The sequence below is a fragment of the Cricetulus griseus genome (assembly GCF_003668045.3).
Source record: "Cricetulus griseus strain 17A/GY chromosome 1 unlocalized genomic scaffold, alternate assembly CriGri-PICRH-1.0 chr1_1, whole genome shotgun sequence".
NCBI classification, from domain to species: Eukaryota; Metazoa; Chordata; class Mammalia; order Rodentia; family Cricetidae; genus Cricetulus; species Cricetulus griseus.
The window spans coordinates 195732070-195855079 of record NW_023276807.1 but is presented as its reverse complement, the minus strand read 5'-3'; the positions used below and the strand labels follow the sequence as shown (position 1 = coordinate 195855079).

Here is a 123010-nt window from a genome sequence, read left to right as displayed (position 1 = left end):
ATTGCTTTTATTATGTTGAGGTATGTTACTGTTATCCCTGATTTCTCCAATACCTTTATCATGTAGGGTTGTTGGATTTTGTCAAAGGCTTTTTCAGTGTCTAGTTAGATGATCATGTGTTTTATTTTCCTCAGTCTGTTTATATGGTAGATTGCATTGATGGATTTTCGTATGTTGAACCATTATTGCATCCCTGGTATGAAGCTTACTTGATCATGGTGGATGATTTCTCTGATGTGTTCTTGGATTCGAAAGAGTTTGGCAATGACCCTTCTGCTTCTATTGTGTGGAATACTTTGAGGAGAATTGGTATTAGCTGTACCTTGAATTTCTGGTAGAATTCTGCACTGAAGCCATCTGGCCCTGGGCATTTTTTGGTTGGGAGACTTCTGATGACTCCTTGAATTTCATTAGGGGTTATATGTCTATTTAAGTTGCTTATCTGTTCTTGGTATAATTTTGGTAAGTGAAATCTGTCCAGAAGATTGTCCATTTCTTTTAGATTTTCAAATTTTGTGGAATATAGGTTTTCAAAGGATGACCTGAAGATTCTCTGAATTTCCTCTGTGTCTGTTGTTATGTCTCCCTTTTCATTCCTGATTTTATTAATTTGCCTGTTCCCTCTCTGCTGTTTGGTTAGTTTGGATAAAGGTTTGTCTATCTTGTTGATTTTCTGGAAGAACAAACTCTTCATTATATTGATTCTTTGTATTGTTCTCCTAGTTTCCATTTTATTGATTTCAGCCCTCAATTTGATTATTTCCTGGCATCTGCTCCTCCGAGGTGTATTGGCTTCTTTGTTTTCTAAAGTTGTCAGTTGTGCTGTTAATTCTCTAGTGTGACTATTCTCCTGTTTCTTCATGTGGGCACTTAGCATTATGAACTTTCCTCTTAGCACTGCTTTCAAAGTGTCCCATAGGTTTGGGTATGTTTTTTTTCCACATTCTCATTGAATTCTAGGAAATCTTTAATTTCTTTTTTTATTTCTTCCTCGACCCAGGAATTGTGCAATTGGGTGTTACTTAATTTCCATGAGTTTGTAGATTTTCTGTAATTCGTGTAGTTGGATTCTAACTTTAAAGCATGGTGGTCTGATAAGATGCAGGGGGTTATTTCAATTTTTTGTACCTGTTGAGGTTTGTTATGTTGCCAAGTATGTGCTTGATTTTAGAGAAGGTTCCATGTGGCACTGAGAAGATAAATTGTTTTCTATTTGGAAGGAATGTTTTGTAGATGTCTGTTAAGTCCAATTGGGCCATAACTTCTATTATTTCCTTTGTTAAGTTTCTGTCTGGTGTTCCTGTCCAGTGGTGAGAATGGGGTGTTGAAGTCTCCCACTATAAGTGTGTGCAGTTTTATGTGTGATTTGAGTTTTAGTAATATTTCTTTTACAAACATGGATGCTTTTGTATTTGGGGCATAAATGTTCAGAATTGAGACTTCATCCTAATGGATTTCTCCTGTGATTAGTAGGAAGTGACCTCCTTCATCTCTTTTGATTGATTTTAGTTTAAAGTCCAATTTGTTGGATATTAAGATTGCTACCCCTGCTTGATTCTTTCCCCAAACTTTAATTCTTAGGTACCGTCTGTCTTTGAAGTTGAGGTGTGTTTTTGTATGCAGCAGAAGGATGGATTCTGTCTTCTTATCCATTATGCTAATCTGTGTCTTTTTATAGTCAAGTTAAGAATATTAATGTTGATGGATATTAATGATCATTGATTATTTATCCTTTTTTGTTTTTATTTGGTAATAGTGGCGAAATTATGTGTGGGATTCTATCCCTTTTTCGTTTTGGCTGTTGATAAAGTGGGATTATCTATTGTTTATATTTTTCTGATTGTAGTTAACTTCCTTTGGTTGCAGATTTCCTTCCAGAACTTTCAGTAGGGCTTGATTGGTGGATATATATTGTTTGAATCCAGTTTTGTCAGGGATTTTCTTGTTTTCTCCATCTATATTGATTCAAAGCTTTGCTGGGTATAGTATTCTGGGCTGGCATCCAGGGGCTCTTAGTGTAGGTGGAATATCTATCCAGGACCTTATGGCTTTCAGATATTCCATGGAAAACTCAGGTGTGATTCTGAGGTTTCCTTTATAGGTTACTTGACCTTTTTCCTTTGCTGTTCTTAATATTTTCTCTTTGTTCTGTATGTTTGGGGTTTTGATTATTATGTGGCAAGTAGACCTTTTTTTCAGTGTATTTGGTGTTCTGTAGGCTTCTTGTATTTTCATTGGCATGTCTTTCTTTATGTTGGGAAGATTTTCTTCTACAATTTTGTTGACTATGTTTTCTGCACCTTTGAGTTGGATTTCTTCACTTCTATAACTAATATTCTTAGGTTTGGTCTTTTCACGGTATCCCATATTTCCTGGATATTTTGTGTTAGGGATTTGTTGGACTTAAGATTTTCTTTGGTTGATGACTCTATTTATGCTAGTGTGTCTTCAACTCCTCAGATTCTCTCTTCCATCTCTTGTATTCTGTTGGTTATCCTTTCGTCTGTAGTTCCTGATCATTTACCCAGCTTTTCTATTTCCAACATTCCCTCAGATTGTGCTTTCTTTATTGTCTCTGTTTCAGTTTTTAGGTCTTAAACTGTTTCCTTGAGGGATTTGTTGATATCTTGTATTTTTTGTTTTGTTTTTTTCTTTCATTTCTTTAAGGGATTTTCTCATGTCCTCTTTGAGGTCCTTTATCACTTCCATGAAGATGTTTTTAAGGTCATTCTCTTCTGCTTCATCTGCATTGTGATGTTCAGGTCTTGCTGATGTATGGTTCCTAGTCTCCTGTGGTGTCTGTCATATTGGGTTTTCTGTCGTTAAATGTGCTTTTTCCTTGATCTCTTCTCATCCTTTCTTCTGGTGGGTGTAGCAGAAGTCTCTTCCTCTCCTGGTGGGTATGGGACCATGGTTCCCTTCTGGTAGATGCAAATAGTTCCAATATTCTGATGTCTGTCTTCTTGTCGTGGATGGAGGCTGAAGTTCCACAGGGTCCCAGCAGTGTCTGGGTGTATTGGATCTTGCTTCTGAGCTCAGATCCCAAGAACAAACACTTGGCGACAGATGCCTCCCAGCAGGGCTGCCCTTACTTTCTCTTCTAATTAGTTCAGTGTGGCTGGATTTATGATATATTTGATATATTTGGATTTAAGTTTTGTGCATGGCCATAGAAATGGATCTATCTGCAGTCTTCTACATGCCAGTATCCAGTTAGGCCAGTACCATTTGTTGAAGATGCTTTCTTTATTCCATTGTATAGCTTTGGCTTCTTTGTCAAAATTCAGTCCCGATCATAGGTGTGCAGGTTAATATCAGGGTTTTCAGCTCTATTCCATTGGTCTACCTGTCTGTTTTTGTGCCAATACCAAGCTGTTTTCAGGACTATAGCTCTGTAATAGAGCTTGAAGTCAAGGATGGTGATGCCTCCAGAAGGTCCTTTGTTGTACAGGGGTGTTTTGGCTATCCTGGGCCTTTTTATTTCTCCATATAAAGTTGAGAATTGTTCTTTCAAGGTTTGTGAAGAATTGTGTTGGGATTTTGATGGGGATTGCATTGAATCTGTAGATTGCTTTTGGCAAGATTGCCATTTTTACTATGTTGATTCTACCTATCCAAGTGGGAGATCTTTCCATTTTCTGGTGTCTTCTTTAATTTCTTTCTTTAAAGACCCAAGAAAAATTCTTATGATAGAGGTCTTTCACGTTTTTTGGTCAGTGTTACCCCAAGGTATTTTATGTTGTTTGTGGCAATTGTAAAGGGTATTGTCTTATTGCTCTAGCTAGGACTTCAAGTACAATATTGAAGAGATATGGAGAGAGTGGACAGCCTTGTCTTGTTTCTGATTTTAGGGGAATAGCTTTGAGTTTCTCTCCATTTAGTTTGATGTTGGCTGTTGGCTTACTGTATATTGTTTTTATTATGTTCAGGTATGTTCCTGTTATTTCTGATCTTTCCAGGACCTTTATGGGATGAAGGGATGTTGGATTTTTCAAAGGCTTTTTCAGCATCTAGTGAGATGATCATTTGGTTTTTCTTCTTCAGTTGGTTTATATGGTGGATTACATTGATAGATTTTTGAATGTTGAACCAACTCTGCATCCCATGGATGAAGCCTACTTGATCACGGTGGATGATTTTTCTGATATGTTCTTGAATTCAATTTGCCAGGATTTTATTGAGTATTTTTGCATCTATGTTCATGAGGCATATTGGTCTGTAGTTCTCTTTCTTAGTTGTTTGTTTGTATGGCTTGGGTACCAAGATAATTGTAGTCTCATAAGAAGAGTGTGACAATGAACCTCTGTTTCTATTGTGTGGAACAATTCGAGGAGTACTGGTATTAGCTCTTTTTAAAATTTCTGGTAGAATTCTGCAGTGAAGCCATCTGGTCCTGGGCTTTTTTTGTTTTGTTTTGTTTTGATTGGGAGACTTTTGATGACTGCTTCTATTTCCTTAGAGGTTATTGGTCTGTTTAAGTTGCTCATCTGTTCTTGATTCAATTTTGTTAAGTGTTATCTGTTCAGAAAATTGTCAATTTCCTTTAAATTTTCCAATTTTGTGGAGTACAGGTTTTCAAAGTATGACCTGAAGATTCTCTGGATTTCCTCAGTGTCTGTTGTTCTGTCCCCCTTTTCATTTCTGATTTTGTTAATTTGCATGTTCTCTCTCTGTCTTTTGGTTAGTTTGGATAATGATTTGATAATGATTTGTGTATCTTGTTGATTTTATCAAAGAATCAAAGAACCAACTCTTTGTTACATCAATTCTTTGAATTGTTTTCTTTGTTTCGACTTTATTGATTTCTGCCCTCGGTTTGATTATTTTCTGGTATCTCCTCCTGGGCATCTCCTCCTTGGGGTGAATTTGCTTTCATTTCTTCTAGAGCTTTTAGCTGTGATGTCAACTCTCTTGTGTGACTATTCTCTCGTTTCTTCATGTGAGCACTTAGAGAGCTGAACTTTCCTTTTAGTTCTGCTTTCAAAGTGTCCCTTAAGTTTGGGTATGTTGTGTCTTCATTTTTATTGAATTCTAGGAAGTCTTTAATTTCTTTCCTTTTTTCTTCCTTGACCCAGGAATGGTGCAATTGTGTGTAGTTCAATTTCCGTGAGTTGGTAGGTTTTCTGCAATTTGTGTTCTTTTTGAATTCTAACTTTAAAGCATGGTGGTCTGATAAGACACAGGTGGTTATTCCATTTTTTTTTTTTACCTATTGAAGTTTGCTATGTTTCTGAGTATGTGGTCGATTTTTGAGAAGGTTCCATGTGATGCTGAAAAAAAAGATATATTCTTTTGTGTTTGGATGGAAAGTTTTTTAGATGTCTGTTAATTACAATTGGGTAATAAGTTCACCTTCTTCTATACCTATTATCCTTAGGTTTGATCTTCTCACGGTGTTCCATATTTCCTGGATATTTTGTGTTAAGGATGTGTTGGACTTCAGATTTTCTTTGCTTGATGAATTTATTTCATCTAGTTTACCTTCAGCATCTGAGATTCTGTCTTCCATCTCTTGTATTCTGTTGGTTATGCTTGCATCTGTGGTTCCTGATTGTTTACTCAGCTTTTCCACTTCCAGCATTCCCTCAGTTTTTGTATTCTTTATTGTCTCTATTTCAGTTTTCAGGTCCTGAACTGTTTCCTTCAGCTGTTTAATTGTATTTTCTTGGCTTTCCTTGATTTCTTGCATCTTTTGGTTCATCTTTTCTTTCATTTCTCTTAAGGATTTTCTGTTTCCTCTCTTAGGGTCTCTATCATCTGCATGAAGATTTTTTTAAGGTTGCTCTCTTCTGCTTCATCTGTGCGAGATGTTCAGGTGTTGCTGGTGTAGAGTCCCTAGACTCTGGTTGTGTCATATTGGTTTTCCTGGTGTTGGATGTGTTCTTACATTGCTGTCTTTCCATCTCTTCTTCCAGTGGGTGCAGGTGGTGTCTCTTCCTTTCCTGGTGTGAATGGGCCCGGGGGTTCTCTTCAGGTGGGTGCAATTGGCTCCAGTACTCTGATGGGTCTCAAGGTGGGGGCAGGTGGGTCTGAGGCACTGGCTCTCCAGCCATTAGTTATTTTATTGCTATGTTCCTTTAGTAGAATTATAGGAGTAGGCTTTCCCCTAAGCCCATGGCTTACCTAGACCTATGATCTTGGGCCTTTAGCACTGTCAGGCACAGGTTTGATGTAATAGACTGGACCCAAAATCCAGTCAGATATTTGATCACTGTTGTACCATTGTATCTTTTTTCCCTCAATGAGTTTTTTGTTTGCTTGCCTCTGTGTAATGAACTTCCCCCTTTTAAAATTTAAATTATAAACAATATTCTTTTACATGTCAATCCCAGTTCCTTCTCCCTCTCTTCCTCTCCTGCCCCCCCCCACAGACCTCCTATCCCATTCCCTTTCTGTATCCCAGGGAGGGTGCTTCCTTGGGGGGTCTTCACAGTCTGTCATATTATTTGGAGCAGGGCCTAGACCCTCCCCCATGTGTCTAGGCAGAGAGAGTATCCCTCTATGTGGAGTGGGCTCACAAAGTCCATTCATGTACTAGGGATAAATACTGATCCACTATCAGAGGCCCCATAGATTAACCAGACCTCTAAACTGACATCCTAATGATTTTTGTATTAATTTATTTTTTACATTCCAATTCCAGTTTCCCCTCTCTCATCTCCTCCCACTTCCTTTACCCCCTCCTCCCATCTGTTCCTCAGAGAGGGTAAACCCTCTACTAAGTGTGTCCTACCATCTCCTTGAAGCAGGACCAAGATACCTCCACACCTCCACACCCCTACTCCCCTGTGTCTAGGCTGAACAAGGTATCTCTCCAAATACAATGGGCTCCACTAAGTCAGTTTGTTCTGTAGCATTGCATCTTAGACCCACTAACAGTGACCTCATATATTGTTCCAGCTGCACCATTGTCACTTGGGAGTCTAGTTCAGTCATATGCAGGTTCCCCATTTGTCAGAACTGAGTCAGTGATTTCTCACTAGCTCGGGTCAGCTGAGGGTTTCTGTGGGTTTCCCCATTATGGTCTTGACTCCTTTGTTCCTTTTATTGCTCCTCCATCACTTCGATATTGTACTCCAGGAGTGTGGCCCAATGGTTAGTTGTAGATTTCTACATCTGCTTCCATCTGTTTCTGAAAGAGATAACACTATTAACTTATAGGCACTTAACTGTTGTAAGCCTCAGGGTTGTGACTGGGTGATACTGATGATTACCTTTCTCCTCTGGTAGCTTGCAGCAATCAGTACCCTGAATTGCTAATCAGTAGGCATGAAACTTTTTTACTTAAAATAGTACTTTTATTTATAAAATATTTCTTCTGTATATTTCAAATATTTTATAAATTCTCCTTTGTATTCCTCTCATGATCTATAACTGTAATGATGCCAGTGTTTTTCATGATTGTAACATATAATGTTGTATGTTAGGGCTGAGGATGGTTATCAGTTTAATTTATGTTTTTTTATCATAATTGTTTCCTTTTATTTTTTATTTCATTCTACATTCCTACCACGGTTCTCCCTCCTAGCAAACCCTCAGTCCTCTCCTCCTCATGGGTAAGGGCTCCCAGGAGAAGTCAACATACTCTGGTACAATAGGTTGGGTCAGATCCTGGCTCCTCTCCCATGCATTAATAGGGAGTGGGCTCCAACAAGCCAACTCATGTACCCTGTTTTTATCATGGTCGTACTGCCGGGGGACCCTCTGATAGTCCAAGCTTCACAACTGCCTCCCTCATATGGAGGGCTTAGTTCAGTCCCCTGGAGTCTCCACAGTTGTATGTCTAGAGTTCATGAGTTTCCAGGAGCTTGGTTTAGCTGTCTCTGTAGATTTCTCCATTGTGATCTTGACCTCCCTTGCTCATATGTTCCCTCCTCCCTCTCTTTGTCTGGATTCCTGGAGCTCATATCATCTGCAAATAGTGAAAGTCTGACTTCTTCCTTTCTAATTTGTATCCCCTGATCTCTCCTTTTTGTTGTCTTATTACTCTAGTTAGAAATTCTAGTACGATATTTAAAAGGTAAAGAGAGTGGAAGCCTTGTTTTCTTCCTGATTTTAGTGGAATTGCTTTGAGTTTCTCTCCATTTACTTTGATGTTGGCTGTTGGCTTGCTGTATATTACCTTTATTATATTTATGTATGTTCCTTGTAGCCCTGATCTCTTGAAGACCTTTATCATAAAGGGGTGTTTGATTTTGTCAAAGGCTTTTTCAACATCTAATGAGATACGGGGTTTATTCCAATTTTTCTGTTATCTGTTGAGATTTGCTTTGTAACTGAGTATGTGGTAAATTTTAGAGAAGGTTCCTTGGAGTGCTGAGAAGGTATATTTTTTGTGTTTGGGTGGAATGTCTTTTAAGCCCATTTGAGTCATAACATGTTAGATTCCTTAATTCTCTGTTGATTTTCTGTCTGGCAGACTTATCCACTGGTGAGAGTGGGGTGTTAATGTCTCCTACTATTAGTGTGTGGGTTTGATGTGAAATTTAATCTTTAGTAATATTTCTTTCACATATGTGTGTGCCCTTGTATTTGGGGCATATATATTCAGGATTAAGATGACTTCTTGCTGGATTTTTCCGTGATGACCATGTAATGTCCTTCAACATCTCTTTTGAATACTTTTAGTTTGAAGTCTATTTTGTTAGATATTAGGTAACTACACCCGCTTGCTTCTTGTTTTCCATTTTATTGGAAAGTCTTTCTTCAAATTTGAGGTGTGTTTCTTGTATGCAGCAGAAGGATGGATCCTGTTTTCATAGCCATTCTGTTAGTTTGACCAGTGATTATTGATTCCTGTTCATTTTTGATGGTGGTGTGTATGTTTCCTTTCTTTAAGATTTGCTGGTGGGGGATTATTTATTGCCTTACTTTTCTGGGTTTATCTAACCTCCTTGGATTGGAGTTTTCCTTCTATTGCTTTCTGTGGATCTGGATTTGTATATAGGTATTGTTTAAATCTGGTTTTGCCATGGAATATCTTGTTTTCTCCATCTATGGTAATTGGAAGTTTTGCTGGATGTTGTAGACTTAGTTGGCATCCATGATCTCTTATAGTCTGCATAATGTCTATACAGGACCTTCAGGCTTTGAGAGTGTCCATTGAGAAGTTGGCTGTAATTCTGATGGGTCTGCCTTTATATGTTACTTGACCTTTTCTTTGCAGCTCTTAATATACTTTCTTTATTCTGGTTATTTTGTGTTTTGTTTATTATGTGGTGGGAGGACTTTTGGTACAGTTTATTTGTTCTGTAAGCTTCTTATATTTTCATAGTCATTTCTTTTGGTTGGGAAAGTTTTCTTCTATGATTTTGTCGAATTTGTTGTCTGTGCCTTTGAACTGGTTTGGTCTTATCCCAGGACATTTTGTGTTACGACTTTGTTGACTTTAATGTTTTCTTTGACTGATGAATCTGTTTCCTCTATCATTATCCTCAATGCCTGAGATTCTCTCTTCCATCTCTTGCATTCTGTTGGTTATGCCTGAATCTGTAGTTCCTGTTTGTTTACTTAGATTTTCCATTTCCATTTCTGATAAATTACTGCACACTGCTGATCCTTATTTTGACCACTATTTGATTCATTCAGACAACATACACTTGTGTGCTGACTAGAGACCCAACAAATCTGAGTGCTCAAAACATCAAAGATGACTCAGATGTCTTCTATAAATCCTTACTCAGGACTAGTCACTTTAGTCCAGGCTGGGAAACTGAAGAATACCCGTTCATTTTACCTATGGAGGAAAAAATGGCTAAGAGGAGGAATGAGGAACCGCAGATGTCCCTGTAGTGAATTCTCTTCTGCCACACTTGTGCAACATGGAGTCAGCGTCAACCCTGGACTACAGAGTGAAATATGAAGCTTTCTGGTGTGGTCTGCCTGGAACAGCTTGACATCAGCACACAATTCCATCACACATTTCCCACCACACAGGGAGGGCTGAGGACTGAGTTAGTTTGCCAAAAACATTGACAATAAATTGTCAGAAGAAGCCTTGCTGACAACCATCTCTATCCTCCATATTGTTGTTCCCCTCACATTCTGTTGAATGTCAGGGTTCTCAATAATTGTTGTCTCAGGTTTTCTGTTTCTCAAGCTGATTTTTGATGCTTTCTTTTTTTTTTCAGGAGAACTGAGTCAACACACCTACAGATCTGATTGGGGCTGGAACATCTGGAGGTCAACTGGTATTTGCCTTATTGGTGAGTTCACAGCTATAAGGGGATATCTTCTGAGGAGGAGGCCTTGATCCCAAGGTGTAGAATGTCATTTGTTCAAGGTGTCTGTGGCTTCTTTGGCCTCCTCAGTTTTCTCAGTATCTGCTGTGTGAGAAGGAAAGACAATCAGACCAAGAAATAGCATGGCTGGACCACAGACTAGACAAAAATCAGGGCCTATTCAACCTGGACGCCAAGGGAAAGAGATCCTAGTACCCCCCCAACCTGTGACATGTTTGCTGAGGATGGGATGCAATGGTGGCTCACTTGCCTGTGACACTTAGTGCTCCTGTTGCAGCAGCAATGTCTGTAGGAGGCTCTCATTCTGGGCTGTGACCTGTTCCAGCTCAGATTGGAGATTTTCTGACCTAACGGAGAATGGCAGTTAGAGATCAGGCCTGGTGGGGACCTGCTATGTCAGCTGTTGAGCCTGAACCAGATCTATTCATCTGGACAGTCCAGCATGATCTTTCAACTGAGGTCATCCTGCATTCCCCAGGGAGAAGGGTCAAGAGTGCACGATGGCCTGGATTTCTTTTTCAGCTTTTAAAATCTTCTAGAAGATTAGCTGGGAGCTGGGCAAGAAAGAAGAGCACATTTCTCCAGTTGTCTAGATACATTATTTTGGAAAAAGAAATAACAGTGTAGCAGTGTCTGAATAATAGTTCAGGATATGCATGGCCTTGATTAGATAGATACCGGGTGAATGTGAGCAGCCTAGGAAACTTAATGTAGACTCTATAGAGGAGCCCACAAAATAAAAACAGTGAAGGCTCTGATTATTCTTACAGCACGTAAACCTGCCTGGATTCAACTCCTCAACCTTGTATCTTCTTATAACCAGAAAAATCTTTTCACAGTAACACTAAGTACTGAATGTATTCTTGGAGTAATTTTTGTTGACTGGGGCAGCACAATACTCTGAGGTGTTCTTTCACAGGCTGTGGCTGAGAACCATACAGATGCCAAGAATTTAAAATGGACAGAGATCCGGATACTGATGACTGACATGGTTCTAACCACTCCTTCCAGTTTGGGCTGCAGCTTCTCTGCCAAGTCCCTTTGCTGGGTGACCAGCTCCTTCTGCTTCAGCAGGTTCTTCAGTCTTTCATCCAGGCTTTCTTGCTCCTTATTAGAAGATTGTGTTGTAGTGAAGGGTTGCTCACTCACATGCACACACATGCACTCATTAACACAAACATATACATGTATGTACTCATACAAGCACACTGTAATACAATAACATGTTTAGATTAATTGCTAATCTAAGGAGCAATCACAGGGATACTGTTGAGAAGAAGGTTAACTTTAGTTGGATGAGAGAAGAACACAGTGGGCAAGAGAGATTGGCAGCTCAGTCATTGAAGTGCCTATCCTGTAAACCTAATGCACAGACAGTTTGACCTCTGGGGTCCTCTCCTGTTTGCCAATCCTGCTTAGAAAGTTCCTCAGGCTTTGCAGTGTAGGAATGTTCCCTAGCACAGGATCACTGAATGGTAGTTCACCAGCCCACTGGTATTGTTCACTGCTTCCCTATTGCCCCCAAGATGAGAAACTTCCTCCTAAAGGAGCTCCCTTTACCACAGGCTGCCTCAATTCAGACCCAAAGCAGTGAGCTCAGGAAACTAGAAAATCTCCACAATCAGGATCCAAAAGAAACAATTCCTTCCTGTAAGGTGATTGTGTCACTGAGTTATTTAAGTAACAAATGGCTGACTAAGTCAGGCCAAATGATTATATGTATTATTTAATGGTGAACAATTCTCACTGTACTTTTTCACTCATCAATGACAGACATCTGCATAGTTTCTACTTCAAGACTACTTTGAGGAGTGCTGATACAACCCTGATGTCCCCTAGCTTCTCTGTGGACACCTACTTTATGTTCTGGAATAAATGGGTCACCTGGAGGTTGCAGTTCAACTTTCTGAAGACTTGTATGTGTGCCTTCTCACTGCATTATATCATTTTATACCACCAGCAATTCTCCTAACCCCCCATGAGGCTGATTTCAACTCAGAAAGAACAACTTTGAATAAAAGCAGCTACTAAGTGCTGCAGACACAGCACATGGTGAGTGCTTTAAATAGTCATGAGCCTCAGTTGGGAGCACTGAGACAGCCCCATTCTCACACCACAGCAAAGCTATGGGACTCCTGCTGTACTGAGATGCAACTAGAAATATATTGCAAGTAGAATCTCTTAAGAAATGAAATCCTGTCCAAGCTCCAAGGCCAAGGTTAGGCAAAGGTAGTAAAAACATGATAGCATACAATGCAGATGAGGACAAATCAGGGTACAGAGAAGGCACAGCAAAGCACCTGACCATTGACTGTGCAGTCACCATTCACCCAGAGCAGAACAGGGACACCAAATCTCAACCAGCCTATCCAGGCTCTCAGACACCTTGATTTGCTACAGTGGCCTCCTCCTAAACTTCATACACCACATTCCTTTGGTTTGCTTCAAGGATTTCCTTGCAGATAAATATTTTCCCTTTACAAATACCCATAAACCATTGAGTTGCAGTTTTCCTTTTTTTTTTTTTTTTTTTTTTTTTGTTCTAGGGAGCTATGTTGACATGCCGAAAGATGGGCAGCAGCATATATTTGATTGAATCATTGTGAGAGGGCACGGTACTGTTTCAATCAAATTGATCTCCATCATCATTAAAGATGATGTTGAGTTGGTGAACATACAAATATGCATAAATACACAAACACAGGAGTTTATAAACACACACACACTTGCACATATAAGCACCATAACACACCACACACACACACACACACACACACACACACACACACAGAGGTTCATACACATACATACACACACAGATGCACAGAAATGCATGTCACACCATGGCCAGGGAGAGGATTACTGCCTTGCAACAACTTTTCTGCTTCAGGGGGAGGTAGTAGGTCTTCTATGCTGTCTACAAGGCTCTTAGACTCAGCCATATTCTGCTATGTTGACTGCACTTACTTTTCCTTCTGTGAACTTTATCCATTCTGACACTCACTGATCCCATAGGTTCCAGGTTAACCCATCATTGTCTCTTCACTAACCTCAACAAAAGTCTTTGATAGCTCAAGAGAAAGAAAGTGATACGTAGTCAACACCCAGGATCGTTTTAATAGGTTACAGTGCATATAATATAAATTCAGACCCAAGGTCAGTCAGAAGGAGCCTAGTGATGTCGCCTGCAGTACTCTGGAATGCAGTACTCTGCACAGCTATGAGAGGAATCTGTCCTGAGACACAGGACATAGTCAGCAACACAACATCAGCAAGGAGATGCACTGTGGGATGCCATGTTATGAGGCCAAAGAGACAAACCAGACATTTCCTGTGGTGTTAGCTCTGCAGACATATACTTTTACACAGGCCTACATAGATCACAGACTACAGAAATCAGAATTGAGCTGAAAGAATGAAGAGGGCATCATGGTGAGGGAACAGTTGAATTTAGACTATGCACATCAAGTGTTTCAACGAGACCCACAATATTGCTATTCATCCCTTGGGTACTAAAATGCCTAGGGGAACACACAGCTTAGTGCAGTGAAAGGAAAGTTCTTTTCATTTTTAAAATAGCTGTATTATTTGATTTTTATTTATTACAAAACATATTAATACCAAAACAATAAAAATAAATAAATGGCAGAGAAAGCTGCTACATCCCTCCTTTCTTTCTGAGCTATTGAAACTTGTAACAATTGGATGAGAGAAAACAAGACAGAAGGTCCACCTTGGAGAACAGGAGATCCAAAGAGTGCTGGCCATCCAGAAAAGCAAGACAGAAAATTTCAGGTTCAGTGAAAGACCTGAGCTCAGGGGAATACTGGAGTGAACAACAGAGGACAATATCAGATTTCATTATGTAGCCTGCAGGCATACACACCATTGTACACTTTTACACAGGCCTACATAGATCACAGACTACAGAAATCAGAATTGAGCTGAAAGAATGAAGAGGGCATCATGGTGAGGGAACAGTTGAATTTAGACTATGCACATCAAGTGTTTCAACGAGACCCACAATATTGCTATTCATCCCTTGGGTACTAAAATGCCTAGGGGAACACACAGCTTAGTCAGACTATGTTGCAGTGATTGGAGATAATGTACTCTTGACGCCTCAAATCTGTCACCTCAACCTTCAGCCTGTCAAAGTCCTCCCACATCCATGGTCATCCAACCAGCTTCCAGCTGGAAGCTCTAGAATGTGAGAAATGTCCACCAAAGTCACAGAAAAGGGGCTGAAAATGTGCTACTGATGCTTCTATCAGTATGAACCAAGGGCTTGACAAAAGGAACAGAACACAATGTGATGAAGGAAAAAAGGAATATGAAAGCATACCACCCAAAATTTGACATTGAGAACCACTCACTTGGCATTGGTGCTGGGCTCTAGTTTTTGTAAGCTGCTTCCTAACTGTGATCTCCTGTGACACCTGAAAAGCACATGAACCACAGACCACTGGCCTCATCAATGAAATCTCTGTGCTATTTTTTAAGTAGCTCCCTGCATAGCAGCCCTCCTAACATAAAGACAAGTAGGTATGTGATATATAATTGATCCATCTCCATCAATGGACTGCAGCTTCTAGCAGAGCAGGAAGAGTTTGCTTGCCATTCATCCAGTATCTTACAAAAGGATAATTCTCCAGAGATATTTGTGAATGATCATGGAAATGAACAATTGGATGGTATATGGGTAGGAGTCTGGATGGGTGGGTGGATAGTTTCATGGCTGTCTCTATGTTTATGATTGGACAGGTGGAAAGCCTTCCCCTGCTGCCTCGCCTACCTGCTGCTGCTCAGCACAGGAGTCACAGATCTTCTCATGGATCTCCTTAAAGAACCTCTTTCCCTCCTCACAGGACTCTTGAGTTCAATCTGCTCCTTCCAAAGCAATCTGTTCTTCAGTCTTGACACATGTACATTTTTCTTCAGCTGAATCCATTCTTATAGGAACTGGCCATGAAAGTAACTGAACCAACAACACAAAATGGTTAGCCCCACCCAGCCTCCATTTTTGACATCCCTGCCTCCAGATATCATCAGCACTAAAAAGTCATCTGTCCATACACAGCCCAGGAATGGAAACTCTCAGTAGCTAAGCCAGCATCACTCATAGGTAGGCCAAATCCAGAGCATAAACAAATTCCAGATTCAAACTGCTTCTGAAAACCCTGGTACCAAAAGAGATCCCATGCCTTTGAGAACAGGGTGTAGGCCCCACTTGTGCTTAACTCTTCATGGTATTGGGAAAACATCAGCAGTTAGAGGACAAACACTATCTGAAGGAGGACAGAACACCCAACTGGCATAAATTATGTCTAGGGGTCTCATGGAAACCATCTCTGTGAAGCCCCTGTCAAGCCCCAGAAGCTCTGGGCTGCCAGTCATTGCCTTCATGGTGCAAACCATTTTTCTGTCTATACCTCCTGAGGCTGGCAGGAAAATGGTGGGAGGACCTTAGTGTTTTTTTTAGACTTAGGAAAACTGAGTACATAATGCTCAAGTTCAAGGGCCATAAGGCTGGCTTCTTGTTAAGAGGTGGTCAGGCGGCCCTCCACCTGATGCCTGATGCCTGAGATGAGTCTGGGCACTGCTCTGGCCCCAACTCCCTCCATCACCCCTTCTCGAATCTTACAAGGCTTGTTCCTCCCATTGAGTGGACCCGCCCAGACAGGAAGGCCCACCCTAAGTCCAGACGCACATCACTCTTGGTTCCCCCTCTGCCCTTCCCTCCACCCTTTGCTTGAGGAGACTAGAGGAGAGGGAGAGACCCCACCTGCACACACTGTAAGAAAGGATGGGAAGATGACCAAATAAGAACACACTCAGCAACAGAAAGACCAATATGACACCATCAGAATCTAGGGACTCCATGCCAGCAAGACCTGAAAAGCCCAGTGAAGATGATGAAGAAATGGACCTTAAAATTTTTATTATGAAGATAACAGAGACCATTTAAGAGGAAACAAGAAAATCCCTTGAAGAAATAGAAGAAAAAACAAGCAAAAAATTACATGAAAGGAGGAAAAGACAAAAAAATCAAGAAAAAAACAAATCTCTTAAAGAATCTAAAGAAATCCAAGAAAAAACAAAACCAAACAAGTGAAGGAAACAATTCAAACAGTTCACAGTTTGAAAGCAGAATGAGAAACAATGAAGAAAACAAAGAATGAGGGGATGCTGGAAATAGAAAAGCTGTGCAAACAATCAGACCACAGATGTAAGTATAATGAATAGAATACAAGAGATGGAAGAGAGAATTTCAGGTGTTGAAGACTCACTAGAGGATATACAGTCATCAACCAAAGAAAATCTCAAGTCCAACAAATCCCTAACACAAAATGTGAAGGCAATATGGGACACTGTGAAAAGATCAAACCTAAGAATAATAGGTATAGAAGAAGGTGAAGAAATACATCTCAAAGGTACAGAAAACATATTCAACAAAATCATAGAAGAAAACTTCCCCAACCTAAAGAAGGAAATGCCCATGAAAGCACAAGAAGCATACAGAACACCAAATAGATTGGACCACAAAAAGAAGTCCCCTCTCCACATAATAATCAAAACACCAAACTTAACAGAATAAAGAAAAAATATTGAGAGCAGCAAAAGAAAAAGGCCAAGTAACATGTAAAGGCAGACCTATCCAATTACACCCGACTTCTCAATGGAAACTTTGAAAGACAGAAGATCCTGGATAGAGATGCTAAGGGAACATGGATGTCAGCCATGACTACTGTATCCAGCAAAGCTTTCAATCACTATAGATGGAGAAAACAAGATATTCCATGACAAAACCAGATTTAAGCAATACATATCCACAAATCCAGCCCTATAAAAATTACTGGAAGGAAAACTCCAATGTAATGAAGATAACTACTCTCAAAAAACCATAGGCAATAGATAATCCAATTTTAACAAGCATCAAAAGAAAAAAGGGGAAATCCACACATAATAACACCACCAATGACAAACCCAAAACAAACAAGAATCAACAATCAATGGTCATTAATATCCCTCAATGTCAATGGTCTTCACTTGCCTATAAAAAGATACAGGCTAACAGAATGGATATGAAGACAGAATCCATCCTTCTGCTGCATATAAGAAACACACCTCAACATCAAAGACAGACATTCCCTCAGTGTAAAGGGTTGGGAAAAGACTTTCCAATCAAATGGACCCAAGAAACAAGCTGGTGTAGCAATCCTAATATCTAACAAATTAGACTTCAAACTAAAATCAATGAAAAGAGATGAAGAAGGGCATTTCATACTCATCACAGGAAAAGTCCATCAGGATGAAATCTCAATCCTATCTATGCCCCAAACACAAAGGTTCCCACATTTGTAAAAGAAACATTACTAAAGCTCAAATCACACATAAAACCTCACAAACTTATAGTGGGAGACTTCAACACCCTCCTCTCACCACTGGTCAGGACTACCAGGCAGAAACTTAACAAAGAAACAAAGGAAGTAACAGAAGTTATGACCCAATTGGGATTAACAGACATCTATAGAACATTGTATCCAAACACAAAAGAATATACCTCCTTTTTAGTGCTACATGGAACCTTCTCTAAAATTTACCACATACTCAGCAACATAGCAAACCTACACAGATACAAAAAAATTGGAATAACCCCCTGTATCTTATCAGACTACCATGTTTTAAAGTTAGAATTCAACAACAACCCAAATTGCAGAAACCCTAGAAACTCATGGAAATTGAATAATGCGCAATTGAGCCATTCCTGGGTCAAGGAAGAAATAAAAGAAATTAAGGACTTCCTAGAATTTAATGAGAATGAAGACACAGCATACTCAAACTTATGGGACACTTTGAAAGCAGTGCTAAGAGGAAGTTCATAGCACTAAGTGCCCACATGAAGAAACTGGAAAATAGTCACACTAGAGAATTAACAGCACAACTGGAACCTCTAGAACAAAAAGAAGCAAACTCACACCAGAGGAGTAAGTGGATCCAGGAAATAATCAAACTGAGGGCGAAAATCAATAAAGTAGAAACTAGGAAAACACTACAAAGGCTCAATGAAACAAAGAGTTGGTTCTTTGAGAAAGTCAACAAGATAGACAAACCTTTATCCAAACTAACAAAAGGCAGAGAGAAAGCATGCTAATTAACAAAATCAGAAATGAAAAGGGGGACATAACAACAGACACTAAGGAAATCCAGAGAATCATCAGGTCATACTTTGAAAACCTGTACTCCACAAAATTCAAAAAGCTAAAGGAATTGGTCAATTTTCTGGATAGATATCACTTACCAAAATTAAATCAGGAACAGATAAACCTTTAAACAGACCTATAGCCCCTAATGAAATAAAAGCAGTCATCAAAAAGCTCCCAACCAAAAAAGGTCAAGGGCCAGATGGTTTCGGTGCAGAATTCTACCAGAAATTCAAAGAACAGCTAATAGTAATTCTCCTCAAATTGTTCCACACAATAGCAGCAGAAGGGACATGGCCAAGCTGTTGTTTTTACAAGGCTACAATTACCTTGGTACCAAAGCCACATAAACACAACTAAAAAAGAGACTTACAGACCAATCTCCCTCATGAACATCGATGCAAATATATTCAACAAAATACTGGCAAATCGAATCCAAGAACACATCAGAGAAAGCATCCCCCATGATCAAGTAGGCTTCATCCCAGAAATGCAGGATTGGTCCAACATATGAAAATCCATCAATGTAATCCACCATATAAACAAACTGAAAAAGAAAAACCACATGATCATCTCGCTAGATGCCAAAAAAGCCTTTCACAAAATCTAATATCCCTTCATGATAAAGGTCTTGGAGAGATCAGGAATAACAGGAACATACCTAAACATGATAAAAGCAATATACACCAAACTAACAGCCAACATCAAACTAAATGGAAAGAAACTCAAGGTGATTCGTCTAAAATTAGGAACAAGACAAGGCTGCCTCTTCATATCTCTTCAATATGATACTTGAAGTTCTAGCTAGAGCAGTAAGACCACAAAAGGAGATCAAGGAGACACAAATTGGAAAGGAAGAAGTCAAACTTTCACTATTTGCAGATGATATGATAGTTTACATAAGTGACCAAAAAAACTCTACCAGGGAACTCCTATAGCTGATAAACACATTCAGCAAAGTGGCAGGATACAAGATTAACTAAAAAAATCAGTATCCCTACTATATACAGATGATATATAGGCTGAGAAAGAAATTAGAGAAACATCACCATTCACAATAGCCACAAACAACATAAAATATCTTGGGGTAATGCTAACCAAACAAGTGAAAAACCTATATAGTAAGAACTTTGAGTCTTTAAAAGAAAGAAATTAAAGAACATACCAGAAAATGGAAAGATCTCTCATGCTCTTGGATAGGTAGGATCAACATAGTAAAAATGGTAATCTTTCTAAACGCAATCCACAGATTCAATGCAATTCCCATCAAAATCCCAACACAGTTCTTCACAGACATGAAAGAACAGTACACAACTTCATATGGAAAAACAAAAAATCCAGGATAGCCAAAACAACCCTGTACAATAAAGGAACTTCTGGAGTTCCTGACTTCAAGCTCTATTATAGAGCCATAGTCCTGAAAACAGCTTGGTATTGGCACAAAAATAGACAGGTTGACCAATGGAATGGAATTGAAAACCCTGATATGAACCCACACACCTACAAACACCTGATTTTTGACAAAGAAACTAAAGTTATACAATGGAAATAAAGAAACCATCTTCAACAAATGGCGCTGTCATAAATGGATCCATACATGTAGAAGATTACAGGTAGATCCATATCTATTGCCATGCACAAAACTTAAGTTCAAATGGATCAAAGACCTCAACATAAATTCAGCCACACTGAACCTCCTAGAAGTGAAGGTAGGTGGTACCCTGGAACGAATTGGTACAGCAGACTACTTCCTGAACATAACACCAGTAGTACAAACTTTGAGACCAAGAATTAATAAAGGGGACCTCCTGAAACTGAGAAGCTTTTGTAAGGCAAAGGACACAGTCAGAAAGACAAAATGGCATCCCACAGAATGGGAAAAGATATTCACCAACCCAGCATCTGACAGAGGGCTGATTACCAAAATATACAATGAACTCAAGAAGCTAGCCAAACAATGCAATTAAAAAGTGGAGTGCAGAACTAAATAGAGAATTCTTAACAGAGGAATCTAAAATGGCTGAAAGACACATAAGAAAGTGCTCAACATCCTTAGCCATCAGGGAAATGCAAATCAAAACAGCTCTGAGATACCATCTTACTCCTGTCAGAATGGCTAAAATCAATAACACCAATGACAGTTTATGTTGGAGAGAATGTGGAGAAAGAGGAACACTCCTCCATTGCTGGTGGGAGTGCAACATTTACAACCATTTGGGAATCAATATGGTGGTTTCTCAGGAAAATGGGAATCAGTCCACCTCAAGATCCAGCAATTCTTCTCTTAGGCATATACCTAAAAATGCACATTCATACAATAAGGACATATGTCAACTATGTTCATAGCAGCATTATTTGTAATAGCCAGAACCTGGAAGCAACCTAGATGCTCCTCAACTGAAGAATGGATATAGAATATGTGGTACATTTACACAATGGTATACTACTCCACGGGAAAAAAGACAAGGAAATCTTGAAATTCACAGGCAAATGGATGGAACTAGGAGAAACACTCCTGAGTGACTTAACCCAGTCACAAAAAGACAAACATGGTATGTACTCAATTGTATGATTTTTAGACATAGAGCAAAGGATTACTAGTCTACAATCCACACTGCCAGAGGACCTAGGAAACAAAGAGGACCCCAAAAGAAGGTTGCATAATCCCTCAAAGAAGGAAGGGGGACAAGAACCCCTGTGCAAAGTTGGAACACTCCGGGGGGTAGGGTGGGAGGAAGGTGGTCGGAAGAGAAGAAGAGGAGGGGGAGGAGATCAAGAGGACTGAGACAGGGGAGAAATAGAGGAGTGCAAGAAAGGAGATGCCTTGATACAGGGAGACAGTACAGGTTTGGAGAGAGGTCTGGCACAGGGGAAATGTTAGGGGATTCACAGGGATGACCCCAGCTAAGAATCTAGGCAGTAGTGGAGAGTATGCCTTTGATGTCCTTCGCCTATAATGAGATTGATGTCTACCTTGGTTACCATTCCTAGAGTCTTCATCCAGTAACTGTTCAAAGCAGAAACAGGTACCCATGGCTGAGCACTGAACCATACTCCTGGAATACAGTTGTGGAGAGGGAGGAGGGATGAGCAAAGGAGCTGAGACGGTATTGGAGAAGCCCACAGAAACAGTTGACCTGACCTAATGAGAGCATGGAGACCCTAGTCATAAATCTGGTGAAATAGCATTGGACTGAACCAAGCCCTCTTAATGTGGGTGCCAGCCAGGAGGCCAAGACATTCTATGGGACCTCTAACAGTGGAGCCAGTGTTTATCCCTAGAGCACAAATGGACTTTGGGAGCCCATTCCCTATGGAGGGATACTATTGCAGGCCAGATACAGCAAGGAGGATCTAGGACCTCCCCTAAATTATATGATGGACTTTGAAGGTCCCCTATGGAGGGCCTCACTATCCCTAGGGAGAAGTTGATGGATGGGTTTGGGGTGGTCATGGGGGAACATGGAAGGATAGGAAGGAATGGGGAGGTTGATATGTAAATATGAATGCCTCTAAAATTAAAAAATTAAAAAGAGGTAGTTAGGCTAGAACCAGAGCCCTCACTTGATGAGGGTCAAAGAATAGCAGAAACAGTCCCTCTCAAAATAAATTAGGCACTTACCTGAAGGATTCAGTCTCCTCACTCAGCTCCCTGCATTTGTCCAAGGTGTCACTGATCTCCATGGGTAATTTCTGAAGGTAATATATCACCTGGTTATGCTCCATATTGAGCATCTCAAGCTCAAAATTCAGCCTGTGGCAGGGCATGGCCCCAGGAGAAAAGAACCCCATGAACACAGGTGGCATTAGTCACATGAATAAGGCTGTGCCATGGATTATCCCAGCCCAATGGATGTCACAGCCTGGAACTTATATCCTTGGAACTCCTGGTACTTATAAAACTTCCTATCCTTTCCCTAGGCCAGAAGAGGCAGGAGATCCAAAGAGAGGGAACCAGGCTGCATGAGCTCCCACTGGGGGCATAAACCTATAGATTAACTCAGTAAGAATTTCGTAGGAGTCTGTTCCACATATCTAGACCAACCAGAAACCTATTAAGACTTTTTCCTATCTTCAGAACCAGGATTCTAATTCCTGTATGCCTATTGCTACACAGAGGACCAGAGCACACAACCAGTATTTCCAGGGAGGAGTCCCTAAATTATGACACCTTTATAAACTCCACAGGGGATTCTAGTGTTCCACCAAGGTGAGCACAGTGTTCAGGTGGTGTGCTTCTCAAAGTGGGTTTTCCTGGCCTCAGCAGTGCTATCACCTGGAAACTGTGATAATGTAAAATCCTCAGACCCTTCCACAGTCCCTAGACTCCCAGGAGTATGCAGAAACACATGTACAAACACACACACACACACACACACACACACACACACACACACACACACACACACGCAAACAGGATGCCCAAGAAATGCAGGAAGGTGGCACTTTCTCATAGTATAAGGAAGAAGACCAAAGAGAAACAGTAATGAGTTCCAGGCCTCCCAGTGACACACCAAGATGGATGACTGGGAGCAGTCCTCTCCAGCTGCTGCCAGGGGCTTTCAGCACATGATCATCCTCTGGTCAAGTACAAAGACTCACCACAAACTCACAGCACCCAGCCTCTCCCACAAACCGACACCTGTCCTCTTGAAATGCAGTTTGAAAGCTTACATGCTATTATCCCTATTCCCAAACTTTAATTCAGGCCACAGGCTCTGCTTTTTATTTGGAGGAAGCAGAACAGCTTGTGTCTCCAATTCACCCCTACCTAAGCTCCATGTTCTGCATCTCGAATGCACTCTGGAAAATTACTTTAGGCACCAGGACATCCTAGAGGTACAACCTCCTCCTTCTCTAGAAATCTGGAATTAATACTGTGGTATCATGTTCATCAGCAGAAAACTGGGCATGATGACCACCTGTTGTTCAAATCCTTGTTGCCATAATTGGCCAGGATTCCATGCAGCTCATTTCTTGCACATGTCATATGATGTAACTGAATGATGAGTTTCTCCACTTTTTTCATCTGCTGCTTCTGCTCAGTGAGGTCTAGAGTTGGGATGTCTTTCCAGTAGTCCCTGCAGGTGTATAAAGACAAATGGACTTGTATTATTGAATGTCAAAGGGCGAAGAGAGTCCATGCTGAGTCCCAAGAAGATGACCAAGGAAGAAAAAAACACTAGGGATGGTGAAACTTCCAAACATCATGACAGCTATCCTCAAAGTGGGGCCCCTGAGCTCCATATCTGTCCTCAAGCACTGGATAATCATGTGTATCATTCCCGATTGCAGTCCCCCTGGTCCTGCAAGTCATAAGCTAGCCCAGCCATGTAGAATTGGAGGACAGTGTCAGTTCATATATGATGTGATGCAGATAAGTCCTGTTGTCCCTAGAGCTATGAAGCACCAAGTACTGATCACATGTGTCCGGGACCAAAACATCTGAATGTCTGAGGCCTTGTTGCATGACCACAGGAGTTTCCCTCACTTCCTATTGGCTTCAGATTCCCATGGCATCTGGAGGAATCCACTGAGGATGAAGTGCAGCAACGCCCTACCCAGAGAAGGTCACCTCATTAGTCAATCTATTCCTCCTGCCCCTATTTGTCAATTAGAATGAAATGAAGGGGGTCCCAGTACAGCAGGTGCAGCCTGCACAATTCATGGCTCTCCTAAACTAACCATCAGAAACTCCTGACTCTGGGTCTGCTCTTTAGAAACCCAGAGAAACAGGATAGGTTCATTGCTTTACAGATGCTCCCAGCTGCTGAGCTCCACTACCAGAAGGCCCAGCTCAATTTCACCTCCTTCAGGAAGCTTCCCATCCCCTGCTCAGAACTCTGTGCCTTCCCCCACACCACTTATTTCTCCATGTTTTACACTGAGACCAAAAGCCAGATTCCTTCTTCCTCTCTCTGCTCTCTCCACATTCTCTATTTTCTGTCTGAATCAGCCTGCTTAGTCTTGCCAACATGTCTATGAGCATTGAATGAATAACCCACAGGAACTTGGTATAGCCACAACACTGGTGACATCACAGATAATACCAAGGGTTCTCCAGGGCACAATAGAATGTATAGCAAAGAAACTATTAAGGTCATCTCCAGCAGACCCTCACTTACCTAAGTAGCTCTTCTGCAGTTCAACTAAAACCATGTACCCTTCTCAATATCCTTCCCAGAGACAGAAGGAAAAGCCTTCATCACCACTTCTTTATATAGCCAGAGATCTCTCTCTGCTTCATTAGAATAGTTTCACTACTTCATGTATGGGAAGTTGGAGACTCTATTCCCAGCATGTCCCAGGAAATGGCTCATCCCTTCTTGAGATCATTAATTAATAATATGAGAAATAAAGGTTGCTAGAGAATTAGGTCAGGATGGTGAGAAGGAAATGACACCCCCCTGATGTGAACAAGTACATTGTGGAGAATCCACAAGGCATATGTGAGTGTGGTGGGAGATTATGAATGTCCTGTCAGAATGAAGAGAAAGGTCCCATAGTTCATGATGAAAATTACCCCCAAATTATCAGCAGAACACATTCATCATGATGTTAGCAAATGTGTGATCAACTAGTGACATGTCAGACTAGAGATGCCAAAACTGAGGCTCTCCAGGTGAATCCTCAGACTCGAGCAAATAAATACTTGAAGGAATAATAATTACTCATTCCTGCAGTCAAGTTTGAGGAAAGGTGGATGGCTAGGAAGAGGACAGACATGCAGATGTAAATGCATTTTCAAAGAATCAAATGTGTCACAGATACAAGGAGAGTATATAGTGTGTCACTGCTATGGTGCTTCACCTATTCTTTGATCTGGAGCCACCTGTGGCAATGCACATGCCTTTAGGAAGGGTGATACATCCAGCATAAAGAACAATATTCATTAGAGCATGAGAAGGTCAGGCAAAGGGAACAAGAGGGAAGATTATTAGGGGTCCTTTGTCCTAGAGCTTTTACGGAACTCCCACTTCACTCTTTTGAATTTACTGACAGTCCTGAAATGAAGAGCTAGTGCCATGTTCAACCTGGATAGCAAATTCTCCAGACTGTGGCTTCAGAAATGTACCTGGCAGATCCCAGAACAAATGAGTGCTGTGGGGGAAATTATGTCCTGTCAGATTTATATCACACTGACAGCCATGTTAGACATAGTTAGGTATCTCAGTAATAGCCAATTCTGGAAGTCAGGGGACAGTGCCTGCTCTAAATACTGCTTCATCTCAGTTAACCTGACACATGGACATATTCTCAGAAAGTTTCCAACAGATGAGACTTTGCCCAAGCAGTTTCTAAAAGACTGGTCTTGAGTCCCCCCTCTGTAGATGTCAGTTTTCCCATGTCTCTATAAGGAGTTGGATGTCTCAGAATTTAGCTGGTTTACTCTGTATCCCTGCACAAGGTGACCCAGTGGACAGACTAGTCAGGCTTATTCATGGCTGCAGAAGATGTATCTTGGCTTCAGAGCCCTCAGCCACGTGTTTTGAGAAACCAGGACAAATTGCTACTGTCACAATCACTCAGTGACTTGGTGCCCAGGTCACTTGCTCAATGCTTCAGACTCCAATGTTAATGGTGAAGCCATTGTGGGGGTGAAACATAGTCACCATCCTCACTGACAGTCCAGTAAGGACACCCAGAGCTGGCAGGATGAGAATAGCATCTCCCCAGGTCTACTGGCTCTACCAGCTCTCAGGTTGAACTCGAGATCTGTGTGCCATCAACCACTAAGAACTGAGAGATCTTAGGGACTCTGGAAGACAGCTGAACTTGGTGGCTGCTGCCTTGCTAGTGACTGTGATGCAAAGTATGAGAACCTCAGGCTTGTCCAGGGCACTCTCCTTTCCCAACTATTAATGGCATACACTCTAAAGGACTGCAGTGGGGGTGAAGTGCAGTGATGGTACTGAAATATATTTAATTCATCTGTTCCTCCTTCCCCACTCAGAGGGAAACCAGTGGGTCCCCAGGAAAGCAGCTATAGCTTTTGTCAATTCCTGACTGCTGACTAACCATTATTTGAATCCCTGATCTTGTCAGGGACCAAAAATTATTGATTATAAAGTTTCTCAGGGTCCAAACCTCTGCTTCATTTTCCAGGAGCATGAATTTCCCATTGTCTTTAAGATGTTGGCTAAATTGCTACCAGATGACTTGGCCTCATTGCAGAATATCTCCTACTTTGTATTACAACAGACCTAGGCCCTGGGTATGCCTGTGCTGTGATGAGAGCTTTTTTTATGTGCCTAGCGACTGTTGAGGTGAATCTTGAATTAAAAGAATTACTTGATATCAGCTCTATACATGATAATAGATGCCTTCTGGTATTGCCCTTGCTTTTGGAGAACTGTTTAAGTGGACTCTTCAGTAAACCATGGCTTTTCAGTATCTATTGGAAGCCCTCCTAAGATGATCTGGTGTTTGCTGTCTCTTCCTTAATGTAGTTGGGTAACCAGCTTCCCCAGGTCCACACACCCCCACTTAGAATCAGACCTGGGGCTTTACGGCTGGCTCCATTCACAGTCCCGATCACAGCAGTCTGGGAAAAATGGTGCCCAACGTGGGACTGAGAATGAGGGGAGGTTGCTGGGGGGGGGAACAGATGTGATGGACACCGAAGAGAAATAGGCACCGCAGGTGTATGAGTCTGAGAAGAAGCGCATGTGGAAAGTAGTCGAGTGTGGTAAGTGAACAGCATTAAATCAGGAGTAAAATTGTATATAATTGTAAAAATGGGACAAAGAAATAGCAAGCAGTTGACGGTGCAGTCAGATTTTGAAACATAAAGGAACAAAAGTTGAGCAGCAACCGATACAGAAATTTGTAGAATTTATGAAGCAAGTATATCCTGAATTTCCCAATCATGGGAATATAGATTCCAACATATGGAATGAGGTTGGATTAAAAATCCAACAGCATTATTATGAACAGGGGCCTGAAAGCACATCTATAGATACTCTTTGTTTATGGACAATTACACAGGAGAGTTTAGAATCAGGCACCAAGCAGCAGGGAATTTCTGCCTCTGAACCAGTTAGCAAGGTGATGGATGGGACCCTCCATTCCTACAAAGGAGAGACCAGGAAAAGAAGCATATACAGAAAAATGTGATTGAGAAGAGTATAGGGAGAGAGTTACTGAGCATCAGGGCAGAGAGTCTTCACCTTCCTCATTTTTGACTAGGAATACAGATGGGCAGAAACCTAAGGGCAAGATGAAGCAAGAGTTAAGAGGTTTGGAAGACTTAGTGGAATCCCTCTCACAAGATGTGAGAGCATTGAACGTTTCCTCAGGTCAGAGAAATGTGCTTTTGTCAATGACTGCAGCAAGCATAAAACAGCCCAAGAGGCAAGCATTCCTCAAGTCAGGGCAGGCAGCCACAGCAGGCTACTGTTAGAGAAGCAGTGGACAGGGGTTTCAGACATTTCCTATATTGGAGCTTGCAGATGCTCAGGGGAACATAGAATGCATATCCAGATACCGTTTAAGCAGCTCAAGTAACTAAAGATGGCCTGTGTCCAGTATGGACCAACAGCGGTTTTTATCCAGATGCTGGTAGAGAATATGGCCATAGTAGCTCAACCCCCAGGGGATTGGAAGCAGATAGCCAAGGCCTGCCTGTCTGGGGGAAATTATCTGTTGTGGAAGACAGAGTTTGCAGAGCAATGTCAGATCACAGAGGAGAAGAACAGGGTCCAAAGCCTTCCTGTTTCTTATGAGATGCTTGTTGGTGAATGACAGTACAAGAATATAGATCAGCAGTTAAATTTTGAGATATCGGGGTATATGCAGATTGTTGCTATTGCCAAAAGAGCTTGAAATAAACTTCCAGCTGCTGGGGCACAGGCAGAGGACTTAACAAAAATCAGATAGGGACCTAATGAAGTGTTTCAGAATTTTGTCTCTAGACTAATGCAAGTGTCGTTTAGAATAATGGGAGATACAGAGGCAGGACTTTTGGTTGTAAAGCAACTAGCTTATAGGAATGCTAATTTGGCATGCCAGGCCACACTAAGACCTCACAGGAAGAAGGGTGACAAAGGAGTTCATTAAGATTTGTTCAGATATTGGACCAGTTTACACTCAGGGATTATCAATGGCAGCTGCCTTGCAAGGGACTAAAGGGATATGCTATTCCTACAGAAAAAGCAAGACATAGAAAAAAAGAAAGGTGCAAAGCCTTCTGGAGGTTGCTTTGGATGTGGTCCTAAGGGAGCTGTTGCTTTAGCTCCTAGAAAATGTTTCATTTAATTTGTATACTTATAGTCACTATGTCTTTAAGACTCTTCAGGTGATACAGTTCTGTACATAGGAACCAGTAATGATCAGGTTAGAATATTATTTGAGCACATTCAAAATGCAATTCACCTAAGAAAATTGCCATGTTTCGTGGGTCATATAAGAGCCCACTTGAACAAATCCACAGATAAGTTAACAAAACTGGTCACTTTGTGTAAGGAGCCGTTACTATGTAAGGAGCCGTTACAAGCTGTGCGCATGCGCACTAGGTAACTTTGTAACTTTCCAGCCCTTAGTCTCTGCCCCTACCATGACGTCATATGGTCCGATGAGCTTCAGCCAGTCAGAGAGTAACAGTCTGAGGCGGCGGTTGCCAGCCTATATAAAGGAGGGATTTTGGGGTGTTCAGGGTCTCCGCTCTGTAAGCTGATGCTCTCTCTCTCTCAAGACGCATTAAAGCTTTACTGCTAGCAAAAATGACGCGGGGACACAATCAGGATCCTTCTGCAGTAAAGCTTTAATGCGTCTTGAGAGAGAGAGAGAGAGCATCAGCTTACAGAGCGGAGACCCTGAACACCCAAAAACCCCTCCTTTATATAGGCTGGCAACCGCCGCCTCAGACTGTTACTCTCTGACTGGCTGAAGCTCATCGGACCATATGACCTCAGCTGATCAGACCATATGATGTCACGGGAGGGGCGGAGACTAAGGGTTGGAAAGTTACAAAGTTACCTAGTGCACATGCCCACAGCTTGTAACGGCTCCTTACATAGTAACGACTCCTTACAACTTTGTCCCAGGTAGAAAGAGTGTGGCAGTCTCATAACTTTCATTATCAGAATAACAGAAGTCTAAGAAAGCAGTTTGGCTTAATCAGAGAGACTTCTCACTAAATTGTCAAACAATGTGAACTGTGCCCATGGTATTTACCTGTAGCTAATTTAGGATGAACCCTCGAGGTCTACTTCCCAATCATCTATGGCAAATGGATGTTACTCATATTGCAGAGTTTGGCAAGTTAAAATACGTACATGGGGCAATTGACAGGTATTCAGGTTTCTTAATGGCCACTCCACAAACCAGAGAAGCCACCAAACATGTTATAAGTCACTGTTTAAAATGTTTTGCTTACATGGGAGTTCCAAAAGTAATAAAAATGGACAGTGGATCTGGGTATACTAACAAAGCATTCCAACAATTTTGTGCTCAATGAAAAATTGATCACAAAACAGATATTCCTTATAATCCCCAAGGACAAGGAATTGTGGAGCATGCTCATGGCTCTTTAAAAACGCAACTGCAAAAGATAAAAAAGGGGGAGCTGTGTCTCCAGTCCCCACATGATACATTAAATCATGCCCTCTTCATTTTAAAATTTTCAAAATATGGATGCCAGTGAGAAATCTGCTGCAGAGAGATTCTGGCACAACAGAACTAGAGTGAATTTCGCTTAGGTCAAATGGAGATATCTATGCACCAGACAATGGCAGGGACCAGCCCCGTAAAAATCTGGGGACGAGGGCATGTCTGTTTTCTCGCTGGAGGAGAACGAGGCATGTTGGCTGCCAGACTAGTTGGTGAGATGCATGGAGTAGAGAAGAACAGGACCTGAGACCTCTGGAGACTGTCTGAACCAGCTCAAGTGAAACCCACTAAACTGGTGTTTCTGATCATTAATGACATCCCACCTACAGCCAGAGGAGGAGAGGGGATACCCAGTTCCAGATTCGAAATGGGTTCCAGTTTCTCAACAGGACAGCTACATGGATTTCCCAGACCCATGAATTCTCATCCCGGAGCCCACAAAGAACTGGAGGACAAGCAGCTTGACTTTTGCCACAACTTGAGATACAGAACTGTTTTTGCCAGTTTTTCCCATTTGGGAAAAAAGACCCAGTTAGAACAGTTGGGCACTAGCATAGTCTGTGATGAATGACGAAAGCCCCTCCTCAGTGGTTGAAGGAGACATGGATAAAAGGTTTTGCAGTTAACATTCAAGGACTGTGATATTGCAAACCTGATTTCAGAATTTTACATCCAACAGAGCATTGGACTTTAGACAAAAAAATAAAAAAGATTAACAGGGCATTGAACTCTAGATGGGAAAAAAAGAAAAAAGTTTAAGATTGTGGAATTGTTGACACTCCACACATTGTGAGAACATTTTTTTGTCGTTTTGATTGCATTGTAAGTCACCCTAATGTATGTTCATACTGAAATTGTTAATGTTTGAAACCTTTGCTGTATATGGTATGCAAATGTTGATGGAAACAAGAAGTCAGAGTTCATTCTAACAAGAATGTAACATGTAACTAGCAAGCCTAAGGGCAAAAGTGTGTTTAGAAGGAAAACTTGGTCTTGTCTTTACCAGAGGCACTGGAGAAAACCCCACGCCGGTTTTAAAAGGCCATTTTAACTCTGTTCATTTCCTCTTCCCTTTCTGCAGGAGATTCTTTGCAGCTGTGAAAGCATAGATGTGGCTGCCTGGTAAGCTTCCAGGTTCAGAAGCATATGGTGTTGGACCATGCCCCACTCCCCTTAACATTCTTTGTTACAGAGACTGCTTGGTCACAGACGAAGAAGTTTTTCTTGCCTTCAGGGATACTAAGACAGAACACACATGATGGAATGCATGATTCGATGACTGGCATCTCTGGTAGGTTGAAGAAAGCCACCTAAGCCAGGCACAGTCATCTGTCCTGTTGTAGAAGCATGGGTTTCTTTTTATTCATTTAAGACAGGGCATGATCTGGGTCTGTTCTTTAGGAACCCAAAGAAGCAGCATAGGCCTATTGCCTCCCAGAAACTACCAGTTCCTGAGCCCTAGCCCTGGAAGGCTCAAGCTCACCACATCCAGAAAGCTCCCCAGCCCCTTCCCTGAACTCACTGCTTCTCCCCCAGGACCATTTCTCCATGTTTTCCAATGAGACCTAGGGCCTTTTTCCTTCTCCTTCACTCTGGTCTCTCCACTCACTTGCTCTCCCAAGTAGACTTCTCAGCCTTGACCACATGTCTTTACTTAAACCTTATAGGCACCAAAGAAATGTCCTAAGGGCAGTTGGTGTTGCTACAACACTATTGACACCATGGGATTCCAAGAACTCTCCAGGATACAACAAAATGTCCAGAGAAGAGACTGCTGATGTCATGGTGCACAGCCTTTGCCTCCTTGCTGAAGTTTCCCTTCCAGGAGTCTCTCTTGTGACACAGGTGAAGCCATTCATCATCTCCTACTTGCAAAGCTAGAGATATCTCTCTGCTTCATTAGAATCTTTTCACTACTTCACCCATGGAGAGGCAAAGGCTCACTTTCCAAACACTGCCAAAAATTGGATCTTCCCATCCATACCCAATAACATGAGAAATAAAACATGCCAAGGAATTAGGCAGCATGATGTGGAGGAAGAGTGTTCAGTCCTCTGAAGTGAACAAGTAGCTGTGGAAGGCTGTTAAGGTGGCAATTGGGAATTTGTAACTGATCTCAAGCTGTTATGAGACCCAAAGTGCTCTATGTCTTCTCTACATGCTCAGTGTATTATTCAGGACTCTCTAGAGTAACAAGTTATTAAATGAATCTCTATGTATTGAAAGGGGATTTGTTAGAATGACTTACAGGATGTCCTCTCGCTATTTCAATAATGGCTGGCTATGAATGGAAAGTCCAAGAATCCAGTAGTTGCTCAGTCCACAAGGCTGGATGTCTCAGTTGTCTGCATTATATGCTGTAATCTGAAAGAAGTAGTCTCTAATGCTAGTGAACTAATGGATGTGCTAACAAGGTAGAGCAATCAGAGAAAGAGTAAAGCTTCTTTCTTTCATGTCCTTATATAGACATCCAACAGAAGGATTGCTCCAGATTATATCTGGATTAAAGTTCTGAATTAAAGATGTGACTTCCTATCTCAAAGATCCAGACTAGAAGTGCAGAAATTTCCCACAGGTTTGCCCTCTGTTTCGGGGTGTTAATCCCAGATGTACTCACTTTGAAAATCAAGAATAGCCATTACAGTTTTATTCCCCTCTTCACTAATATTCACGTGCAAATGGTTCCCTTAGAGAGTGAAAGGAAGGAGTGATGATATTCAAAAAGTACATTAGAGTCAGCTCTAGATCTCAGGGCCATGATGACATTTAGTGGCCCTTTATGTCTATGGATGGCTAAAATAGGATGAAATTCCAGTCTTTGGTTCTTGGGTAGGAAGGGATCAGCTAGAAACACAGTTACAAAAGAATCTGGACTATCTCTTTAATTGAAGACTTGAAATCAAATAATTACGTTATGTCTGGTAGTACCTGTGGTGGAAAGTGATCTAAGAGGGTGTAAATGGGTGCTCTTTAAAGAAAAGGGAAGGGCCTAAGAAAGCAAACACAGTGGACATGTCAGAATGAGGAGGTATATGAGTCATTTGAATTTGTACTTGAACTCCTCCAGACCACATCTTGCTAAATTCTTACATCCTGAGAAAGGAAAAAATCTCCTTAAAATGAGTACTCAGGGAGGACTTCTGAGGTGTCTCCCATGGAAAATAAGAGCTAGAAACCTACAATTGATTTCTAAGAAAAAAAGAACAGTTTAGTAGGGTTGGAAGTTTCTCTGAGGATCAAAAGGCAGGATTTGGAGGCAGCAGCATCTGGAAACAAATCATACTCCAGAGCTCACTAATGACACTACCATGAGGAGCATGGACACTGTAGTGTGTGTGTGTCCAAGAATAATGACATTAGATGAGGTACCTCATGTTGGTTTAGAAGATTCCAAGATCTATGGCTCTAAAAATGGGAGTCGGACTTCCCCAAATCAGTCAGAATGGACTTCTTCATTTATTTATGACATAAGCTCCTGCATGCAGTTCATGATTCAGGCTTGTATTGGGGACCTACCCTCTGTCAAGGATTAGGGCTCCTGATGTTAACTCCTCCACCAAAACACTGTCAACTTGGTGAAAGGTGCTGCCAGGTGAGAATCACTCTCTGAGTCTACCCTGCAGCTTTTAGAAGGGCCTTCAATTGTCAGCTACTAACTTTTTTGTGACTTGGGCTTATTGTTAATTTATAGTTTTATATTATGAAATAAATCCTTTAAAATTGTTCTTCTTACAATGAAATTTCACTTTGGACACAGAATTCTGTTCATAGAGGGTCAATTCTTTTTGCAGTAACCTGAAGATTATGTTTTCCACTTCATGGCTTGCTGAGGTGACTAATTTTGGCTGCCTGTTTGAGATACAGTTGTGGAATTGACTCCAACAGATTGCTTGCAGGCATGCTTCTTGGGCATTTTATTGGTTGTTAATTGCTGGAGGGCAGCTCAGCCATCTGTGAGTAGCCTATATCTATGCAAGTGTGCCTAAGCCATAGAGGAATGGTAGCTGAGCAGAGCAGTAAGCAGCTTTCTCTTTGGTTTCAAGCTCTCCCTTGGGATGTTCCCGTAGCTTCCCATGATGATGGATTGTATATATGGCAGGAAATTACAAATACAGAGCCAGGTAAAAATACAAGGGATTTTAATAGGGAAAAAGCCTTACTTACAGAGTGACGTAGCCAGCCGGCAGGCAGCAGTCTGTACAGCAAGCCAAAAGCGAAACTGAAAGCGTTTTCCATAGCATCTTACCAGATCTTTTCTACTATCTAAAGATTGTACATAATTTGTATCCAACACTGGAGGAATATTAATCTGAGTATTCCATTGATGTAAGAGATCATGACCCCAGAGATTTATAGCTATATCTGCCACGTATGGTTTCAGTCTCCCTTTCTGTCCTTCGGGTCCAATGCAGACCACCGAGTTAACACTCTGTCAAACTCTGGATAGAGTTCTAATTCCTAAAAATTGTACATTCGCCTCTCTAAGAGTCCATTGCTGAGGCCAAGACATTTGGGTAATTATAGTCATGTCTGCCCCAGTGTCGACTAGGCCAGAAATAACTTTATTATTAACTTTCACTTTTTTTATTAATTCAAGTTAGGGAACAGGCTTGTTTCACATGTAAGTCCCCTCTCCCTCCCTTCACCCCTATCCCTGCCCCCCACCTCCAACTAACCCCACCCCATCCACCCACCACTCCCCAGCAGGGTAGGGCCCCTAACAGGGGCTCCGCAAAGTCCACCAAATCTTCCTGTGCTGGGCCTAGGCCCCTCCCCATGTGTCCAGAGCCAGAGCACATCCCTTCACATGGGATGGGCTCTCAAAGTCCCCCCCACAACAGGGAAAAACGCCAGTCCACCTCCAGAGGCTCCCCGGAGTGCAGGGGCCTCCCCATTGGCATCGATGTTCAGGGGGCTGGATCAGTCCCATACTAGCCTCCCAGACAGCATCTGGGGTCGATATGCTTTCCCTTGTTCAGGCCAACTGTTTCTGTGGGTTTCTCCAACCTGGTACAGACCCCTTTGATCTTCATTCTTCCCTCTCTTCAACTAGGTTCCAGATTTCAGCGAAGTGTATTTCTGTGGATGTCTGTCTCTGCTTCCATCAGCCACTGGATGAGGGCTCTAGGATAGCATAGAGAGTAGTCATCAATCTCATTCTAGGGGAAGGGCTTCTAGGCTATCCTCTCCTCCACTGCTCAGACTGTCAGATCGTGTCATCCTTGTAGGTCTCTGGAGATCTCCCTAGTTCCAGATCTCTTCTCTGACCTATAGTGGCTCCCTCTAGTATGGTATCTCTCATTCCTTTATTCTTCCTCCTACTCAATATCTCTGCTCCTCCATTTCCTCTCCTCTACTCTTCTTCTTGTGCTCTTATTGTGGCAGCACCCTCTCCCCTACCCTCAAGCTCCCCATTAGCTCGGGAGTTCATGCCACTTCCCATTCTTGGGGTCTATTTATCCCTTAGAGTCCTTCATGATTCCTAGTTTCTTTGGGAAAGAGCATTATAGGCTGGTAAACCTTTGCTCCATGTCTAAAATTCATATATGAGTGAGTAGATACCATGTTTGTCTTTTTGTGATTGGGTTACCTCACTCAGGATGGTTTCTTCTAGTTCCATCCATTTGCCTGCGAATTTCAAGATTCCATTGCTTTTTTTCTGCTGAGTAGTACTCCATTGTATAAATGTACCACATTTTCTCTATCCATTCTTCAGTTGAGGGGCATCTAGGTTGCTTCCAGGTTCTGGCTATTACAAACAATGCTGCTATGAACATGGTTGAACATATGTCCTTGTTGTATGAACATGCAGTATTTGGGTATATAACCAAGAGAGGAATGGCTGGATCTTGAGGTAGATTGATTCCCATTTTTCTGAGCAACTGCCATACTGATTTCCAGAATGGTCTTACAAGTTCACACTCCCACCAGCAATGGAGGAATGTTTCTTCTTCTCTGCATCCTCTCCAGCATAGGTTGTCATTGGTATTTTTGATTTTAGCCATTCTGACCGGTGTGAGGTGGTGTCTCAGAGTTGTTTTGAGTTGCATTTCTCTGATGGCCAAGGATTTTGAGCACTTTCTTAAGTGTCTTTCAGCCATTTCAGATTCCTCTTTTTAATTTTATTGTTTGGTGTTTTGGTGGCTAGCTTCTTGAGCTCCTTGTATATTTTTGAAATCAGCCTTCTGTCAGATGTGGGGTTGGTGAAGATCTTTTCCCATTCTGTGGGTGGTCGTTTTGTCTTACTGACTGTGTCCTTTGCCTTACAGAAGCTTCTCAGTTTCAGGAGGTCCCATTTATTTATTATTATTATTATTATTATTATTATTATTATTATCATCATCATCATTAACTGAGGTCTTTTATAATTAATAGAAGTTTGCCAAAATATGCGTTTCTCATTTTGTCCAGTTACATTTGATTCTTCATCACTATTCAAACTACCATCTAGACCAGTATCATTTTTCACAATAGGCAAAGAACTATCTATTCATACTGTGAGAGATTGTCTTCCACTGCTACTGGGAATGACCAGTCCTTACTCGATGTGGGGGATTCCTTGAGGACCCCTCGGAGTTTCCCGGCCTTAAGGGGTTTCCTTGCATGTCCCTGGTTGATCTACATTCATTGGTCCAGTACCTGCCTTTACCACACCTTCTACACAATCCAGAAGGCAGTGACCTTCCATATGAGGCATTGTTAGAATTCGTTTGTCTACAGTTTCTCTTAGTATGTACCATTCTACCACAGCTTAAACATCTAGGTTTCTGGCACCTTTGTGGTCTCCTGGGGAAGGCTTTTCCTACCCAAGGTTCTGGTTCATAGTAGTAGTAACCTCTAGCCTCTTGGTACCTATGTTGACCTCTGTAAGGTGCTTCTCTTTCCCAAGCCCTTACATCCTCACCTCTAGAACTTTTAATCTCCTGTTGCCTTTTTACACCTTTCAGGATGGTTTCTCCTACCCAAGCTCCAGTATCTTGCACATTATAGTCAATGTTGGCTGCATCCAAAACCCATTCTTCTAGCGGAGCTGATCTGATCTTTAAAGGCAGAAGCATTCTTTTGTATATTGGGTTTGCATTGTCATAAGCTATTTTGTATATAATTGATTGTCTTATTTCTGGATTTGTTACCTGTAATTATACTGCCCTAGTTAACCTTTGTAAGAAGTCCTGGAACTGTTCTGTAGGTCCCTGTTCTATTCTGGTATAAGCTTCTAGGTGTTCTCCTGGCTCACATACTTATCCCAGGCATTTAATGCTGCTTTCCTGCACAGGGACAGTATATGGTCATCATATTCAGCCTGAGCCTGTGGGTTAGCATAAATACCCTCACCAAGAATCTCATCTAGGGGGACTTAAAAATCTTCCTTTATGCCTTGACGCTCAAGGAGCTTTGCTTCTTCCCTGAACAATGCCCTACACTGGATTTGACATGAATTCTCAAGTACAGCTGCTACCAATCGTTCCCATTCTGTGGGTGTCACCCTTTTATAGGTTGCCCGTGAATGTAATAGCTGTTTTACATATGGGCTATGGAGACCATATGAGACAACTGATTCTTTAATATTCTTAAGATCCTTCAGCTGTATAGGTTGCCATTCATAAGCCATCTGTCCCTGAGGGTGTTTCTTAGAAGCTGGCTTTTCTACCATGATAGCTGGGTAGACTAATGGCATACGAGTAACAACCTTAGAGGAATAGTTATGATACCTGGGTGGAGTAGGTGCATCGGATTGGAGTGATTCTGCTTTTTAGGCATCCCAATGAACTTTAAGCATAGTAATGATATCCTTATGAAAAGTTTCAATCTCCTTAATCATAAAAGATTCCAAGCATGTTAGTGAATCTGTAAATTGCTCTAACTGCTCCTCTACACGTTTTTCTAGGTCTTTTATACCGTCTGTCCTTAGGCAGCATCTGGATGGTATGGAAACTGCCTTCTAGGTATTGGAGTCTAGATTCGAGGTCATGATTTGCTGATTTTGAGTCCTTAGCAATCGACTGAATGGACCTATGTAATCTGTCAGCCCTGTACTGTAAATTATCTTCCAAACATTTGAACCTAGACTCAAATTTGTGATCTGCTGCCTTAGATGCTTCAATAATTGATTGAATGGCACTGTCCAATTCTTCAACCCTCTGCTGGGTATTTTGCAACTCTGTATCTAGTTTCTGGGTCACCAAGCCTATCTGAGTCTATCTGGCTACAGATATTCTTTAGTTCGTCATGGTCTTCTGACAGCCTAGCCTCTAATGCCTCAGACATGGAGGATCTCTCTGTGTTTATCTTATCATAAATACATTGCATCTCATCTTGGGTAACAGATAGCTCTGTCTTTAGCTTATTGGTCACAGAGACAAGCTTATCATCCAATTTCTGTTCCACTTGCTGCACAATTCTGGTCTGACCTAATCTGTTCTCCAAAACATCATTGTGTAAAGCTGTTATTTCCTGTGAGTAGGTAGTGTGGTTTTCTTGTCCCTGTTCCTCAGTCCTCTGGCTAGTAATATTATTTGTACCAGCAAGCTATAACTGCCATTACAGCATATAGGCCAGTAATTGGAAGATTAGTGTCCTCCTCAAACATTGAATTCACATAATAAGCAAAAATATTACCAATTTTAGCAAATGATAAATATTCTGCCATAAATTGACCTGATTTCTACTCCAGATGCAGTAACTATCTTTGACCAGCATGTGGTGCAGGCATTCAGTTAGTCCATGGCGTTTGGCAGTGGTTGATCAAGCTAGATGGTGGTAGCAGTGGAGAGAGGTCACAAAAGTGGCTGCATTTATCTTAGAGAGTATATGGCCTTGCGGCTGCAACCACTAAAAAACACATGGCTTTATGCCACAGCAGCCAGGGGAAGCCGCTGCTGAAAGCCTAGGCCTACTTGGCTCTAGGCCAGGAGGCCTCAGGGTGCAGGTAGGCCACAGTCCAAGTCAGTCCCATGCCTGCAGCTAGAAACTGTGACAGTAACCGTGGGGAGGTCTGTGGAAATCTCCCAGCTGGGCAGACTGTTCTGAGCAGCTCAACAGCAGCCAGAACGCACTTGTGTGGGGCACCGGCTTGGCTGCAAGCCGGGAGCACCTGTGGAGAGAGGGCCCTTTCCTGGTCTAGGTCCACAGTCCCAGTGGGACCAGCAGGCTGTCCCAAATGGGGCCAAGATCCTGCTCCTGACACCAGATATGGCAGGAAATTACCAATACGGAGTTAGGTAGAAATACAACGGATTTTAATAGGGAAAAAGCCTTACAGAGTCACCTAGCCAGCTGGCAGGCAGCAGTCTGTACAGCAAGCCTAAAGTGAAACAGAAACCAGAACCCAGCCACCTGACCAACTCTCACTCTATGTTACCCCGACCACGCCCTTGCAGGCATGGTCAGAGACACCTTTAGCCAACCCCTAAGCAGGCATGGCTACAACTTCCCAACTACATGTATCTGCTGAAGTGAATAAACTCTTTAGTTTCCCAGATAGCTTTTTTTCATTTTTATCACAACAGAAATCTAACTAGAACACTTACCATAATTTTATGTCATTCTCTGATGGTCCATCCTTCTTCTGATGGTCTGCAGCCATGCATTTTCCCCAAATTATAAAGTTTATGGACATTGAAATCTGTTGCAATATCTACTCTACCAATCACACCCACTGCTTATGTACATATATTAAAGTAGTTATTTTTTGTCTGGTATGTCATTTCTCTCTAATACGGCATGTTTCTCTGCTTTTCCCTCTTTAAAATTATCTCTGGATTTTCTTTCCTTTTCCCACTTTTAAAATTATCCTCTGTGCTGTTTCTGGCCTGACTTCTGGTGCCCTGATTGGGGCCTCCTAAGGCTTGAGGTCTGGGAAACCCATCCTGGCAGAACAGCCCATCCAGGGTCTGCCAATCTTCTGCTACTAGTTCCACCTCCACCCATGGAAAGAGGAGAGCCATCAGAGTATTGGACCTGCTGCATCCACCGGAAAGGAACCTTGGACCTGTACCCACCAGGAGAGAAAGAAACTCCACCTGCATCCACTGGAAGAAGGGATGAGAAGAAGACAATATAAAGACATATTCAACAACACAGAAATCAATGTGACACCATCAGAGTCTAGGGACTCTACACCAGCAAGACCTGAACATCCCAACACAAATGAAGCAGAAGAGAATGACATTAAAAACAACTTCTTGAAAATGATCGAGGCCCTCAAAGTAGATATGAGAAATTCCCTTAAAGAAATGGAAGAAAAACCAAACCAAAAAAGAAATCAACAGATCTCTTAAAGAAAGCCAAGAAAAAAATAAAATAGATGAAGGAAACAATTCAAACAATGCAAGGCTTGAAAGCTGACATAGAGACAATAAAGAAAACACAAACTGAGGGAATGCTGAAAATAGAAAAGCTGGATAAATGATAAGGAACTACAGATGCAATCATAACCAACAGAATACGAAAGATAGAAGAGAGAATCTTAGACATTGAAGATACACTAGGAGAAACAGATTCATAGACCAAAGAAAATCTCAAGTACAACAAATCCCTAATACAAAATATGAAGGAAATATGGGACACCATGAAAAAAACAATCCTAAGAATGATAGGTGTAGAAGAAAGTGAAGAACCCCAGCTCAAAGATGCAGAAAACATATTCAACATTATAGAATAAAACTTTGCCAACCTAAAGAAAGACATTCCAATGAATATGCAAGAAGCTTACAGAACACCAAATAGACTGGACCACAAAAAAAGTCTCCTCGCCACATAATTATCAAAACACCAAACTTACAGAATAAAACAAGAATATTAAGAGCAGCAAAGGAACATATAAAGGCAAACCTATCAGAATTACACCTGACTTCTCCATGAAAACTCTGAAAGACAAAAGGTCCTGGATAGATATTCTACCAACAATAAGAGACCACGGATACCAGCCCAGACTACTATACCTAGCAAAGCTTTCAATCACTATAGATGGAGAAAACAAGATGTTCCACCACAAAACCAGATTTAAACAATACATAGCCACTAATCCAGTCCTACAAAAAGTACTGGAAGGAAAACTCCAAACTAAGGAAGTCAACTACACTCACCAAAACATAGGCAATACATAATCCCACTTTACCAACAGCCAAAAGAAAAAAAAAGGTGAAAATCCACACACAATACAACCACCATCACCAAATCTAAAACAAACAAGAATGAACAATGGTGATTAATATCCCTCTAATAAGAGAAGATAGTAATCTGTAAGGTTAAGGTATCTTTTATTAGATAAATGCCAGCAAAACACAAGCCGGAGTGTTCCAGGGGCAACAAGCCAGGGAGGCCAGATAGAAGGGCTCCCATGTCTTTGTCCCTTTAAACCCTATCCCATGTCACCCTCACATCACCTTGACCACGCCCTGACAGGCATGGTCAGGCACACCTGTAGCCAGCTTCTTGCAGGCATCGCTTGCAGTGTCCCTACATCCTTCAATATTAATGGTCTTAACTCACCTATAAAAAGGCACAGGCAAACAGAATGGATATGAAGACAGAATTCATCCTTCTGCTGCATACAAGAAACACACCTCAACTACAAAGACAAATGGTACCTCAGAGTTAAGGGTTGGGAAAAGATTTTCCAATCAAATGGAACCATGAAACAAGTGGGTGTAGCAATCTTAATATCTAACAAATTAGACTTTAGACTAAAATCAAAAGAGATGAAGGAGGTCATTTCTTATTCATCACTCATTCTTATTCATCACATTTCTCATTTACATCAGGATGAAGGCTGAATTCTGGACATTTATGCACCAAATACAAAGGCATCCAAGTTCATGAAAGAAATATTACTAAAACTCAAATCACACATAAAACCTCACACACTTATAGTAGGAGAATTCAACACCACACTCTTCCCCACTAGACAGGACCACACGACAGAAACTTAACAAGGAAACTAAGGAACTAATAGAAGTTATGACCCAATTGTGATTAACAGACATCTATAGAACATTCCATCCAAACACAAAAGAATAGACCTTCTTCTAAGTGCCACATGGAACCTTCTCTAAAATTAAACACATATTCTGCAACATGGCAAACCTCAACACATACAAAAAAAGTTGGAACAACCCCCTGTATCTTATCAGACCACCATGCTTTAAAGTTAGAAAATCACCAACAACACAAATTGCAGAAAACTTACAAACTCATGGGAATTGAACAATGTGCAACTACACCATTCCTGGATCAAAGAAGAAATAAAACAAGAAATTAAAGACTCCCTAGAATTCAATGAGAATGAAGACACAATATATCCAAACTTTGAAAGGAGTGCTAAGAGGAAAGTTCATAGCAATAAATGCCCACATGAAGAAACTGGAGAATGGAAAGATCTCCCATGCTCTTGGATAGGTAGGATCAACATAGTACAAATGGCAATCTTGTCAAAAGTAATCTACAGGGTCAATGCAGTTCCCATCAAAATCCTAGCACAATTCTTCACAGACCTTCAAAGAATAATACCCAACCTTATATGAAAAAACAAAAGACCCAGGATAGCCAAAACAACCCTGTACAATACAGGAACTTCTGGAGGCATCACCATCCCTGAATTCAAGCTCTATTACAGAGCTATAGTCCTGAAAACAGCTTGGTATTGGCATGAAAATAGACATTTAGACCAATGGAATCTAATTGAAAACCTTGATATGAACCCACACACCTAAAACACCTGATTTTTGACAAAGAAGCTAAAATTATACAATGGAAAAAAGAAAGCATCTTTAACAAATGGTGCTGGTATGTGGAAGACTGTAGATAGATCCATATCTATTGCCATGCACAAAACGTAAGTCCAAATGGATCAAAGACCTCAACCTAGTCGTTCTCCTGGCTCACGAACCTTATCCCATGCATTTATTGCTGCTTTCCTGCATAGGGACAGCATATGATCTCATATTCAGCCTGAGCCTGTGGATCAACATAAATACCTTTTCCTAGGAGTTTTTGAAGAGGTGCATAAACACAGTCTCTAATGGCTCGACACTCTAGGATCTTCTCCTCTTCTCTCACTAATGTCTTCCATTTGATTTGAGAAGAATTCTCAAGAACAGCTGACACCAGTCCTACCCAATCTGCGGGTGTCACTTATAGTGGGAAATTACCAATACGGAGCCAAGTGGAAATATAAGGGTATTTAATAGGGAAAAGCCTTACTTATAGAGCAACCTAGCCAGCCGGCGTGGCAGCAGTCTGTCCAGTAAGTACCAAAGTAAAACCAAAAGAGAAAACGCAGTCCCTCTACGTCACCCTGACCACGCTCTTACAAGCGTGGTCAGGTACACCTGTAGCCAGCCCCTAAGTAGGTGTGGCTACAGCTTCCCCTACAGTCACTCTGTTAAAGGTGGCCAGTGAATGTAATAGGTGTTTTACATATGGGCTGTGAAGACCTACGAGACAACTGATTCTTTAAGATGCTTAAGATCTTTCAACTGTGTTGGTTGCCAGAGGTACACTGTCTGCTCCTGGGAATGTTTTTTGTTGGTGGCTTTTCCACCACTGTTGCCGGGTAGACTAATGCTGTATGCATAATGACTTTAGAATGATTGAAATATGTGCTTGGAGTAGGTGCCTCAGAGTGGAGCGATTCTGTCTCTTCTTCGTCAAATCGGTCCTTCAGCCTAGCCACGACATCCTCATGGGAGGTTTCAATCTCATTCATCATGAAAGATTCAAGGCATGATATTGAATCCATGAATTGCTGAGACTTTACAAGGTTTTCTAGACATATAATACGTTTGTCCCTAGCTAGCATCTGGATGGCATGGAGACTGCCATCCAGGAATTGAAATTTAGAATCAAGGTTTTGATTTATTTGCCTCAGCTATCGATTTGATAGACATTTCTAGTTAGTTATTTCTGTTCTGTAATTCATCTTGCAAGCTTTGAAACTCAGCTCTAATTCTACCATAGTCTCTCTCGCATTTTCCAGCCATTGATTTAATGGCATTATCCGATTGTTGAAGTCTATTCTGGGTATCCTGTACCTTAGTAACAAAGGAACAGAAGAGAGACACTAGTTGAGTTTCTAGTTGGTTACATATATCCTTTAATTCATCATGGCCTGCTGCCTGCCTAGTCCCTAACACCTCTGAAATATTCTTTAATTCATCATGGTCTGCTGCCCTCTTAGCCTCTAGTGCCTCTGAAATGGAGCACCTCTCTGTTTGTTATTATAAATGTGCTGCATTTCAGCTTGAGTAGTAGACAGATCTGCCCATACTGTATAAAACATAGAGCAAAGCCTATCATCTAGCTTCTGTTCTACTAGCTGCATAAACATATCATGGATCAATCTGGTTTCCAAAACCTCATTACGTAAAGCTTGCATGTCATGTAGGCAGGTGGTGAAATTAGCCTTCTCCCTGTTCCTGAGGAATGACAATGTGTAAATTAATATTCACAGCTAATAAGGCATATAAGCCAATATTCAGCAGGTCAATCTGTTCCTTGAATATTGAATGCACATAAGAATAGGAAAGGTTGCAAAGTGGGAAAGGCAATAGAAATTCGGCCATATTTACCGGTGACGTCATCTCCAGATGTAGTAACCAGCAGGTGGCACAGTTGTATTTATTTTGAGTAGGACCTGAAACTTTCTGAAAAATACTAGGTACTGGGAAATCTTAGAACGTTCCTGGCAGAGACCAAGTCTGGCAGGTGTAGCTGGGCTAAAGCTGGGCGGTGCCAGTGAGCGCTTTCTGCAGATGAAAGCTGCGGGCTGGTGGTTGCACAGGCAGCCAGCTCTGGATTTCAGGCCACAGGCTGGTGCACGCATTGGTAGATGCCGTGCAGTGCAGGACCTGGCCCGGTGGGGAGCAAAGGGCTGGGCAGTGGCCCTAGACGGCAGCGGGAGGCCAAGGCTGGAGTGCACGACCCTGAGGCGGCCGGGCAGGCAGGGTGCTGGTGAGAATTCAGCTGCTGGGCAGGCACGGGGACCGACTCTGGGGGGCGGGGCCAGGGGGCAGACCCCAGGCAGGAGGCAGGAAGGTCTTGATCTCTGGGTTCCTGCTGATCGCACACAGCTGCTTAAGCAAGGTAGAGCAAGTCAGTCAGACAAGCAAGTGCAGGACAGCTTTCCCCAGGAGGTGATGGCACATACTGAACAAGCACAGGATGCAGTTTTAACTCACCATTCAGCACAGTGTAGCCACAGGTACTCTGGGTGCTTCCAGCAGCCTTTCGTGGTTGCAAGCAGAGGCCCTTGTGGGCTTGCAAAGAGGTGGAACGGGTCATGGGTTTGGTTGGTTGGTGCCAGGTATTGTGTGATTGAAGTCAAGCTGTAGTCTGTAAGGTTAAGATACCTTTATTCAGATAAACACCAGCCAAACGCAAGCCAGAGAGTGCCCAGAGGCAACAGGCTTGGGAAGCCACAGAGAGAGGCTCCCATCTGTCTGCCACCCCCTGAAGAACTCCCCACACATCAGCCTGAATCTCCCCGACCATGCCCTGGAAGGCATAGTCAAGCACACCTGTACCTAGCTCCTAGGAGGCAGGGCTACAGTGTCTCCCTACAGGTAGTTGCCAAAACACCAAACAATCCAATTAAAAAGTGGGGTACAGAACTACCTAGACAATTCTCAATAGAGGAATCTCAAATGGCTGAAAGACACATAAGAAAGTGCTCAATATCCTTAGCCATCAGGCTAATGCAACTCAAAACCACTCTGAGATACTATCTTACATTGGCCAGAATGGCTAAAGTCAAAAACACCAATGGCAGTCTATGCTAGAAAGGATGTGGAGAAAAAGGAACACTCCTCCATTGCTGGTGGGAGTGCCAAATTGTTTGACCACTTTGGAAATCAGTATGGCAGTTTCTCAAGAATATGGGAGTCAGTCTACCTCAAGATCCAGAAATTCTACTCTTGGGCATATACCTAAAGAATTCACATTCATGCAACAGGGACATATGTTCAACTATGTTCAAAGCAGCATTATTTGTAATATCCAGAACTTGGAAGCAACTTAGATGCCCCTTATCCAAGGAATGGAAAAAATGTAGTACATCTACACAATGGAGTACTACTCAGCAGGAGGGGAAAAAACAATGGAATCCTGAAATTTGCAGGCAAATGGATGGAATTGGAAGAAAACATCCTGAGTGAGGTAACCCAATCACAGAAAGACAAGCATGGTATGTACTCACTCACTCAGATATGGATATTAGATATAGAGCAAAGGACTACAATCCACACCACCAGAGAAACTAGGAATCCAGGACGACCCCCAAGAGAAAAACACATGGTTACCTGAAAAATGGGAAAGGGACAAGAACCCCTGAGAAAATTGTGAGCACAGGGGGAGAGAGGAAGGAGGTTGGAAAAAGAGAAGGGGAGAAGAGCAGAATGTAGAATAAGAGGGATCCGGATGACTGAAACAGGCGAGGAATAGAGGAAAGCAAGAAAGGAGATACCTTGATAGAGGAAGCCAGTATAGGTTTGGAGAGAGGTCTGGCACTAGGGAAAGGTTCAGTGAACCACAGGGATGATCCAAGCTAAGAATCTAGGCAATAGTGGAGCGTCTGCCTTCAATACCTTTCCTCTATAATGAGATTGATGACTACCTTGGTTGCCATCGTAGATCCTTCAACTAGTAGCTTATGGAATCAGAAGAAAACACCCACATATAAACAATGAGACATTCTCCTGGAATCCAGTTGTTGAGATGGTGGAGAAATGAGCAAGGGGGCCAATACTGTGCTGGAGAAACCCACAGAAACAGTTGAACTGACCCAGAGAGAGCACAGAGGCCCTAATCGTAAAGCTGGGGAACCAGCATTGGACCAAAGCAAGCCTTCTGAATGTGGGTGCCAGCTAATAGACCTGGGCAGTCTAGTGGATCTCTAACAGTAGAGCCATTTTTCATCCCTAGTGCACAAATGAACTTTGGATGCCCATTTCCTATGAAGGGATACTATTGTAGCCCAGATACACAAAAGAGGGCTCCCCCAAATATGTGACAGGCTTTTGATGATCCCCATGGAAGGCCTCACTGTCCTTGGAGAATTGGTGGGGTTGTGTTGGGGGGCTGGTGGTGGGCATGGGAGGATGGGACAGTGAGGGAACTGGGTTATTGATGTGTAAAACAAGATATGACTAAAGTCCACATCTTGGAAGCACTCTCAGGTGCAGTCCTGGCACCAAACAGTCCAGGTGCCAGTATCTAAATAAAAAGCTGCCTCTTAAAATTTATTCATCGTTGGGACCCAGCCCCCAAGGGTCTCTAAGAGTTGCTTTCCAGCATAACCACAGGTACCTCCTATTTTCCTGACCTCACCCCACTAGCATCAATATCCCATTGTGAAACCTTTCATCTAGGGTTTTGGTAAGTTTGTATATAAGGCTGCTCCCCAATAAAGGTGGGAGACATTCTCTCAGAAAATCAACCAGGCATCTTGTCATTCATCAAAATCTCCAGGCTTTCGCCTGATACTCGGACTTAGTTGTGGTGCAGGCAGTCACAAGTGTAGGTCCCACCGAGACTGGGAAAGATAGGGGACCCTGAGAGATTGCCCTTGGGAAGGCTGGCCAGCACATAAGGAGTTATTAGGGTGGATTGTTAAAGGCACTGAAAAATGGTGCTTCAACTCCTGAGAGAGTTAGATTGTAAAGGCACTGGAAAAGGGGTACCTCAACTCCTGAGCGAGTTGGGTTGGAAAGGCACTGGAAAAGGGGTGCCTCAACACCTAAGAGAGTTAGATTGGAATTGAGATCACAGTCAATCACACAGAGAAAGTTTAAAGAGACAAGGTACTAGTAAGATCTCATTTTAACTTTGGATTAAGTAATGCTAAGAAATTAAGTAAATGCTAAGAAAATTATTAAAGAAATACGGGAATCCACTGAGGAATCCCTCCCCCATGAGCTGCGCACCAGCAGCCAGCTGACCCAGCAGCGCATGCCCTTGTCCACTTGAGCCCACTGTGGGCTCCAGTCAGCCAGCAACAATGTGGTGTGCACAGGCTGGCTGGAGAAATCACTTCCTGAGAAAAAGTTGGGGCACTATGCTTGGAAGAAACACTGGTTTATTCTGTGGAGCTATCAGATGAGTGGTGACCCAGATGTTCGGAATACTATAAGAATGAACACTCCAAGAAACCCCTGCAGATTATCAACTTAAACTTCTGTAAGCAGTTGGATGTAAGCCTGATCTTCAACAAAAAAGAGCTCCAAAAGAGTTTTATGTTTGATATCAAGACCAATGAGTGCACCTTCTCCCTGGTGGCTGAGACAGAGGCTGACATGAATAGGTGGGTCAAGAGCATCTTCCAGATCTGTGGCTTCAGTCAGACTAAAGAGAGCACAGACTCCCTAAGAAACCTCTCTTCAGTCAGTCATAGTCTACACTCTTCTCCAGCTGAGTTCAGCAGCTCCAGTCAGCACCTGCTCCAAGCAAGGAAGTCCTCAGCTCCTTCACACTCTAGCCAGCCCCATGTGTCAAGCCACATCTGGCCTGTTTTGTCCACCAGTACACCTCAGGAGTATCAACACTTGCACCAATGCATAAGCCAAAGGACAGAAAATGTGAGGAGTGCCAGCTTCTCTCAGGACATCCGACAGGAAAGTGATACAGCCACACAAAATTGTGCCATGGCAATAGACACTGTATCAACAGAGTCAGCAGTCGGGTTCATGGCTTCTATAGCCTTCCCAAGCCAGGCTGACACGATGCAGAAGACTGTGCTTTTAACCTCCCCCGTAGCCTGACTTCACACAGCCACACCAAGGGAAGCCTCACAGGTCTGAGGCAGATAGTGAGGATGTGTACACCTTCAACGCACCAAGCAACACCCTATGTCGGGACCTCCTAGTGGACTCAGCCATAGCTCCCCCACCATGGCACCCCAAGACACATCGGTGAGCAACCCTCTACAAAGACCTCCAGTCAGTGACTACAAGTACCCAACACAAGGCAGAGAAACCACCTGCTGGTCTGCTAAATCTCCAGAAAAGGCTATGGTGGGTCGATCAGACAGTGCCAGTTCTGATGACAGCTATGTGCCCATAAACCCAGGTTCTGACATCTCCATGAGCACAATCACTTTGACTCACAAGGCTACCCATCCACAGCCATTCCTATTCATAGAGGCTCCAGCCAAGGAAGTGAGATCCAGCCACTCCTGGTCAATTGCAACCTCAAGCCTGGCTGAAAAGCAAAGCCAGCACCCCTTGACCTGAGAAACAACACTGTCATTAATGAGCTCCCTTTCAAGTCACCTGTCAGCAAGTCTTGGTCCTCAGTCAACCACACCTTTAACTCCAGATTCTCTCAGTACTGCAGTTCCATCTCCACGCAAAGCATCACCAACAAGACTCCAGAGACAGTGTGGAGAACTATGTCCCTATGCAGAACCCAATGTCTTCATCCCCTGTACCCAGTGGCACTAACAACCCAGTTCCAAAAAAAGAGTACTGCCAATGTGAATTACATAGCCCTGGGGTTCCAGTCGGTCTCCTGAGCCCTTAGCGCAAGCCATCCACATCATCTGTTGGATGGTATGAGAAAGGAGAATATGTCCAAGTGGATAAATAAAAGACCCAGGCCCTACAAAAGAAAATACAGGAATGAACAAAGATGTGGCAGTCCTCAAGACCTTCCAAAGATGCCAAGATATGGTAAGGATGGCCATCCCTCCCCACACCTCCTCTCCTTTGTGAGTTTTTGTTCAAAAGATGTATGTTCTGTATGTATGGTGTGGCCACATGGATGTATGAAGTGTGATCGTAAATGTGTGACTGTTAACAAGAGAATGTTAGTGTGTTGTCTTTAAACTGTTTAATTGCTGGGGAAGGAACAACAGTTGTTAAAGTACAGGTTACTTTGGAAGGAAATTTCTGCTTTTGTTTCCACAGATGGTGAAGAGCTGTGGATTCCTTCTAGACTGATATGGTTTCATGGGGCAGGACCCCCTGAAGCAGTGGCCCAGGTAATCCAAATATTTGTTTTCATTTAAATTTGGTTGGTTAGAAATGGTAGTGGTCACAGTCAATCACTTTTAAAAGGAAAAAGGAGGAATATGATATAGAAATGATACTTTATATTGGAATGGATCTTCATTTGTTGATATTAGTTAGGTTTTCTAGACACATATTCTTCAAACCTTTCAAACACCTACAGAATATATGTCATTTAAATGGTTTAGGGTTTTTCTTGACAGTGAGACACAACTGCTCCTGGCATACCAATTACATCTGAGAGGAAGATTGAAGAAACTCCTTATAGAGTTTGCCTTTGACTTGGCAAGATTAACCATTTGGGCAAGAAGCTGCTCTTGCCTGAACTGTTTAATTGTTGCTTTATAAACTGGACATGCAGAACCCACAGGAAAGAGTTCCTGCTTTGCTGAGAAGTCAAACACATTGTGGCCTGTAGGCTAAAAATGGATGCCCCAACGTTACCAAGAAACTTTGGTTGACTGTCTAGGAAGCAAGATGTCTCTGTCAGTTCTAGAGTTTATATATTATCCTTCTATGGTCTTTGATGGAGTTGAAGATAGTTATAGTAATACACTAAGATAGAATGGTTAGAATCATATAGTTCTTATTGATAACTGTTTTGTTATATATAAAAAGGGATATGTTGGACCCCAGCCCCCACATGGTCTCTAAGAGTTGTTTTCCAGCATAACCACAGGTATCCCCTGTTTTCCAGACTTCACCCCACTAGCATCAATATCCTGTTGTGAACCCTTTCACCTGGGGTTTTTTTAAGTTTGTATATAAACCTGCTCCACAATAAAGGTGGGAAACTCCTTATAGAGTTTGTCTTTGACTCTCTCAGTAAATCAACCAGGGTTATTGTCATTCATCAAAATCTCCAGGCTTTTACCTGATACTAGGAATTGGTTGTGGTGCAGGCAGCCACAATTCATGGTCACGGTGAATCTCTGAGTGACCCCGGACTCCTAACAGTAAACATCCAGGAGGAGGAAGCTGCAGTTGCTAGTCTTCAAACACACCTGTCCCTCAATTGCACTTTCTTTAGAAAAGCTTTGTTATCTTCTTGCACCTCACCACCTCACCTGGGTAAGAGTTAGACAATCCTGTGGGGCTGAGGCATTGGAGCCCTGAACATGGCCATGCCTAGGTCAATAATACACATTTGGTCAGGCCTTTACTCTCTCAGGACTTCCTCCACACCATACACCTAGCTGTGCAAGGCCTTGGTTTGGTCCCCAGGGCTGCCAACAAACAAAGCCAGAATTCAGCATACACTTGTAGGACTATAGAAGTAAGGTGCAGTCAAACAATTGTCCCATTCATTTCTGGCTCTGCATTCTCCCCTACTGTTGTCTGTCAATTTCTTCTGAGATAAAACCTTCCATCTTAGAGGGAATCTCTTTAAGGTTCAGGGTATTTAAAGGGAGGTGAAACATTCTGCCCTGTGTGGCAGATCCTCAGGTCAGGAAGGAAACAACTCAATGCTTCAGAAAGGCCCTGACACTGACCAGATATATGAGGGGTCTTCTTCTCCATGCATCTGTAAGTAGGAAAGTTGCTAAGAGGCACTCTTAGACCAGACCAGCTGCCTGTCGGAGACTCTCTAGCCCATTGAACTACCTGCAAGTTGTTCAGCATGCTCCAGGTTGTCATGAGCTACCACCCATGCTGGAGTAGACTCTGGTGATGCAACTGTCTTTGAGTCATTGCTGCTTCTGTAAGCAATCCCAATAAAACTCAGTTATTCAACAAGTTGGATTTTCCTGGTATCCATATACTTTGGTCTGTAATTGATTCCCTATCTGGTGGGGGGTATAGTTTATATCTACCTGGGAATATTAATATTACATATTACATATTACCCAATGATTTCTTTTCCATTTTGTGGGAACCCATTAATAAACACAGCTGTTCATGAATGCTTTTACCTTTATTTCTCAATATACCCATGATATATTTCACAAATCATTCAGGGACTTGAGTGGTTTATACACAGAATTTGGTGGATAAAGATATTTAGCCCAGCTAGCAACAGAACAGAGAACATGACCAGAGGACTTTCGCCTACACCTTCAAGGTCCATTACTTATTTGGAGAGTAATGCTGTTAGGTGTTACCTCAAAAAATAAAATGAGGTAAAGGTTCTTTTTTCCTAGGATCTGGTTGGTCGCTGCTAATAGTCAATTGTGGGTGGCTCTCTTTCATATTTTGGATCAGCTTCTGGATAGTGGGGTTAGCATCATCAAATTTCAACCTAGGTCACAAATGGGAGAGAAAATGATTTCTTGTTGCTTCAAGGAAATACATTTAAAATTCCCATATGCCTATATTTATACAATGGAGGACTACTCAGTGGTAAGAAACAATGACATCCTAAAATTTGCAGGCAAATGGATAGAACTAGAAAAAAACATCCTAAGTGAGGTAACCCAAAACCAGAAAAGACAGTATTATACTCATAAGTGGATACCAAACATAAAGCAAAAAGATACCCAGCCTACAATCCATAACCCCAGAGAAGCTTGAACCCTCTTCCAGAAAGAGAAGCAGATGCAGAAATCTACAACCAATGGGCCAAGCTTCAGGAGTATAATCAAAGTGAGGGAGAAACAAAAATCTGAACATAGGCGTCAAGACCATGGTGAGGAAACCCACAGAATCATCTGGCATAAGCTAGTGAGAGATCACTGACTCAGGTCTAACAAATGGGGACCATGCATAAGACCAAACTAGACTCACTTAATATAGGTGGCAATGGTGTGACTAGGACAATATATGAGACCACTGGCAGTGGGTCCAAGATCTAATACTAATATACAAACTGATTTACTTAGTGGAGCCCATTCTATATGTGTGGGGGTGGAGAGGTGCCTTGGTCCTGGCCTCAGTGAGATGATGGGACAAACTTAGTAGACTTTCTAGGGGACGCCTTACCCTCTATATGGGTGGTGGAGGGAGTGGAGGGTTTGGGAGGAAAGGATGGAGGGGGAACTGGGATTGGAATGTAAAAAATTAATTTAAAAATGAAGAAAAACTGTATTACCAAAATACACATAGCACTTAAAAAATTCCCACATGCCTTAAATATCTCATGTGTCACTTTAACACTATACTGCAAGGTAGAATTGCATATTGATATTTTAAATTTTATTTTGGTATATGGTACATGCACACATGCCCATGCATGTGTTGGTGGACTACATTCCTGTGGTTGCATATAGAGGCCAGAGGTTGTTATAGGGATGTCTTTTTTTTACTATACTGCCACCACCCCCAATTTATTTTGTTTTATGTATGAGTGTTTTGTCTACATGTATATATATGTACCACATGTGTGCCTGGTGCCTATGGGAGCTCAGAAAAGGACATTGGATCCCTGGAACTAGAGTTACAGATGATTGTGAGCCACCCATACAGGTGCTGAAAACAAAACCTGGCTCCTCTGCAAGAGCAGCAAGTGCTTTTAACTGCTGAGCCCTCCATCCATCCCATGACTATCTTGCTTTTTGAATCAGAATCTCTTACTGACACCTTGGAGATCACCATTTTGATTAAGCTGGGTGATCCAGATCTGCCTGGATCTTCCTGAATCCATCTAGAGTTGTAGACCTGTATGGTCTAGGGCTTTTATGTGAGTATTGATGATTCAAACTAAGGTCCTAATGTTGGCACATCAAGGGTTTTACACACTAAGTTAACTTCCCTACCCCAGCATACTGGGTCTCATTAGCCTATGCTAACTCAAACTTACTAAGTAGCTGGGAATGACCTTGAACTTCTGGTCTTCCTACTTCCCTCTTCCACGTTTACTACCACACCCAGTTTTATGCAGTTCTGAGGATCAAATTCAAGGCACACACTAGGCAAGCACACTTCACCAACTGAATTCCACACTCAGCCCTGCATGTTGATTTAACAGGGGAAAGTATCTGTAGTGATAGACACACTGCATAGCCATGGACCTTACAGCCATGCTCAAACTGTATCTTGAATCAGGGTCTCTGACTGAAACCAGAGCTCATAGATTGGCTAGATTTAGTTGTCAAGTGTTTGGGACCTGCCTGTCTGTAATCCAGCTTTGGAGAGCAAACACATAGCTTCATGCCTGGCATTCTTGTGAGTTCTGGGGTTTTCAAGCTTGAGTAGCAGTCACTTTACAAAGTAAGCTATCTCCACAGTCACCTTTTAAATCTGTGTTCTTTTGGAAGAGCACCTCACACTGTGGTCTAGGAATGCTGGAAACCCAATTGTGGCAACGTAAGCACAATTGTGACAATCTGATCTCAGCCTCTCAAGATCCAGAAATCAGGGCTGAGCCAGGCTCCCACTTTTCTAGAGACCATGTGAGACTTGCAGATTGTTTTCACTAATAAGACAAATGTCTAACAATTATGGCTTCTTGGTCTCCCATGTAGTGTTGACTTCATTCTACAGTTTACCCATCAGTGCAACAGAAAGGTTAAGGAGAAGGGTGTTAAGATTTGGTGACCACTGCATGTGGTGACCCATGCCTTTAATCCCAGCACTCAGGAGGCAGAGGCAGGCAGTTTTCTGAGTTTGACACTAGCCTGGTCTACAAAGTGAGTGCCAGGATATCTGTGGTTATACAGAGCAATCCTATATTGAAAAAATGAAACAAAATTATTTAGTGACCAAAAGTGACTGATGTCACCAGTACACCATTCATTAACATTGGGTGTCTCACATCCACTAAAACTACATGTAGAAAATACTATATAAAGTAATAGGATCACACCTGAGTGTTTGAAGGGGGCAAATGCGAAGTTTCAAGTCTTCACAGAATGTCTTTACTGCATCAGTTCCCAAGGAGTTCTGAGCCAGGTCTAGAGTGTTTAGGCTCTTGTTGTTTCTGAGAATCTTAGAGAAGTCCTTGCAGTTGACTGGAGTCATGGAGCATCCATACAGCCTTGCAGACAAAACACAAAACTTACCTCATTATTGTCTTACTCAGCACTGGACCCTGTTTACTTCAATAATCACCTGCCAGGCAAGTTGTGCTTGCTGGTACAATAGTGGCATGACAATTATGGGGGTTACCAAAACTTACTGTATTAGATTTGAGGCTGATACAGAGGAGGTATTTCTAATACTGTAAACATGGTTGAAAGTTCCCTAGTGGGGAATCTGCTGTTACTTCACTAAACAGTCTTGTTGTCAAACTTTTAAAGAATTATTTATGTTTATAACTACAGATCTGTGCTGTGCTCAGGTTTAGTCAGAAAAGCTTCTTTTTATAGCAAGTATGGTTAATAAAGAAAGTTGTAACAGTACTAAGTCACAGTACTAAGAATAAGTGATGAAGTGCTCAGCTATAGAGGGCCATCAGCACCAACTTCTCTCCATTCAAGGCTTAGGAACCATCTTGCAAGAGGTGGATAGACTAAGAGTGGAAGCATGGAGAGGATCAATGTGAAATGACGCCACTTGGACATGGCTTGACCTTTGTACACATGAACTCACTGCAACTGTAGTTACCTGCACAAGACCTGTAAATATCAAGCCAGTCAAAATTTTAGCATAGATGAGGGAAGGGCTCCAGAGGCTCCACTCAGTTGATGGAGGGAGAGTCACATGGCAGATTGCTGATATCTCCACACCCATGTGGATGTGATCAATATTAACTGGACTAAAGGGGATAATTTAATAATAAATAGTAATGACAATACCAATAATTATAACAATACAAGAACATGAGTTTGAGAAGGAGACTGGTTAGGTGTTCTCAGGAAAGACTTCAGGGTAGCAAAGGGATGGATATGGTCAGAATACATGGTATACACATATGAGAATTTCATAGAATAAAAATGTTATGTATTTAAGAAGTAGCTCATTAATCCAACCAATGCTATGGTCATCGTCCTGTTTGACAGGCACATGGTTGTAAGGACTCAATGGTGAGCAACAGCAACTTCTGCCTTCGGGGCAACAAAATAATGTACTATGTAGTATGGTATTTTCACATTTACAAGGAAAGATTATGAAAGAAAAGGGAGTATCTGGGGGTGCCAGATCAAGGGTGATGTAAGAGAGAGAAGAGAAGGAACTGTAACAGTCAGGAGTAGGAGATCTCCAGACAGGGAAAGTGCCTGATGCTGGCTTACTGGTGTTGTAAGCAGTATCAAGATGAACATGTTTTCCTTTTGAATGATCACACCATTTATGAGGCCAAGACAATAGGTTGGAGAGATTGATCGAAGCCTGTGCTACACAGTGAAAACCCATGAAGCAAACAGAGAAGTCAGGTCAGGTCAAGGTAACAAAGCAGAGCACAGCAAAGTACATGCACATGATATACATGAAGCAAAACAAGAGCATCAAGGCAGCTGATGTCAGTGACCCAGAGAAGGCTGTAGAAGATGAGGGCAGAGGCAGAGGCTAGCCTACAGAAGATGCTCAGGCCACAGCCAGATTTTGCTGGACTGGGATAGAAGCCACTGAAGGTTTTGAGCAGAGGGATGATGTGAGTGATGTAAAAGTAATCATAAAAGTTCTTCTATGGGACTCGAGTCGTAGCTCAGTTGGTAGAATGAACAAAGCTTCAAGTTTGATCACCATCAACACATTAGGCTTGGCATGGTGGTATATACCAGTGGTCCCAGCACTTGGGAGTATCACAAGATAAATGTCATCTTCTGCTACATAGTGAATTTGAAGCCAGCTTGGGATATGGGGGTAGGGAGTTGATCATGTATGGAGGAAGATGGATTGGTAGATATAGGCCAAGCCAGATAGATGATCTGCATTGGATCCATGGAAACCAAATGGTAGAAGGAGAGAACCAGCTCCCATTAGTTGTCCTCTGACCTTCACACTTGTGTAATAACATAGTCTAGCTCCTTTCCCCACAAAATAGATTAGTAAAAACTTAAAACCCACAGAGGAAACAAAGGTTCAAATACTTCCTTGTGAAATAAACACAAGCACCTAGATATTGCTATGTTTGAATTCTAGATAACTAGAAGTGGGTACCAAAGTTTCAGAATAGACTGGACTTTAAAAGAAAAATGGAGAGAGGATAACACACACAGTGAGGAAATACTAGGGATAGTTTATACTAAAGATTTTAGGTAGGGGAGAAAGATAAATTCCATTTTGGACAAAAACCTCAATTAACTACAGTTAAGAATGAAAATGGTATGTTCAGAACAAGAAAGAGCATTCTTCCATCTGGAGTTGTCAGTTGTGCAGGAGACAAGAGATGAGGGGCAGCAGAAATGATCAGTTGATGTGTAGTATATACATAGGAATGCACACAGTGTTACATATGTAGGATAACAGCTTAGGCCATGTGTTAAGTTGAGTCTGTTCTGTTGAATGGGCTCCATTAGCAAGCACTGAGCTCATGGCTTGGCAGGTGTTTGAATAAAAATGATAGTTATTTTTTCCTTTATCATGGTAGCCATGATTATAGCAGACACATGTCATCCTAGAATGTATGAGTAACATGATACACAAAGGAGATAGGGCTGACTGGTGTTGTGTAGTGATTTCCTCCAAGATAAAACATTCTGTCTTATAGGGAAATTCATTAACCCAGGATGTTAGCAAAGAGGTGAAGCAGGATGCTCTAAATGGGGATGGTAGTGAAGGATTTTATCCTCAAGTTCCTTAATCTCAGAAATAAAGCTCAATAGCTTTATGAAGCCCCTGGAACTGACAGATATGCTATGCATCTCCCTCACTATGCATATATAAGCAGCAAGGACTGCTAGAGACACCCTTAAACCAGCTGAGATCCTGGAAGACACATTCTCCAACTTGTGCCAACTACAAGTTTGCAGTGTGCTTCAGATGTCCACATCTCTTGGACTACTTCCCATGCTGAGATGGGCTTAGATGTTGTCACATTTTTTGGGTCATTTCTACTTCTGTAATAACCCTTCACCTATATTCCTGTAAGTAACCCCAAATAAACTCATTGGTTCACCAATCTGGCCTTACTTTGGTCTGTCATCAGTTCCTTATGTTTCATGACTAGAAGTTTGTCCCCATCTCCCCAACAGTATTCTCAAAACAACAAATGGGTAAAGTGTTCTCCCCTACTGGTATGCCAGCATGGTATTGTGTGGAATCCAGGGCCACACATATGCTAGGCAAGCACTAACCACTAAGCTACATTCCCATCCTCCAGATAGCTGTCACCACTCATACCACCACTCTTCTGCCAGCAGGTTTGTACTGCAAATTACAGTGGCTATTGGTTCCCTCCCTGTAATTCTGAGGATGATCATGCAGGGTTCTCATCAGCATAAATTGCAATCACGATGGAGGCTTAGATGTATGTACTATGCCTCCCCTATCTCTGGGGAATCTATAGGCATTTCTTTGTTTCTGGGAAAGGGAGATACATTTTCTTCAGTGATACAGCCACTAGTAAGTTGCCCATGCTAATGTAAGTAACTCCCAATTTACATTATGGCCAACCCTTGTTAAACTCACTGAGACAACACACACATGCACATACACATAAACACACATACAAACTTATACACACACATACACACACCACATAAAAACGGAAGGTCTGGTTGAGAAGAAAGGGATCAGAGGGAGGGTGACAAAATACATTATATATATGCATGGGAATTTCACAATGACTCCATTATAATGCATAATTAATACATACTAGCAAAACATTAAAATTAGAAGATAAATTAAAAGTACTGATGCCTGACTGCAATAATACTGATGAAAGCCAAGATTTGGAATCAGCTAGGCATGGTATCATCCCGATCCTTGTGAGGCTGAAGCAGGAGATATTGAGTTCAAGCCTTATGTAGACATCTATTGAAATGTTCTGTCTTACACTTTAAGTATATTTTTGTTTTATTGTTGAGACAGAGTCTTGCTATGTAGCCAGGTCTGGCAGTGAGCCATTAGTCCTCTTGCCTAACCTGCCTGAGTGATGGAATTTTAGTCATTCGCCACCACTCTGTGTCTTGTCTGTTAAAAAAAAATACTGGTGCCTAGACTGCACTCCAAAATTTTTTTGATTCTTCTGTGTTATTGCCTGGGTACTGGGATTTCAAATGCCAAAAGCATATTACAAAGTAGAAATTGAACATGGCACATACACTATATTAATTTGTGTTGCAGACACCAGATAACAGATTTTCTTTTAAAATAACTAACTGACAAGCTAGGCATGGTGCACACCTGTAAACCTAACTCTTGGAAAACTGGGACTAGAAAATTGCAAGTTTGAGGGCAGCCTGGACTATATAGTAAAACCTGTTTCAAACTATTTGATGAATTTTATATGCAAGGTATACAACATGATGATTTGATGTCTCTTGTGAAACAAGGACACTGAAGAAATAATTTGGTTACCACAACACTATTTTAGAGCCATAAGAAGGCAGCAGATTCCCTGGAGCTGGAGTTAAAGATGGTTTGGAGCCATCAGATGTGGGCTTGGGAACAAAACTTGAGTTCACTGCAAGAACAGCAAGTTATCTTAACTGCTGAGCTATCATTTTTCTACCTCATTGCCAGGTGATTTTAAAAAATACTCATCTGGGGCTGGAGAGATAGATCTGTGAGTAAGGGCACTTCCTGCCAAGCCAGATGTTCTAGTTTCAAACTTCAGATCCCACATGGTGGGAGGAGAGAATCAACCCCTCATGTTGTCTTATTGACCTCTATTCATCAACCATAGATGTCCATACTAAAAAATGTGATGCAATATTCAACTGACTCCACTTAAGCCCTCTGTATTGCTCCTGAAGGCATCTGCTGCACTTGACAACACATTTGAGGTACAGGTTACAGTTCAACAAGGCATTAACTCACCACAGACTTTTCAAGTTACTCTGTGGTTCCTTCAGAGCCTCACACAGAAACCTCGCACCCACACTTCTGATGTAATTCAGCCCCAGATCCAAGTGCTCCAGACTCGATGCTTGTCTCAGCATCTTTGAGAGATGGCAGCAGCCATCACTGGTGATGTCACAGGACCACAGTCTGGAAAAGCACATGCACAGGGACAAAAATCAGGAACAAGTGAACCCATTAGTCCATGCTTGGATGATGCACTCAAACCACAGTCTTCTTGCTCAAGCCATGGGTTTTAGTCATGCTTAGAGATGTTGGAATAAAGTAGGACATTAGCATAAAATCATAGAGTGGGTTTCCATTAAAATAATCCTAAGTGTCATTTACTGTCTTGACCATCTTTTCTGTCCCACTTTCCTATCTCCCCCCACCCCTGCTATAGAGAAGTTGGTGGAGAGTGAATATGATTAAAATACATCATATACATATATGAAATTCTAAAAAATAATAAAATAAAGTTAATTGGTATGAGAGGGAAGTTCATGTCTGCTACTGTCAAACAAGGCAACTATCTGTGGCAAAGTCTTTTTTTTGAGACAGGGTTTCTCTGTGGCTTTGGAGGCTGTTCTCGAACTAGCTCTTGTAGACCAGACTAGTCTCCAACTCAACATAGATCCGCTTGCCTCTGCCTCCCAAGTATTGGGATTAAAGCTGTGTGCCACCACCACCCAGTTCAAAGTCTTCAGAAGAGAATCTATAACACCTCTTCATTTAATGGATTCATATTTTCCAGCTACCTTTTGAATATTTATGGTCATAGGTAAAAGCAGCTCTCACCCCTCAACAAAGAAACCATGAAATTTGTAGTACTTTATGGATGGGCACAGATCAGTGTAAGTTCCTAGCAGCGTGCCTCTACTCAGCAGGTGCTTAATCAATGCTGATAATTCAAGTTATTTCATGGCTGTGTTTGTTTATCTTGGGGGTGGTGACCTTTCTGTAATGGTTATTTTTTTCAGACAGGGTCTCACTCTTTAGCCTAGGCTGTGATCCTCCTCTGTCATGTGTCGTCATGCCTTATAACATAATTAGATTGTAAATTTAAGATAGGGTTAGTTAGTGGGTAGGTTCTTCAAGACTTTGGATCATAGTGTATTGCTGGTGAGTTCTTTCCTTCCATCTGTCTCTAACCGTGAACTCAATATTTTATCATATGTAAACCACCAAGTGATTATATCAGGCCCTATCTGCTTTAAAGGTATAACAATGTTTAAAACTATAACAAAGTTTGCTGACAGCTTCCCTTCCTTCTTCACTCCTTCCTTCCTTCCTTTTTTAATGTTGAGGATGGAACCCAGGACCTTGTACATAAACTGCATTATTTATTTTATTCTTTGGTCAACTTGATGGAAACTAGAGTCATCTGGGAAGAAGAAAGGGCCTTCCTAAGATTGGCCTGTAGGCAAGTCTGTAGGACATTTTCTTGATTAATGTTTCATGTGGAAGGGCCTGACGCACTTTCTAAGTCATGCCACTCTTGGGCATGTAGTCCTGGGTTGTGTAAGAAAGCAAAGTGAGCAAGCCAATAAGCAGCACTCTTCCATGGCCTCTGCATCAGCTCCAGCATCCTGGTTCTGCCTTGACTTCCCTTCATGATGCACTACAAGGTGTAACATGAAATAAACCCTTTCCTCCGCAAGTTGCTTTCTAACATGGTATTTATCACAGTCATAGGAAGCAAATGAGAGCAAACTGTACTGGCCACTTCCAACAGAGCCAGTGTTTTAATGTTGCCAGTTATCTGTAGTGAGATATTCACCCCACCCACACCTATAGCACTGACCACGCCCACTTGGGCACGGTCACAGGTGAGGACTTGATGGAGGGAGGACTAGATCTGGGGTCCCCAGAGCATTCTCTTGCTTCCAGTCGGGTCACAGGGAACAGCCTGGGAGGATTCCTGGATCTGGAACCTGTGGCGGTGACCTGCCTCTTGTATAAGTGCATTCTTCCTGAATAAACTCACTTAACCTGTACTGAGTACAGTGAATCTTGATTCCCGTACAATAGTGATCTCTCTGTTACACAGAATAGTAGTGTCATCAATGGCAATACAATCTCTGAAGAGTGGCCAGTACATTCCCACTAGACTTTGGAAATTAATTCTATGACTCTTCTAATTGGAACAGTCAGAGATCACTGAAGAACACAACCAATCAAAACAAAGAGTTCTGGAGCACATTAGAAATGGTTGTCCATGCCTCACATGGATAATCCCACACTCAAATGCATGTCAGCAGTACTAATTGGGCTTAGTGGGTCATAGTTTACAGAAAACAAAAGAATAAAGAAAAATCCAGGCATGGTGGCACATCCTTTCAATCGAGGTACTTGGTAGGTGGAGGATCAAAAGTCCAAAGTTATCATCTGATATAAATTCAAGGCCAGCCTGAGATAAATAAGACACTGTCTCAAACAAAGACAGAATGGAAGTCAGTTCTGGAAACCAGAGTGCCATCTCAATTCACTATAGAATATTAACATCACATATTCATATTCTATAATGGTGGGAATACTGAAGTCAGTGCTTTCTCTCTCTCTCTCTCTCTCTCTCTATATATATATATATATATATATATATATATATATATAATTTGTTAGCATTAGGATACTACACAGTTAATGCCATTTCTTCTATCATTCTTAGCCTGGATCATAGGTATATTTGTAGTACTTAGAATAATCATGAATTAGTTTCATATGTATCCTACCTGAGTTCACATGCACACACATGTGCTCACACACATATACACCTCCAGTGCCTACTGGCATAGAAGACTTACACCAAGGTCTGCAGTTTACACTCAGGGTGGCTTAAGCTTTCACACAGGATCTTTACTCCATTATCTCCAAGAGTGTTCTTAGCCAGGTTGAGGTGTGTCAGAGTCTGGCTGACCATCAAAACGGAAGCGAGGCCCTTGCAACAGGCTTCTGTGAGGTGACAGTTCTCCAACCTGTGGATGAATCACACAGCTAGACCACACAGGACTAGCTCTACCAACAATCAGTCTAGGAAGGTGAGAGGCTCACAGTGCTCCACCCTTTACCTCTTAACTGTAATATGGATAGATATTGGGAAAAGCAGAATTACTATCCTTATTTGTGTCTCTTTTGCTGAGCCCACCAAGCTCCAACATGTGGCTCCAAACCCACAGTGTCACAGATGGCTCTGGTGGATCACAAAACAAAACAAATAGATATAAATGAGAGAGACTTGTTAAGAGGAAAGACTGGGAATAAGAGTGTTGATATGCATGATACACATGAATGAAACTGTAAAAATATATCCCACCTAAGACAAGAAACCCCAAACAAAAAATCCTACTGCTAGTAAAACAGAAGAGGGGATTTCCATTTCTCTCGAGAAAGTAAAATCCTCAAGTTTTTCTTGATTCCATCACACAGTCACGATCACATGAGGGATTTATAGTGAGGAAAGCTATCATAAGAACTTCAAAAGGCCAAGCCAGCCAAAACCCCAGCACTGATGAGGGAGGGGCTCATAGTACCATCCCACAGCTGAGAAGCTACTGGCAGTTGATGGATTCTGTGGGGAGGAAGAGTCAAATTTTCTTCAGGGATTGCTTCCTGAGAGGTAACTCATGCTCCAATAGATAGCCACACTTCACATCACAGTAAATAAACTCCATGGGGTTAAACAAAGAGCATGTGAAGTTGGAGGGGAATGGTGACAGAGGATGGAGGGAATTCAGAGGAAAGAAAATGGGGAATGAATTTATCAAATTGCATGTATAAAATTCCCAATATGAAGAATGAGAAGAGAAAAATGTGTGATGCAGAGTCAAAACATCAGAAGCACCAAAAGGCAGAGAGAGAGAACATGCACATTAACAAAATCAGAAATGGAAAGGGGAACATAACAACAGACACTGAAAAAATCCAGAGAATCCTCAGGTCATACTTTGAAAACCTATACTACACAAAATTTGAAAATTTAAAGGAAATGGACAATTTTCTGAACAGATATCACTTACGAAAATTGAATCAAGAACAGATAAGCAACTTAAACAGACCTATAACCTCTAAGGAAATAGAAACAGTCATCAAAAGTCTCCCAACCAAAAAAACCCTGGGGCCAGATGGATTCACTGCAGAATTCTACCAGAAATTCAAGGAACAACTAATACCAATTCTCCTCAAAGTATTCCCACAATCGAAGCAGAAGGGACATTGCCAAACTATTTTTACGAGGCTACAATAACCTTGATACCTAAGCCACGCAAAGACACAACTAAGAAAGAGAACTACAGACCAATATCCCTCATGAACATTGATGCAAAAATTCTCAATAAAATACTGGCAAATTGAATCTAAGAACACATCAGAGATATCATCCACCATGATCAAGTAGGCTTCATCCCAGGGATGCAAGGATGGTTCAAAATATGAAAATCCATAAATGTAATCCACCATATAAACAGATTGAGGGGAAAAAAGCCACATGATCATCTCACTAGATGCTGGAAAAGCCTTCGACAAAATCCAACACCACTTCATGATAAAGATCTTGGAGAAATCAGGGATAACAAGAACATACCTCAACATAATAAAACAATATACAGCAAGCCGACAGCCAACATCAAATTAAATGGAGAGAAACTCAATTCAATTCCTCTAAAATTGGGGACAAGTCCAAGGATGTCCACTCTCTCCATTCCTCTTCAATATAGTCCTTGAAGTTGTAGCTAGAGCAATAGGACAACAAAATGAGATCAAGGGAATACAAATCAGAAAGGAAGAAGTCAAACTCTCACTACTTGCAGATATGATAGTCTACATAAGTGACCCAAAAAACTCTACCAGGGAACTCCTACAGCTGATAAACACCTTCAGCAAAGTGGCAGGATACAAGATTAACCAAAAAAAATCTGTAGCCTTACTATATACCAATGACACATTGGTGGAGAAAGAAATCAGAGAAACATCACCCTTTACAATTGCCAAAAACATAAAATACTTTGGGGTAACACTAACCAAAAATATGAAAGTCCTGTACCATAAGAATTTTGAGTCTCTAAAGAAAGAAATTAAAGAAGATACCAGAAAATGGAAAGATCTCCCATGCTCCTGGATAGGTAGGATCAACATAGTAAAAATGGCAATCTTGCCAAAAGCAATCTACAGATTCAATGCTATCCCCATCAAAATCCCAACACAATTCTTCACAGACCTTGAAAGAACAATTCTCAACTTTATATGGAGAAACAAAAGACTCAGGATAGCCAAAACAACCCTGTGCAATAAAGGAACTTCTGAAGGCATCACCATCCTTGACTTCAAGCTCTATTACAGAGCTATACTCCTGAAAACAGCTTGGTATTGGCACAAAAATAGACAGGTAGACCAATGGAATAGAATTGAAAGCCCTGATATTAACCCACACACCTATGAACACCTGATGATAAACAATCCAAATTTGTATGATAGAACAAAGAGAACATCTTCAAAAAATGGTGCTGGCATAACTGGTTGCAGACATGTAGAAGTCTGCAGTTAGACCCAAGCCTATCTCCTTGCACAACACTTAAGTCAAAATGGATCAAAGATCAACATAAATCCAGCTACACTGAACCTATTAAAAACAAAGTGGGAAATACCCTTGAACTAATTGGTACAGGAGACCACTTCCTGAACATTACAGCAGTAGCACAGACACTGGGTCAACAATTGATAAATGGGTCCTCCTAAAACTGAGAAGCTTCTGTAAGGCAAAGGACTCAGTCAGCAAGACAAAGCGGCAGCCCACAGACTGAGAAAAGATATTCACCAAACCATCTGACAGAGGGCTGATCTCCAAAATATACAAAGAACTCAAGAAGCTAGTCTCCAAAACACCAAACAATCCAGTTAAAAAGTGGGGTACAGAACTAAATAGACAATTCTCAATAGAGGAATCTAAAATGGCTGAAAGACACAAAAGAAAGTGTTCAACATCATTAGCCATCAGGGAAATGCAAATCAAAACAACTCTGAGATACCATCTTACTCCTGTCAGAATGGCCAAAATCAAAAACACCAATGACAATTCATGCTGGAGAGGATGTGGAAAAGGGGAACACTTCTCCACTGCTGGTGGGAGTGCTAACTTGTATAGCCACTTTGGAAATCAGTATGGCGACTCCTCAAGAAAATTGGAATCAGTCTACCACAAGATCCAGCAATTCCACTCTCAAGAATATACCCCAAAGAAGCACATTCATACAACAAGGACATCTGTTCAATGATGTTCATAGCAGCACTATTTATAATAGTCGGAAACTGGAAGCAACCTAGATGCCCCTCAACTGAAGAATGGATAGAGAAAATGTGTTACATTTACACAATGGAGTACTACTTAGCAAGAAAAAAACAATGGAATCTTGAAATTTGCAGGAAAATGGATGGAACTAGAAGAAACCATTCTGAGCAAGGTAACCCAATCACAAAAAGACAAATATGGTATGTACTCACTCATATGTGGATTTTGAACATAGAGTAAGGGATTACCAGCCTACAATCCACACTGCCAAAGAAGCTAATAAATAAGAAGGACCCTAAGAGAGACATACATGGTCCCCTGGAAAAGTGGAAGGGTTGAGGTCTCCTGAGCAAATTGGGAGCATGGGGAGAGGGGGGAGGGAGGGAGGGAGCTGGAAGAATGAGAAGGGGAAAGAGGAGGGATGCAGAGGACATGAGGGAGCAGAAAGGTTGAGTCAGGGGAAGAATAAATGATAACAAGAATGGAGATATAATAGAGGGAGACATTTTTGGTTTACAGAGAAATCAGGCACTGGGGCAATGTCTCGAGATCTACAGGGATGGCACCAGCTGGCAATCTGGGCAGCAGAGGAGAGGCCGCCTTGGGCCCCCTTCCCTGATGGTGAGATTGATGACTGACTCATGTGCCATCCTATAGCCTTCGTCCTGTGGCTGGTGGAGGTAGGGGCAGACACCCACAGCTAATCACTGAGCTGAACTGGAACCCAGGTGCAGAAAAGGACGAGTGGGGAGCACAGGGGTCTGGACCAGGCTGGTGTGGCCCACAGGAAAAGCTGACCTGAACATCGGGGAACTCTTGCTCCCCAGGCTGATGGCTGAGATACCATCATGGGACTGATCCGGATCCCAGGAACCAGGGTTTCTGTGAGGAGACCTCAGAAATCTATGGGACCTCATGTGGAGGTTCAGTACTTGTCCCTGGCATAGGTGTGGACTTTGGGAGCCCATTCCATTTAGGGTACTGCTCCCTGAGCTGGGGTGCACAGGGTGGGCCTAGGCCCTATCCCAGAGGATACTATAGACTCTGGTGACACCCTATGGAAGGCCTCACCATCCAGGGGGAGCAGAAAGGATATGTGATAGGTAGGGTTTTAGTTGGGGGGGTGTGGTAGGGGAGGACGGGTGTGAGAGGGGAGCTGGGATTGTCCTGTGGAGCAATCCTGTTTCTAATTGAAATAAAAAAAAAGTTGAAAAAAAATCTGAGCAAGTCAGTAAACAGCATTCTTTCACAGTCTCTGTTTCCATTCCTGCCTCCAGGTTCTTGCCTTGAGTTCCTGCTCTGATTTCCTTCAGTGGACTGTTACTTTAAGGTATAAGATGAAATAAACTTTTTCCTCCCCGCCCCCCCCAAAAAAAATCAGAAGCAGTTATCTGCATCCACAGGTAGACTCAAATGGATTGTTGTGTGGTAAGTATAGTGTCATCCATGTCTCTCCTTTCTACAGCTCTGACTCCAAAGAGATGCTCCACAGCAAGAGAAGAGATACTCACGACACCCTCTGCAGTATGCTGTTTGGTTGCTTCCAAGTCTTACACAGCAGCCAGATACCCTTGTTCAAGAGTTCATTGTCTGTGAGGTCCAGACATGTCAGGGATTGACTGACTTTCAGGGCTGAGAAGAACTCATTCCATTTATGAATGGTGGTAGAACAAGAACTCAGACTGTGAGAGAAATGAGAAAAGTATGTTCTGAATGGTCCATAGAATGATGTACAAGAGCTGTTCTTCCAGGTTTGAGTGAGTGCATAGTGAGCCAGGGTAAAAGAATTAATTGCAAGAGACAGCAGAACATCAAATCAGGCTTGTAAAAAAATCTAACAAACTGACTGGGGATACTTGAAGTTGTCAGATTGTTTCTGATCAAGCTTGTTCTCCTTGGTTGAGCTTCCCATGGATAAACTTTTGAGTTTTCTTTCCCTTTATAGTAATGAATGTTTTACTTCCTAGCTGTCCAAGGGCAGAATGTTTATATTCTTGGGATGTTTTGTGGTCTCCCTCTCTTAGTTGAGTATGAAAATATTGTTTACTTGCCTAGGTTCAACCAAGTTTAAATTTCCTCTCACAGCACTCAGGAGGCAGAGGCAGACAGATCTCTGTGGGTTCCAGGCCAGTCTAGTCTACATAGTTCTTGGCATCCATAACTACACAGTGAAAGTCTGTCTCAAATTTTTATTTTAATATTTCACATACACCCACATGTATCTTATTCACATCCTCTTCTACTAATCCCCACCCCTGCCAACTCAACAAATTTCCTTCCCAAATTTATGTTCTTTTAGCCCCACCCTTAGCTGAAGAGATATTGACAGTAGGTGGCACCTACGGGAGGGAAAAGTACTTTTTCTTTGGTAGCCACTGGTATGTTGCCTATGCCTCAGTGGATGGCCACACATCCATGTGCAGTAGTGAAGTGCTAATTGTATTGTAATGAATTTATGAATATGTAGGTAAAGATTTGAGACATGGTCTGTATAGCCCTGACTGGCCCCAAACTCATTATGTATACCAGGTTACATTCAAATTCAGAAGATCCACCTGCCTCTGCCTCCCAAGTCCTTGGATCAAATGTATGTACCACCAAACCAACCTCAATTATTTGTGAGACTGGGTCTCACTATGTAATCTCAAACTTGCAGTCCTCCTGCCTCAGCTTCCCCAATCCCATGATTATAGGCATGTGACAGTTTTATTATCTCCATTTTTTTACATTGGCAATAAAAGGTGTATCTTCACTTTGAATGTATAAACTGTGATATCTGTCACACAGTCAAAATGTACTAAAGATAATGAAGCACCTCCCTGAGCCTACACCATAACTATGTAACTAAATTAAATCAAGGCATTGGTATATTATATGCACTGCAGATTACTTCCAAAAATTACATACATTGAACTTAAAATGGAATTTCCTTTCATTTTAGGCATTAGCTTATCCACTCAAAATGAAAATTGAGTCCTAAATTTTCAATTCATACACTGTGGTGATATATTATTTATGATTTATTAAAACTTGCCTGAGGATTCAGAAAGCAAAGTCAGCCTCAAGCTATAGAGATCAGGCAGTGGTTCCAGGACTCAGGATTAAGAGGTACACGGATCTCTGTTAGTTCAAGGCCACCATGGCCTACACCAGAATGAAGAGTAATAGATCTCGTGCCTTTGAACCTGAGATCACATGCCTTTAATCCCAGCATTAGGAATACATTTAAGACAGGAGCAAGGACTCAGAGCTGGCATTCATTCTCCAGCCACATTGAGGATAGGAATGTGTATAGTCTCTAGCCACATTTTGGAAAGTATAGCAGTCTGAGTGATTCTGAGAAGCAGTGAAGTTGGAAGCAGTCTGAGGATTGCCCCTTTGGTCTGAGCTGAGGTAGAAGTAAGAGCTAGTGGCTGTCTGCTTTGCTTTTCTGATCTCCAATTTTGAAGCCTATACCCCAGTATCTGTCTCTGAGTCACTTATTTATCATTCTACAATACACTTTCCCTCCCTGATAATCTTCTCAGAAAATAATTTGCCATGGATGCATGGATGGTATTGACAGCAGTTACAAATTGTCTCATGACTTGTTTTTACCTCATCTCCAAGTCATTATGGGATGTATGGTAGCCCCTCTATTGACATAAGATGACCTAGTCATGGATAGGTCTAGGCCCTGCTCCAAATGATATGACAGACTTTGAAGATTCCCCCATGGAAGGCATCACCCTCCTTGGGGAGGAGATTGGGGTTGGGGTACGGGAGGAGGGGAAGGAGGGAACTGGGATTGACATGTAAAAGAAGCTTGTTTGCAATTTAAAATTGGTCTAATTAGCATTATAATATATATATATATATATATATATATATATATATATATGTTATAATTCCTACATCAGACTAGCCTCTAGTGGGACGGTCCAGCTGACTATGGATAGTGCTATGCCTGAACAGGCTTGCCCGAGTTGTATAAGAAAGCAAGCTGAGCAAGCCATAGATAGAGAGTCAGTAAGAAGCACTCATCCATGGCCTCTACTTCAGTTCCTGTTTCCTGATTCTTGCCTGAGTTCCTGCCCTTACTTCTAATGATGATGGACTGTAAATTTTAAGCTGAGATAAAACCCTTTCTTCTCCAAAAACAAATCATGGATAATAGGATGGGGTGGTGGTATCACTAAGAGAGACCATCTCAATCAAGGGTGATGCCAGGGAAGGACTTATCTGATACTCTGGAAAAGTCTTTCATGCTGGGAAGGAAGATGGGGTCTTCAAGCTTAAGTTCTGAATCATGACCCAAGAAGAATATAACCACAACCACAGGCACATTACCTGATAGGGTTATTACTCCAATTCTAGGAGTTTCTTGGTCACAGGGTTGTCTCATACACACACACACACACACACACACACACACACACACACACACACACACATATTATATATACATATATATATGATATGATCATATATATATATACATATAAACACATACACACATATATACAGGCATATATACATATACACATACATGTATACACACACACACACACACACACACACATACACACACACACACACACACACACAGTTGTTTAGGTTGTTCAGAGGCCAGGGAAGATGAAGACTGAATTCTTTGTTCATCTTCTGGTCCATGTGCCCTGAGTGGTAGTATTTTTTTGAAGAATAAGCAATCTTTCCTTCTAATTTAGATTTGCTATTTAACAAGACCTGAGATACTTTTCCATAGTCAGACTTTTAGGGATGAGGAGATGTACCTGAGAAACTTCAGCTTGCATGATGGATGTTTCACAACCATACTCAGTGAGGGAAGCATGGTGCTCAGGTTGTCACCTTTCAGGGTCAGATGCGAGAGGGTTTCATAACCATAAAAAGTGAGGCACAATTTCTTGTAGGCATCAGCTGGGGAGATATTTTTGAGGCTGAGGAAAAGAATACAGATAGGAGATCTTGAGTGCTGATGAGACAGCTCAGTAAATAAAGGCACTTGCCACCAAAACTATCAACCTCAGTTTGATACCAACATAGTCAAAGGAAAGAACCAATTCTGGAAAATTATCCTCTTGCCTCCATTCACACAAATATATACATCACATGCCTTTCCATAAAATAATAAAGTAATAAACATTCCTAAAGAGATGGGATTTTGACTTTCTATACCTCTACTATAGATATATAGAAACAAAGGAATGCAGTATGTTTACATTTTACCTTCCCCATACATTAAAACACCCCATTCTTCTTCAAGGCATTTTTAACAACAACAACAAAAAATCATTTAAGCCATACAGAATTGTTTTGGTACATGCATACTTTGTGAGATGATTGATCCAATCATGCCAATTATCATATCCATCATCTCATGCATCTACCATTTTTCAACGTTACAGCTAAAATCCTACACCTCAGAAATGATCTAGAAACATGCTGATTTTGGGCAAGATGCTCCTTTTTATTGCAACCATATGATATTCTCTCTACAGGATTTATTTTTAAAAGACATTTTTAATTATGTGTGTGTCTGTTTATGTATGTGTGTAGGTATATGCATGTGAGTGCAGCTTCCCTCAGAGTCCAGAAGGGGGCATCAGATCCCCTGGAGATAGTGTTACAAAAGTGGATGTAACTCAAGGTCATATTGTGTAAAATAAGCCATTTTCTGTTTTGTGTGAGAAAACATGGAAGACCCATGCTCTCCTGCCATGTGTGGTGGCATAGGTCTATAATACCAACACACAGGAAGCAAGTGGATTGTCAGAAGTCTGAAACCAACTTGGTCTACAGAGAAGTTGTGGGAAAGTCAGGGCTACATAGTAAGACCTTGTCTCTAAACCATCTTCTCCAATTCACCAACACTCTTCTCAGCAAAGATGGACTATATCATGATATAGCTACTAGAGTGACATTACAGCATATGCTATTTCCAGATCTTACTCATCTCAACTAAAGCTTTGTTTCATTGACCAACATTTCTATTCAGAAACTATCTGAAGTCCTGGTTTCTTTACTGATTTCTAACATCTATAAAAGGAGAGTAAGTCACAAGCCATTTTCCACACAAAAGCCATCTCTTTTTTTTGGATTAGGGGAAAGAAAGCGGCAACATCCATTTTCTTTGGGGTGTTACCAGTGGGCCCCTTTACACAAACACTGTCTGTTGGAAAACTGTGAGGTGCTCTACTGTAATTAGAATCAGATTGCATGTCCAGTGCCATCCTTATTGGATGAGGGCTCTTATTCTTATACATCAAGAAAGAAAAATATGTGTCAGAGAGATGGCTCAATTGTTAAGAGCACTTGTTACTGTTGCAGAAGATCCAGGTTTATTTCCCAGTACCCACATGATGGCTCAGTACTGTCTGTCACTCTAGTTTCAGAGGATCCCATGTTCTCTTCTGATCTCCAATTGACACTAGGCAATCACATGATGAATATACATATATGCAGAGAAAAGTCTCATAATGTAAAATTAAGGAAATTTCCCTGAAACCCTTATGACTCACATCTTTCTAGATTTAAGCCTTCTAGACACAGAATCCACAAATGAACATCAAGGAAGACTGAAAAGTTTTCCACATTCTGCACTCATGCATTTAAGTTACAGATGTACCTTTCCCCTGCCTATATTTTAACCTGACACCTTTCAGTCCAATTTCATTCATTTACATATATGTCATTAAAAATGGACACACACACCTTACCCAGTTGTCTTTCCAAGTTCATGCCATAGGCACATTGCTCTCTATCTCTCTACACCAGCCTGCCACGATGTTGCAGCCCCTGGGGCACTAGATGATAGCTGCAGATACTGAGGTATCTCATGACTGGAGGAAGGAAGTGCTGTTGGTATCTGACATGTGGAGGTCTGGGACACTGCTCACCATTCTACAATGCACAAATCAACCTTCCTCCTCCAACATAGATAGCTCAAGTGCCAAAAGAGTTTGGGACTCGGTTCTTCTTAGAGACTAATGGTTGCCACAGTAGGACTCAAACTGCCTAGGGATCTTGATTACTTTTCTTATGGTTGTTTGCAGACATCAAAAACTATATCCTGCATTATATTGAAGATACTTCAGGATTCTTCTCTAGGCAAAATTGAGGGCATGACCACCTAAATTCTGTATCTTAGGTACCTGGTTGGAGTCTGGGATACGAGTTTGAGAATTTCTTCTAGTACTAAAGTGTGAGCACTTTGATTCTATGCTAGGGGTATCTTCTCTGGAGATCAGATCCTACTTACATTACTTTCTGGAGATGGCAGGCAGAAGAGGACAGTTTGTCACAAAGAATCTGCAATGAGGAGCTGCTGAAGAAGCTCTCGCTGATGTCCAGAAAAACAAGTTTCTCATTTGAATTAAACATGTCACAAAAGTCTGTCCAGAAAGTTAGCAGGCATTGGTCATTCTGAGACCTACAAAAAGAGGTAATTTTCATTTCTATGTGTATTCAAGTGTGCTCACATGCCCCCTAAATCCTCAGGCATCTTTTGCTTGAGGGAGAATTTTTCATGGGTTTGGCATTTCAACTAGTAGAGCAGGCAATCGGGACATAAGCTTCCAGGGATCCACCTGTGTCCACTTTGCTATGGCTGAGATTCCAGTCATGCATTCCCTTGTGTTTTTGTGTGGGTTCTGCAGTCTAAACTCAGGTCTTCCTACTTGCCTCACTCTAAGTGATTTAAGGATTGAGCTTAAGGACTGAACCATGCCCACAGTTTTCTACAAAAGTACTTGACATTCATCTTTCCTCTCAGCATCCAAAGGACGGTTGTTACAACATTTTTCCTATACTTTGTCCTTACTGGTTCTACTCTACTCTCCTGCCTGCTTCTTTCTGGTCCCCTTTACTTCTACACAGTTCCCTTATGTCTTCATGAAACATATGTTTTATGACCTAAATTTCTTTTGGTAAGATATCTTTCCATCCCATGACACCTGGTCTGTTTTGCTTCTCTGCTGCTGTGATTAAACACCATGACCAAAAGCAACAGGTAGAGTCAAGGGTTGATTTTGCTTTTTTCTTCCTGATCACAGTACATGACAAGCTAAAGGCAGAAACAGACCCTGGAGGAATACTTCTAACTGTCTTGCTCAACCTGATTTCTAATATCACCTAGGACTACCAGCTCAGGAATGAAACAACTCACAGTGAGTTGGGACCTCCCCCACATCAATATGAACCAAAATAAAGTGTACCACAGGCTTGCTTACAAGCCAGCCTGATGGAGACAATACCTCAATTTATGTTTTCTTCTCCCAGGTGCCTGCAGTTTGTGTTCACTTCATGAAAATCAATCAGTACAGTCTTTTGTACTTTCATAACTTAACTTTCAGTGTGTGTGTGTGTGTGTGTGTGTGTGTGTGTGTGTAAAGTTATATACACATATACAAAAATACAAAATACAATAATTAAAATCTAGAATTAGTTCTTTAGAGAGAACACAGTATTTGTCTGAATCTGACTTCTTGGCTTAGTAATTTCCAATTCCATCCATTTCCTGAAATTACTATGGTTCAATTTTTCTTTACAGAACAATGCAATATAGTCATTTTCCGTAGCACAGGGAACTAGAAGACATTATGTAAAGTGAAGTAAATTGAACCAGAAGGGAAAATACTGAATGTTTTATCATATATAGCAATTAAAAAAGACAACTTGAGTATTGAAATAGTACTTGAGACTGAGAAACGTACAAGGTGAGGGCAGGTTAAGGCAGAATTATGGACTTAAAGATTTATGATTCATGTGTGTGAGTGTTTTTCCTACATGTGTGTCTATGTACCATGTACATGCCTAGCACTCATGGAGGCCAGAAGAGGACACCAGATCATCCTAGAACTGGAATTATAGACCATTATAAGCACCATGAAGGTGCTGGGGATTGAACTCGGCTCCTCTTGAAGACCAGTTAAGTGTTCTTAACTTCTCTTCAGGCCCTCAATATACCTTTCATTTCCATTTCCATGATGGCTAATGGTATTTCATACTTAAGAAAATTAGAAAATGACCCAGGAGTGGGTAAACAAAAAGGGTTTTAAAGGAGAGGATGAGAGAGTAATATAAGAACAGGCAGGATAATTCACTTGAAAAAGCAACTTGATGCCAAGCCTGCTGAACCCAATTATTAGGATACACATAGTTCAAGTAGAGACCTGCTTTCCTCTGAGAACAAGTTACCCTCTGACTTCTCCATACACATACATAAATTTAATAAAACTTCATGTGATATAAAAGTGGATGTGGGGATACCCATAAATGAAAGTGTTTAAACATAGGTGGTGGGCAGTGAGATGGTGGGCATAGAGGCAGGAGAATCAAGTAATATTGTGTAAAAATATGGTATAAGGAAAGTAATAAAAGAGTTGCTTACCAAAAGAGAAGCAGCCATAGGTCTCAAGATGTTTAAATTTTAGGCTGGCATCCTTAATCCTGCCATCATTTTCACTTTTATTATTAACTAGGAAGTCCAGAAGGTATAAAATGTCCTACCCTGAGCTACAGGAGAATGAGAGACTTCAACCCCTTATTGCAAACACATGGGATGAGATGGAGGACACAAGCACTGTTAAGAAGCCAGGAAGGAAAACAGCATTCTTACCCTTGATGCCAAGCTGTAGACTCCAATACAGCATCATTCTCTGGGAAGATGCCCTTATCCACTTGCAGGGACATTGTCCGCAGATTTTGAGAATTCTTGAGGCAAAATGAAGCATGCATGAGGTCCATGTTTGTTTTCAAATGCAAGGATATTTCCTCAAGGAGGGCCATGGCTTCTTTCACAAGCCCCTCCTCCTGAGATTCATAGAGACAGGATAAAATATCTTGTACATCCATCAGTAATAGAAAGGGTTTATTTTTCCCTGACTCACACTCCAGGAATTTCCTCTTGACCGAAATTGATATTTGACAACCAAAAATGGTTGCCAACTCTTGAATTCGAGTTTCATTCAAGAGGCCAAACACAAACAGTAGCACTCCCGACAGGTTGGGGTTTTTCAATCTTGCTTCCTTAGAAAGCATATTCTGCATACTATATTTAGAGACACTCTTCTCGAGTTCCTGAACAAATACTATGGCAGCCAGAAGCTGCTGGATTCTGATGTAGATGAAGGAGCAGCTATTATTGTAACTGTCATTATTGATAATGTACCTGCATACAAAAGGGTGCAGTCCTTTCATGTCTGGCTGTAATTTCAAGATATCTTCTTTAGAGAATGTGGGCAGCTGTTCCAACAGACTATCAGCAGCCAGGAAACATGTTTTCTTGAATGAGATTTGGAATTCCTTTTTGAGATGGCGTTCATAGGTTTCTGGTGAGAACATCCTGCAGAGGAAGTTCAGGAACATAGAGGTATGCGACTGGCATGTCAGAGCAAGGTCTTCTCCCTTTTCCATCACTTTCTCCAGACAGAGGCAGAATATCATACATGCAGCAGGAATTGAGGCCATGTGGAAGAGAGCAGCATTGCACCTCAATGCATTGAGAGCTCTAAGTGCCTTTTCCTCATCCTCCTTGACACTGGCCTCCTCATCATCATTGTCCTCATCACTGTCATCATCATCATCACTATCCTGCTCCTCGTCACTGTCCTCCTCCTCGCCCTCTTCCTCCTCACTGCTGTCGTCCTCACTGCCGTCATCCTCATTACGAACCTCTTCATCTTTAAAGAATCTTTTAAAGTATTCCTGTATATCCTGTTCTGAGAAGCCCTGGTTTTCTATAAGGAAGGGCTGATCTATCATGAGGTAGATTTGCCGTAAAGCCTGTGTCTGTGTGGTCACCAGAAGTGTGGCATGTGGTGCCATTTTCCTCTTGAGCAAACTGCTCAGCAGGACAGCTGCAGGCTTCTCTGTGTCCCAGTCACTGCAGATGTCTTGGAGCAGAGCTCCTGCTGGGACTCTCAGCTCATCAAAACCATCCACCACAAACAAGAAATTTTCTGCCAGATCTAGGGACTTCACATAATCCCTCCAGTGGTCATTTTTCAGGGAAAGGAGCTGTGCAAAAGTGCAAGAATTAGTAACATTAACTTCCCTGCAGCTGATGGAGAAGGCACATGGGAACATCTGGGCCTGCTTGCTCTCTGACCATTGCAGCATTAGCCTGTTTGCCACTGTGGTTTTGCCAGAGCCTGGAGGGCCATGCAGCACTATTGCATGAGCAAATGGCATTGTCGCCTTCGGATTACACAATGTCACGAGTGTTCTGTAGCTCTCAGTCTCCACGTATAAGTTTTCCTTGCATTTAGGCCAGAAGTTAAACTTCCATTTATTTCTGAATACTTTGTTCCATTCCTTCTTATGCTTGTGCTCTTTACCATCAGTGATAGGGAGTGAGGGATAGATAGAACATAGTTGGTTATTGTGAAAAATTATCTTGTATCAAGTAGAAAGGAGAATGAGGAACACAGCTCTAAAGACCAACTTCAATCCAGGTTTAAATCAGCAAGATAGGATTCATAACTCTTGTTTTCTTATGCAAATGTACTTTTAAAAAAGAGTCCAATTTCAAATAATGAAAAAAACTTTAATTATGTGTATATGAGTGTGGGGGGGACATGGATACACACGTGGAGTGCACATACATGCCAAAAGAGGGCATTGGATTCCCTGGAGCTAAAGTTACAGGTGGTTGAGAATGGCATGATATGGGTGCTGGAACCCAAACTCAGATCATTTGCAAGAACAGTATGCATTTCTTACTGCTGATCCATCTCTCCAGCCCCTATTTATTTTAGTCTGAGGAAATAAACAGAGGAAATTGCTTTGATGGGAAAATGATCTCTTTATTTGGAATGGTTCAGTTCCTTTTTTACCCTTTAAAATTCTCATTTTAAAGGGTTTTAAAGGGGCTGGGGAGATGGTTCACTTGGTAAAGTATCTGCCACACGAGCATGAGAACCTGAGTTCAGTCTCTAACACTCATGCAAAAACCAAGCCTAGTGTTATGTACCTGTCACCTTAGTGCTATCAAGGTGGGATTGGTGGACAACCATGTCCCCTGGGGCTTGATGGTCAGACAGTCTGGCCAGTCAGAGCTCCAGAGCCAATGGGAGACCCTATCTCAAAAGTTAAGGTAGAGAATGCTAGAGGAATATGCCTAATACCAATTTCTGGCTTCTCTATGGGCATGCATGGGTGTGTGCATGCTCATGTACATACCATACCTCAAATTTTCATACATGTATTTATTCACATAAGTACACAAAACATTCCTCTATACTCTTAGTCTCCCTCTTGTTCATCTTCTTTGTTCCTGAGGCAATTTCTTTTCTATTTTCATCACACCTAACTTTTCTCCTTCCAAAACCTTCTTAGCTTTTCTCAGGTTTGTGATGTCTTCCCCCAGTATTTCTGTAATTGCAAATAACAAGAGTACACATCTCTCTCTTGTCAAGTCAGATAATATGGGGAGTTGTTGTAAGAAATATTTTCTATATTCAAACTCAATGCAACCTGGGTTGTTTCATGGTCATAATTTCATCACTGGGGAGGCTGAGGCAGAAGGACAAGATGAACCTCAGCTGATAGCAAATTCTAAGCCAACTTGGGCTACACAGATATTATTTTTAAAATACTATAGAAAACTTCAATGCATATGATTGAATGAATTTTAGTGTTATAAGTGTGTTTCTTACTTGTAAGGTATTGGCCATGAGGCTTCAGATCCTTCTGAATTAGCACAAATTTATTGCCGCTACTCTTGGATGCTAACCAGAGCTAGACACAAGACACAAGACACAACACATTTGTGGCAAGATAGAAATCTAACTGACAAACACCTGGAAACTCACTCCCTGCTTGGAGCTTACTTTCCTAGTGTTGGAGAGTTCTATGATGTAAGTGCTAGGGGAGAATCACCATCAGTGGTCTTACTCAGCTGTGTCCTGACCACCTCAATAATGCTTTGCCAAGGCAGTGTCACTGGTGCAATAATAGCATGCCTGTTCGAGAGGCAAAAGATCAATGCTTTCTGGTTGGGATTTTAAAATATTTTATAATTATTTTAAATTATGTATGTGTGTGTGTGTGTGTGTGTGTGTGTGTGTGTGTGTGTGTGTGTGTGTGTCTGAATGTGGTTATGTCCAGATGCCCACATAGGCCAGAAGTATCAGCTCCCATGGAGCTGGAGTTACAGATGGTGTGAGCCAATAAGATGTAGGTGATGAGAACTGAACTCAGGACCTCTGGAAGGGCAGCAAGTGGTCTTAAAAACTAAGCCACATCTCCATTTCTGCTTTCTGATTGATTCTTCACAGGAAGAAATTTAAATCTTGTGTTGTAACCCTGGTCAAAGGCCTGTGGGTTGGGAGGACATAGACCCTCATGAGGAAGCCATTCGTATTATTTGGTCAAATTGACGCAATGTGCTTGTCAGTGGTTTCCTAAACATCTAATGTTAATGCCTAGTTTAGCAATGTTAGTTTTGGTCAGAGAAAACTTTTTACAGTGAGTAGTTGCTACTAAAGCAATTTGTAAGTGGTTCAAGTGCCAAGAGTAAGCATATATTGAATAATCTTCACTAAATATCATCACACACGCACGCACACGCATGCTCGCGCACGTGCACACGCACACACGCATGCTCACACACGTAAAGAAAAGTTATCAGGAGTGGAATGGTGACAAGAGAGGGTAATAAGAAGGGAATATAATAAAAACACATTATAGATGCATGAAAATGTCATTAAAATCATTATTATATAGTTAATATATACTAGTCAATATCTAAACACTCAATTCAATTTATTACAAAAACTTGTCTGTTTTCCCTACTGGACCAGAACAAGTAGTGAGCACTCAGGAAATAGATCTCTATGGTATTCATTGTTAGCTCATCATTACTACACACAAACTTTAAGGAGGAAGCAATAGAGTGCTACCAGTCTGTAACGTGCCCCATCTCTCAGGCACCTATCGAAAGGGAATGAAAACATGTCTACATAAAAACTTGTGCATGTAGGTGCTCTAAGACACCAGGATTTGATGCTGCAAGCCATCTTTTCAGTAGTAGAATTAATTTGTGCTAACAACGGAGAACAGGAGAATGTAAGAGGGGTAAGGAAAACAAAGTCCCCAGCCCTTTGTTTGCCTCAAATTAGGGTTTAAATCATAAAGGTGCCTTTTCCCCTACAAAGAGGACAAAGTGTTCACCTGGGGAAAGCAGAGAGAATATATGGTTCATCATCCCTTGTGGCACATCTGCTTTTAGAGAATCTATATGGTCATTCTATCCCTTTGCTATCCCCTTGTGGCATATCTGATTCTCACTCCTTCCTTTCTAAAATTGACAGGGTTTTTTTTTTTTCTGTAAATTCTCTGCAAGCCAGAGTTTTAAGATAGCTTTGTGAAAATTATTCATCTGCTGGGTACCACCTGTGTGGAAAATATGTATGTAAAAAATACTTCAATGTTTGTTCTTTTCTTTCTCATTATCAGAGACCTAAGAAATAAAAACCAAGATGGTTAGAAAGAAACCTTTTCTTCTGTACAAGTCATAATAGTTTATGCAAAAATGTGAAAATCTGAAACATTAGACCATAATGTTAGACATTCTGAGGAGTGTTCAGCATAACCAGGACATTTATATCACACTCTATTCAAGGATTAGGCCCCTTGCAGAAGAGGAAGTAGAAGGCCTGGTGGATGACTGACAAGAAGCTGCATGTGTGAATTCATTGCAGCTGTGGCAGCATGAACAAGTCTTGTGTGAGCTCAAGCCAGACAAGATTCCAGCATAGAGGTATGGTGGGTGAGTGGGCTGGGGTGGGCACCAAGTCCCACCCCTAGTTGAGAAACTATTGAGAATTGATAGCTAGTAGGGGAAGGACAGGAGAGCCAGTTTTGTTTAAGTGTGATTTCTGGAAGGTAAACCACGCTCCAGGGAAGGCTGCATACCCATGAGTAATTGGACATTACATATTTGACTCCCTGGGCTAAAAACAGAGAACATGAAGTTGGGAATGTGGGGGTGGATCTTGGAGCAGTTTGAGAAAGAAGGTGAATACAATCAAAATACATTGCATAAAATTTCCAAAGGATTAATGAAATTATTATTAAAATAGTAAAAAAAAAGCACAACTTTGCAGCTGTTAGAAGAAACCTGTGGGTGATGACAGGTAGAGAAGAAGAGGGCAACACCTCAAGATATGGATTTAGATAGTCACTTTCTGGGAAGGATTATTGGTCAGGAAGTAAAGCCAGGACTGACAAATGGGGTTGCATGAAGTTCAAAAGTTTCTGCAATTGAGGAAACAATTGAATAATGAGTCTAAAGAATAGGAGAAGAATCTTTGTTAGCTACACATTTAACACCACTAATGTTAACAATATATAAATAGAAGTCTCTTCAGTGCCACATCTAACCTCTTCGCCCAGCCAGATAGCCCATCTTTCTCCATGGTCTAGCCAGGTTGAGTCTCTCTGACTTCCCATCCATATGCCTTCTCTTTAACCCACCAAATCTAGCCAGGGTCTCACATTCAATGACCTAGCCCAGTCTTGTGTCCCTAGCCTGCACTGCAATCAACATCTAAGACTCCCTCTAGGCTTCCAGCAAGACTTGTTCTACCTGCCATCGTCTACAGGTTTCTTCTGTGCCTCATCCAGTCTTTACATCCAGCCATACTTCCTGCCTCCTTCTCTAGTATCCAGCCCAGTGGGTTTCCCTGACCTCCCCATCTATACCATATCCCAAACCCACCATATCTTGTCTGGGTCCTATATCCAAGTGCCCTGACTTCTGCCAGAATCCCCCCTACCTATACCTCAACTCATGGCTGTTCCTCATGCCGTATTCAACTATTCTACCTAGCCAGATCTACCCTCACACTCCAGGCTTGGAGCAGGAGACACGTCTTGTACACCATCCCAGTTCTCCTCTCTACACCTGGCTTCACTTCACTCAAGCCATTTCCAAACTCTAGGTCCAGGCTGCCCACCCATCTTCTCCTTCCCTAACTTGCTCACATAATATCAGACAAAATAAGGTCACATGCCCAGATCTCATCACAAAAATACCAATTATCTGAAAGATCAAGCCAATTATCTCCTCTTTAATACTTCTCTTGTAGAAATTTTTGCCAATGAGAGCTACCTAAATGAATAAAGAATTTAAAAGAACAATCATAAACATCAAAGAACTTTATAGAAGACACAAAGAAACTGCTCAAAAGAAATTAAAGAGAGATAAGGAGAAAAATACCTGAGTGATATGCACCCCCCATAAGCCTTGTGCAAAAAAAAAGAGAGAGAGAAATAAAAACATGAGGCTGATGGAAATGATTCAGACAATCCAACCCAGGACTTGAAAATGGAATTAAATAAGGAGATAGAAACATTGAAGAGGACTCAAGCTGAGATGAAGATGGAATTGAAAAGCCCCAAATCCCAACTAGAAAACTCAAAATACTTACAAGTAGAATGAAATCAATCAAAAGATACAATATTAGGACTCAAAGATAAAATAGAGGGTCCTACACCCACCCACAAGAAGGGGAAAGGGACAAGATCTCCTGAGTAAGTTGATAGGGAGAGGGAGGATGGAGAGAGAGGAGCAGAGAAGGCAAGGGGTGAGGAGAACATGAGGAATTAAGGTCAAGTTGGGGGAAAGACAAAGAAATTGAGAAAGGAAAGAGATACCTTGATAGAGGGAAACATTATAGGTTTAAACAGAAATATGGTACTAGGAAAATGCCCAGGAATCCACAAGAATGATCCCAACTAAGAATCTAAGCAATAGTGGAGAAGCTGCCTTAAATGCCTTCCCCTGTAGCGAGATTGATGACTACCTTATATGCCATCATACAGCCTTCACCCAGTAGCTGATAGAAGTAGAAGCAGAGATTCACAGCTAAACACTGACCCAAACTCTTGGAGTCCAGTTGTAGAGAGGGAGGAGTGATAAGCAAAAGGGTCAAGACCATGTTGGGAAAAACCCCAGAAACAGCTGACCTGAGCAATGGGAGATCATAAACTCCAGACTGACAGCTGGGAACCTGCATAAGACCAAACTTGGCCCCCTGAATGTGGGTGTCAGTTTGGGGGTTTGGGTAGTCTATGGAGCTGCTGGCAGTGGAACCAGTATTTATCCTTAGTGCATGAACTGGATTTTTGGCACCCATTCCCTATGAAGGGATACTTTCTCAGCCTAGATGCAAAGGTGGGGGCCTAGGTCCTTCCCCAAATGGTATGGCAGACTTTTATGATCCCCATGGGAGGTCTCATCCTGTCTGAGGCGTGGATAGGGGGTGGGAGGATAGGGAGAGGGAACTGGAATTGATATGTAAAATAAGATTGTTTTAAATTTAAATAGAAAAATAGAGGTTCTAGAGCAAATAAGCAAGGGCTGTGACAAATTAAAACCACAGGAAAGGAACATACAGGAATTGTAGGACACTATGAAAAACTAAAAATGCAAATTACATTTGCAGATGAGGGAGAAGAATCTCAGGTCAATAGCATAGATCAGATCTATAAAAAAAATCATAGGAGAAAATGTCTTCAAACTAAGGAAAGACATGATTTTAGAGATAGAAGCAGCACAGAGAACACCAAAGAGACAAGACCAGAAAAGAAAATCCTCTTGGAATATCATAGTTAAAACATTACACATACACAACAAAGAAAGTGTATCAAAAGCTTCAAAAGATAAAACACAAGTCACATATGAAGGAAAACCCATCAGAGCAACAGCTAATTCTCACTGGAAACTTTGAAAGCCAGAAAAACCTAGAACAATGTATTCCAAGTCCCAAAAGACTATCATGGCCAGCCTAGACTAAAACACCCAGCAAAACTATCTGCCATAACTGAAGGATAAAGAAAGTCTTCCCATGATAACAAGCTAAAAAAATATATCCAAGAAACCAAACCTACAGAAAATACAGGAAGTAATTATTTCAGGCTGAAGAGGAGATGAGCATAGCAGAGAAACTTTGGAAAGAAACATGGATCCATAATTATTTTAAAAAACAAAGAATACAAATAACACCATAAAAATTGACAACATGATGACTGCAATAACACACACACACACACACACACACACACACACACACACACACACACACACACACACATACTTCAATAGTAAGTTTAAATATCAGTAATCTCAGTTACCCAATCAAAAGACTCAGGCTGACTGAAAGGATCAAAACAAAACCCTGTGGTGAAAGACTCATATTAGTCTTAGAGGTAACACACTGCCTTAAGAACAAAAGGATGAACAAAAGTTACTTCAATAAAACAGGACCAGGAAGCAAGCAGCCATTGTATCCTATTATCTGACCAATAGATTTTAAATTAAAATTAACCAGAAGAGATAAAGAGGGACACTTTAATCAAGAGAACAGTTAACTAAGAAGACATTACTGTCTTTTAAAAATATATGCATCAAACTCTGAGGGAATTCAACTTCATTTAAAATGTACTACTGGTTTTAAAGATACAGATTAACATCAATCCATTAATAGTAGATAATTTCAATGCACCACTTTTGCAATAGACAGGTCATCTGGTTAAAAAACAAACAAACATTAGAATTAACTGACATCATACATCAAATTGACTAAACAGTTAACCACAGAATATTTCACCCAAATACCAAAGAATACACATTCTACTCAACAGCACATGGAAGTTTTTGCAATATAGGTTATATCCTGGAGTACACACACACACACACAAAACTTTACAAATTCAGAGATTGAAATCACTCCTTATATCCTATCTGACCACAATGCAATAAAACTTAAAATCAATAGCAAACAAACCTCTAGTGATACACAAACTCATAGAGATTAAACAACTCATTACTGAATGATTAATTAATCATTGAAAAAAATTAAGGAAGGAAACATTTCCTGGAACTAAATGAAAATGAAAACAATACAACAAAACTCGGGGACACATTCAAAGCATCCCAATGAGGGACATTTATAGCTCTACATGCCTACACTAAAAAGTCAAAAAGAATACAATAAATGACTCGAGGAGGTATCTCAAAAAGTTGGATAAACAAGAACAAACCACATCCAAATCCAGTCAGTGGTAAGAAATAATAAGATCAGAAATCAGTGAAATAGAAACACAGAAAACAGGGGATGGAACAATGTGCCTAAGTGGCAGTCCTTTGAAAAAAATAAGATTGATCGACCCATAGCCCAACTAACTGAAGGAAAGGGAGGGCACAAATGAACAGAATCAGAAACAAACAGGAAAACATTATAACACACAAAGAAATTCAGACTATCATAATGTATCTTTAAAATGTACTCCATTGAGCTAGAAAACCTGAAAGAAATAGATGAGTGTCAGAGTCAGGTAAACCACCAAAATTAAACCAACAAGTCAACACCTTAAAGAGACCCTTAACAAAGGAAGAGATTGACATAGTAATCAAAAGCCTTCTAGGTAAAATATTCAGTTGAGAGCCAGATTGATTCACAGCAGAATTCTACCAAACTTCTACCAAAGAAGAGCTACAACCAATCTTTCCTAACTATTAAATATATAAATAGGAGATGGCTGGGGAGGTGGCTTGCTGGTGGCCATGTCAGAGGAGCAGCAGGTAGCAATTGAACTTGAGGAGTTTGGACCACCAGAATGATAGGGCCTGCTGGGTAAAAATGGATTGGCAAGGCCCTGTGAATTTCGGCTCCAGAATGTCTCTTGCTGCTGCTATGCCTTTACATGTTTGCTGCTGCCATTTTTCTCTGGTATCAGGCATGTGTGAATGGCTGTGGGAAGATTTCCCACTGCCTTTAATGTATTGTGAATATCTCATGGAAGTATCTTGATCTACTGGGCATTTTTTTTTTTACCTGTGGATCATTATGAAGATGATTTCCTCTTAAGCTGTACTGTTTAACTGAAGCAATGTTTTATGCAATAATAGTGTTAGTTTAAATAAAATGTTGATAATTAGGGTATTAAACAAATGTAGTAAGGGATTATGATAGAGGTTAGTTTACTGGGAAAATTAATATAGATAGAGGCAGGATATACTATTACCCCCAGCCCCCATAAAGTAGAGACTGCAGAGGATAGAAAATAAAAACAAGGAAGTGTTATGCATCTGGGACTTGTGAGTTTCTCTTGAGGAGTCCTATTCACTGTGGCGTAGGTTAATGATTATGAAAAACAAATGAGTCCCAGAAGATAGACTAGCACAAGTAATCTTAATGTTGGGAGATGTGTGCATGAGTTTTGGGGTGCATCATAGCTGTAACCAAGCTTTAAATAATGACTTAAGGTTAGGTTAAGATGCTTTGTTAATGGATTTGAGATAGAAAATCTTGGGGAACAATTTAAAGTTTAGGAAGGCACACTTTTAATAGTTGAGTGAAGGATGCATTGAGGTCTGGGAACAAAAATGATGACAGTTTGGATATTGCTGGCTGATGTACCTTTCTTGATAGGATGGGTTGGTGATGAAAAGTGATGATTAGTTCCTTGTACCTATTTCTGCCCTCAGTTTCCTGATATATAATAATGATATGAACCCTGAAGAATTAAAATATAGCTGACTGGTTGTTTTTCATATATAAAAGTTTAGATTTGAGAGTTTTCCAATATTTTATAAGATTACCATTTTTAGACAAATAATAAAGTGATTGATCCTTTTGTTGTAATCACAAAATCCAGGCTACTCGTAAAAGAACTGGCTGAGAAAAGTTACCTTGCTTGCTTATATTCTTTTAATATAAAAAGTTGATTAGACATGAATGTATGTGGGTTGTTGGGAATAATTTGTTTTTCACCTGTAATACAATCAAGTAAGGAATATGAAAAACATACTGTTTTTACTTGTATTTATCATAATCTTTCACTTAAAAATAGAATGTAACCACATTGCAATTTTTATATTGGTTGAAAGATTTTGATGGTGTATATAAGCTATAAGAGAAAAGAAAAAAAGTAGAAGGAAGAATTCAGGGAGTAGTTAGAAGGAAGACATCAGAAATGGGAGAAGGGAAACATTGGGGTAGAAGAACAGAACAGAAAAAGAATAGAGTAGAACAACCAACAAAAAGAATAATAAAAATGAAGAACTAAGCTTTGGCTTTTGGCTCTCAGAAAATCTTCATGTGTCTGTCTGTCCAGTAGTTTGCCTACTCTATATCTCTTCAGTTTCTCTGACTTACAGAAAACTTGCCATTCATCAGCACCCCAGGTGAGATCCTAACATGTTGGAGGTGAGTGTGTGTGTGTGTGTGTGTGTGTGTGTGTGTGTGTGTGTGTGTTTCCCCTTTACACTGGTCCCAGAGAATTAAGTTTTGCTCTCTCAGATAGAAAAGACAATTTTGTGATTAGTTGACCAACCCTATGGCTTCCCTTCAATTCCTGAGCTGCTGAAGGCTTTCCTTACAGCAGCAATAGCTCAACCATTAAAGGCTAGGCTGACAACCAAAAATGCAATAGAAGGAGCACTCCCAAACTGCTTAACACCCCAAGTCAGAAAAGGATACAACAAAAAAGAAAACTAAAGGCCAATATCCCTAGTGAACATAGACTCAAAACACTCAATAAGATATTTACCAACAGAATATAGACATTCATAAAAAGATATACACCATGACCATGTTTGGCCTTATCCCTGAAATGCAGGGATGGTTCAAAATACACAAGTCAATAAATGTAATTATTCACTTAAAGACAAAAATCACAGTCATCTCAATAAATGCAGAAAAAGCCTCTGACAAAGTCCAACATGCCTTTCATGATAAAAGTGGTAGAGAATGTAGGGCTAGAGAAACATACTTCAAAATAATAAGAGTAATATATGAGAAACACATAGCCAAGATCACCCCAAATGTAAAACAGCTCACTGTAATTCTACTGAAGTCAGGAATGAGACACAGATGTCCACTATCCCACTGCTTTTCAACATTGTGCTCCAAGTACTAACTGGAGCAGTAAGGCAAGAAAGAGAAATTAAAGGGATAGAACTAGGAGAAGTAAAACTATCCTTATTTGTAGGTAACAGAATATTATACATTAGAGACCCCACTCCCACAATGATGAATTTTATATTAAATTCTATCAGAAAACTTCAAGAAATGCTAAAGAAACTCAGCAATGTGACAGGATACAGAATCAACTTGCACAAATCAATAGCTTTTCTATATACCAACAATGAACAAAGAGAAATATATCATAGACTTACTTCCATTCACAATACTCTCACAGAAAGAAAATATCTAGGAATAAACCTAACAAAAGAAGTGATGAACCTTTACAATGAAAACTTTAAACATGTATGAAAGGGATAATGACAATAGGAAATGAAAAGACATCCAATGCTCAGGGATTGGTAGAATATTGTGAAAAAGACTATTTTACAAAAGCTAATTTTAGATTCAATGCAATCCCAATCAAAATCTCCATCTTGTTCTTCACAGAAGCAGAAAAAAAATCTATCCTAAAATTTATATGGAGCTAGAAAATACTTTAGATAGCCAAACAATCTGAAGTAAATGAACAGGGCCAGGAGAATTACCATTACAAATCTGGAATTAGATCTATCATAGAGCCATGCTGAGAAAAGTATGGATTGTCATAAAAATAGACATGTACACCAATGGAACAATACTGGACTCAAATCTGAGTGAATATAACTTGGGCCACTTAAGATGAAAAAAATCAGAACCCCCCCAAAGCAAACCACCATATGATGGAGAAAAGAAAGCACAGTGTTGGGGAAACTGTATGTCCACATGCAGAAGAATGAAATTAGACCCATATCTATCATCCTACTCAAAACTTAAGTGCAACTGGATCAAAGACTTAAATATGAAAACTGAAACTGCTGGAAGAAAATACAATAGCTTACATTATGTAAGTGTAGGGAAGGACTTCTGAATAGGATTCCATTTGCACAAGAATCAAGGCCAGTGACCAACAAGCAGGACTTCATCAAACAAAGGCTTTTGGTCCTGCCTGAACTTGGTATACTAGGCTTTGTTGATTCCCCCAAGGAAGTCCTTACCCCCTCTGAGGAATGAATGGGGCCTGGTGGGATGGGGAATGGTAGGGGAGAATAGCAAAGGGAGGGGGAACTAAGGATAGTTGTAAAATGAAAAAAAACCAAAAAGTGCACAGCTAAAGAAACAACCATTTAAAGAGGAAGTCCACAGAATGCAAGTCATTGCCACTCTACCTCTGACAGGGGATTGATATCTAGAGTATATAAAGAACTCAAAACACAAAGAATCAAAGCACATAAAAACAAAGCATAACAAATGGGCCATTTGAAAAATGGGCCTGGGATCTGAACAGAGAATTCTCAAAAGAAAAGTAATGGCTAAGAACTATCTCAATATGCCAGGCTTCGTTGACTGCCCTATTTGAGGAGTGGATGGGGATTAGGAAAGAGAAGGTGGGGCGAGTGGGAAGAGGGGAGGGAGAGGGAACTGTAGCTGTTATATAAAATGAATAAAATTTTTAAAAAGAAATATTTCAAAACATGTTTATTATCTCTAGCAATTAGGGAAATGCAAATTGAAACAGTGGTTTCATCTTACCCACTTAGAATAGCAAACATCAACAGAACAACTGACAACAAATGCTGGAGTGGGCCTAGGGAAAAGGAAATCCTCATTCACTGTTGGTGGGATTACAAATTGGTACAGCAACTATGAAGGTCGATAAGAAGAATAAGAAAAGCTAAAAATAAATCTATCATATAGCCCAGATATACCACTTCTGGGCATATGCCCAAAGGACTCTACATCCTACTCCTCAGATACTTGATGAGCCACATTCATTGCTGCTCTATTCACAGTCTCTATGAAATGTAAACAACCTTAATGTTCACAATGATGAATAGATAATGAACATGTGGTACATAAAGCCTAGAGATTACTATTCAGCTGTAGAGAAAAATGAAATCATCAACTCTGTAGAGAAAAATGAAATCATCAACTCTGCAGATAAATAAGTGGAACTAGAAAAGGTCATACTTAGTGAGATAATCCAGACTCAGACAAATGTCACATGGTTTCTCTCATTGAGGGTCCTAGCTCTAAATATTCAGATTCAAGTACCCATATTCTGAAGTAAGTGAAGGAACCAGAAAAGTGAAAATGGGACATTACTGGGGTAGAGGGTGGTAGAAAAATATATAGGGGAAATTGGAAAAAGGGAGTACTCTAAAGTAGGGGAATGATGTAAACATCAAAGGAGGGAGGGGGTAAAATAACATTAAAGATACCTGAAAAAGTCATAAGAAAGCATACCATTAGCTATTTACCTAAAACCCTATAATATGCATAAGTATGTGTAGAAATATACACACATAATTTAAATAAAAATTTCTCATCTTGGCTGACTATGCTCTCTCCAAAAGCCAAATATCACTTAACAAAATCCCCAATACTAGGTACAAGAATCCCTCTTTTGAGTTGTTGGTTAGGGTTGTCAAAGAGACTCCAGAACTCATACAGGTTGTTGTATTGATTTTGGTTGTCTTCTGTGAGGTGGAAGGTAAGTCCCTATTGCTAAAGACTCTGTGCACCTTGGACACAGGGCCTTTAAGTCCCTAAGATGAAACTAACCTAAACACCTCCTCTGTGAGGACTAGCTTTTGGTGTATCAGAAAGCACCATGCAAGCTTCCAAAGGAAAGGATGCAGCCAACAGTCTTAATCCAGTTGTAACTCCTATGAACCACAACACTGAATAGCTTGGCTTGATAACTCAACAGGTACAGTGGCATGCATACCTTGGTGTTAACCAATAGCTCTCTCCAAAACTTAAGTCCAAATGGATCAAAGACCTTAACATAAATCCAGCCATTTTGAACCTCCTAGAAGAGAAAGTGGAAGGTACCCTTGAAGGAATTGGTACAGGAGACTGCTTCCTGAACATAACACCAGTAGTACAGACACTGAGATTGACAATTAATAAATGGGACCACCTGAAACTGAGAAGCTTCTGTAAGGCAAAGGACACAGTTAACAAGAGAAATTGCAGCCCACAAAATGGGAAAAGATATTCACTAACCCCTCCTCTGGCAGAGGGCTGATTTCCAAATAAAGAACTCAAGAAGGTAGTCACCAAAACATCAAATAATTCAATTAAAAAGTGGGGTGCAGAGCTAAACAGAATCCTTGATAGAGGAATCTAAAATGGCTGAAAGACACATAAGAAATTGCTCAATATCCTTAGTCATCAGGAAAATGAAAATCAAAACAACTCTGAGACACCATCTTACAAATGTCAGATTGACTAAAATCAAAACACTAATAACAGTTTATGCTGGAGAGGATGTGGAGAAAGGGGAATACTCCTCCACTGCTGGTGGGAATGCCAACTCATACAGCCACTTTGGAAATCAGTATGGTGGTTTCTCAGGAAAATAGGAATCACTCTACCTCAAGATCCAGCAATTCCACTCTTAGGCATATACCCAAAGGATGCACATTCATACAACAAGGACACCTGTTCAACTCTGTTCATAGCAGCGTTGTTTGTAATAGCCAAAACCTGGAAGCAACCTACATGCCCCTCAACTGAAGAATCGATAAAGAAAATGTGGTACATTTACACAATGGAGTACTACTCAGTGGGGGGGGACACAATGAAATCCTGAAGTTTGCACACAAATGGACAGAACTGAGTGGGGTAACCCTGTCAAAGAAAGACAAACATGGTATGTACTCACTCATATATGGATATTAGACATAGGGAAATGATTACCAGCCTACCAGCCTACAATCCATACCTCAAGAGAAGCTAAGAAGCAATCAGGACCCAAGGAGAGACATACATGGTCCCCTGGAGAAGGGAAAGGGACAAGAGCTCCTGAACAAATTGGAAGTATGGAGGGGAGAGAGGTAGGAGAAAGAGGAGGGGAGAAGAGGAGTGGGGAGGAGAACATCAGGGAGCAGGAAAATTGAGTCAGGGGATGAATAGAGGAGGAAAAGAAAAAAGATAACATAATAGAGGGAGCCATTATAGGTTTAAAGAGAAATCTGGCACTAGGGAAATGTCCAGAGATCCACAAGATTGACCCCAACCAACAATCTAAGCAATAGAAGAGAGGCTACCTTAAATGCCGTTCACCTATAATGAGAATTACGACTACCTTAAATGTCATTATAGAGCCTTCATCCAGTAGCTGATGGAAGCAGAAACAGATCCACAGCTAAGCACTTAACTGAACTCCTAGAATCCAGTTGTAGAGAGAGAGAGAGGAGTGATGAGAAAAGGGGTCAAGACCATGCTGGGGAAACCCACAGAAACAGCTGACCTGAACAAGTGGAAGTTCACAGACCCAGTCTAACTGCTGGGGACCAAACCAGGCCCCATGCACGTGGGTGTCAGCTAGGAGGCCTGGGCAGTCTATAGGGCCTCTGGCAGTGGAACTAGTATTCATCCCTAGTGCACAAATGGACTTTGGGAGCCCATTCCTCACGGAGGGATACTCTCTTAGCCTAGACACATGTGGGAGGGCCTAGGCCCTGCCCCCAAATAACTTGCCAGACTTTTATGATCCCTCATGGAAGGCATCACCCTCCCTGGGAAATAGATGGGGGGTGGGATGGGGCTTGGGGAGGGGGATGGGAGGATGGGAGGGAGAGGGAACTGGGATTGATATGTAAAATAAGATTGTTTCTAATTTAAATAAAATTCATAAAAAATACAAAATGACAGCCTACAGAATGGGAAAGATCTTAACCAACCCCACATCTAACAGAGGGCTGATCTCCAAAATATATAAAGAACTCAAGAAGCTAGACATCCAAATACAAAATAACCCAATTGAAAAATGGGGTACAGAGCTAAACAGAATTCTCAGCAAAAGAATCCCAAATGGCCATAAGACATTTATGTGCTCAACATCCTTAATCATCAGGGACATGCAAATCAAAATGACTCTGAGATACCATCATGCATCATCTGTCAGAGGGCTAAGATCAAAAGTGCTGAGGAACAGCTTATGTCAGAGAGGATGTGGGGTCAGAGGAACACTCCTCCACTGCTGGTGGGAGTACAAAGTTGCACAGCCATTATGTAAAGCAGTATGGCGTTTTCTAAGAAAATTGGGAATCAATCTACATTGAGACCCAGTGATAACACTCTTGGCATATCCCCAAAGGATGCTCAATTGTACCACAAGGACACTTGTGGATAAATAAAATGTGGTACATTTACACAATGGAGTACTACTCAGCTGTAAAAAAAAATGATTTCATGAAACTTACAGGCAAATGGATGGAATTAGAAAAACATCCTGAGTGAGTTAACCCAGACTCAGAAAGACAAACACAGTATGTATTCACTTATAAGTGGATATTATATGTAAAGCAAAGGATAGCCAGACTGAAATCCACAGCTCCAGAGAAGCTAGGTAACAAGGAAGACCCTAAGAGAGATGCATGGATTGCCCTGAGAAAGGAAATTATATGAGATCTACAAGGCTAACTGGGGGGTAGGGGTGGCTAAGGGGAATTGAGGGAAGATGAGAGCAGGAGGGAATGTGATGGCCAAGGCAGGGAGGGATGCAGTGGAAGAGCAATTAAAGAGATTCCTTAATAGAGAGAGCCACCATGGGCATAGGGAGAAACTTTGTGCTATGGTAACTCCCGAGAATCCACAAGACAACCCCAACTAAGACTCATAGCAATAGTGGGGGGTGTCTAAACTGGCCTACCCCTGTAATCAGATTGATGAATATTACATCTATCATCGTAGACCCTTTATCCAATATTTGATGGAACTAGATGCAGAGATCAACAGCCAAGCACCAGGCTGAGCTTGAGGAATCCAGTTGATGAGAGGCAGCAGGGAATATATGAACAAGGGAGGTCAAGATCATGATGGAAAAAATCTACAGACAGGTGAACCAAGCTCATGGAAACTCATGAACTCTAGACGTACAACTGTAGAGACTTCAGGAGGCCAAACTAGGCCCTCCATATGTGGGAGACAGTTGTGAAGCTTGGACTAGCTGAGGGACCTCTGGCAGTAGGACCATGATACAATCCTGGTACATGAGCTAGCTTGTGGGAGCCCGTTCCCTATGGTGGGATGCCATGCTCATACTTAATGCATGGGAGAGGGGCCTGGTCCTATCCCAACCTATTGTGCCAGACTTTGTTGACTTCTCATGGGAGCCCTTACCCGAGAGGAGGAGTAGACTGGGTGTGGGCAGTGGGGGAGGCAAAGGTGGGCTGGGTGAAGCAAGGGGGCAGGAGGTAGTGTGGGAGGAAGAACTGTAATTAAAATGTAAAATGAAATTAAAAACTAAAAAAATGCCAAAAAAACACAATAAAATTCCATGTCACCCCAGTCAGATTGATTGAAAAATCCAGAAAACAAAAACAAAACAAAACAAAAAAAACAAGAAATGCTGAGAAAGTAACAGAATGGTGTCAGTGAGCGGGATAACCCCATGCCCCAAGGTTCCCAGAGAAAGAGGGAAACCTGCTACCACAGCCTGCCCTGTCGGGCTGCTGAGAGGCAACAGAGCAGCTTCCATATGCTCACGCCATCCGGTGATTATGGAGTTTAGACTCGGCAGTCCTGAGATGATACAGACAGATCCAGATAAAGAAAAACCTCTAAAGGTTTATACTACATTTAAAAATGTATGTAGGCTTGTGAGAGAAAAAATAGGAGGAAATAAGAGTAGCCAGTTGTGATAGCACACGCTGGTAAGATTTGCTCAAGGAAGCAGAGGCAGGAGGATTTCCACAGAGAAACCCTGTCTCGGGGAAAAAAAGAAACAAAAGAAAGTAAAAATAAAGTAATAAAAAAGCCACATAAAGATGGAAAATACACAGAGAATTTGGATGCTATATACCATATTGTTTTCTAAATTGTTTGATTGCTGAGGAAAGACTTACTGCTGCTAAAATACATTTGATTATAAATGCTGCTAAATTAATCCAACTTATACATTTTAAAAATGTTTTGACTTCAAATTTTAAGTTTAAGGACAGGCTCCTTAGAAATAAAGGTTTTGCTTGTATTTCCACAGAAAATGAAAAGCTGGTGATTCCTTCCAGACTGATATGGTTTGATCAAGCAAGACCCCCTGAAGCTGAGACGATACAGCCTTAGAGACTACAAAAACAAGGAGTTGGTCAGATTTCTATGTTTTATCATGATTCCCTATGGCATGAACATCGCCCCCAATCAGCAGGAAGCAGTTTAGAAAGAACACCAGTATTCCCAAATATTGTTTATAAATGTTTGTTTTCATTTAAATGGGGTTAGTTATAAATGATAATGAGCATAGTCAATCTCTTTTTAAAGAAAGAAAGGGGGAATATGATATAGGAAGGAATGCTTTGCATTGGTATAGATTTTCATTTATTGATACAACTTTAAGGTCAATTTTGTGATATGTATATGTCTCCTCTTGTTTAGGTATTGTGTTTATACAGATCTTTTACCTATAATAGTCAGAACTTATAATTAGGTTAGTTAGGTTTTCTAGATATACAGAGATGTATTTGAGATGGATAGGTATTCTTCAAACCTTTCAAAGACCTACAGAAATATGGCATTTAAATGGTTTAAGGTTTATCTTGGCAGTGAGACACAACTGCTCCTGGCACACCAATTATGTCAGAAAGGAGGATGGGCATCGAAGAAACTCGTTATGGAGTTTGCTTTCAGCATGGCAAGATTAGCCAAAGTAAGTGATTATGGGGTGCCCAGTCCCAACAATACAACCCCTACAACATAGGTTCAGGAAACAACATCATAGCAGAGGAGTGGAAACTGTGACTCCCATTGTTAGTGTTCCTTAAAAATGATAGGGGAAATTCACTGGTGAAATCTCAATAATATGGCAGCCTACACAGGACCAACATTATGGCTGCATGGATCAAGATTCATGGTATTAGGCTCAATATAGGTTAATATAATTTTATTTGGGGAGAAGGCACTTACACAAGAAACAGATGACCTCCACAGTTCTCACTCCAAGGATCCATCCAGGCTGTTTTCTGTGACCCGATTGGCAGGAAGAGAGTGAACTGGGGTCAGGATCCCAGACCTAGTCCTACCATCTGTCACATTCCCACCTGTGACCATGCTGCAGGCGGGGGGGGGTGGATATCTCACTACATAACAGAATGACACCACCAGTTGACATGCCAATGTAGAGAGGTGAAATTCCACATGGCCCCATATTATAGATTAAAAGTTACAGGTGGTTAATGGCTGCTGAGATAAGAATCAGTTCTTTTAAGTTATCTAATTCCAAGTGGGCATCTTGATGCACATGTACATATAAGCAATGCTAAATGAATTTAGTATGTTGTAAACACATGTGTGTATGTACACATGTACATATACATATAACAATAATATAGATCTCAGTGGTGGTAAGAGGAAAGTTCATAGCACTAAATGCCTACATAAAAAAAATTGGAGAGATCTCATACCAGTAACTTAATAGAACATCCACAAGCTCTACAACAAGAGTTGTGAATGGCAAGAGATAATCAAACTGAAATTAATAGAAACAAAATAACAATACAAAGAATAAATGAAAGAAAGAATTGGTTCTTTGAGAAATAAACAAGACAAACTCTCATCCAAACTAACTAAAAGGCAGAGAGAATACCCAAACTAACAAAATCAGAAATGAAAAGGGGACATAGCAACAGACACAGAAAATAAAAAGAATCATCAGGTCATACTTTAAATCATGGAACCTCCTACTGGGTTGCCTAGTCCAGCCTCGATAAAGAGGGTTTGTGCCTAGTCTTGTTGTACCTTGTTATGTTTTGCTCAATTGAAATCACTGGGATGCATGCACTTTTCTGAAGGGAAGTTGAGGAGCAGTGGATCTTGAAAGGGGAGGTGGGAGAAAACTAGAGGAAGTGGAGGGCAGGGGTGTTGTGGTCAGTATATATTATAGGAGATAATAATACTAAAATATTAAAATAATTATTTGATTTTGAGCTGGAAGAATATAAAGAATTATTAAATAGATCATCAATTAGAGGGGGAAAGGAAGGACCACGGAGGAGTTGGAGGTGGGGAGGGACAGGCTGGAGTGAAGTAGAAACAGTGCTCATGTATGAAGCTATCAAAACAAAATGGTAGAGGAAACATGATAGGGGAGATATTGGAGTTTCAGAAGGAGTGGGGAAGGAGGAGGTGGGCTTTGCTTACCTTACATTAACAGTGAATGTTGTAAAACTAACCTGGACTTTCAGCTCCGTATTCCTTTACCTGCCTGGGATCTGATGTGCCTATGTTACCTGAAAGAGAGACATCTTTCATTTGTCATTATATGAAAGCCATGACCTGGAGACAGTAGGGCTTGGAGACAGCATAACTTTAACCAACACGCATCAGCATTTTGTACCCAGATTATTCAAAGAGAATGTTAAGGAGACACTGAATGCATAAATGGAAGTACATCAGCTTTTGAATTGTAGTGATATTCCTTTCCAGGTAAGAGAATTCGAACACAGCTTAAGAGGCATTCATGGGTTGCTTAGCTGGGGATTCATCTGGAGAAATGCATCATTAGGTTGTTTTGTGGGATCTGGTATACCAGGGACTATTCTCACATGAGTCTTGCAGTTGCAAGCCAATCATATAAAACAGTCTCTTGATGTAATCAAGAGATTTAATAGTTCCACATGAGACAGTCAAGGCTACTTCTATTGTAACATGGAGGCAGGCAAATCTAGAAGATAGTCTAGTGTGCCCCGAGAGCCCCATTTACTTTTGAATTATGCATACCTCACTCTGTAGTGATGCCCTTGTGTGGATAGATCCTTTACCTGAAAGTACTATTTAAATACACCTTCCTCCAGACACTTTACTCTGCAGCCTCAGAAACCTCTGCCCCCTACCTGTATCAGGCTATGCATTACCACATCTGAACAAGAAGATTTCTTACCCTAGATAATAAAATTTATGCAGTCTCTATTCAAGTGTATACCTAGGTGTGAAGGTTAGAAAGCCTGATTTGGCCTGAACAGGTTTTTTGTTGCATAAGCAGGGAGGCAAAACTTTGTCCTCTAATAGTTATCTTTTAGGGAGAATTCCCTATTTATCATCAAATGCCACTATGTAAATGGGCATGCATAGGATTATAATCAGATGCATTCTGTTAAGGGGAATAGACAGTAGGAAAAACAAACATGAGCTAATCTATCAAAGCAGAGAACCACTCAAACCCCTTAGTAACCAGCAACTCTTTCTCTCCAGCCCCATAAAAGGAAGCCATGAGAAAAAAATTAGGGCTCTTGAACACTCGTGTTGCCTGCTGTCAATCTGGATGCTTCATTCCTCTGTATTATCTCACACTATTGCTTTGTTTCGACTACAGTCATCTTGCTTATTTTGCAAATCTGTACGAGCCCCTATTTTTAATTCTTTGGGTAGAAGGTCAAGAACCTGGCAACATCTGCACCAGTTCCTTACTACCAATAATATTGCAAATCACTTTACAGAAGTTTTATAAGGTGCTGAGGAAGTGCATGCAGTTGCTAAAGTGCATGCTGGGAAAGGATGGAGAAACAGGTTCGAATCCCCTATTTATGGTGCAGAAGCACACATCTGTATGTAATCCCAGTGTTGGGGAGATGGAGACAGGAGGATCCCAGGGACTCACTGGACAGTTTAGCCAAACTGGCAACTCCAGACTTCATTTCAGAAAATGACATTAGTGCATAGAAAATGACATAGATTAACACAGTAGTCAACCCTTAACAGAGAAGCTTCTTGTAGTGGATGGTAACTGATACAGAACAAGTAACTAAGGCACAGAGAATAAGACTGCTCATTCCTACATAGGTCACCTATTATCAAACCCTTTCCCTCCCAAGGCTTAGGGATCATTGCAAGAGAAGAGGTGGGAAGTTTGATAGAATCATAGTTAGTGGGTGAAAAATGTTTTCTGGACAGAGCAGGGCAGTTGCATATGAATTCACTGTGGTGGAGGCAGAATCAAAGACTCGGGTTAGACAAAATCCAGCAGGGAGAGGAGAGATGAATACAGCATTCTGCCTCTAGCTAAGAAGCAGTTAGTGGTTGATAGCTGAGGGGAGACAGAACTAATTTTCTTAAGAGCGTGGCTCCTGGTAGGTTCATCATGTTACAGTGGGAGACCATATATTTCAGAGTATGTGGCTAGCACAAGCTGTGTTTGATATGTTAAAAGAAGGGCATAATTTGAGTGTGTGAGGAATGGCAGATGAATCTGGGAGAAGTTTGGGTGACAGGGTAGATGTGATCATAATATAGGAAATTTCTCTAGGAATAACAAACTGAGAATAATAAATAAAAACAGAGGAATAAGGTGGAGAGCAACAGAAGACAGTAGGCATTGACCTCTGGCTTCTGCAACATACCTCTGTACACATGGACATACAGGTTTACTTATGCCAGAGCATACCCTTTTCTAGGAAGAAGGTATCTACTGCAGGGATAAAATGAATAAGATGATGAATTCATTACCAAGTGCCATGGCACTGTGCATAAGTGTACATTCTATATTTTAATTCTATTAGCAGTATTATCGGTTTACATGCACCAGAACCACCTCTAACACATGAGGTACTCTTTGTACTGCTATGTTAAAATGTCTCTGATGTCGTCTGAGAGAAGTTTTCAGTCCCATGATAATCTTATGGGACCACCATCCTATGTATCCCACCACTGACCAAAGTGTACACAGCATGTGCTGTTCCATGGTATGAGCAACAGGGGCACATAAGGTCATTCCTAAAGGCATTAACAAGCCTTATAGAGGAACTTCCTGGAGTCTGGAATGAATAAACACAGAACAGGATAGTGTGGGTCTCGATGAAAGAAGGATTTGAAGCTAAACATTAGGTCATGCATAGGTGATTTATGGAGCCAGAGAGAAGGTTTGGTGGGTAGAACTCTTGGTGTCAAGGTGTGAGGGTCTCAGTTTGCACACCAAGAAGTCCACAGAAAGCTGGACATGGTAGAGAACATCTGGAAGCCCAGCACTCCCCTGGAGGTTGGAGGTAGAGACAGGAGACTCTCTGGGAGCTAATGACTCATCTATCCTGGAGCACAGCAGCAAAGAACAAGAGACCCACCTCCCATCAGGAGAAAGGACAGGATTAACACCTGATGCTGTCCTCTTAACTCCAGATGTGGCTGTGGCATGCACAAGCCTGAACTCACAAGAAAGCATGCTCCTCCCCTCCCTCTCCCTCTCTACCCACTCTCTCCCTCCCATGAGCTCAAAACCAGAGATGAGATCCCTTCTGTAGGACAAACCTCAAATACAATCAGAAAGCAACTTGTTACCTCCCCCTAAGAGTCAACCCAGAGAGAGAAAGTTGTAACCCCTCTGGGGTCTGGGGTCTGAAAGATGCAAATGTCTTCTACTTCTTTCTTTCTCAAAAGCACCATTAAAATATACATACTAATTTTTTAAAAATCACAAAACGGAGACTCAGAAAAACAAAAAAATGGGATCATAAATGTTATAAAAATAGTATCAATTTAAGAAGACTGTGAGAAGGGGTCTTGGTAGATATGTAACACCCTAATAGACCTTGGAAGGGCAATACAAACCAGACAGGTGTTCCCTATACTTAAACTGTAGCATTTGTTGTCCAAATAGGCAGCCTTTATAAATTCAATTCTATTTCGGCATTTTCTTTAAAAAAATGTTTTCTGGCCAGGCGTGGATGGTGCACACCTTTAATCCCGGCACTCAGGAGGCAAGGCAGGCGGATCTCAGTCAGCGAGAGAGCGCGCGAGCGAGAGAGAGAACACGAGCGAGCGAGAGAGAGAACACGAGCGAGCGAGAGAGAGAACACGAGCGAGCGAGAGAGAGAACACGAGCGAGTGAGCGAGCGAGAGAGAGAACGAGCGAGCGAGCGAGAGAGAGAAAACGAGCGAGCGAGCGAGAGAGAAAACGAGCGAGCGAGAGAGAGAGAAAACGAGCGAGCGAGCGAGAGAGAGAGAAAACGAGCGAGCGAGCGAGAGAGAGAGAAAACGAGCGAGCGAGCGAGCGAGAGAGAGAAAACGAGCGAGCGAGCGAGAGAGAGAGAAAACGAGCGAGCGAGCGAGAGCGAGTGAGCGAGCGAGTGAGCGAGCGAGAGAGAGAACACGAGCAAGAGAGAGAACACGAGCGAGCGAGCAAGAGAGAGAAAATGAGCAAGCGAGCGAGCGAGCGAGAGAGAAAACGAGCGAGCGAGCAAGAGAGAGAAAACGAGCGAGCGAGTGAGCGAGAGAGAGAAAACGAGCGAGCGAGTGAGCGAGAGAGAGAAAACGAGCGAGCGAGAGAGAGAGAGAGCGAGCAAGCAAGCGAGCACAACGACAGTGAGAGAACGACAGTGAGAGAACGACAGTGAGAGAACGACAGTGAGAGAACGACAGTGAGAGAACGACAGTGAGAGAACGACAGTGAGAGAACGACAGTGAGAGAACGACAGTGAGAGAACGAGGGAGTGGGACAGAGTGGGAGACAGAGGGACAGAGTGAGAATCAGAGCATGAAAGCCTGTGTGTGTGAGATAGTGTGGGTGTGTGAGTTTGTGTGTGTATGGGCAAATGGACAACCTTGAGTTTTGCTAATCAGGCACCATACACCTTGATTTCTGAGGCAGAGTCACCGATTGGTCAGGAGCTCAACAGCAAGTAGGCTAGGCAGACTGGCCCCAGGGATCTTCCTATCTTCACCTCTCCAGTGTTAGGGTTATTATACATGCTATAATGCTTGGCATTTTGAAAAAAAATGATGAATTCTGAGGATCAAAGTCAGGTATTTATGTCTTCATGCTGTCTCCTTAGCATCCTATTTTTGAGACAGTGACTTATCATATAGCATAGGCTGGCCTAAAACACAAAACAATCCTTTTGCCCCTACCACCCCAGCCCTGGGATTTCAGGGGCTATCCATCATGTCTGACCTATTTCTACATGTTCAGAAACTTTAAGATAATTCTTCTTTTGTAGGACACAGTATGGAATGGTCTCTGCTTACCTTTGAGTTGTTCCATTACTAAATCAGCTAGATCCTCACGGTTTATCATCTGAAAGATTTCCATGGTGACTGTCTCTACCCAACCACTAGGGCAGTACTCATGGAGAATTTCTGCCAGATGAACTCCATCAGCCATGTCCAGTATGATCTGGGGGATCTGTTTCAATGTACGTGGCAGAGACATGTTCTTTAGGACACACTTGAAATTGTCCAAATCATCCCGGTTCAGGCTTTTCAGGATGTCCTTCAGATTGAACTGCTGCTGACTGGGATTTCCCATCCTGAGCCACAGGTAAGATCTGAAGTTTGAGCTCAACAGAACTATGGGAAGAAATGGAAAGGGTCAGCTTTCTCACTGGTGACCTTGGTGCCATGGCAGAGCTTTCAACACAGTCAATTCTGCTCCTTCAAGAGCAAATTCCCAGTAGTACTTAATTTCACATAGAGTTCCAATCCTTGGCTTAATTTAAGATGAGTCTTTGTCCCTTGCAAGACTTTTCCAGTTTTTTTTTTATTTCATTTTACATTCTAACCACAGTTCTCCCTCCCACCTCCTCTCACCCTCTCTTACCTCTTCCCTGGCCCACCACCAGTACACTCCTCCTCATAGGTAAGGGCTCCCATGAGGAGTCAACATAGGTTGGGGAAGGGCAGGGCCCAGCCCCTCTCCCATGCATTAAGACTGAGCTTAGTAGGAGGGGGAAATCCACACACAATGACACCACCAACAATAAATCCAAAACAAACAAGAACCAACAAACAATGGACATTAATATCCCTAAATGTCAATGGTCTTAACTTACCCATAAAAAGATATAGGCTAACAGAATGGATACGAAGACAGAATCCATCCTTCTGCTGTTTACAAGAAACACACCTCAACTTCAAAGACAGGCGATACCTCAGAGTAAAAGGATGGGAAAAGATTTTCCAATCAAATGGTCTCAAGAAACAAGCTGGTGTAGCAATCCTAATATCTAACAAATTGGACTTTGGACTTTAAACTAAAATCAAAAGAGATGAAGGGCATTTCATACTCATCACAGGAAAAGTCCATTAAGATGAAGTCTCAATCCTGAACATCTATGCCCCAAATAAGAAGGCACCCACATTTGTGAAAGAAACATTACTAAAGCTCAAACCACACATAAAACCACACACACTTATAGTAGGAGACTTCAACACCCCCCACCCTTATGCCACTAGACAGGACCACCAGACAGAAACTTAACAAAGAAACAAAGGATCTGAAAGAAGTTATGACCCAACAGGGGTTAACGGATATTTATAGAGCATTCCATCCAAACTCAAAAGAATATATCTTTTTCTCAGCGCCACATGGCACCTTCTCTAAAATTGACCACATAGTAGGCAACAAAGGAAACCTCCATAGTTACAAAAGAATTGAAATAACCCCCTGTATCTTATCAGATCACCATGCATTAAAGCTAGAATTCAGCAACAATATGAATGGCAGAAAACCTGCATACTCTTGAAAAATGAACAACACCCAATTGCACCATTCCTGGGTTGAGGAAGAAATAAAAAAAATTAAAGACTTCCCAGAATCTAATGAGAATGCAGACACAACATACCCAAACTTATGGGATACTCTGAAAGCACTGCTAAGAGGGAAGTTCATAGCACTAAATGCCCACATGAAGAAACTGGAGGAATGTCACATTAGAGAATTGACAGAACAACTGAAAGCTTTAGAGCAAAAAGAAGCAAACTCACCAAGGAGGAGTAGACGCCAGGAAATAATCAACCTGAGAGCTGAAATCAATAAAGTAGAAACTAGGAAAACATTACATAGAATCAATGAAACAAAGAGTTGATTCTTTGAGAAGATAGACAACCTCTAGCCAAAGTAACCAAAAGGCAGAGAGAGCATGCTAATTAACAAAATATGAAACTAAAAGGGGGATATAACAACAGACACTGAGGAAATCCCGAGAATCTTCAGGTCATACTTTGAAAACCTGTACTCCACAAAATTTGAAAATCTAATGGAAATGGACACCTTTCTGGATAAATACCACTTACCAAAATTAAACCAAGATCAGATAAACAGTTTAAATCGACCCATAACCCTTAATGAAATAGAAGCAGTCATCAAAAGCCTCCCAACCAAAAAAAGCCCAGGGCCAGATGGCTTCACTGCAGAATTCTACCAGAAATTCAAACAAGAGCTGATACCAGTACTCCTCAAACTGTTCCGAACAATAGAAGCAGATGGGATATTGCCAAACTCTTTCTATGAGGCTACAATCACTTTGATACCCAAGTCACACAAAGATAAGAATAAGAAAGAGAACTACAGACCGATATCCCTCATGAACATCGATGCTAAAATACTCAATAAAATATTGTCGAACCCAATCCAAGAACATATCAGAAAAATCATCAACCATGATCAAGTAGGCTTCATCCCAGGGATGCAAGGATGGTTCAACATACAAAAATCCATCATTGTAATCCACCATATAAACAAACTGAAAAAGAAAAACCACATTATCATCTCACTACATGCTGAAAAAGCCTTTGACAAAATCCAACATCCCTTCATGATAAAGATCTTGAAGAGAACAGGAATAACAGGAACATATCTAAACATGATAAACTCAATATACACAAAACCAATAGCCAACATCAAACTAAATGGAGAGAAACTCGAAGCTTTTCCTCTAAAATCAGGAACAAGACAAGGCTGTCCACTCTCTCCATACCTCTTCAATATTGTACTTGAAGTTCTAGCTACAGCAATAAGACAAGAACAGGGGATCAAAGGGATACAAATTGGAAAGGAAGAAGTCAAACTTTCACTATTTGCAGATGTCATGATAGTCTACATTAGTGACCTGAAAAACTCTACCAGGGAACTCCTACAGCTGATAAACACCTTTAGCAAGGTAGCAGAATACAAAATTAACTCAAAAAATCTGTAGCCCTACTGTATACAGATGATAAACCCAATGAGAAAGAAATCATGGAAACATCACGTTTCACAATATCCACAAGCAACATAAAATATCTGGGGGTAACACTAACCAAAAAAGTGAAAGACCTGTACAATAAGAACTTTGAGACTTTAAAGAAAGAAATTAAAGAAGATACCAGAAATTGGAAAGATCTCCCATGCTCTTGGATAGGCAGAATTAACATAGTAAAAATGCCAATCCTACCAAAAGCAATCTACAGATTCAATGCAATCCCCACAAAATCCCAACACAGTTTTTCACAGACATTGAAAGAACAATACTCAACTTTATATGGAAAAATAAACTGAGGATAGCCAAAACAACTCTTTACAATAAAAGATCTTCTGGAGGCATCACCATCTCTGACTTCAAGCTCTACTATAGAGCCATAGTTCTTAAAACAGCTTGGTATTGGCACAAGAATACACAGATAGACCAATGGAAACAAACTGAAAACCCAGATATTAACCCATGCACCTACGGACAACTTATTTTTGACAAAGGTGCTAAATCTATACAATGGAAAAAAGATAGCATCTTCAACGAATGGTGCTGGCACAATTGGATTCGGACATGCAAAAGATTGCAGATTGATCCATACCTGTCACCATGCACAAAATTTAAGTGCAAATGGATCAAAGATCTCAGCATAAATCTAGCCACACTGAATCTTCTAGAAGAGAAAGTGGGAATTACACCTGAACAAATTGGCACAGGAGACTGATTCCTGAACCTCATGCCAGGAGCACAGACACTGAGATCTGCAATTAATAAATGGGACCTCCTGAAACTGAGAAGCTTCTGTAAGGCAAAGGACACAGTCAGTAAGACAAAACGACCACCCACAGAATGGGAAAAGATCTTCACCAAACCCACATCTGACAGAGGGCTGATTTCCAAAATAGAGCTCAAGAAGCTAGCCACCAAAACACCAAACAATGAAATTCAAAAGTGGGGTGCAGAACTAAACAGAGAATTTTCAACAGAGGAATCTGAAATGGCTGAAAGACACTTAAGTGCTCAAAATCCTTGGCCATAAGAGAAATGCAACTCAACTCTGAGATGCCACCTCACACCTGTCAAAAAGGCTAAAATCAAAAATACCAATGACAACCTATGCTGGAGAGGATGCGGAGAAGAAGGAACACTCCTCCATTGCTGGTGGGAGTGTGAACTTGTAAGACCATTCTGCAAATCAGTATGGAGGTTGCTCAGAAAAATGGGAATCAATCTACCTCAAGATCCAGCCATTCCTCTCTTGGGTATATACCCAAATAGTGCATGTTCATACAACAAGGACATATGTTCAACCATGTTCATAGCAGCATTGTTTGTAATAGCCAGAACCTGGAAGCAACCTAGATGCCCCTCAACTGAAGAATGGATAGAGAAAATGTGGTACATTTATACAATGGAGTACTACTCAGCAGAAAAAAGCAATGGAATCTTGAAATTCGCAGGCAAATGGATGGAACTAGAAGAAACCATCCTGAGTGAGGTAACCCAGTCACAAAAAGACAAACATGGTATGTACTCACTCATATATGAATTTTAGACATAGAGCAAAGGTTTACCAGCCTATAATCCTCTTCACCAAAGAAACTAGGAATCATGAAGGACTCTAAGGGATAAATAGACCCCAGGAATGGGAAGTGGCATGAACTCCTGAGCTAATGGGGAGCATGAGTGTATGGGAGAGGGTGCTGCTACAATAAGAGCACAAGAAGAGGAGTAGAGGAGAGGAAATGGAGGAGCAGAGATATTGAGTAGGGGGAAGAATAGATGAAAGAGAGAAGGATGAGAGATACCATACTAGAGGGAGCCACTATAGGTCCGAGAAGAGATCTGGAACTAGGAAGATTTCCAGAGACCTACAAGGATGACACGATCTGACAATCCAGGCAATGGAAGAGAGGATAACCTAAAAGCCCTTCCCCTAAAATGAGATTGATGACAACTCTTTATGCCATCCTAGAGCCCTCATCCAGTGGCTGATGGAAGCAGAGACAGACATCCACAGAAATACACTTCGCTGAAATCTGGAACCTAGTTGAAGAGAGGGAGGAATGAAGATCAAAGGGGTCTGTACCAGGTTTGAGAAATCCACAGAAACAGTTGGCCTGAACAAGGGAAAGCATATCGACCCCAGATGCTATCTGGGAGGCCAGTACAAGACTGATCCAGCCCCCTGAACATGAATGCCAATAAGGAGGCCTCTGCACTCCAGGGAGTCTCTGGAAGTGGATTAGCATTTTTCCCTGGTGTAAGAAGGGACTTTGAGAGCCCATCCCATGTGAAGCGATACTCTCTGGCTCTGGACACATGGGGAAGGGCGCAGGCCCAGCACAGGACACATGGGGAAGGGCCCAGGCCCAGCACAGGAATATTTGGTGGGCTTTGCAGAGCCCCTGTTGAGGGCCCTACACTGCCTGGGGAGTGGTGGGTGGATGGGGTGGTGGGTAGGTTGGAGGTGGTGGAGGAGGGGTGGGGGTGAGGGGAGGGAGAGGGAGAAGGGACTTACATGTGAAACAAGCCTGTTCCCTAACTTGAATTAATAAAAAATATAAAAAAGAAAACATTGAAAAAAATGTAACATTCAAGTTGTAATATGTGGTTGAATATACATATAAACTGGAATATTATAACCAAATTGCTGAACATGCCCATGGCCTCAAAATAGTTTTGTAGTAAGGACATTCCAAGTATATTTGAATTATCTTTTGAAAATGGAAACTATATTTCCCATAAAATATATTCTGATCATGGGTTCCCCTCTCCCAACTCCTCCCAGATTCTTCCCACTTCCCAACCCACAAAAACCCATACCCTTCCTTTCTCTCTCATTAGGAAAGAAGCAAGCGCTTGTAAAATAAAAACATGAAGATTAATATAAAATAAAATAAAAATAAAACCAGAATAGAACAAAACAAAGCCAAAGAAAATACATAAGAAACCGACAGATGCAGAGACAGGCACATTAGAACACAGAAATCTCATTAAAAAAAAATCACAAAAACTAGAAACCATAGTCTATAAGCAAAAGATCTGCAAAAAAAAAAAACAAAATAAAACAAAAGCTTCTTTTTAGAAGCCTCCCAAGCTACCATGAGTTTGTTTTTGTGTTGGCCATCTCTGGCCTGCCCTTAAGTGGGGTTTCTATACCCAATGAGATTCCGTTGAAGACAATGAATTTTTCCATTAAAAGAAGTTATAGTTTTGTGATAAGAACATTTAAAATACAATATAATAATCGTATTTAAAGAAAATTTCCACATAGTAAGTGTAATCACTACATTGTATATTGAGTCCCAGGACTTTCTTACCCTAAATAACTGGAATTTTGTACCCAATAGACCATCATTCAATATTATTCTCTGTGACATAAGTGAGAAGGTCTTTCTTTGCCTTCTGACCAGGTCCCTAAATTTAACCTGTCCCTGTCCTTACCAAATGCCTTCCCTGCAAAAATACTACAGAGAAACAAAGGTGGCTGTGCAAGGGTGTGTGAGGGTGTACTGGGTGGCTGTCTGCATCGTGCAGAGGTATGTGGTACAGACTTGAGTTGATATGAAAGCTCACTAAGACCTCCAAGCTATGATGCCCAAACTGCTGCTTCCCTCTCTCCTGTGTCAACTGGCTGTTGACAGGGCGTTGGGAAGTAGGGCAGCTCCCTATGTTGGCCTCCTGAGGAATCCTTCTGGGATGGTTGGGTAAATTACACCTGCTACTTAGGCTGGGCTCAGTGCTGGCTTCTGTGCCCAGGTGAATCAAATACCCACAATTTAAGTGGAAAGTTACACTTGCTTAAATGAATCTCAGTGTGTTTAAGGAGGCACTTAAAATCTGATCTGGAAATACATTGAATGACAGAGAGGATTACACATGCATCCAGGAGACAAATGTAAATCTTATGCAACAGTAACTGGGTAGATAATCATAGATTTAATCCTGAAGCTAAACTAAAATGACTTTATAATGTTACATCACCTCTATAAACAAAGTGTGATATCCTCTGTTAAGGGGAGATGCTTAGCCAGGCATGGTGGATCTTGTCTGTAAGTCCAGTACTCAAGAGGCTAAGACAGGAGGATTGCCTTGAGTTTGAGGCTAACCTGGACTACATCAAGATCCTGCCCCAAAACAGTAGGGGGTAAGAAAAGGAGAAAAGGGGAGAGGGGTCCCTCAGAACAAAACCACAGCATTTTGCAGACTCAACTCCCTGTTAGGCATGACACCTGGTAGACTCAGGTGTTGTAGTTTTGTTATGTCTGTGATCTAAATCCCCTCAAAACAGAACGGCACTCTGGCACTACACTCTTGCAGTACTCAACATAATACCTGTCTCTGAGTCTGTGAGCCATTGACTTTATCCTGGACCTGGGTTCCAGCAGAGGTAAAGCTGTTGGAAGTCTTAGAAAGAGTCATTGAGGAGGGTTCCCTCAAGCCCACTACAACCTTTGCACAGAGAAGTTCTGAGCACTGGGGATGAGGTTTAGTTTATCAAGTGCTTGCCTATCATGCACAAAATGCTGCATAAATTGAGTACGGGTATAAGCCTGTAATTTCAGCATGCTAGAGTTAGAGGCAGGGGGATCAGTTCAAAGACATCCTCAGCTATAGGGCAAATTGAAGGCCAGCCTGGGCTACACAAGACCCCATTTCAAAGAATGAAATCTGAGTGCAAACTCCACACCTCATAATTCTTCCTGGCAAGACATCCAAATATACACAGAAAGGGGGGAGGAAATCACAGAGACATTCCCCCAAAAGAGTAAATAGCTTATGGACTGTGGCTCACCTCTCCAAGGCCAGCATCTACTCAGGCTGCCGGTGCTACAGGTGTAGGAATGCACTCTTAAAAGTGGTTGCATTCCCACCCAAGCTCCATGATTGGCCCCTGGTAATCAATCCAACCACTGAGAACTTTCTATCTAGGAAGGGATGGGTGGAGACCATCCTCCACTCCCAGCCCCATGCTTTTCCTAACTACACCAGTTGTTTGCAATTTTGATTGTAGTTAGACTTATCCATTCTAGAGTATATGGAGAGTGGGTGTTGTTTCACAGCGCTAATGCCCCAAGAGTCTGTTTTTAGGTCAGATAGCTGTCAGATATTAAAGAGCAATGGAAGTCAAAGGGGACTTGAGAGGGGAAAAGACAAGAAATGGTTATTGGGGTATTGGGGGGAAGAATGGCAAGTAATTGTGTTTGCTCTCTTATAGAAATCTAGATTTATTAAATTTTATCACATTTATTTGTCTCTCTCTCTCTCTCTCTCTCTCTCTCTCTGTGTGTGTGTGTGTGTGTGTGTGTGTGTGTGTGTGTGTGTGTGTGTGTGTGTGCATACACTATGTTGCACACAGCTAGTCAGACATCAACCTGTGGGAGTAGTTATCTTCTTTCATTATGTGGGTCCTGGGAATAGGGGATTGAACTCAAGTTGTCAGGTTTGGTGACAAGCACCATTACTCCCTAACCCATCTCACTGGTCCAGGAATCTAGATTTACATGAACACACACACATATATTTAAGATGAACATCTGATTGTGTGTGGCAATACACACCTGTAATCCCAGCATTTATAAAGTTGATCTAAAGTTTAACATCAGCTGGGCTACAAAATGAGACCCAGTCTAAAAATATCAGTCTTGGCTTTCTGGTGTGTGTGTGTGTGTGTGTGTGTGTGTGTGTGTGTGTGTGTGTGTGTGTGTGTGTGTGTGTGTGTGTGTGAGAGAGAGAGAGAGAGAGAGAGAGAGAGAGAGAGAGAGAGAGAGAGAGAGAGAGACTAGGGAATGGAACCCAGGGCTTCACACATGCTAAGCAAGCTTTCTATTACTGAGTCATAATATTAGCCTATAATCCTAGTACTAAGGAGACAGAGGCAGGCCAGTCTGGTCTCCAGAGCTGGTTCCAGGACAGCTATTGCTGTTACACAGAGAAACCCTGTATTGAACCCACACATACACACAAAAGTCAGATGAGCAATTTGGTTTCATTATATCCATCTACTGTCTTAAGATGCATGACTCAATTTTAGTTTTAGCTTGGATTGTTGGAATCCATGATGAGTCTTAGGATTTTTAGCAGTTGATTGTTATTGTATAGGACTACGTAAGGTCACTTTTATGCAAGTATACAATGTTCTTGGTACATACTCTGTATGACCAACTACCTTCCCATTTGTTTTACTTCTCATCTCATGACACTAGCACATACACAAATTTATAGAGCTATAAAGGATCCACAAGTAAGAGAAAACTCATTATTATTCTTTCTGAGAATGATACAATTATGTTAATCTGATTATTTCTAGTTGCACCCATTTTTCTGCAAACAACTGTGTGCATGTGTGTGTTATTCTTTGCTAGCATTTTATTTCTAAAAGAAATGCTAGAAATATTGGCAGCATGGAGGAGCTGTGTTATCTCTCCCACTTCCAGCATCAATCACATGTCTCAAGCTGCAGTCTGTATTTCTGACTAGCTAGCTATCTGTAATTTGGAGGCTTCCACAATACCCTCCTGTGCTGTTAAGTTTGCTATATGGCTCACAGAACCCAGGCAAACACATTAGTGTGCATTTACCAACCAGTTATGGTGTTCTGAAGGCACATATAACAGCCAGAAGAAGGCCAGGGTATAAAAGGCAGGGTGAGATTTCTAAAGGTCCCCAACCAGAGTCTCTTGTTTTCCAGTAGCTGGGGTACTCTAATCTCTTGTAATGTGGGAGTATTCTTGTTCACAGACAAGAAAATCCCTCTGAGCCCCATACTTTGGAGTGGTGGTTCTATGAAGGCTTCTTTAGGTGAGCATGGGTGATTATACCAGTGGCCACCAGTGATCCATTTGAGTGACAGTCCTCGTTCCCTCCATGGAGGTCTAGTGGAAGGGGGACTGAAAGTTGAACGCATGATTGGTTCCTGTGGCATGTGGCAATGACCCTTCAGTATTTTGGTTGTCTGGGCCTATCCCAAAAATCACCTTAAGCCAAGCTGAAGTGTAGTTAGACTTGCCTTCTTATCTTTGTCTTATGTTCCCCAAAGGTTTCAGGAACCAGGGCCAAGTATTTTAACCAAAGATATTCCTGTTGTCTCACTGTGGATGCTACAAAAAGACAGGGACCATTTTCAAAGCCCTCAGTTTCACATAGGTGAGATGTAGCCTAGTTTTCAAAGTGCTTTCCTAGCATGTGGAAGGCTTTGGGTTCAACACCCCAGAACCTCATAAATCAGGCATGGTGATGTATGCCTGTAATCCCAGCACTTCAGAGGTTCAAAGTCATCTTTGAACATAGTTACTTCAAGGCCAGTCTGCACTACATGAGACCTTTTCTTAGAAAATCAAATTTATATCTTTTAACTTTCAAATCATAGCATCCTACTCCACCCAACTCAGGTGGTCTGGGAAGGGACTTCACATCAGAGTCACCTGGGGGTGCTGGCTAAAGACCCTGACTCACACAAACCCAGCCAATTAAGTCAAAATCTTGAAGGATGAAGCACAGGTGCTTAAACGTGTGTGTGTGTGTGTGTGTGTGTGTGTGTGTGTGTGTGTGTGTGTGTGTGTGTGTTGTCTTATGTGTGCATGTCTCTGTATTTTTCGCATGGCTTGGTTCTCTGAGAAGCTGTTGGTCGGCCAAACAGGCAGGATGGGAATTAGAAAATTAATGGCTTTGCTTTAAGTTTCAGGCAAGTGGTGTATGTTAGATTTTTCCCTACTGGGAAGTCTCAAAAGTGTGACTTATATCTTGTGTCTCTCTTGTATATGGAGATAAACCAGGACTTGCTCTCTACACCTGCCTTAGGTGTTAATGGGCCATCCCTGGGTGTTCCAAAGACCTATGCTCTATTGAATACCAATTAAAACTTTTTGTTTGAAAATGCATCTTTCCCATTAACATGCAAGATAATAGGTTTCATTATGGAATCATCATAATGTCATATGATCTGTTCTCATAAACCTCTCTCTGTAAGTGTTCTTCCTCCCTGTCCACCCCTCACCCTCTTCACCTGGTTCCTTTCTCTGCTAGTTAGTCCCAGCTTCTGCCGTCAACTCACATGAATTCCCTCACCCTCTTTTCCTCCTCACTTAAGATCTCTTCCTCATTTCTGACACTGTCCTTTATATTTTCATGACTTCCACGTAGTCACAGATATAATTTTACATCTAGGCTCCACATATTAATAATCATAGAAAAACTGACAGGATTTGTCTTTATAAATCTGGCTTTATTTTTTTCTTAACATGAATTCTGGTTCCATTCACTTTTTTTTTTGGTGTTTCAAGACAGGGTTTCTCTGTGGCTTTAGAGGGTGTCCTGGAACTAGCTCTTGTAGACCAGGGTGGTCTCGAACTCACAGAGATCCGCCTGCTCCTGCCTCCAGAGTGCTGGGATTAAAGGCGTGCGCCACCAATGCCTGGCTCCATTCACTTTAATACCAATATCATTTGCCCGAATGTGTCTATGGAGCTCAGAAGATGGTGTCAGGTACTCTGGGACTGGACTTAGAGATGGTTATGAGCTACCAAGTGGATGCTGGGACTAGAATCCAGGTCTCCAGCAAGAGCAGCAAGTGCTCTTAACCAGTAAGACATCTTTCCATCCCTCTACATTGATTTGTATGTGTTGGACAAACCCTGCATCCTTGGATTAAAACTACTCTGGTCTTGACAGGTTGGGTTTTGTTGTTGTTGTTAAAAACATTTTATTGCTAGCAGCACTCCTGTGTGGGCATTTTTGTCTCCATGTGTGACTACGCCCAACGTGTGTACAGTGCATGTGGAGGCCAGAAGGGGACTTCATATCCAACTGAAACTGGAGTTCTAGAGGGTTGTGAACTGCCATATGGATGCTGGGAATTTAACCCGGGTCCTCTGTAAGAGCGTCCAGTGCTCTAATTCATTTTAATACCAACAACAGTTCTCCCTCCCTCCCCTCCTCCAGCTCATCACCACCTCTCCCTCACCCCCATCCACACCTCAGAGAGTGTAAGGCCTCCCATGAGGAGTCAACTAAGCCTGGCATATGGCGTTGAGGCAGGATCAATATTCCTTTATCATGCCCTGTACTCTTTCTAGGTTCCTGGCTTTGACTTCTCCTGTTTGTAAAAGCTTTCTATGTCCTCTATAATGATCTTCTGTATCCTATTGGACTCTCCATGCCCTTCCCCCTTTAAAAGTAGGTAGGAAGATAGGGAGGATTGGGAGGAGTTGCAGGAAGGAAATTACTTTGATTCTAATTGGGGCTTCTTTTTTGGTCAGTTTGGCTAGGTATTTGTCCACCTCCCCACTATCCCCAAAGAATCAGTTGTATTGGATTTCAGTTTTAGTTTTTATCTCATTAATTCCCATCTTGAACTTTATGTCTTGTTACTGTCACTTTGGGGTTGAACTTCTTTTCTGAAGATTCTGAGATATGTAATCATGTTGATATATTTCTGGTTTTTAAATTTAAGCATTCATTACTATAAGCTTTATTGAGATTTCTATAGCTTTATCAATAGTCAATAGAACAGAGGTTAAAAATTCAATGGAATCTTGAAATTTGCAGGAAAATGGATGGAACTCGAAGAAACCATTCTGAGCAAGGTAACCCAATCACAAAAAGACAAACATGATATGTACTCCCTCATATGTGGATTTTAGACATAGACTAAAGGATTACCAGCCTACAATCCACACTGCCAGATAAACTAGTAAACAAGGAAGACTCAAAAGAGACAAACTTTGTCCCCTGGAGAAGGGGAAATGGTCACCATCCCCTGAGCAAATTGAGAACATGGGAAGAGGGGGGAGGAAGCTACGAGAGTGAGAAGGGAAGAAAAGGAAGGATGCAGAGGTCATGAGGAAGCAGAAATTTTGAGTCAGGTGTAGATTAGAAGAAAGGACATATGACAGGTAGGATTTTAGTTGGGGGTGGTGGTAGGGGAAGAAAGGAGAAGGGAACTGGGATTGTCATGTAATTCAATCTTGTTTCTAATTCAAATATATAAAAAATAAAAAACTAAAACAAAAAATTTAGGGCCTTATGAGTCCCCTTTCTACCCTGAGAGTTGATTGGGCTGGTTTTGTGTGGGCCCAGTGCAGGTAACTACCATTATGAGTTAATGATAGCAGTGGTTGTGCTGAGCCTAGAGAATGGGAGTGTGTAGCCCGTTTACCCTAACTTCTGGCTGTTATACACTTCCTGCACCCTGCCCAATACTTCTAGAAAAACCAGATAGTTGTTCCTTTGTATGCATAAGATGCTAACTCCAGGAACTGCTCAGATACTGAAATTGGCTGCTTAGCATCCTTAAATGAAACAGCATGGCAATGCATATACCTGTGTAACATCCAATCATCATATTCTTTAAATTGTCTCCTGCCTTATCCTAGCTATCCTAGCATGGCTAGGACAAAAGGTTGTGCCACTATAGCCAGATAAAGCCTCTTTTGTGGAGTTTCTTTTACAGCAGTGTATATTGAATAGATATGGAGACAGTGGACAACCTTGTCTTGTTCCTGATTTCAGTGGGATTGCTTTGAGTTTCTCTCCATTTAGTTTGATGCTGGCTCTTGGGTTACTGTATATTTCCTTTATTATGTTTAGATATGTTCCTTGTATCCCTATTCTCTTCAAGGCCTTTATCATGAAGGGGTGTTGAATTTTGCCAAATGCTTTTTTAGCATCTAGTGAGATTATCATGTTTTTTTTTCTTTCAGTTTCTTTATATGGTGGATTACATTGATGGATTTTCATATGTTGAACCATCCCTGAATCTCTGACATGAATCCTACTTGGTCATTGTGGATGATTTTTCTGATGTGTTCTTGGATAGGGTTTGCCGGTATTTTATTGAGTAGTTGTGCATCTGTGTTCATGAGAGAAACTGTTGTGCAATTCTCTTTCTTAGTTATGTCTTTGTGTGGTTTGGGTATCAGGGTAACTGTAGCCTCATAAAAAGAGTTTGGCAATGTTCCCTTTGTTTCTATTGTGTGGAATAATTTGAGGAATATTATTAGTATTAGTTCTTTGAACATACACTACAATTCTGTGCTGAAAGCATCTGGACCTGGGCTTTTTCTTTTTGTTGGGAAACAATTGATAACTGTTTCTATTTCCTTACATGTTATAGGTATATATAGATTATCTGTTTTTGATTTAATTTTGGTATGCGGTACTTATCTAGAAAATTGTCCATCTCCTTAAAGTTTTCCAATTTTGTTGAGTACAGGTTTTTGAAGTATGACCTGATGATTCTCTGGATTTTCTCAGTGTCTGCTGTTATGTCCCCCTTTTGTTTCTGATTTTGTTAATTTGGATATTCTCTCTGTCTTTTAGTTAGTTTGGATAAAGGTTTGTCTATTTTGTTGAATTTCTCAAAGAACCAACTCTTCATCTTATTGATTCTTTGAATTGTTTTGTTTCTATTTTTTTGACTTCACCCCTCAATTTGACCATTTTTTTGCCATCTACTCATTCTGGGTGAGTTTGCTTCTTTTTGTTCTTGCACTTTCAGTTCTGTTAATTCACTAGTGTGGGATTTTTCCAGATTCTTTATATAGGCATTTAGTGCTATGAACTTTCCTCTTAGCACTATTTTCACTGGGTCCCATAAGTTTGGGTATGTTGTGCAGTCATTTTCATTAAATTTTAGGAAGTCTTTAATTTCATTATTTACTTCTTCCTTGCCTGAAATTCTCTCTTTCATCTCTTGTATTCTGTTGTTTATGCTTGCACTTGTGGTTCCTGATAATTTACCCAGATTTTCCATTTCCAGACTTCCCTCCTTTTGTGTTATCTTTATTGCCTCTATTTCAGATTTCATGTCTTGAATTGTTTCCTTCACTTGTTTGATTGCTTTTTCTTTAAGGGATTTGTCAATTTCTTCCAATTATTTGTTTGGCTTTTCCTCCATTTCTTTAAGGGATTTTTTTCATTTCCTGTTTAAGGGCCTCAATCATCCTCATAAAATTATCTTAGGTCGTTTTCTTCTACTGAAATGATGGCTCTGTGGGGTGAGATGACCTGAGGTGTGGCCAGCAGGGAGGCTTGCCTTGGGCTTGGTTCCATCCTGCCTTTATTTGCAGCTTCCTCACACTTTCTCAAGGCCCTGTGTGTACTCCCTGTCCCTTGCAGTTGACTGCTAATTCAGTTACCAATCTTTTGCTTTTAGTTCATCCTCATACGGATTACTCTGAAGGCTAACACTAAAGTCACTGTAGTGGGAGGAGGGATGGAAGGTACTGTCAGTTCTAAGGGACACTTCTTTCTGGGTGATTTTTTTCCCATGGAGAGAGCAGGAATATGACCAAGCAGCAACAGAGAAACTTCCTCCAGCAGCAAGATTGGGGGATAAGGGGATCTGTAAGAGGTTTCTTGGGGAGAGGATCAGTATATGCCAGTGGTACATGGGTGACCCTGTTTGGAGGCAAGCTGTCATAGAAAATAGAAGCAGAAGGATCATTACCAAACTCTTTTTATGAGGCTTCAATAACCTTGATACCCAAGCCACACAAAGACACAACTAAGAAAGAGAACTGCAGACCAATATCCCTCATGAACATTGATGCAAAAATTCTCAATAAAATACTGGCAAATAGAATCCAAGAACACATCAGAGAAATCATCCACCATGATCAAGTAGGCGTCATCCCAGGGATGCAAGGATGGTTCAACATATGAAAATCCATCAATGCAATCCACCATATAAACAGACTGAGAAAAAAACCCACATGATCATCTTACTAGATGCTGAAAAAAACCTTTGACAAAATCCAACACCCCTTCATGATAAAGGTCTTGGAAAGATCAGGAATAACAGGGACATACCTTAACATAATAAAAGCAGTATACAGCAAGCCTATAGCCAACATCATATTAAATGGAGGAAACACAATGGAATTCCTCTAAAATTGGGGACAAGTCCAAGGCTGTCCACTCTATCCATACCTCTTCAATATTGTACTTGAAGTTCTAGCTAGAGCAATAAGACAACAAAAGGAGATCAAGGGAATACAAATCGGAAAGGAAGAAGTCAAACTTACACTATTTGCAGATGATATGATAGTCTACATAATTGACCCGAAAAACTCTACCAGGGAACTCCTACAGCTGATAAATACCTTCAGCAAAGTGGCAGGATACAAGAGTAACTCAAAAAAATCAGTAGCCCTACTATATACAGATGATACATTCACTGAGAAAGAAATCAGAGAAACATCACTCTTTACAATTGCCACAAACAACATAAAATACCTTGGGGTAACATTAACCAAACAAGTGAAACATCTTTATCACAAGAACTTTGAGTCTTTAAAGAAAGGAATTAAAGTAGATACCAGAAAATAGAAAGATCTCCCATGCTCTTGGATAGGCAGGATCAACATAGTAAAAATGGCAGTCTTTTCAAAAGCAATCTACAGGTTCAATGCAATCCCCATCAAAATTCCAGTACAATTCTTCACAGACCTTGAAAGAACAATTCTCAACTTTAAATGGAAAAACAAATGACCCAGGCTAGCCAAAACAACCCTGTAAATAAACCCACAGAAACACCTGACCTGAACTAGGGGGAGTTCTTGATCCTCAGACTGATAGCTGGGAAACCAGCATGGAACTGATCCAGACCCCATGAATGTGGGTGTCAGTGAGGAGACCTCAGAAATCTATGAGTCATCTTGTAGTTGATCAGTACTTATCCCTAGCATAGGAATGGACTTGGGGAGCCCATTCCACATAGAGGGATACTCCCTCAGCCTAGACACATGGAGGTGGGCCTATCCCAAAGGATATGACAGACTCTGAAGACTCCCCCCATGGAAGGCCTCACCCTCCCTGGGGAGCAGAAATGCTATGGGACAGGTAGGGTGTTAGTGGAGGGTAGGGGAGGAGGGGAGGGAAAGGGAACTGGGATTGACATGTAAAACAATCTTGTTTCTAATTTAAATAAACAAATGGAGAGAAAATAAAGTCCTCAAGATCCTTAGCCAACAGGGAAATGCAAATCAAAACAATTCTGAGATACCATCCATCTTACTCCTGTCAGAATGGCTAAAATAAAAAACACCAATGACAGTTTATGCTGGAGAGGATGCGGAGAAAGAGGAACACTCCTCCACTGCTGGTGGGAGTGCCAACTTGTACAGCCACTTTGGAAATCTATATGGCGACTACTCAGGAAAATTGGAATCAGTCTACCACAAGATCCAGCAATTCTACTCTTAGGCATATACCCAAAAGAAGCACATTCATACAACAAGGACATCTGTTCAACTATGTTCATAGCAGAATTATTTGTAATAGCCAGAACCTGGAAGCAACCTAGATGCCCCTCAACTGAAGAATGGACAGAGAAAATGTGATACATTTACACAATGCTCAGTGGGAAAAAAACAAACAATGGAATCTTGAAATTCACAGGCAAATGGATTAAACAAGAAGAAACCAGCCTGAGTGAGGTAACCCATTCACAAAAAGACAAAAATGGTATGTACTCACTCATATATGGATTTTAGATATAGAGTAAAGGATTACCAGCCTACAATCCACACTGCCAGAGAAGCTAGGTAACAAGGAGGACCCTAAGAGAGAGAGACATACATGGTCCCCTGGAGAAGGGGAAAGGGACAATATCTCCTGAGCAAATTGGGAGCATGGGAGAGGGGAGATGGAGCTAGGAGAATGAGAAGGGGAGAGGAGGAGGGGTGAGGAGGACATGAGGGAGCAGAAAGATTGATTGGGAGAAGAATAGAAGAAAACAAGATAAAAGATACCATAATAGAGGGAGACATTTTAGGTTTAAAGAGAAATCGGGCACTAGGGAAAAGACTGGAGATCTACAAAGATGACATCAATTAACAATCTAAGCAACAGAGGAGATGCTACCTTAAATGCCCTCCCCTGATAATGAGATTGATAACTACCTTATATGCCATCCTAGAGCCTTCATCCAGTAGCTGATAGAAACAGAGGCAGATACCCACAACTAAACCCTGACCTGAACTCTGGAATCCAGTTGCAGAGAGGGAGGAGTGATGATGAGTAAAGAGGTCAGAACCTGACTGGAGAAACTCACAGAAACAGCTGACCTGAACAAAGGGTTGCTCATGAACCCCAGACTGATAGCTGGGAAACCAGCATAGGGCTGTTCCAGACCCCCTGAGGGAGGATGGCAGTTTCCAAACTATGGTTTAGGCAATCTATGGGGCCTCTGGTAGTGGATCAGTATTTATCCCCAGTATACGAATGGACTTTTGGAGCCCTCTCCACATGGAGGGATACTCTCTTAGCCCAGACACACAGGGGAGGGTCTAGGCCCTGTTCCAAATGACATGACAGACTTTGAAGGTTCCCCCATGGAAGGCCTCTACCTCCCTAGGGAGCAGAAAAGGGTTGGGATGAGGGGTGGAGAGGAGGGGTGGATAGGAGGGAGAGGGAACTGGGATTCACGTGTAAAAGAATCTTGTTTCTAATAAAATAAAAAATTAAAATGATATTTTTATCAATTGATACAAATTTAAGATTATTAAAAAAAAAGAAGTCTGAGGTCATGGGACTGTACTTGGGCACCAGGTCTTCCCAGTGGGCAGTGGGCTGGTGGTAGCTTCTCTGCTCTGGTGCAGATGACACCGCAGCCAATCACCTTTTCTCAAAGGAACCTGAGAGTTGCAAGTGGTGCACTCACAGCATTCTACGGTGTGCTGCTGGAAGGCTTCATGTAGTTGGCTGCCACTATGAAGCCTTTCCTCACCTCCTGGAACTTCCTCCACAGTGGCACCTTCCTGACGTGCCCCAAACTATTTCTCATCCCTTTTCTGCCTTCTCAGCTTCCGCATACTCACCCAGCCTCTGACTGTCTGTCTTTCCTCGCCCTGGCTCCACCAAGCCTCCATCCTTCTCACATTGACCATGCCCCCACCCATCATCCTCACATTTATCCTACTCTTCAGACACCTTATCACACTGACTCCTCCTGCACAGTCCTGCTCCTCACAATGGCCCTTCCCTGATCCTGTCGGTCATCATGCTCTTGCCTCTCAGCAGGTCAGCTCATATTGACCCAAACCCTCAGCTACTCTATTCACATTGACCCTGCCTATCAGTTCCTCCTCACAGGTACCACAGATTTACACCTAGATTCTGCGGTTGGATATTGTGATCATAAGACAAGACCTGCCATTCTTGTTACTCCTCATGTGACTTCTATTCCCCCTCCAGGCAGGGGTGTGGGCACAAACTGAGGCTTCCCTGGACATCACCTATATCTGAGTAGGAGGTCAGGAGAACACATCCCAGACAGAACCTGCTGCTTTCTGCATATTTACCATGCCTGCTTCATCTCTCCTTTCTCTCTCACACTCCCTCCTTCCCTCTTTCCTTCCTTCTCTCCATGGAGATGATGAGCCAAGTTGAGGCACTGGGATTTAGCAGTGAACCAGAGACATCCCTGACACAGGGGTGCAGGGTAGAGAAAGAGGGAGACAATAGACAGATATATTGTGTTATTTGACCACATGGGAAGGTTAGATGCATGCAGTGGATGGCAGAGGAGAGAACGGAAAGACTGTAATATGGCAACATAGGTGGACAGCACTGGACGGTCAGATGATCTAGTTCTGTGACAGCTCTGGAAGGCTACATGTAATGGGTAGGTGTAGAACACACTGGAGGGATATGTGTCTTCCTGGGAAGCCAAGGAGGGGGACACTGTATCTGGGGTTCTATGGGGGTGCTAGGATGCTGAGTCTCCCACCAATGCCTGTGATGGAATTTTTCTTATGTGGCAATGTTTGGGGGGTGCTGGGACCGCACAAATTGTGGTTCAAGCAGAGGCCCTTGGGTTACTGGGATCTGCACTCAAGAGGACATGGAGTCCCTATCCCTTCTTGGTTCTCTCTGCTCCTAATCAACATGTGAGTTTTATTTCTTTTATGATCTCTGGCCATGGGTGTCCCCCATAACCATCACCCTCCAGAAATGGGTGGATGCAAGTGTTAACCTGAACATGTGCAAATTGGAACCTTTCTTTTATAACTGCATGGTTGCCTTGGGTATTTTGCTGTAGTAATGCAATGCTGACACACAGGTTTTCCTCAGCAAAGCTGTGGCTAGGGGAGGCTGGTGATAAAATGACCAGGATAAAGATAAGAGATAGGAGATGAGCAGGATACCTACGGAAACCAGATGTAGATTGAAAAGACGCGCCTACCAGCCCTCCTAGGCTCACTCACATTCTGGCTTCAGCCAATGAAAAGTCCATCAGCCACACTCTAGGCATGGGTCCTGTGGGATTCAAGGTGCTAAGGATCTCCGATCATGTCCAACTATAGCCAGGTTGGATTCATGGGCAGTGGGCCATATAGTTGCTTATGACAAGATGTTAGGGACCAAACTGCTGTTTTCAAGCAGAATTGGGGCAATACACAAGAACCCCGATGTGCTAGGTGGAAGATAGGACCATGGCCTATTGCAAGGGGACAGAAGAGGCCCCTCAGAGAGAGGCCTTCACTCTGGGTGTGTGTCCAGGATGTGGCCATGAGGTCACCTGAGCTGTCCTTGGTAAAATATGAGAGCCAAGAATCTTGGGGGCGTTGCAGGCATGGACAGAAGCCCTACATCTTCAGGGGCTCTTCCCACCCTCAGCTGTGCTCAGTTAGAGGTTTGCCTGGCAGTCTCTGTTCTCCTAGTGAAGAATTGAAGAGTCCATTTGGAACAGAACATCAACAGCAAAGCTAGCCTCACAGTCACCCTCATAGGGCTCCGGTAGGGTTGGACAGGGAAAGCCAGCATCACCTGCCTGGATCTCAACACTGCTCTTGACCTGCAGCTGCTGTGTGCCACTAGCCACCCCACACTCCACAGAAAAGCATCAGTGGCCCTTGGTTTATGTCCTGTTTCACACCAAGGGACAGTGCAAA

General features: G+C 41.5%; 1 protein-coding gene across 1 annotated transcript; it reads right to left on the bottom strand.

The window, feature by feature from the left end:
- Nucleotides 1–52161: 52161 nt before the first annotated feature.
- On the bottom strand, nucleotides 52162–111955 carry Nlrp2 (NLR family pyrin domain containing 2). The gene is made up of 12 exons (XM_035453077.1): nucleotides 111935–111955; nucleotides 102130–102388; nucleotides 76832–77490; nucleotides 76765–76780; nucleotides 75777–76689; nucleotides 73419–73589; nucleotides 70933–71097; nucleotides 67669–67839; nucleotides 62682–62852; nucleotides 59857–60027; nucleotides 54800–54970; nucleotides 52162–52297 (listed from the first exon to the last, which is right to left on the bottom strand). The coding sequence occupies exons 1-12, from the start codon at nucleotides 111953–111955 to the stop codon at nucleotides 52162–52164; spliced, it is 3024 nt and encodes a 1007-aa protein (XP_035308968.1).
- Nucleotides 111956–123010: the final 11055 nt, after the last annotated feature.

Coding starts and splice junctions, on each gene's coding strand:
- Nlrp2 (XM_035453077.1), bottom strand. CDS start 111,955: ATGGATCACTGGTGGCCACTG. Junction 102,389..111,934: donor TGGATCACTGGTGGCCACTG/GTATAATCACCC, acceptor CCCAGTCAGCAG/CAGTTCAATCTGAAGGACAT. Junction 71,098..73,418: donor TGCCATCTCCAGAAAGTAAT/GTAAGTAGGATC, acceptor TCTTTTCCTCAG/CCTCAAAAATATCTCCCCAG.